This window comes from Phodopus roborovskii, unplaced genomic scaffold (genome assembly GCF_943737965.1).
Source record: "Phodopus roborovskii unplaced genomic scaffold, PHOROB, whole genome shotgun sequence".
NCBI lineage: Eukaryota > Metazoa > Chordata > Mammalia > Rodentia > Cricetidae > Phodopus > Phodopus roborovskii.
The window spans coordinates 38,991,703-39,135,881 of record NW_026126511.1 but is presented as its reverse complement, the minus strand read 5'-3'; the positions used below and the strand labels follow the sequence as shown (position 1 = coordinate 39,135,881).

Below are 144,179 nucleotides of genomic sequence, written 5' to 3'. Positions count from 1 at the left end.
TGTAGTAGGAGCGGAGAAAGCAAAGGAGTAGAGCAGCTGCAATGCTTGCGGGTGCTATACACCAAAACAAATAGATGAAAGGGAGAAAGACCTGGGAGACAGAGGAAGCTACAAAGAGCCAATGCTTGAGAGTTTTCTAGGAAGGAGTAGTAAATAGCTTCAGTTTGAGAATTCACGCTAAATTCCCGCTTAGTAAAGCCAAGTACACACTAGGCATTTCCCATTGTAACATCAAAGATAAAGCGATATGAGATGCAACTGGAAGACAGACTGCCAACAGAGGGACATTTGCTGTACAGAGGGCAGGCAGATGTCATTTAAAACAGTTCTGGGACTTCTGTGTCAACGTGCTAAGATGGAAACGCCACCAGCCTAGAATTCAATTCTCAGCTAAATTTCTATTTTAGAGTGAAGTAGAATAAAGACATTTTGTACGGAAATATCTGTCACACCACAGAACTTTCAACTCTGTTTAAAATATGTCTTCTAAAAATTAGCATTTCCTTACACAAAGCCTTTATAAAGGTCACTGCTGTTGACTTAATCCTCTAAAAGAAAGAAAGAAGGAAGGAAGGTAGGTAAGTGACTTCTACAACATTCTGGCCATGGTGGCTCATATCTGGAATTCTATCACTAGGAAGACTGAAGCAGGAGGATTCCTGCAAGTTAGAGTCCAGACAGAGTTACATCCCGGCTTCTAGATCAGCTTGAGCTACGTGGGAAGAGCTTGTCTTAAACAATAATACAGAAACAACCCATGACACACGTTCCCACTTTTACCAAACAATTTGAGGGGAGAATTAAACCAATTCTGGGCTATTGTAATTCTCAAGATGCCACAAAATCAGGTCTTTTATTTCTTATTTAACCCATTGTTCTTAGCTTTTGGTTTTGCTAGGCTATGGCAGCAGTGGCTGACTCAGGACCTTACAACAAGAAAAGCTTGTTTCTTACCATCCAGGACTTGTATTTTTATAAGAGAAAGAACGCAAAGCATCGTTGAACTATACAACAATTGAGGGCATTTGGTAAGACAGTGGATGCCATCTGCTTATATTCCATTAGTAAAAAAGCAAGTTCTGGGCCAACCCCTGTGTTAATAATGAGAAGAAATAGCTCCTGCCGGAGGACAGGTACATGGCAACAGGTGTGGGTATAATAAAATTTTTACAGGAAGAATATAAGCAATCTGAAAGAACTATTGTAAGCTCCCACATAGCCCAAAAGCTATTATATTCTTGCAAATTGTTGAGTGTAATTTCTTGCATAGATATGTAATATATATATACATATAATTATAGATAAATTATATAAATAAAAATATATAATTATATATACTTTTGCAAATGCTATCATCTAAAATTGTTCTGCCACCTAGGGAGCTCTCTCTCTCTCTTCTTTTTCTTCTGTCACCAGCACTACTCAGAATCTGACACAGGAACTCTTTGTTAAGTTTGCTTTGTGACTGTGTCTGGGAAGAAGTCTGCACACCAGAGTCTTGCTACAATGAACAATGACATCATGCTGGCCAGTGTGCTCACTGGTGGAGTTCGGTGACCATTTGTCTGATCTCCTCCTGCCGGGGCAGGCTTCAAAGTGAGAACTGTTGGTGGCAATCACAGGTGATTTTGAGGGGCATCACTGTACATGGTTTCACTCATGAGCCCATTCAATTCTAAAATCGTGTTGCCTACTGCAGGCTTCATGTGGACCCAACTCTGTCTTTCACAGGCAAAAACCCTAGAGACTTGAAACATTTAGTAAACTGCCCAGAAAGTTATTAAAAATACTTTCCATGGGGGAGAGGGAACAATCCAGTATGAAGACACAGAAGTTTGGAGCACGGATAGCGTCTCATGCTGAAAGAGTCAAAAACAAAACAAAACACAACACACACACACACACAAAACCATTAGTGGTGGTTGTGATGCTTCATGAAGCAGAGGTCAGCTGCCCGCAGCCATCCTCATCACTGTCCCAGAAATGCCCCCAGAGAACATGCATTTCAGCAGAGTGCTCCACTGGGTAGCCAACACTCTCCGTCTGTGCTGAAGATGCAGCCAGAAGAGCCAGGTTGCCTTGGAAGGGAAGCATGGAGCAGGGGAGTGGAGTGGAGAGTGAGGCGTGTGAAGGGCTGTGGCCCGTGAGAGTGGGGTGGGTGGTGACAGAGTGTGGAAGGTGAGGCTAAGGGTGGATTACAGGGGAGTGTGAAGACTGAAGTGTCTAGGATTCCCTCTGTCGCAGGCAGAAAGGGCTCCCACCACAATTCACTCCACACCTGCATCCTAATCCTTGGAGCTGTGCTGAGGTTACATCACCTGCAGTCCGGGAACTGGGGTTCCTGGTTGAATTCACTTTGCCGATCAGCTGACCATGCGAAAGGGAAGTTACTGCCATCAGCTTTAACCCCCATTTCAAGCTGCAGACCCCTAGAACTGTGAGCAGCTGAGGCCATGTGGTTTAAGCCACTGGCAGCAACAGTGGGGAGCAGATACACCTGCCATCTGAATGTGTGACTTCCTCCACAGAGCAGCTGCTTCAACGTTCTTTCAAGACACAGCTCCCAGAGAGCACATCATGTCATGGTATTCATTGGCAGAATGTTCTGGAAATGAACCTAACCCAAGCAGGAAAGTGCCTTTCTTGCCTGCCGTTTCTTCCTTCAAGCTGTTTTGTTGATGGGTGTATCAAAAGAGGATCGTCGCACTTACAATTCAAATGTAGTCTAAGATAGCTGGTAATTTGGTTTTTCTTTCCTTGTCCAGGACACAATCTTTCCAGAAAGCCTTGCTCTTTTTGTGCTGTACAAGATATTAGGTGCCATTCGCCAGGGGAGGGTTGAGGGAAGGAAACAGGAAGGGGCATGGTGGCTGGCAGACTGTGGTCTCTGCTGCTTGTGACACACACCAGTCATCCTGCCTCATGCAACTCTCTGGAATGAAGGGAAAAGGCCATGGGAGCATTTGGCTCTCAAGGGAGCTTCCGGCAGTCAAATGCTCTCCCCTGAGCAACGCGAACCTATTTTTCTGTGGAATAAGCTTGGGCTCTGGATTTTGGTGCCATATTCATGGAAGTGCATGCAGTTCTCATCACAGCAGGGACACAAAACCATGGCTGGCACCAGGACACACCTACAGGCCTGCAGGGCTCAAGCTAATTCTGACATGTAAAGTCACATGTGCCCTGTCACCTGTGTCTTGCTGGTCAGCTTCTTGGTAAGGGTACATCCACTCTTTTGAGGGGAGCCAACTTCTGTCCAGTTTCTCAGAGCCTGGAAACTGTTCCTTTTTCTGCAACAAACCACAGGAGGGGGAAGGGCAGGTACATTTTGGCTTCCTTTCTCTGGCCTCTCTCTCTCTCCCCCTCTCTCCTCTCTCTCTCTCTCCCCCTCTCTCCTCTCTCTCTCTCTCTCTCTCTCTCTCTCTCTCTCTCTCTCTCTCTCTCTCTCTCTCTCTCTCTCTCAAAACAAAATACCTAGGCCAGCACCAAGGAGAGGATTTAATGTATTGGTGTGCTATCTGTAGTTCCCATGAAATTTAAAATGTTTAAAAGGGCAAACTACCAGAAAATGGAATTGAAAATAAGAAAAAATTTAAATGGCCACTGTGAAACACTGTTTCCTATGTAACGAATCAGCCAATGTTTTCAAAGAGAGTTCTCAGTTTGGAGAGTAGGATAGGGTGTGAAGTGGGTGCCATCACCTTCTGGGGCATGGCTTAGAGTGGTAAAAATGCTTGCAAAATGCAAGCTAGCTTCTCTAACAGAGGCTCCAACATGCTCACATCCATTGCTTTGCTATCTGTCCAGGGTCTGTCATGTCTTTACTCGCTTCAGTTAGCTGTAAATCACAGATGTTAACTCTAAGCATTGCATTGAGTGACATGAGAAACAGAGGATGGACAGCTAGCATTCTGCCTATGTCCATCAATTGCTAGGGATAATTTTTAATGCACTCATCAAAGGTATCTCTAGTTGAAATTATTACGGTTCGTTGGCCCAGAAGCCTAAGGCCCTGTCTGGCAGTGAACCTGAAACCCATTATAGCCAGGGAGCTTGGGCTGTGCCTTGAAGCTTTCTGCCCACTCACTTCCTATTCGATTTTTGAATAGATCTCTTGAGATGTCTGAAAATTATTTAAATTAGGGGTCAAGGTTTAATTCAAAGATACTATCATAAAAAGTTAAGAACCCCTTTGAATAAGAGAATGGTATGTGCCATTTTGGGGGGGGGAGTAAATTTGGAGTGTGTTTCAGGACCATTCTAGGGAATGTTCAGTTACCTGGAACTGTGTGTCGTGTGTGCTCATCAACCATCCCCAGTGGTCACTGCGGGGAGCCATGGCCTGGGTCCATTCGGCTTTCAAAGGGCTTTGGAGATGGAGTCTTGCTGATTCTTGATGAAAAGGCATCTGACTGAAGGCTGTGGTTTAGACAGTGTGCCAGCCTGACTTGGTGTTGCTGTGACCTAAATACCTCAGACAACCACCACGAGGGAGGAGTGCTTCCTTTTATTCTCACTTCCTGAAGGTGTGATGGGACAGACCTGTTCAACTCAAGGCAGCCAAGCAAGTAGCACAGAGGAACGGGAAGGTGCCAGGGCAAGCTTATGTCCCCCGAGGCCAGGCTCCGGAGATCCGCCTTCTTCAGCTCTGCCTCACTTCCTACCTCTCACCACCTCTCAAGGACACCATCATATTATGAATCCACAAAGAGTTCGATGCATCCCCTGTCAGGACACTCAGGATCGAACCCCGTCTAGAGCCCCCCTCACCGGCACAGCCACAGGCATGCTTTACCCATCCCCAGGCATTTCTCAATCCAACCTCAACTTGAGAGTCAAGCTCGATCACCACAGATGGACCATCACATCTCGCTATGGGGAAAGAGAGCAGAAGGAAGCCACAACTATTGGGAAGGCTGCAAACACTGCCTGCTGGGAACCCATAGAGAGCAGAGAGGAAGGGGACATGACTGTCGTCTGGGGATGAGATTGGCAGGAATTGAGTCAATGTAGAGACAAGGTGGGGCCTAGCAGGGGTAAATGGAAAGGAGCCTGGTTTAAGCTTCCATACCCAGGAGCCTCTTTGAGTAGTGAGTTCAACTCCAGCCACCAGACTTTCAGAGGATGGAAATCTGAATCCCTCTTCCTGGTGGACTCCACCTGGCCTTATACCTCAACGGCTGAGTGACTAGCATGGGTGTGTCTTAGAAGGGCTATGGTTCTTTCCCCTCTACACCCAGTGATGACAACTTATAAGTGCCCAAAAGGATCCCTTGGGAGCCCTGGTGTTCTCAGAGGATCCCAGGGTCTGGTGTTGGGGCAGGGTCTTGACAGATCAAACAAAATGTAAGTCCTCAAGCCCAGACATGGTTTCATTAGCATCCTTTTGCCTTTGCAAGGCAATATTCTTCCTCCACATTTTTTAAACGTGTTTATCTCAGTCAAAAGATAGACTGTTGGGGCTGGAGATGTGGCTTGGTGGTTAAGAACATCGGCTGCTCTTCCAGAGGACCAGGATGAGATTCCCAGCACCCACGTGGCTGCTTGCAATTGTTTGTGATGCCAATCCCAGAGGATCCAACCATCTCTTCTGGCTCTGAAGGCACCAGGCATGCATGTGATGCACAGATGTATATGTAGGCAAAAAAACTTTATACAAAAAAATGAATACTTAAATTTTGAAAACAAATAAGTTTTAAAGGATATAATGTTGACTTGTATCCAAATACAAATTTCTGTAATTCCATTTTCCCCATTGGAAAGTAGGGAAAAAATAAATAGAACTAATGGTATGATAGCAGGTACCTCTATCATAAGATGAGAATGAATTTGGATGGGATGTCATATAGGGATGTTTAAGGGTTCTCTAGCTCTGACACATAATGACCAGGGTCATATTGGGTCCCTCCCTGGGTGGATTGCTAAACAGAAAGAGAAATTGAAATTGGAAAACCCCAATTTGGCAATTATTTCTATGAAAGAAATACCCTTGTCTGGAGCTCTTTCAGTGGCCATTACCTTGATTGCTGGGATAAGATATGTTCTCTTAAGGTCATTGAGAATCTGGTGCCTTGGCATAGCTTTCCAATTACATAATGACTCTTTCTAAGTGTCTCTGTCTGATGGAAACTATTGATCTGCTTGTGGAGCCAAATTTTGCATTACTATAAATGACTTGGGTAATGCTGCCATTTTCATACCTCACATCTCAAATTAAAAGTGTATGACAAAATCAGGAGGGATCCAGGGTTGGAAAGGTCAGTAGGTTTGCATCCTTCTGTAGTAGAAAGAATGGATGTAATCCGCAAGGTGTATGGAATTGGAACGAGAGAAAAAGAACAGAAAATAGGAGGATTATTTTTATAGTTTCTCACTAAACTTTTAAAAATGTGGTCTACAGTTTCTCCGAGCCAGCTCTAGGGGAGCTAGTTGGCTCCTTAATCTATCACCTCTGCTTTTGGAAGACTATCCTAGCACTGGCTTTCTTTATTGAAACATGGCAAATAGGAGCAGGTTCTCCTTTTCCCAAGGGCAAACATTGCTTCTGAAATGTCCAGGTGGCACACTGAGGGGTGGGCTGATCCTGATTCTCCTCATATTCCAGGCATCACTCCTTCCTTCTTTTTCCCAGCATCCTCTGTGGCTGGAAATCCTGCTTAGCTATTGGCAAGTCAGCTCTTTATTAAATAAACCAATCAGGATGACACATCTTCACAGTATACAAAAAGATACAAAAAGAAAATCCCACAGCATTGGTAGATCCAACTGGGGCTCAGATAACTAAGATCCCCAAATATAGAGTTTTATGGCACACAGAGAGATTTGACATAAGGAGAAAGGCTCTCTTTGACTGCTTAATGGATCAAGAGCAGATAATCTAAGGGAACAACAGCTTTCATCCCCTCAGACCCTCAAGTACTGAGCAATGAAGCTGTCCCTGGACAGATGTCCACCCTGGATAATGCTTGTCTGCTGGGCTCATTCACATCCCAAAGAGACTGTCCCCAGAGCCCTTACCTACCAATGATTCAGGCAGAATCTAAATATAGGCATGTTTAAGGTTTCTCTAAGCCCTGGCAAAAGTTGGTTCAGATCTATAATGAACAAGGGTCATACTGGTTTCTCCCTTGGTATGTTGCCAAACAGAGAAAATGAAATTGGAAAGTCCCAATTCGGCAATTCTTTCTATGATGCTGATGTTGAAAAGAAGTGTATCCAGGCACTCACACACCCACCAACAGATCTGCATTTCCAACTCTCCTGTTCTCTGTAGAGCAAGTGCTTCTTGGCGATGAATAGTCACGCTCTTGTGATTTTCCCCATGCTGTCACTTTTACCCTTTTGCACACTAATGACATTGTTTTCTTTCTTTTCTATTATATCTATCAGATTATTCCAGTAAACCTTGAAAAGTTAGAGTTGATGCTTCCCTTTACCCTACGATAACAACACCCTTTCTGCCTCTTTGTGTCAGAAGAACTGTGTGACTTAGGACTGGAAAGATGCGTAGTAAGCAGTCTCTTTCCTTTTCATCCTTCTGGTGTCTCAAATCAGTGTCCCTTGCCACTGATGCTCCTGGGAACACATCTAAGCACTCCCAAGTGTGCCTAGAAGCTTCTCCACTTGGCATCGAGCAAGGGGGAGCAACCACCATTGCTTCTGAAGCTTTAGCTGTGCACTACTCTCCAAAGGAATTCCTTCACATGATGTTCAATGTAATAATCACCCCACTCCCTCTGTGTGTGGTATGTGTATGTACTTATGTGTATGAATGCAGGTGCAGATGCAATGCATGCTTTCCACAGTGTGCTCATGGAGGTCAGAGGACAATCTTAGGTGACCTTTCACCTTGAGACAGTGTTTGCTATTCACTAACACATACTCCATTTTAACTGGCCTGTGAGCTTCTGAGGATTCTTTTGTCTCCACCTCCCACCCGTCCGTCCGTCCGTCCGTCTGTCCGTGTGTGTGTGTGTGTGTGTGTGTGTGTGTGTGTGTGTGCTGGGATTGTAAAAGTGTGTACCATGTCTGAGTTTATATGGATTCTGGGGAGCTGCACGCATACTTGTGAGGCATCTTGACATCCATGGTTTATCTTTTGATCCACTCTCTCAGCCCCAAACACACATTCCTCTTAGGGATCCTCTAGGCAGATAGAACAGTTAACCTCACTCCAGTTTTGACCACCTTCCTCCCAGGTTCTGCTTAGTACCTCATTTTGGAAGCATCTTATTTTAATCCACAGGGCTAAAATGAAGACAGTGAAAAATCCCATTTTTGGCATTTTATTTGCAGATGCTACCCAGTGCCAATCATAGTTCAGTGAGCAGAAGAGAGGTGATAGCAAAGGGCTGTTGTGTAAACACATGAAAGTTTCAAATAAACTGATTGGCAAGGCTTGGAGGCAGGTCGGGCTTAGAAGATAAGATGTAAGAATGGCTTGCCAGTATCTCTGTAGTGAGCTGCAGCATATAATGTGTGAGCCCAGCAGTTGCAGCAAGTGTTGTTAACCACTGAAGCATCTCATCAGCTTCAAAGTCTTTGTTTGCTTTCATTTACATCTCTTTAAACCATAGGCTTTTCCTCCACAAAAGCCATAAGTGACCATAATTGTAAATGCATTTTACAAGATGAGAATACACAGAGAAAATGTATCTCATTTAAATCAGAGAAGAGATTCAAAATGTTTGAATGTGTGAAGTCCTTCACACAGTATGTTATTGGGGGGCACTATTTTGAGAATCTACTAAGTTGAAGAAATGTATGAGTTATTTGCTATGTGAAAAATGTAGCACTATAGGATACATTAAGAACCAGCAGGGCAAAAAAACCTTATAGCCTCCATTTTAAAAAGCAAAGAAAGAGACAATTCATTAAAATATAAATTCTTCACTATACTCTATGGAAGTTCCCGACCAACCATGTTCTTTCTTTTTAAGTAATCTGATTTATTTATTGTTTTTATTTAATGTGCATGGCATGTTTTGCCTGTGTGTATGTTTGTGTACCACATGTGTACCCGATGTCCACAGAAATTAGAAGCCAGAAGAGGGGACTGGAGTTACAGACACTTGGGACATGCTGTATATGGGTGCTGAGAATTGAAATTGTGTCCTCTGGAAAAGCAGCCAGTGCTCGTAACAGTGCTGACTCATCTCTTCATCCCCTCAACAACCACATGCAGCAGGACTTCCTGTGAGGCACAGAGCCTCCAGGAAAGAGTGAGGTAATCAGAATGAGTGGGCATCTTTCTCTGTGGATGCATGGATTTTTGAGATTAATTGCATCCACAACATTAGCATTTCTCAGTAGTCAAAGGAATTCCATTTAAATATTAGATGTGCTCAACTAAGCACAGCTTGGAGAAAGCAGAAAGAATCAATTTTATGTTATTCTCTGCATCCTTTACCAATCCCCAAGTGCAATGAAAACAAACAAACAAAAAAAAAAAAAAAAAAAAAAAAAAAAAAAAAAAAAAAAAAAAAAAGAAAAACTCAAAAGGAACACCACTGACATTTGATCACTTGGAAGGTCATTGTGTTTTATAAGTAGCAGAAACTGGAGAATAGACTTTAAAAAAAAATCTATTCTAAACAAGCAACCAAGCAACCTGCCAAACAGTAGCTGCATAAAGGCAGTGGTCATAGTGTAAAAGGGTGGTTTGGGCTGGGCTGGAGGAAATACGAGTTCTATTATTAAAATTACCATCTACCCTGGGCTCTGTGCCAAATCCTGCACCAAATCTTTTGCACCAAATCAGTAACAAGTTGGGAGCTTTGGGCAAAATATTCCACTTCAGCTTTTCCATATCTTCAATGAGGACCTGAGTCTGGGCTCTAAAAGGAGACAGAATTAATTCCTGTCCATTTTCCATGCCATACCTTCCAGCTGCCCCTTGATAAAAGGACTCCATCTGAATGACAATTCACACTGTTTAGAAGTGTAAGACAGTTGGGATGAATGGTCATTTGTAGAAGAGGTGGGGACAGTCTGCAGAGGTCATGTTCAACACTGCTCAATGGGCCAGTCCTGCTTCCTAAGCAAGCAAACTCCAGGCCTCTGTACTTTACCCCCTGAACTGGCAGGAAGCAGAAGCCTTAGGCAGTGCCATTTGGAATGCTCATGGCTCTGGGTCTCTTGGTTGGGCACTGGTCTCTCCCCATCTCTACTCCCTACCCTCACTGGTAATATCTTCAAATAGTCACTCACTGCTGTGGTAGAAAAGGAGTCAGACTATAAGCACAAAGGCCAACAATGCGTGAATTTAAACAGATAAAGGTAAAGCCCCATCTCTTCAAGGATTTTGTGTTCAAGCACAGAGATACCCAAGGGCTGCTTGGGAGTACCTGTTTTCCAGAGGATGTTGAATCTGTTCTGATGAGTAGAGGATGCTGCATGGTTCTCTTAGGTGTAATGGTAAAGAAGAGTTAGAAAGCCCCACCCCTTCATCCCACCTGGCTTTTTGCACTAATGGTTGAGGATACTGATTTCCACAAAGACTGTTGGTAGTGAAAGGACAAACAAAGAAACACACCACAGCATACTCCCTAGGAAGGGGAAATAGAAAAGAGAGTTAGGGATGGATGGGGATGGTGGTGGGATGGAGGACCAAATGGGGAGGAGGAGGGAAGAAAAAGGTAAGGAGGGGAATGTGGAGAGGGAAAGCTAAAACTAAGGATCATCTGAGGGGTCATATGGAAACCTACTACAATAGAAGCTTCTTAAAACACATACATAAATGAAAGACATACAAGTGGAATCACCAAATAACAGAGGAGACAAAGCCCCAAATGGACATCTCTCACTCAACACCAAGTGAATCCTCCAGTGCTAGGATGAGTTACATCAAATGGAGTTGTTGGTCAAAGGGGCCCCATAGAAAACCTCCAAATAACTCAAGCTATTGCCAAGGCTATTGGTTGCTCTTCACAAACTGATGGTAAAGTTTGATTGCTAAAAACACTTATATAACTCATTGAAGATGGAAAGGCTGAGCGGGTGCCTACCTAGAACCTTCACCGCTATTGACTAGTGTTCATGACACTGGAAGGTGCTCTGCACACTACCAGAGGAAAAAGGTAAATATCAAGTCATCTGTGAAGCCTTCTATCTACAATAGTGCAATAGTGGCACAAAAGCATGTGAGCAACCAACCACTATCCAATTGGAGTTAAGGCCTGCTCCATGAGGGAGTCCACACCCAACACTGCTCAGGTTGAGACTAGAAAGCCTAGGGGAAAACCAAATACTACTGTTCTCCTAAAAGATTGCAGCAATAAAAGGACTCCTAATAACATTCTCCTATACTCAAAAGCAGTGCCTTGCTAAGTCATCATTAGAGAATGTTCTTCCTCAGCAGATGGGAACAAAAACAAGAAACCCATAACTGGGCAGTGTGCAGAGAGTGAGTGATCTTGGAACACTCAGTCCTGAAAGGCATGTTTCCATCTACTCCCTCCACTCATGGCTCAGAGAACTCTAGAAGAGGAGGCAGAAAGATTGCAGAAGCCAGTGGGGAGAGAGGACACCAAGGAAACAAGGCCTTCCAGACACAAAAGGACTGATGCACATAAGAATTCATGGAGACTGTGGCAGCATGCACAGGGCCTTCACAGGTTCAAGCCAGATGGTGTCCCAGTGCTGAGTGAGGAAGTGGGCACAAGCTCCAATCCCTAACCGGGAAGATGTCTCTAATTGATAACTGCTTGCCAAAAATACTAGATTTTTTCCAATGGAGTCTCACTGGGTATACAAACCACATTTATCAGTAGGCCCTATACCCAGCAGTAGATGGCCAATACAAAATTAACTCAATTGTATTTTTGTTTTTTTTATTTTATTGCCTCACAGATCTTTTGCTTGTATATTATCATTTCTGGTTTTGTGTTTTTGTGGAATTTCTGTGTGTGTGTGAATGTGTATGTGTTTTTCCCCCTTTGTTTATTTTTTCCTATTCAGGTTTGTTTGGTTTTATCTCAGATTATTATTATATGCATGCTTGTTTTCTAATGAGAGGGGGGAGAGAAAGAAATAGATTTGGGTGGGTGGGGAGGTAGGGAGGATCTGAGAGGAGTTGGGGGAGGGGAAACTGTTATCAGAATATGTTGTGTGAAAAAAAGACATCACAAATAGAACTAGTTTCCAGATTTACAGAGCTAGACATTAGAAACATACTACCAAGCTAGACAGAGCAAAACTCTGAGTTTGAAAATTATACTTTTTAGGTTCGTACATATGTAAAGATAACAAGTTACAATGTTCAGAGAAGACTCAGACCTCAAACTATAGACATATTATTTTTACTGTAGCTAAAACAGATCAAACACATGTGAACCCCTAATAACTAAACCAATACCATCATCATCATCACATAAATGAACCAACACAGTGTTCCTGGATGGAGAGATACCACACTGTGTCCAAGTGCTGGTTCTTTTCAAATGAGAGGACTTCAACCCAAAATCTGAAGTGGTGTACTTATGTGGGAAAGCAAGATAAAGCAATTCCAAAGATTACAGTGATCACTGGGGGGGGGGTGTATGTGCAGGGCTGGGTGTAGCTTGGGGGTAAAGCTGTGAACTAGAATGTGCAAGGCTCAGGGTTAGATCTCCAGCAGTGCAGAGGGTAGGGTCTGGAAAGTTCTGTGTAAAAACAGCAACAAAATTAGAGCTTCTAATGTAGGTGTATTGAGATGTTGTCCCTGTTGAGATAACAAAAACTGTAGTACTGACATTAGATGGAAAAATCAGTGATTAGACTAGGAAACGAACCATAAGGCCTGACCATGGAAGACTGCTGAGGCTCCTGGAGGTGGATTTCAACCTGGGTTAAGATCAAGTGGACAACAGCCAGAGGCAGAACTTCTTAGCATTCTAGAAAGATAAAATTCTGAAAGACTCATTGATTCAAGTGGAGAGTGAATAAATGGTAGATCAATAGTTCAAGGGATGAGGAAGGGCATACTGAACTAATCAATGAAAGACAGAAGAGGACAGCTTGGTAGATTCCGAAGCCTACCATTTAAAACCTTTACACTGAATCAAATAAAAAAGTAGGCTGCAAGCTAAGGACAAGTTCCTACTGTGTATGGCAGAAGGTACCCTCTCTTCCACTACACGTGTGTGTGTGTGTGTGTGTGTGTGTGTGTGTGTGTGTGTGTGTGTGTGTGTACAATGTAAGTTGCCAAGGAAGGGAAGCAATTACATTGCCCTGACCAGCTGCAACATCAGCAATGACCAGCAAGGCAAAAGATGCATAAAGGTTCAATAGTGACACTCACATTTTGGTGGCAACCAACAGCTGTCTAGTTGGACTTCACGCCTACTCAACAGGAGGGCAATCATGCCTGGTACTGGAACCCTAGTCATTTCCCCAGGGCTAGTGAGGTCATAGCAAAGAATCTACCATTTATCACTTCATTAATTCCTAACTATATTCTAAATCTCATGTTCATATCCACATATAATTATAGCTACTACTCTTCAAAACAAAACAAACAGAACAAAAACATGTCTTGACAGGAAATGGAGACTAAGCTTCCCAAAAGCTGCCATACCTGGCTAAGTACTTAGCTCAAGAACACCACAGGGTTGGGCCCCGGACAACCATTATAGGTGATTTTTTAGAAGATTTTCTTTTGTTATAAAAAGTGTTTGTTTTATTTATTTTATTTTATGTGTATTTTATGTTTATTTTACTAGCTTATATGTTTGTTCACCACATGAGTGCAGTATTTACTGTGTCCAGAAGAAGGCATCAGATCCTCTGGAACTGGAATTATAGACTGCTCTGGGGCTGCCAAGCTGTTACTGGGAATTGAATCTGGATGTTCTGGAAGAGCAGCCAGTGCTCTTAACCTCGGAACCATTTCTCTAGTTCTGTTACAGATTTTTTAAAAGTGTCTTGACCGTAACATCAACTGGCTGAGCCTAATTAGAAGACAATTAAGTAGCTCGATGGTGGTGGTGCATGCCTTTAATTCCAGCACTGGGGAGGCAGAGGCAGGGGATCTCTGTGAGTTCAAGGCCAGCCTGGTCTACAAAGCTACACAGAGAAACTTTGTCTCGAAAAATCAAAAAGAAGAAGGAGAAGGAGAAGGAGAAGGAGAAGAAGAAGGACAACAAAGTTTGTTACACCAAACCTGCATCTTTTATTTAACCAATATACTGTAACCAGTGATTCTCAACTGTAGACTCTACTGAAAAATTAAGGTGATTCCTGGTGGGGGGGGGTAACCTCCAAGGGTTGTGATTTAGTGTGGGTTTGAAAACTTGCATTTTCATCCAGGTTACAAATGATGCTAATGGAATGCCTAAATAATGTAATATAATAATAATAATAATAGCCCCCAAAACCAAACCCCCTAGTCCCCTAAGACTCCAGGGACTTACTAATATATGGCTTCATGGTTATGTGCACTTGGCATATAGTAAAACAAGTAAAAGATGCTGGTTAACCATGTTCACTACTGACAGTTGAAGGAAAATAATAAAAGGCAAACATTCTTCCCTCTTAAATGTTTTCTGAGCTGGGAATTACATGCTAGCACTACCTATTCAAAATGTGAACAGAACAAATCTGTTTCCCTAGCTCCCAATCAAATATAAGTATGCGTCTATTTTGTTTCAGGTGTTTTCCGTAGTAAGAGTTTACAGAAAGTTAGATGTCTTTTAGTGACTGTCCTTGTTACTTTTCTATTGCTGTGAAGAGACATCATGACCAAAGAGTAGGCTGACTTACCATTTCACGTGACAAGAGTCCATGCCCATGTGACAGTTGTGTTGCTTGGTCTGCTTGTAAGCTCTTAACAGTGGGAACAGGGCCTGTCCCTGGTACTCAAGCTAGCTTTTGGGAACTTTTCCCTATGTGGATTGCCTTGCACAGCCTTGATGCAGGGGAGGAGCTTGGTCCTGCCTCATCTCTGGTGTGCCTTGCTTTGTTGATGCCCCTGGGAGGCCTGCTCCTTTCTAAATGGAGGTAGAGAAGTGGATGGGGCGGGTAGATGGGAGGAGGGGGAGGGGATGGAAGGAGAGGAGACTGTGGTTGTTATGTAAAGTAAATGAAAAAATTTAATTAATAAAAAAAGAGTCCATGACCATTATGGCAGGGCGCATGACAACAGAAGTCAGGTAATCGGCACTGGAGCAGTAGCTTAGGGCTTACATTTGATCCATAAGCAAGAGACAGAGAGAAAGAGAGAGCCAACTAGGATGGCCTGGGCTTTTGAATCCTCAAAGCCAACCCCCCAGTGACATACCTCCTCCAACAAATGCCTCCTTAGCCTTCTCAAAGAATTCCACTAACTGCAGACCAAGTATTCAAATATGTGAGTCTATGGGGTCCATTCTCATTCATACCAACACAATTATGGTCTGGTGAGAAAAAAAAAATATGTATGTTACTCGGCGGATGGAAGTCACTATAAAAGGAATACGAGCTCGTGTACTGATGAGGGGCTGACTCAATAACAGGGCTAAACAGAGAGGTGCAGAAAGGAATATACACCATGCTAATATTATGTAATAAGGAAGAAACATATCTATATGTTAGCTTAATATACATGAACTACCCTGGAAGAGTAACAGTAGCTTGAGATAGCTCTGATTACCACAAGGGAAATGAATGCATTACTTCCAGATTAAACAAATGAATTTTTAGGATATAAATTATATCAGTAGCTTTTCTCATTGCTATAGCAAAATCCCTAAGTAAAGCAGCTGTATTAGTTTGGGTTCCTATTACTATAATGAAACACATGACCAAAAATCAGCTTGTGGCGGAAATGGTTTATTTCACTTCAGTTCCATATAACAACAGGTCATTACCAAAAGCATGAGGGCAGAAACTAACAAAGGGCAGGAACCTGGAGGCATGAGCTGATGCAAAAGCCATGGAGGGTGCTGCTTACTGTCTTACTTCCCATAGCTTGCTCAACCTGCCACCTGCTTTTCTTATAGAACCCAGGACCACCAGCACCATCTACAATGGGCTGCTTGCCACCACATCCATCACTAATTAACAAGATGCCTTACACCTAGATCTTATGGAGGCATTTTTCTTCATTGAGGCTCCCTCCTCTCTAATGACTGACTCTAGCTTTTAAGAAGCTGATGTCAAATTATCCAGGACAGCAATTTAGGGAAGGGAGCTTGGCTCAGAGTTTAAGGATAGAGTCCATGATGGCACGGAGGGCATAGCACCAGGAACTTGAGGCAGATACTATATCTGCAGTCAGCAAGCAGAGGGTGATTGTGCTGGGGTTCAGCTCACTTTTTGTTCAGTGTGTGACCACCATCAGGGTGTTTCTTCCCTCAGTTAACACGATCTAAAAACTCCACAGACATGCCTAGATTTCTCTCCTAGGGTATTACAGATCTGCCAAGATGACCATTCATACTAATTATCACAATCCTTTGGGCTTTCTTTCTTTCTTTCTTTCTTTTTTTGCTTTTGAGTTATGCAATTATATTACCTAATAAAAATTTTTTTTTAAAAAATATACTTGACAGATATCTTTCCCTACCAGGAAAAAGTTCGAGTTTTAGATTGCCAACCAATATTGATTTAACACATTTCACCGACTGCACCATTGATGAAAACTTGACACTGTTTTTGCCTTTTATGCTCATATTCTTGTATATAACTTCAAATATGTGTTTGCACACTTATACAAGGAGAACAGTCTTAGTTGTCATAAAGAATGCTTAGCTATTTATGAATTTAGTTCCTTTTTGTTTTATTGTCATGTGTGACAACATATTGGCTATTAGTACATTAAAATCCCTTCCACAGTTTCAAATTTTAGCTACCCCCCAGATAATTTCCCTCCTCCAGTTTTTAATTCTGGAACAATTCTCTTGTGGAGAATCTAGTTCCTGTGTCTTAGAAGAGGCTTATTCTGCCTTTCTCAGTTCTAGAAATGGGCCTCAGGTGTAGCCAATCATAGCACTCTATCCAGAAAGTGGCAATTATTTGTATTTTGCACTGGATAGTGTTCTGTCAGCTTGACACGAGCTGGAATCAATAGAGAGGAGGGAGCCTCAATGAGATCATCCTCCATAAGATCAGGCAGTAGGGAAGCCTGTGGGTGGGGGTGGGGTTGGGGGTGGGGAGCAGTGCATTGTGGGTGGAGCCATCTCTAGGCTGGTGGTTCTTTAAGAAAGCAGTCTGAGCAAACCATGAGCAACAGTAAGCAGCACTTCTCCATGGCCTCTAAGTCAACTCTTGCCTCCAGGTTCCAGGTTCCAGGTTCCAGTCCTGTGTGAGTTCCTGGCCTCACTGCTTTTGATGAAATGTTATATGGGAATGTGGGTGAACTTTCCCCCCCAGGTTGCTTTTGGTCATGGTGTTGCATCACAGGAATAGTGACACTCACTGGGACATGTGTGGACAGGTGTCTCGAGCTGAATCAATGGAGATCACCCCCAATATGTTTCACAGTATCACAGTTGGCATACATGTTATATGTCTCTCTGAGGTTCCTAAGAATCTAGTATATGAATTAAGAATTATCATTGGCTGTTATTGCTTTCTGAAAGTTCTAGTTAGCTTTTATTGTTACCTTCATATAGGCTACTGTTAGTATTCAGGCATCAGTACTGGCCTGTCCTTGGGGTTCTGACAGGATACACCCTCAGCTGCAGCCACTAAGTGCACATTCACTATGTTCCCTTTTAAAAGGGCCCTTCCCACCTCCCATCCTCTCTTCCTCTCCCTGCCCTCCTCTCTTTCTGCTCCTGTTCCTGGAGGCTGGTCTCTCCCCTCCCCTTTGCTCTTTTTATGATCCCTCCCCCCCCCAAAAAAAACCAAAAACAAAACAAAACAAAAACAAAAAATCCCTCCATTTGAACTCTGTAGCATGACATCTTTCTTGTGCCGCTTTTTAAACAAATTACAATTCCTACAATCATCTGAGAGGAATACCTCAATTGAAGAATTGTTCAGATCAGATTGGCCAGTGGGTATGTATGGGGATTATCTTGTTAACTGATGGGCAATGACCAATTCACTGTGGGTAGCACCACGCCCTGGACAGGAAGTCCTGGGTTGTATCTGAAAGCTAACTAAGCAGGGGCGGAAGTGAGTGAGCCATCAAACAACACTCCTTTCTTGGCTGTAAGTTCCCTAGTTAGAGGTAAAGCTTGTTATCAATAGCAAGGAGGCCTGTCTCCTGCTTCCTACCCAGACTTCCTAGTTTCCCTCAGTGTTGGACTATGACTTGAAAGTGTAAGCCAAACAACCCCCCTTCCTCCCCACATCATTTTAGATCAGTGTTAGGAACATTAATGAGACCATTTTGTGTTACTTGGAAATCATTTTATGTCATTTGGAATAACGCAGTGCCTGTAAGATAAGAGCCCCCTAAAAGGTGGCTCAGATGCAGGAGAGGCCAAGATGACAGGCCTCGATATGCTAATGAACTAACGCAAGGCGGCTTGGATAGGTTAGTGAACCAGCACTATGCTGTAAGCCCTGGCAGCACAATGAAGAGCTAGGTGGCCACTAGGATTGCAGTGCCGTTCTGCTGTCAACTGTACTGATCCCCTTGGCAAGCAGACTTTGAGACTGGCCTCTGTATGTGGCCCTGGCTTTGGAGACCTTCTAATCTTGGACACTGTTACTGAGCTCATAAATGCCCACCTGACAATGACAACCACTGGCTAATGTGTTCAAGAACCCTCTGGACCTCCACCAGTGGCATCCTCCCTGATGTGTGTCCAGCCTGCAAAACTCCTGAAGTGTTCTAACCAGAGAAGGTTTCCCAGTGGAACCCCATCAGCAGATTTCTGTCCAACAAACTGTCCCCTACTTGGTGAGATGCCTGTTTAACCTTGATATTAGCATGATAGAATAAGGTATGTTTGTCTGGATAAACCAAGAATATTTGAAAGACAGATCTCATGTGGACATCCTAATTGCTATGCACCTAACAGCCCACTGCAGTCAGAGCTTTATCACGAAAACAGGAATGGAAGGAGACCATTTGTCAGGGAGGCAAATTTAAAAGTGTTGCTAACAGACAGATGACAGGCAAACAGCAGAAGAGATGACACTTTAAGGACCCCTGAGCTACTGAACCATCTTGTCTGTAGACATTTGCACAAAACAATGTATTTCCTTTTGTTGTTTCAAATGTATTTTTGTCCCTTTCAATCAAGATTCGTTGGTTAGCAGCCTAGAACACTCCTGGTGTATTGCCTGCCCCATAACATAACTTTGCAAAGGATAAGTAGTTTTTACCTGCACAGATTTTTTTCCCCTTGATTGAACACAGTGCCTCGTGTGTGATCAGCCAATACTAGTACTGAACTAAGTTCTTAAAGTCCCTGCATATTTCTTTTATTTCTAAAGTCTTAAAACTTTAGGTCTAAAATTGGAGTGTAATTTTTGGTGTGGTGTGAAGCATCTGAAAATGGAAACAATTCCATTTTCAAGCACAGCAATGATACAAATGGGTATAAGCACGTACACACGTTGATTATCTTTGGCTTTCAGAGGGTGTCGGCACTGCAGGGTAGTTCTTAGGCTTAACTGTATGTTTTAAAATTTGTATAATAAATATGTCTCATACACTATGATTACCTTGTAGATTTATGCAACATCTTTGCAACAAGGTTTGTACTGATCATAATAACAGAACTCCAAGTACATTTCACATTGTTCCTATGTCTAGGTGTATCTGTTTCTATAAAATGTCTCTGTAATACTCAAAACATTATTGTCTAATCTAAGTTTCTACCCAGGTACTCAAGCTAAATCTCAATAATTACCTAGTGGTACAGTAATCCCAGTTACTCCAAAGGTTGGAGCAGGAAGGTAACTGGTTCCGGGCTGCTGGGGCAACAGAGTGAGTTCAAGGCCAGTATGGGCAACTTAGTAAGGCACAGTCTCAAATTCAAAGTAAACAGAGGGCTAGGGACATACCTTAGGGACAGAAGGCTTGCTTAGCATTGGCAAAGCCTTAGGTTAAATTTTTAGTTCTAATGACGAATAATTTATATTTCTTCCCTTAGGACATATTTCAGGGCAACCATGATCATGAATAGATTAAATACCAGTAAGACTTAACCTTATGTTAGTTTTACCTTATTTTATGATTATGGGCATATCATATGCTGACTGAATGAATTTATTATCATGCTGTAAAATCCCTTTCTAGAGTCTATGTGAGATGTGGTAGTTTTTATTATAATTATTATTATTATAAATAGTTTGTTTTCCTAGAGACGACAGTATATACTACTCAGCAAACTCTGACATTTGTGCTTACTGAATTCCATAATCAGAAAAATTACTTGGAAAGACAAGAAAGAAGGCTCAATTGTTCAAAGCATGTAGTACTCTTGCAGATAACCCATGGTGGCCCCCACCCAGCACCCATGCTGGACAGCTCACAACTTCCTGTACCTTCAGCTCCAAGGAGTCTAATCTCCATTGAGCATCTATATCCAAAGCAAAGATCCCCCACAACACATACATATAATGAAAAATAAACCCCTTACAAATGATATTGTTTTGTTATTTCATCTTTAATTTAAATATTCTTAAAGTGATAATACAAATCTGACATAGTTTATGCTTCATGATAATCTCTAATTATGTGATAGCAAAGATTGCAAGCTGAAAAGTAAATCAGTTCATTTCATTATATTTAATTATCCCTATTATAGATTGAATTAACACACACATACACACACACAAACCTATGCCATACATGAAATAGTTATGTGCCACTTGAAATTGTTTTATCAAAAATGTGTGTTCATCTTTTGCTCAGGGAAACCCCTAGATGAAAACCAGCTCTGCTGGGCTATGGAGTAATGAAGGGATAAAGGAATGGTGTGTAGAAGCTGGATGAGGAGAAGGAAGCAGATGGCTGCCTCAGTTACTTTTCTATTGCCACGATAAAACAGCACAGCCAAGACAACTTAGAAAGTGTTTTGGGAGGGAGGGAAGAAGGGAGGGAGGTAGGAAGGGAGGAAGGGAGCGAGAGGGAACTGGGATCGACATGTAAAACAATAAATTAAATAAGAAAATGCTTTGACTCCAAAATTTAAGTTCAAGGACAAGTTATTGGGGAAAAGGATTTCTATTTTTGTTTCCACAGAAAATGAAAAGCTGTGGATTCCTTCCAGACTAATGTGGTTTAATCAAGCCAGACCGCCTGAAATAGAGTACCAGGTGATCCCACATTCAAAACAGCTGGACAAAGCAGCCTTACAGACTACAGCCAGGATTTCTGCATCTTCTTAGAATCCCCCATGACAGGCCCCTTACCAGAGGAAGTAGTTTGGAAAGAATGATGCCCAAATTCCCAAAGATTGTCTATAAATGTTTGTTTTCATTTAAATGGACTTGGTTATATGAAATAAATAAAAAAAAAAGAAAAAAGATATACCAGAATCTGGACCCCTCAAAAAAAAAAAAAAAAAAAAAAAAAAAAAAAAAAAAAAGAAAAAAGAAAAAAGAAAGAAAAGAAAATGACCCCTGGACATGTAAAACAAGCTTGTTTCAAATTTAAATTTATATATATATATATATATATCAATCATAGAAGAAATAAAAAACAGAAAAAAGAAAAAAAAAGAAAGTGTTTTATGGGGCTTATGGTTCCAGTTAGAGTCTGTGATTGGAATGAAGCATGGCTGCAGGACAGCCGAGAGCTCATTATCTCCAACAGAAAACAGGAGGGGGAAAGCTTATTGGGCATGGCACATAGCTTTTGAAAGCTCGAAGCCAGCCCCCAGTGACATACCTCCTCAAACAGGGCCACACCTCCTAATTCTTCCCAAACAGTTCACCAACAGGGGCCCCAGTATCCAAACATGAGTCTATGGGGCCATTCTTAGTCAAACCATGACACCTTCTTTTGAACAAAATAAACTCTTACAGGTTTTTTTGAAAAATTAATTTTATGTGTATGAGTGTTTTGCCAGCATGTGTCTATGTGCACCACATGCATGCCTGGTGCGGTCAGAGGTCAGAAAAAGGCATCAGATCCTCTGGAACTACAATTACGGGTGTTTCTGAGCCACCATGTGGGTGCTGGGAACTGAGTGTGGGTCCTCTGCAAGAGCAACAAGTGCTCTTAACTGCTGAGCCATCTTTCTGGCTTTCAAAACAAACTCGAGTTCCACTTCAGGTGGCACTCATTGTGTCAGCTCTGCTTTCTTGTCTGGCTGTCATCCATGGCTGTGGTAAATTCAGTGATGGCCCATGGCGTTAGTCTCAGCTTTGTGGGCTAAAAGCCAAGGTAACCACTGAAGATGGTACTGGCTTTCTAAGAGGCAGGGAAACCAATGCAAAAAAAAGCCGATTTGGAATTGAATCTTTTATTCTCAGTTGAGATGGTGGGCACTGGATAGGTTTCCACAGAAATGCACTAACACTGGACACATACTTTGCGGCCTCACAACAGAGTTCTCTGTGATGGCTTCCTGCTGCTAGCCTGTCATTAAATATGGGTTCATGGAAAGACAAGACCTAAGATGCAGCCCTTTCTGCAAACGTTTGAACATTAGGTTTTCCTTACTGTAAGCATGTTCTCCAGGAAAGTCTAAAGATCCTCACTGAACTCCAAAGGCCTTTGCTAGTCACACTTCTGCAACAATTCGTAACAACTGACGTTCACAGCGACAGGGACCACAGAGAGAACTCAGGGGTGAAGACCTGTAGGTCTCCACACGGAAGGAACCTGTGCTCCAAGAGACGAGCCACTCCTACGTAAATGTCTGTGGACTTTACAAATAAAAGGATACATCACTCACTCTCCTTTCTTTCACCCAGTCCATATTTAGGGCTATCCTTCTACTAGGAAAACCTTCTAAAACAAAACTGCTTTCCCTGATCTCCAGATAGCATGGAGGGGAGCAGACATGGAACATGATAGGAATCTGTGATGCTCCAAACATATCACAGGATCGGATGATGCGAAAACCTTCACCAAACTTGGGACCATGACACCAGTCACATCGAGATGTGCTGAAAAGAAGAAATGTCAAGTGGGTATTTTGGGTTTCCACTAATGTAAAAATGAATCCGGATGAACTGACATCTGGATAAGGCACCTACTATTAAGTCAAAACTTAAATCCTAATACCATGGCACAACAGGTTAAATATGTGTGCAAAGAGCCTGCTTTCTAATGTAAAAGAATATGTGCACTGTGCATTATAGTTTAAAAGTCAAGCTGGGGATCCTCCTCTTCTTAAACGCAAGCCTTTCTGAACACTATGCAAGCACACTATTACTGAGCCATATTCAGTAGCAGAGCAACCACTCACTTATGGCCAAAAAGCAAAAGGAAGCGGGAGCCCCCAATTCCCTTAAAGGGTATGTCTCCCAGGACCTGTGAATCTTTTACTAGGCCCACTTCTTAAAGGCTGTTAATCTCTCAGTAGCAGCACCTTGGGGATAAGGACTTTGTCATATGGTTCTCTGAGGGACAATCATGATCAAACCTATGCTATGTATCTCTTTACTGAGTCAATATTAGACTTTTATATGCTCCTGGGAAACCATTTTACTTAGACAGACTATAAACATTTGTACAATTCATAGTCCCAGCAATAATGATGATCCCCTTTACTTACATAGTAAAAAAAAAAGAAGAAAAATAAAAGAAAAAAATATGCCTGATCTACTCCTGGTATTTCCCAGGGCGGAATGGAGCAAAGCATATCCCTTGGGACTAAACAATTTTGGAACGGAATCACTTCTTGTGTACTTAGTAATTAATAGAGGAAGTTTAACTAATGGGTGCATAGATACTATCCACTTCAGGAATAACTGAAGAACGTTATAAAATGGGACTGATGTAGAATACATTATATATACCTGCAAAGCAAGAATGGATAAAGGAAGAACTGTGTGTGTGTGTGTGTGTGTGTGTGTGTGTGTGTGTGTATTAGTGAAATACTTAGAAGTGTGCTTTAATAAAAAGTGTGTTTGAAATTACTCACCTTCTTAGAAACCTTTTAACTTTTTTGGGGATGAAATCATAAATTTTATGTAGATTATTTTTGACAATGAACAAAGAACAAATTTGAGTTAGTCGTTGGGGGTTGTTCCAGCAATACTCAATCCAAAAATGAGAATTAGTGAACGTATTTTCAAACTGGAGTTTGGTCATATTAAGCCTTAAAATCCCAGGTGGAAAAGAAGTCATGTAATTCCCGTCCACATTCAGTTTGTCAAGTGACCTGTACAGAAGAGAAGCCACATTTTACAAGCTAATCATGTGATTTGTGGTAGTCATGCACCTTTCTGCACCGGGTGCAGAAACCTGGCACTAAAACTGGTGGCAATAAAATGTCTATTTTAATATTTTCTTAGAATCAAGAGAATTTCCTTATGAAACACCTGAACCAATATATCATCATGCAAAGAAGGGCACTGTGTGAACAGGACAGCTGATGCACACACTTGGGGGTCTTTTCAGATGTCATCTCCGCGGGAAAGGAAATAACCACATATGCAGGAAGACTAAAAGTGTTATACTACAAAAGCACAGTGTGGTGACATACAGAAAAAATTATGTTTAAAGACAAACTAAACACAAATATATGTTTTCCATTCATGCCTAATAAAAACAGTGAAATACGTAACCTCAAAATACACTGTTATGTTATGCTCTGACTCCTCGGTAACTTGGTCCCTTGCTTGGCACTGTATCAATTGTCTCTACCAACCCTTGCCCTTCACTCAAAGGGAATGAACGTTGCCCCAGCGGTGTTCCCTGCAGCCATTTACCTCTTTTCTAATGAGTGCTGGAAGTGGACAGAAAGGTTTCTGTAAACAAAAAGACATACAAACACCAAATCATCGTCAAAATGCTCTACAGGCAAACAAGTTTTAGGTATTTGAGCAGGTGGGAGCTTCTGAACTCTCCCGGACAAACTAGTCTCACATACTCTTTGCTCCAAATTGGGTTATCTGATGGTAACTCTTGCTGACAAAGTAAAATATGATCAGAGTTTCAAACAACTGGGCAACTCTTCAAATTCAGCTTGACTACTGTTCTTCTTGTGACCAACTAAATGTGAGGCAAACCTCAAGCTCTTATTTTGTCCTGAAAGACAGATTTACACACTCCCTCTACCAGCAACTCAGACCTAGGGGCCAGGAGCAGAGAACTGCTATGATCTGAACATTTACATTCCTATACTTTTTGTTTATTAAAAAAATTTTCATACAATATATTTTGATCATATTCTTCCCCTACACCAACTCTTCCAAAATCCTCCCACCTCTCTACTCATCCATCTTTATTTCTCTTTCTCTTACACACACACACACACACACACACACACACACACACACTCACACACACCTGCAAAGACAAAAGTGCCAAAATAAAACAAAAAGCCCTCACCCACACAAACAAAACAGTAAACAAACAACAACAACAACAACAAAACATGGAGTTCATTTGGTGATGGCTAACTAACCGCAGGCATGGAGTCTGCCCTGGGGTGTGCTTACTGTATCCAGTGAGATTCCATTGGTAACAACTTGATTTTCCCTTTGCTAGCATGTATCAGTTGCAAACAGTTATTGTTTAGAAATGAGATCCCACATGCACATCCCCTTCTCTGTGTTGGGACCCTGTCTAGCTTGAACCGCACAGGTCTTATGCATACAGCACATTTCTATGAGTTCGTATGTGCCTCAGTCCTGCTTTGTCTGGAAGATAAAAGGTCCTCGGAGTCATCCAGCATCTCTGGGTCTTACAATCTTTCTACCTCCTCTTCTGCATAGAAGCCTGAGCTTTGAGGGACAGGGTTTCATGAAGACATCCAATTAAGGACTTTGTGCTCAAAGCCTCTCACCCTCTGCACTTTGTATAGTTTTGGATCTCTGTGTTAGATCCAATCTGCTGCAAGAAGTTTCCTATTCTAGAGGCTGCTGCTTTGTCAGAAGGTTGGTGTCCTTTCCCATGCAGAAGTAACTGGATTTCAAAAGGTTCCAATTTATTAACTTTTGGTGTCAGTGCCTGTGCCATCAGTGTGTTGTCCAGAAATCCCTTTCCAGTGCTAATGAGCTCAAGTCTGTTCCCCACTTTCTCCTCTGTCAGGTTCAGATTAGCTCCTAGTTAGAGTTTCTGTTGCTTTGATTCAACACTATGACTAAAAGACATTGTGGGGAAGAAAGAGTTTATTTGGCTTACACTTACACTTCCATTATTCCACTATTTACCATCGAAGAAAGTCAGGGCAAGTCCTGGAGGCAGGGGCTGATGCAGAGGCCAGGGAAGGGTACTGCTTCCTCGCTTGCTCCCCATGGCTTTCTCAACCTGCTTTCTTATAGAACCCAGGGCCACCAACCCAGGGATGACACTGCCCACAAAGGTCTGGGCCCTCCCTCCATCAATCAATAATTGAGAACATGCCTTAGAACTGAATCTTTTGAGGCACATTATCAATTGTGGTTCCTTTCTACCAGGCAATGCTAGCTTATGTCAAGTTGACACAAAACTATCCAATTCAAGTTGTGTGTTCCTATGTTGCGGTCTTTAATCCATTTGGAATTGAGTTTTGTACAAGAAGATAAATATGGATCTATTTTCATTCTCTTATATGCAGCCATCCAGTTTAACAAGCATCAATTGTTGGAGACGCTGTCTTCTCCAGTGTGTACTACAGCTTCTTCGTTCCCTTTGGTGGATTTTCCCTATAATGACTACGTAGTGTCCTTCTCTATGACTTTTGGTTAGTTTGTCAGTTGTCTACTTCGTCAGGTATTAAAACAGCTACACCTGCTTGCTTCTTTGCTCCATTTGCTTGAAAGAGCTGTTTCCATCCTTCTACCCTGATGCGATGTTTTTTCTTCAAGGTGAGGTGTGCTCTTTGGATGCATCAGAAAGACGGATCCTGTCTCCTATCCCAATCTATTAGAATAATGCCTGACTTTTCAGTGGAGACTCCGAAAACCATAAGGGTGTAATTCTAATGGGCCTGCCTTTATATGTGACTTCTTGTTCTGCTTTGTTTTTTTCCTTCCAGCTTATAGTGTCCTTTTTTGAGTTATTGTCCTGTTCTGTACACTTAATGATTTGATTATTATGTGTCATGGGGAATTTGTTTTCTGATCCTATCTATCTGGTGTTGTGTGCTTTTTGTACTTTGGTAGATATTTCTTCTTCCTCCTTTTCCTTCTTCTTTTTAGATTGTGGGAATTTTCTTCTATGATTTGTTTAAAAATATTTTCCATGCCTCTGACCTGGGTTTCTTCTTCCTCTATACCAATTACTCATAGATTTGGTCTTTTCATAGTCTCCAAGATTTCCAGGGTATTTTATGCCTGGATTTTTTTAAACTTTAATTTTTAAACTTTAAATTTTCTTTGACTGAGCTATTCATTTCTTCTACCTCGTCTTCAACATGTGAAAATTGTCTCTTTAACATCTTGTAATCTGTGGATGTTGGTGAAGCTTACCGCTAAGGTTTTTGTTTGACATCTAAGTTTTTCATTTCTAGTTTTATTTCAATTTGGATTTTCTTTAGTGATCCTATTTCTTTGTCAAATTCTACCTTAATGTCTTGAATTGTTTTTATTATTTCATTCAATGTATTCATTCAATGTATTTCATTCGATGTATTTCATACAATGTATTGTATTCAATGTATTTCACAGTCGTTATGAAGGTACTTTCATGTTCTTTAAGGTCCTTGAACATAATCATAATTGCTACTTTATAGGGCTTCATCTAAATTGCTTTTCTTAGGGAATACTGCAATAGGGTTGCTGGCTTTGGAGGAGGCACATTTTCTCTGATGTTCATGCTTGTGTTTTTGCACTGGGAATCTAGGCATCTGGAGTTATATGAGAGTTGAGGTGTTTCTTGATGTGGATATCTGGTCATGTTTTGTTGGGTAGGTATTGTGCTGTTTGGTTCCTGTTGCCCTCTCTGGGTCCTCAGCAAGTGTAGTGGCTGTGGGGTCTTTGGTAGAGCCTGTCTTTGTGGATCAATGCATGGCACAAAGGAATGGAGATGGGCTGGGAGAAAAGGTTCAGAGGGGTAGCAGGACAGAGCTAGAGATACCCCAGCTCTGCACCGAGATATGGAGTCCCCCACGGAATGGGGGTAGTGAAGGAGGGGTTCCTGCATGCAGGCTGAAGCAGGACTAAGAATAAGTCTGAAGAGACCATAATGAAAGAGCCAGTTAGAAGCCTGTGTCTGTGCCAGGAAATGGAGGTGGGCTGGGAGGGCAGCTCCTGGCATCACTAAGAATGCCTCTACAGTCTTATAATGAAAGACTTACTCCCAAGACATCTAGAGGCAGAGCCTTCAGGAAGTGACTAGGTTCTGATGGAGAGCATTCACAAATGGGATAACCACCCTTATAAATAAACAAAGCTGTGGAAAGACCTCTTCTGCCCTTCCAGCCTGTGAGGTGCAAATGAGACAGATGGACGTGTACTCTGCCTGCCCTTAGGGCAATGGGCAAGTGTTAAGCATGGTGAAGACACTTAAAGTCAGTACTGATGTTGATGATGTCATTTTAGGTGTGTACTGTGAGCACTTCTTATCTTTGTGCTCCTTTAAGGAAAGATTTGGAGAACAGGGAAGTTTGACTGCTTAGCAACTGCTGAATTCTCACTGTCCTGGCTGCCTGGATCAAAAAAACCAGAATCAAACAGATAACCCATGGGCTGTGCCCCTGTGCCAGGGCCAGCAGCTGGGCATTCCACACACTCCGAGAAACTACACAGTGATCTCAGGTGATGGCTGTAGTTTAGGTGCAGATTCAGCCAGGACAGGATAATTTGCTCTCTCAAGCCTTGGTGATTTCTATGTCAGACAAGGAGCATTTCCAACAGGGGTGCAGAAAAGCAACTGCTGTTTTTGGTGCTAAGAGGCAAAGGTGTGATTGTCCCAAATGTCCCTTCTTGGGCTGCATAAGCAGGGCGATTGAGCTCGCTCAGTGAGTCTGCTTCAAAGAAACCCTCCTGGGTTTCCTTCCATGAAAGTAATGTGGTTTGAAACAAAATGGCCCCCAAAGGAAATGGCACTGTTAGGAGGTGTGGCCTTGTTGGAGTAGGCGTGGCCTTGATGGAGGAAGTGTGTAACTGTGGAGGTGGGTTTTGTGGTCTCATATATGCCCAAGCCATACCTAGTTAAAAAAAAAAAAAGATCACTTCCTGTTGCCTGTGAGTCAAGATGTAAGAACTCTCAGATCCCTCTCCAGCACCACATCTTCCTGCGTGCTGCCATGCTTCTCACCATGAGGATAATGGTCTAAACCTCTGAAACAGTTAGCAGCACTAATTAAATGTTTTACTTTATAAGAGTTGCTGTTGGGCTGGAGAGATAGCTCAGAGGTTAAGAGCACTGGTTGTTCTTCTAGGGGTCCTGAGTTCAATTCCCAGCAACCACATCACATGGTGGCTCACAACCATCTGTAATGAGATCTGGTGCCCTCTTCTGGCTTGTAAGCATGCATGCAAGCAGAACACTGTATATAGTCGATAAATATCTTAAAAGTAAAAATAAAAAAGAGTTGCTGTTGCTATGGTGTCTCTTCACGCAATAGAGATCATGACTAAGATAATTAAAAAAAATGAACTATATGTATCATAAAATAGAGATCATGACTAAGACAATTAAAAAAAATGAACTATATGTATCATAACAACAATGAACAGGCTGATTTCTCCTAGAAAACTATAAAGGTTACTACACAAGACCTAAAAAATTTGGTAGAAACTTTAGAAAACCCAAGGAAGACATTTTCTTATTTTGCTAAAGATATCATTGTGTTCCAAGGAAACCAACTAGGCAGTGAGAACTAATATGGAATTTGGCTAGGCAGTGAGAACTAATATGGAATTTGGTGATATAGCTTGATTTTTTTTTATTTAGTCTAAAACAGCACATCTTTTTTTATTCTTTATTGACCTTAACCAGCTAATATTGGCAATAAGAGAAATATTATGTGTAAAAACACAATTTGTAATACTTGGAGACAATTATTATGAAAGTTATGAAGTGAGTTACAAATTCTCAGGAAAGACATAAAGTAAGATTCCAGAGGCGGAAGAGGCCACTCAGTGGCTAAGAGCACCAGCTGCTCTGGTTAAGGATCGAGTTCCATTCCCAGCACCTGCTACAGCTGGCTGCTACAGCTCCGGGGAATTCACAGTGTTTGGTGTCCTCAGGCACCTGTCCTCATGTGCACACAATCTCACTCACACAGATAGTATGAGTTTTTTAAAATATTTTAAATATTTGAAAGATTAAGAATACATAATGGTTTAGATTTTAGTTTTATCATTTATATTTGCGTGCGCGCACATGCCGCGCGCGCGTGTGTGTGTGTGTGTGTGTGTGTGTGTGTGTGTGTGTGTGTGATGAGTGTGCAGTGCTCTAGGAGGCTAGAGAGGGCATCCAATTCTGGAGCTGCAGTTTCAGGGGTTACCAGTGTCGGTGTTTGGAACTGAACTTGGGAGGACAGCAAATGCTACTAACTACTGTGCCGTCTCTCTAGCCCCTATAGTGTGTTTTAAAACAGAAAGTAAACACTGTCAACAAAAATTCTGTATAACTCAAGACAACTGCAATGAATGTGTCAAGTTTGTGCTTGTGTGTGCTGAAGGAGAAACAGGCAATTACATAAAATAATCTTAAAGATTATGACAATCCTGGCAAATTAGTCAAGAGATAACTACTAAAACAATCTTCCCTATCAGTCATTATTGTAAATTCATAATAAAAACAAGACACAGAGCCAGGCATGGTGGCACATTGCTTTAGAACCAGGACTTGGGATACAGAGGCAGGCAGATCTTTGTGAGTTGGAGGCTTGCCTGGTCTACAAAGTAAGTTCCAGATCAGGCAGGGCTGCATAGTGAGGCCTTGTCTCAAAAAAAAAAAAAAAAAAAAAAAAAAAAAAAAAAAATAGAACATGAATAAATTCAGGACTTGTATTAATTTATAAAAGAATTTGACTATATATATATGTATATATAACATATGTATGTGTAATTTATACATTATATATATGTATTTAATATATATTCAACATATATATTTAAATGTATAAGAGCTATATATATCTACACCAAAAAGGTGATAAAAATAGCTTGTTATTCTATTAAAAGGTCACCATTTGACTTTAAAAAAAATCATTGGAAATATGTCTTGCAGACACTACACACTAGATATTTCAATGACCTTTAAAAAATAAAGTCCATGATTCATATATCATATTCTGTGAGTGAAACAAAGGAAAAGACTAAGTTCTTCAACACTATCATTACCAAAACATCCTCAGTGGGACAGATCAGTTTCTGGGTATCTACCACTTTGCAAATACCTGAGTTTCTGGATTTCATTTGGAATATTATGAATTTCATTGTAGGAAACATCAAGTTCCTCAAGATAATGCAGGAGAAATAACCTTAAACAGAAAGAATAGTAAGTTATAAACATGGCTACTCCTTGTCACTGGGAATTATAACATCTAGACTTTAAGCTTTTTCCTAAGACACTGAGAGTTGCTTCGACGTCTTTTCATTATGGGTAGTATACATTCCTGGGACCTCTAAAAGTGACTCTTCTGTCCGTGAAGATTGCTTGGAGATAACTGGAGTGGGGAAAAAAACAAAGCCTCACTTAACAAAAGACAGCTAACAACCTTTTATCATCTGAAGGGTTTTCTTGGTTTCTATGTTAGTTTCCTGACCGCATTCTGGGTAGCCGGAAACAGTAGCACCACAGCTCCCATGGTTCAGGAGCTACAACTCCAGTATCCAGCTGTGGGAGGAGCCAGGTCCTTGTGGAGGCTTCACCTCTCCAAGCTCCCAAGGTTGCCTGCAGGCCTTGCTTTCCCTGGCTCGTAGCAGCATTTGCCTCTGACTTCCCAGGTTCTTATTCCAAGGATACCAGTCACCACATCTAGGGTCCACCCTCATTCAGAATGACCCCATTTAATTTGAAAAGCATTCATTTACATATTATAATTACAATCATAAGGTCACATTCTGAGATTGTATGTGGACCTGGACTTCTGAGGGATGTTGTTCAACCCAACTGTATTGAGGCTTTCCTAGTGAAAACCCCTTGATTTTTGTTTTCCCCATCAAGTGCCCACAGTTAGAATTAAGGATATAATGCCTCTATAACACATAACTACAGCACCATGAGTGTGTGTCCTGGGGAACACAAATAGAAATGGCTTCTTGAAGAATGGAATTGAACATCTAAGTATGATACTAATCTCAATCCCTGGTAACCCGTTCTGTGTGTACTGTTCTCAAAAGTCACCTCTTCCTACACAAACGACCTGAAATATTGCTTGCATGGTTTTTAGCTAAGGCATCCTGAGCACAGGATTTTACTAACTTCCCACTGTTTCAGCATGGCAGACGGAGATCTTCATGATCCCACCCTTGATTACTTTTGCTGCTAACCTGCCACTCCCCATCCCACGCTTCCCTGTGACCCACCACTTACTAGTTACAAGTATATGAATGAACAGTTCCTACGTATCTCCAAACACTATGCAGCATCTGCCCAAACTTGACTCTGGTCATTGTCTTCTCGTGTTTGAAATCTTAACCCAGATGTTGCCTCTTGCCCAGTTCTCTCTCCAAATCTTTTCAACGGGAAGAGCCAATACTTGTATGTGTCAGTTACCTCTCTTGGCCCATGTCCCATTGTACAACTATTTCTATCTATCTGACACCTCACCAAATAAATCATAAATGAATGAACACCAGTTAATTTAAACTCCTCTTCTCTGAGAAACTGGCGGTATTGATTAGGGGGGATGTAAGGTAACCCTTTGCAATTCAGGAGTCATCCCCAATTTCTTCTCCATCTCTGTAAAGAAAATGTTGGCACTACCTACTCTTTGTTTTCAACTCAAAATCATAGTTTTGATTTTTTGCCTCAGGGATTTCCTCTCTGCCTCATCACATCACAGAGACCTTCCCCGTCAAACTTCCTTCCCTTCCCTTATCCCATCATCCTAGCCTCCAACTCCAGGAGGCACTTCCTGGGAATCTGTAGGCTAGGCTGGTCAGGAAAGCAGGTAGGCTGACAGCAGACCTTCACTCTCCCTCTACTCCTCCAGTCTCGTTCCCAGCTCTGTAGAAGACCATCCATTGTGGCCTTTCCCCACTCTCTGCCTCCATTACCAGGGAACCAAGCAGATCCTGGAGGATCACCCTGCTTTCCTCCCTCCTGTGACCCTTCCCAGCCCATCCCCATTCCTAAGTGTCTGCTCCCACTGGCTAGAAACAGATTATACCTGGAAACCCCAGTGGCCATATTTATCAGGATTCCAGCAGAATTTACTACCGGGCTGCACACAGCCACCACACTCTCCTAAGAACCAGAGAAGGGCAACAGAAATCAAGGGGGGGAACCCCACAAAACCAGTTATCAGCACCTAGAATTACAATCTTCCCAAACCCAGAAGTCTAGATGCCAGAGTTAAAAACACAATCAGTAACAGCCAGAATAGTCTGTCTCCACCAAGCTCAGCAACCTTCTTCAGCAGGCCCTGTGTATTGCAACATAGCTGAAGCACAAGAAAAAGACCTTAAAACAACCTCTCCGATATGAGAGAGGTCTTTAAAGGATAACAAATAAAATCTCTTAAAGAAATCTATGAAAACACAGTGAAAGGAAATGAGTAAAATAGGTCAAAATCTTAACATGAAAATAGAACCATAAAGAAAACCTAAACAGAGAGAAATGTGGAAATGAAAAACTTAGGAACTCGAACAGGATCCTCAGAGGCAAGCAACACCAACAGAATACAAGAAATGGAAGAGAGATTCTCAGGCATTACAGACACAATAGGAGGAATAAATACACGGGTCAAAAAAATATGTTAAACCTAAAGAAGCTCCTGGCACAAAGCATCCAGGAAATTTGGGACATTATGAGAAGACCAAATCTATGAATAACAGGACTAGAGGAAGGAGAAGAAATCCATGTCAAAGGTCCAGAAAATATTTTCAACAACATCATAGAAGAAAAATGTCCTAACCTAAAGAAGGAGATGCCTATCAAAGTACAAGGAGTATACAGGATATTAAATATACTGGATGAGAAAAAACACATAATAACACATAATAATCAAAACACTTGAATTTATGGAACAAAGAGAGAATATTAAAAGCTGCAAAGTAAAAGGACCAAGTAATATGTAAAGGCAGACCTACTAGAATAACACCTGACTTCTCCATGAAGACTCTAAAAGCCAGAAGGGCCTGGATAGATGTGCTACAGGCTCAAGAGACCACAGACCCCAATCTTGACTATTATACCCAGCAAAACTGTCAATCACAATAGACAGGGAAAATAAGACACTCCATGATAAAACCAAGTTTAAGCAATAGCTGTCTACAAATCCCGTCCTACAGAAGGCTAGAAGAAAAATCCCAACCTAAAGAGTTAACCACACTTGACAATCAATAGTCACTGCTCTCAACATCGGTGGCCTCAATTCCCCAGTGATGTCTGCCTGCAAGATACACTAGTGTAACAGAAGCACCAAGCTCGTAGGGGGAGCCAACCAATACCAGATCTAGCTTAAAGTCCACTCCAGGAAATACTCCAGGAGATGCAACCTACATCCAACACCACTTGGGTAGCCAAGAACCTGAGACTAGATGGCCCAGGGCCCTGGAATGAAGACAAATACTACTGTTCTACTAAAAACAAAGACTGCTAAATGGTATTCTGCTATACTCATACACCAGTTTCTTGTTCGGCCACTGTCAGAGAAGCTTCCTCCAACAGCAGATAGGAATAAATAGAGAGACCCATGGCAAGACTATATGCAGAGAGTGAGAGACCTTGGAACACTCAGCCCTACATAGGATGTTTCTATGACATCACTCCCCCCAGGGCTCAGGGAACCCAGCAGAAAAGGAGGGGAGAATGCAAAAGGCACAAGGAACGGAGGGCATCTGTGAAGCAAGGCTTTCTAAATCAGCAGGAGCCAAACTCACAGAGACGGGAGCAGCATGCACAGATAGGGCCTGCATGGGCCTGTACCGTGTTTTCTGTGTATATTATGGCTTGCAATTTAATGCCTTAATAAAATTCACAAGTGAGTGAGTCTCACAGTTTCTTGTGCCTTCTCTTGGGCTCTTTTCCTTCCCTTTGTTTTGTCCAATACCAATGTGTTCATTTTTGTTTTATTTCATTTTATTATTATCCTTTAGAACCCTGTTTTCTAATGGCAGACAGAAAGGGAGTGGACCCAGATGGAAGGGGAAAGAAGGGGAAGAGGAACTGAGAGGAGTAGAAGGAGGGGAAACCACAATTAGGATATATTACGTGAGAAAAAAAAATCTATTTTCAATAAAATGGGGGGAAACTTCCAATGATCTGGATATTTTATTTCATTGTAGAAATGTAGGTTCAGGAAAAAAGGAAAGACTTTAGAAATAATTGGAAGACTTTACAAAACAATTTACAAGATATTTTCCCTTGATCTTTGTAGTGTTCTTGAAATCAAGTGCACTTTGTCTAGCCTTTCCAACAGAAAATGACGTCAAGGCTGTGAGTGGCTTGCCAAAGCGTTCAGCATCTATGATACTGGCCTTCGGGAGCACTGTGCGTTCTCATCTGTTGCATGGGTCTCATGCAACTAAAAGGATCTAGCTAGGGATGACAAGATACAGTGAAAAAAAAAAAAAACCCATCACACTTTTGGAAAATCTTAGTCACCCACGTAACCCAGCTGCGGAAAAACAGCGTTAGCACACAAAAATCGTAACTAAAAATGTAAGCATATAATAACAGAAAAAGACAATCTCCTTCATTTTTTGAGACAGGGTCTCATGTAGCCCAGGCTGGCCATAATCGTGCTTTGTGGCTTTTGCTCTGGCCATCTGGCTTTCACCTGACTGGACTTCTCTGCCACATTTGGCTCTTGCCATCGCCCTGTGCATCTGGCTGCCTCTGCACAGACCGAGTGTTCCCTTCACCCTGGTCTCCGCCATGCCCTCTCATCTATCAGCCCACGGCATGTTGCTGTTTCTCCCACATTTATCCAAAATATCTAGGGATCTGACATGGTCAACCAAAATTTCCATTATATACTGTGGTTCTTACTTGCTGCAATGCATTTCATTTCAGAGGCACTTTGGGATTCAAAAGTCTCTATGAGCATTTCACATTAATAAGCTGTTCATGGTAAACAAAATATTACACGCTAGTTAGACTTTCCACATCTGTACAGTATATTATATGTATTCTATGATATTGAGATTACACAACGTTTAGCGTGTCAAGCATGTGTTTAATGTGTATTTTTAATTACATTGACGCCAATTAAAATATGTGGAGACAAGAGTGTCACACTTGGATTCGTAAAAGTATTTATAACTGTACTGTGTCCTTAAGGTATTTGTATAACGCCAAACCGGAGCTGGAGAAAATGAGTTTAATAAATATAAGAAAGCTTCCCTGTATAGCATTAAAAAAAAAGAAAAAAGAAAAAAGAGTGCTCAGCCTTCCTTGTTTGTCAGTATATCCTGAAGAGTCAGAATTCTGTCCCCAGAGCAATACTCTCCTGTGAGTGTAGACTGTCTGAGCCCAGCTTGATGGAGGAAAACGCTACCCAAGATGACCTCAGTGCTGCACACTCGGGAGGCTGGGCTGGGAGCATCACCACATCTGGGCTAGCCTGGGTTATTTAACAAGACCACATCTCAGAGAAGAAATCCAAGTCATAATAACAGCCATGACACAAACTCCAACGAACCAACATGTCCACTTGAAGCCGAACTTACTGCTTTCCTTCCTTCAAGTCTCCTCACTTTAATTATGTCACTTCCCTGCTTACAGCCGGGCAAGGCACTTAACGTGTAAAATAAAATAGGAGGTTGTCCAATGACCACCAAAGCGTCGCAGTACATACAGTCTGTGAAACTTGGATCTCAGCTGGAGCTACCCTTGCTTTTTACCTGGAATGCTGGCTCTCCAGCAGCCATTGAAGAGTTCAGGCCCTCACCTGCTTGTAAGTGAAGTGTTTTCCATATCCAAAATCACTGTCAGTGAGTAGGCACCTGAGCCTTTAGGTGTGTATTCGTCAGCGCTATACTAACTGCCCTGTGTAGCCAGGAAGCTTGTTTTAAATACCATATTAAGAAGTGTGTCTGCCAATTGTAACAGCGTAAGGATTTGTAAGTAATCAAAATGCTTCTAGCCACTTTCCAAAGGGAAACTGATGCTTTACTAAGTACTTTAAATGCAATAAAGACAAATCATTCCCTTCTGTGTCCACCTCAGATTCTCAACCTTACCCAGGAGGAAGATCTCTGATGAGATTAAAGGCAATGCAGAAACTCCTGAGATACTTCAATTTTTTAATTTCATTAGGAATTTCTCTGATAGGGTTATTTCTCAGTTTCAGTACTTGTAGATTTTGAAGACAAAGTATCTGAGGAATAGGAAAAACAGAAACAGAAACAAATGTTAACTGAATGAAAAGTATACAAACCCTCATGTGTGTGTCTTATAAACATTTTAAACCAATACGGTAAAATCAGTATAGAAAAACATATTGTGTGTCTCATTAAATACTTTTTAGAGAAAAGAGGAGGGGCTGGGGGACACAGGGTAATGACTAAGGGATGAATCCGGACATCAAAGTCATGAAGGAGGCTGTAAAGCTCTGTTTCCCTAATTTCAACGGGCCCACTTTCCCCATTTAAATAATGCTTTTATTAATTCTTGGAGAATTTCATACAATGAATTTTGATCATGTTCACACCTCCTCTCCAGCTCCTCCAAGATCCACTCCACCCCCCTACCCATGCAATTTCATATTCGTGTGTTGACTCCACCCCAACCAGTGAGCCCAGTTTGTGTGAGACAACTATTCTTGGGTATAAAGACGCCGTGGAGAGCGGTTGACCTACCAGGGGTCACACCATTCGTGAGAATTGCCTTTCCCTCAGCCAGCAATTATCAAATGATGATTGCCTCAGCTCAGGGTGGGACTTGGTGCCCACCACGCTCTCCATACTGTAATTTAGTTTGGCTCGAGTTTGAACAGATCTTATGCATGCTATTGTAACATCTCAGCACCGAGATGGGAAAGTGAACACAGGTCTCCACCCTTAACCAAGAAGCTATCTGCAACTGACACCTGCTGACAAAGGAAAAAGTAGTTTTCTCCCAGGGAATTTCCCTGGGTATATTAACCACACTTAGGCATACCTCATGCCTAGGAGTATTTGATCAACACAAAACAAACTCACATTTTTCTTTGGCCATTTTTTGTCTTATTGGTCCTTTGCCTGTATGTTTGGGTTCCAGTGTGTGTGTGTTGTGTGTGTGTGTGTGTATGTGTGTGTGTACGTGTGTGCTCACACGCACACATTGAGGGGGAAATCATGATCAAAATATGTATTCTGTGAAAAATATTTTTCAATAAGAAAAGTGAGTTGCTTAATTTCTACAAATCAGTGAAATGTCAATTTCAATTCTTTATTTCCAATGTCATTAGGTTATAGCCAAAATAGCCTTTTATGGTTTTTCAACATTTTAGTTTTTTTTTTTCTGAGACTAAATTTCATTATGTATTTCCAGTCTGCTCTCAGAGTAATAATTTTCCTGCCTCAGCCTACCCTGCACTGAAGACTACAGGTACAGGTCACCATGCTTGGCTTCCATCTTTTCAATTTATTATTGAAACTGACTTGTTTAGGGGCCTGGCAGATGGTCTGTTTTGAAAGGTGTCTCTGTTAAAATTGGGAACTCGGGATTCTGCTACCATCAGTTGCCTTGTTTCAGGGGTTTACCTGGTGCTGTCCAGTCTCTGTTCTGCTCTTTATCTTCTGCCTAGTTGTTCTGGGCATTATTGAAAGTGGGCTATGAGACTGTTACATATGTTTATAATGATATATCATCCTACTAGACTTTTCTCCCTCTTTGTCTCTACTAATATCTCGCTTGAAGTCTATTTATCTGTGTTACAGCAGTCACTCTAGTTTTCTCCTGTAAATTTTCCCAGTACTATTTGTGGGCGTATTTTTTCTTGTGCTTTTACTTTCTGTCCATAGCTTTCCATTCATAAGTTTGTTTTTTTTTTTTGTGTTGTTGTTTTGTTTTGTTTTGGAATAGCATGTTTCCTTATGATATTTTAATACATGTACATAATATACTTCAATTATGGTCACACACCCGTGTTGCCATCCTCTCTTCCCTCTCACTGGCCACTTTCTTCTTAAACAGGCCCCTCTCCTGGATTCTTCATGTCTGTTTTAAAGATCCCTATATCTCATCTACAGCTAGACAGCATAGATGTGCACTTTAACATCATGTTCCTACATCACAATCACACTTTTGCATGTTAACATCACATCCTTATGTGACAGTCATATCCTTGCATTTGTGCATTCTCTTTTCCAGTGGATAGACAGGCTTTGTTGTTGTTTTGTTTTGGCAAACACTCCTTACCTGTATCTGCTCAGGAGAAAGATAAATGTAAAGAACCAAGATCCTTGATTTCCTAGAAATCCTTGTTAACACAGCTTTACTGAGTTAATAAACCCAGTGTCATGCATTAGAGGTAAAGTAGGACAAGTTGCAGCACCTTGTCCTGCACACTTGCACACGACTTCATAGCTCTTATCAGCACAGATTATGCCACGCACAGGAGTACACATGTATGTGTGCATGCTCTCACTCCACAAGACAATAAGGGCTATGAAATAGGCATGGTGCTGACTGTGGGAAATCATGGTGGCGCATGCCTTTAATCCAAGCACTCAGGAGGCAGAGGCAGGCAGATCTCTGTGAGTTCGAGACCAGCCTGGTCTACAAAAGCTAGTTCCAGTACAGCCTCCCAAGCCACAGAGAAACCCTGTCTTGAAAAACAAAACAAAACAAAACAAAACAAAAAACAAAAAACAGGGCTGGAGAGATTGCTCAGAGGTTAAGAGCACTGGCTGTTCTTCCAAAGGTCCTGAGTTCAATTTCTAGCAACCACATGGTGGCTCACAACTATCTGTGATGAGAACAGGTGACCTCTTCCGGTCAGAATGCTGCATGCATAATTAGTAAATAAATCTTTTAAAAAAACAATAAAAAGCAAACAAAAAACTATTTGAAACAGAGAAGTCAATTTGCAATTTGCTAAAAATACGTTCGCTAAAAGCAATACATTGAAAGTTGTTTCATAAAACAACCTGTTACCCCGTGATCAGTAAAATGCTGAATAAGACAATATAAACAAAACCTGTCCCAATTATTCATCATGCCTCATTTATATTAAAAAGGATATCAAATTAAGTCACCCAATGCCTGGTTATCCTACTTTAGTTGCTAGCAATTAAAACATGTCACAATGTTATATGGTCACTAACATTTTAAAAATATTGTTATTAATTCTTTGAGAAATGTACTTCAACCACATTCACTCCCACTCCTCCTCCTAACTCCAGATCCACCCCCCAACACTATGTCCTTTTGTTTTAAGCAGCCTATTATTGAGTCTAATTTGCATTGCCCATATGGTCATGGTTGTGAGGCTATCCACTGGAATGGGTTAACCTACCAGGGCCATACACTTAGGAAGACATATTTATCCCTCCCACAGCAGTCATCAACTGTCAGATAGGAGTGGGGACTTATAAGCCCCTCCCCCACCTACACTGGAATGCAGACCATCTTGATCTTGTACATTCTTGGGCAGGCAGCTATACTGCAATAGGTCACGAGTGAGATGATCCTGCCATGTACCGACAAAACTGTTCCACTTTGGTCCACCCAAGCTAGCTTGATTTAATATAGCATTTGGGGCTTAGGTCAATACATTTCCAAAGAAAGCTGTGGGACACTTTCTTCACTTCTAATACGTAAAACCTTTTTAGATGCTATTGAATATGTATTTATTTCATAGCATCTTCAGGATACCATGAGATGTCTACTTTTATTTACAACAATAAATTATAGCAATAATGACAAGAAAAAGTGGACTCACGTCTACAGGAAAGTGGTTGAGGTCATTAAATGATAAATTAAGGTATATCAATTGAAAAGCCACAGGTGTTAAGTCTGGACAATGCAGAAGAAAGAATCCCTAAAGGAGAGTAACAAAAACTAACATATTAATTATTAACAGTAAATTCTATGTTGAGCAGTTTGATTTTCTAATACTAATACTACAGGATGCACTGTCAAAACTTTTCTGATCTATGACGAGGAAAATGACAACTCTATGTAGTCTTAAATCATACTGTTCTTTGCGTGAATGCATGATGGACATGTGTGTATGTGTGTGAGTATAGACACATGGGGCAGTTAAAGGAGAGCCTTGGGTATCAATCTTTGCTTTCCTCCTCAAGACATGGTCTATTTGTCCCACCTTGCACACAGAAGGCTAACTGGCCATGAGCTTCTGAGGATTCCCTCACTTCTTCCCAGAACCACATGGTACATACTCACCCTACCATGCTCAGCATTATGAGGGTGATAGGAATTCAAACTCAGGTCCCTAGGCTTGAATGTGAGTGCTTTATCCACTAAGCTGTCTCCTCAGCCTGCATTATTTTTATTTTATGAGACAACGTGCACGTTTTCATTGTTCTGTGGGCAATCTGTTTCCATGAACTTCTTCCCTAGTCTCCTTTTCTGATGCATAGAAACACAGTCTATGTTTGCATGTTGACCTTATTGACTGTAGTTTTGCTGAACCTATTTGCTAGTTCTATGACCTTTGTAATTCTAAAAACCATAATACCAAATGATGAGATCCTAAAAGACCACATAACAATCTTAAAATGTGTTTAGTGCAAACCAGATTCACACAAGACTTGACACAAGGGCTAAAGCTTCTGGCAATTTAAAGATATGAACAATTTCAACCCTACTTATCAGCCTAAATGATGAAAAAAAATAAAAACAGTATAATTTCTGAGACAAACCTAGACGGGTGTAATTTGCATATGTTCCTGGAGAAATCTCTGTTGTAATTGAGAAGACTCCTTCAATGGAATGGAAACTAAGCTATATTGGGAAACTTAAGATAAAAACAATTGATAACACCAGAGGACATTACCATTAAAGAGATCTAACATACCTTAAGACTAAGTGCGTTCCTTCCATATATTTGGCAGTTTATTATGGCCAGGGTGGTCATTGCCATTATTGTTTCATAGCGTGTTGCTGCAATAGTCTTAAAACCTTCCCCTCGTAAAACATGAGCCTCTGGGTCCACTTTTCTCATAGTTTTAATTAAAACTAAGTAAAACAAATCAAAACATAGAACTTCAGGGTATTATGACTTAGTATGATGATTAAGCAACATGAAAGCTCTCACAAGAATAAGTTTCCAAAAGGATTAGCTATCCAAATCTTCCTAAATCAATTCCTCAGATCCTTCATCAACCCAGTCTGGATTGGTCTGTGTACCACATGGAGGGAGGGGGGGGTCTTGCTTGTTGCAAAACTGTCTTTCCAAAATAAAACTATATGCTTACTGATAGATTCTACCTGGAAATTTAGATTATACCTTTGCCTTTTGGAGCTACATATAAAGATAATTTAAAAAAAAAAATTCTCCACTAAATGCCAGGTGTTGGTGGTGCATGCCTTTAATTCCAGCACTTGGGAGGCAGAGGCAGGCGGATCTCTATTAATTTGAAGCCAATCTGGTCTACAGAGCTAGTTCCAGGACAGGCTCCAAAGCAATACAGAGAACACTGTCTAGAAAAACAAACAAAACAAAACAAAAAATTCTACACTATAAATTAAAATAACAACCCTTTGGTTGACAAAATTAATAATGGGTATCGTAAAAGCATAGCTTAGATGTAACTTCCCTAGAGACATCTTATGTGGATCCAATGCCCTATAGAAGTTAATTATTTCCTCTGTGTATAGACTCCATATGGAGAAGGAAAGGAAATACGAAGTCACCTAGCAGTTAGCCAAGTAGAGACCAACTGCATTTAAATTTAGTTTCATGTTCCTTAGGGGTATTAACTTGCATCAGATAAGGTTTATGCAAGAATAAAGCAAACTGCAGTTAGAAAATATGTTGAAATTCTATGCCATACAGTTTAATCCCACAATCATTTTTGCTATATTACTTGCAGAAGCACTTTTTTTTGGAGGTTCTGTAGACCAGGCTGGCTTTGAACCCAGAGACCTGCTTGTCTCTACCTCCCAAGTACTGGAATTAAAAGTATGTGCCTGATAGGCTCAGCTCTATCAGAAACACATTTCCCAGGATCCACAGTTGCTTTTGTAAGAAAGAAAGCCTCCCAGAAGAATGACAACAAAAATGTTCAGTTTTACATTTCTAAGCCAGGGTACTCACTCTGAATCCATCAAAGTCAAGTCTTTAAAACAAAACAAAAACAAACAAACAAACAAACAAACAAAAACCTTGACAAACATGTACAATGCAATGCAGTGAAATCTGGTCACTGGAGGAGGGACAGAGTCAAGATACAGGACTGCAGCTTGCTCCCTGCTCACCAACCCTACTAACCCATAAGCTTCTCTAGGTTTGGGGAATGGGGCCACCTGAGTCATGCCAGCAAGGGTTACTTTCCAGTGCCTTCCATAGCTCATTTATGCATCTTTTCATAGATTTAACTGTAGAAGTTACTCGATAACAGACAGGACCAGAACTCTTTACTTAAAAACTGCCGGGAAATTCTAATACTGTTTCTGCTACTTTTGTTTTTGCATGCTTGATAATGATAAATTATCTGGCATATACCATGTCTATCACATTGTAGGTAGACATAAATGTGAGGTCCAAAATAGGGTAATATTTTAGACATTATTATAGCCTGGCACAGAACACACTATGTAGCCCACGCTGGCACTGAAATTTCAAACTTCCTGCTTCCACCTATTAAGTGATGAGATGAGGGGTTTCTGCCACCACCTCTGGCAGTAGAATAATGCAATCTTTCCCTAAAATGGGTTTCTTTGTTTTTTTGCTAGATGACTAAAATCCAGGTACTCAGAATGGTGTCTGGTAGGTGGTGAGAATTGATTCTCCTAACTGCACATCTACCAGCCCTACCTTGACTAAGAACGCACTAGGGTCTATATTCCCAACATCAGTACGTCTGGTGCATCGTCCAGATGTAAGAAGTAACTGCCGAATTATTGATCCAGGGAACTGGAAACCAGGTAGGGCAGATGTGTGGGCATTACACACGTACACAAACACTTGTATCCAGAGAAAATAATCTTACAATTTCTAAGAGAATGGTATGAACACAGCATTTACCATCAGATGGTTTGGGCGTTTCCAACTTTCCACTTTCTACAGCATTTTCTAGATTAAAAAGAAAAGCAAAGGACAAGTTTTATATACCTTTGAGGGTGATTTCATAATTATTCACCACTTAATGGACTGGGATGCACCCACCGGCACTTCCTGTAGGAGCTCAGGAATCATCTAGGCTGCCCTCTAAATTGCTGCTTATTTACACTAGATGACTTCAGGCCCCACCTAATGCACTATGGGCACCTTCCCACCAACCTTTCTACATTTTCAGAGTTTCCTGATGAGCTCTCAACAATGTTATACAGTAGCCAGGTTGGCACTGGTAGGTACCTCTATAAGATTAGGTTGTATGTTGCTGCTCCCAAGCTGAGGAATTAATGTCAATTTAAAAGGTGGTTCCTTCTTAATACTCTGGAAACCCAGAGGGGAGGAGCCATCCACCTCCTTGAATTTCTTCCCTTCCCTTTGTTCTGACTGACCCCACTATGACAGACCATGTTTCAATTTTATTTACCGATTGCAATCTGTCTTGGAGGTTTTCTTGGTAAAACAGGCATTGGCAGAGTATGAGTTGCCGGCAGAGTAGCAATGTTCAGTGTCACTTTATTTAGGGGGAGGCTGGGACGTGGTGGTCGTTCAGACCACTGTGGCTCTGGTATTATAGATAAAGTACTGGGTATCGGGCTGAGTGGTGCTTCGCCTACATCTCTCAAAAGAGGAAGTTCCTGAGTATAGTCTGGAGTCTTTGGTACACGGCGAGACTCAGCACTTGGTGTCTTAAATCTAGAAGTTATCAGCCTAGAGTAAGAAGGGGGTAAAGGTTTCACAAACTGGTTGGAGAGAATTAAAATGTTGCAAAATGGCTTATTCATGAAAAATGTATCTCTTTTGTGTTTCTTTTTCTTGAACCTTCTGGCTCTTCTAATTTGGCGTAGTTTTTTCCTAAAAACTCGAGAAGATGCAGACAGACAACTTGGAATAAACATGGAACCAGCAGCACTATGAGGAATCTTCCAGTGGATGATGGGTTGAGATCTGCGCCCGCGTGGTGGTAAAATGTTAACCACTCTTTCACGTGTCTTGTGGGCATGATCCAAAGAGATGCTTTGAATACTGATAGGCCTTTGTGACTGAGCAACATCTTCCTCGTTTTTTACTGATACCCTTTCATCCCCAGATAATCGTATATGGGACTGCTCAAGTTCTTTAGCAGTAGCTAAACAAGAAAAGGGGAGAGGGTAAAATTAGCCTCTATGTATCAGACTGTCCACACAAAGCTGCTAAAACCTGAGAATTTGTTTACCATATTGCACTGGCACTTCACTCACCCTTAGGAAACAGACCTGTTTGGCTATGGAGACTTCCATCAGGCTGACAGGAATACACATTGAGCAAACAAATGTAAAGTAAAACAGCCAAAGGACTTAACAAAGGATGGAGAGCAACTCTGGGAGAAACACAAGACGTGCGGAAAGGTATAAGACATAAAGAGAGATTTGGGGCGGTTGTCACTAAAACTCTGGTAATATAAATGGAGAAAGTGATTTTCAAAGGAATGGCTTTCATCATTAGCTTTCCTTATCTGGAATTTTTCTCTCCCTTCCTTCCATCCTTCCTTCTTTCTTTCCTTCCTTCCTCCCTTCCTTTCCTTCTTCCTTTTTTTTTTTTTTTTTTTTTTTTAAGTAAAGACCACTTTTTTTTTCTTATCGATCCCAATTCCCTCTCCCTCCCATCCTCCTATGCCCCCCATCCCATCCCCCATCCACTCCCCAGGGAGGGTGAGGCCTTCCAGAAGGGATCATCAAAATCTGTCAAGTCATTTGGAGTAGGGACTAGATCCTCCCTCCTGCCTCTAGGCTAAGGAAGTATCCCTCCATGGGGAATGTGCTCCCAAAGTCCTTTTGTGCACCAGGGATACATCCTGGTTCCACTGACAGAGGTCCCATAGACTTCCTAGGCCTCCTAACTGAGACCCACTTTCAGGGGGTCTGGGTAAGTCCCATGGTTTCCCAGCTATCAATCTGGGGTTCATGACCTCCCTCTTGTTCAGGTCAGCCGTCTCTGAACCATTATTTTTAAATGCCAAATGAAAATATAAAAGCAGTCTTCCAGACATAGGGACAAGATATTGACTAGAAGATGTTGAATGCTTATCTCTCCACTATGAGCTCTTCTCTCTTTGGTCCAGAAACCCATGGACCCTGACTTCTTGGGTATCTCACTCTATCAGATACACCTCTGCTTTCCTATGGGACAGAATGTCACATGTCACTTTTCTGTGTCTTAACTGATGTAATGGATGGTGATGAACATTACATTCCATTAAGGAGGGAATAGATTCATTGTGGCAGAACTGTAGGAAACTACAAAAGTTCTCTGTCTGGCATCTCAACTACCTGTTCTCTGCATGTGAACGTGTCTGGGTTCAGAGAGAGGGATTGCCATCTTATTCCCTTAATCTCCCTCTCCTTTTGGTGGCTGGAGAGGGACATGAAATTTCCCTTTTTAGACCACCTGATGTGGGACTTGTAGAGGATTCCTGGAAGTGTCTGCTGCAGGGGACTCTGGTATCTCTCTAACTAACCTCTAAGGACCTCCTGGGCTGATAGAGAACAGCAAAAAAGTACCAACACCTTTAACTGTATCACTTCACTGTGATCTTAGCTTTTCCAGTACTTCCTTCTGCTCTCAAAACCCACATGGTCTCCTCTTTTATCCTACTTCTAGTCAAGGTCTGGTCCAAGTTTTGTTCCTACCCCAACATCTTCTCATCTGCTAATTATGTCGGTTTGCACCCAGACACACAATGCATCCAATGCTACTTGACTTGTTGCTTCACGTTTCCATTTCCTGTGAAGCTCATTGGTGGCTAATTGAAAGGTGATGAAAAGCAGAAACAAGATCAAGAATTCTGTACAATGAACACCATGTTCCAATTCTGTCTATTTAAAGGTTTTTGTTCAGTGTTTTAATGTTTGTTTTATCAATTAGACTCGAGCCACTATATTTGTGTATTCATTGAGCAAATATCTCAAATACCCATTATTAGTTAAGGTCATAGACTCTCCAAGATGCCAAAAGCAAATAACCTTTGTAGTGCCAAGGTTGAGAAATTCTGTGACTAGAATATGGCAATGAACCAAAGGGGAAACAGAAAATCTCCAACACAGAAACTGGTAACGCACTATCAGTCTGTATGACAGTGGGTGCTATTTAAAGAATAGGCTGTAAATGTAGAAACACAAGACAATACAGAAACAGGGAAAGGATGATATGGAAATGAGGCAATGATGGTTGTGTGAGATTTGGATATTTTGCTTTTCACATCTTTAACATGCCTAGATCAAAAATATAACAAATTTAACATTATAAATAAACCTCACAATATAAATGTTGGCATCAAAATAATACAGTCAATAGAGTCAAGTGGTAGAGGAGATTCAGGAGGTGAAAAAATATTATTGCTTCAGAAAATACAATAGTTAGTAGAGAAACATACAGGAATACAGGAGTAATAGTGTTATATAAAGTTACATCATAAAAGTGACTTATCTTTAATCTTTTCAAAAAATATGTGTGAGGGTTTTGCCAACATGATATGCATGCCTATTGCCTGCCAAGACCAGAAGAGAACACAGGAACTGTGTGAGCCACCATGTGGTGGTGGGAACAGAACACAGGAAGAGCAGTGTTCTTAACCACTGAGCCACCTGTCCAGCCCCCATACTGGCTCATCTTTATGGTACATAGCACAGGGTAAGCTTACTCACGATTTTTTCTCTCTCTCCTAGCTGACAGAAAGTAACAGAAGATGAGCAGGGTCTGGCTTTATTAACTGTTTTTATCACCACTTCCTAGCACTGTGCTTAATAAATAAAGCCAATCTTCATTATCTGTGAACTCTTAACAAATGCTCACTCACCCTACATGGATATAGGATAGGTTCCTTTAAGCCTCTGCTCTCGGCATTTTCATCAACCAATAAACACATGACTTTGTGATTATATGTTCTGCTTTTAGGGACATATAATTTATGTCACATTAAATCTTTATTAAAACATAGAACAGCCAAGGACACTCAGACATCAAGGAAATTCATCTGACTTGTGTTCTCTGCTAAGCCCATCACAGCCTTCTTTAGCTTAGACTGCGGTTCAACACTACACTTACAGAAATTATTGGGAGGGGGCACAAAAATTCAAGAGACATGGAATTAAACAGACCAGGAGAGGAGCACTTGTTAATATCATGGGTGGGACTGAAACAGGAAGACAGAAGTAGCCGTGTCCCATCCTGGATGCATGTACGTTGGAACACTTGTAGTTTCATTTACCTAAACACACATTCCCACGAATATCCATAAAAGAGCTATCGATATGAAGATTTCAAATAAATTTTATCCAAAACTAAATTCACACTTGACAAATCCACAAATGAGGATCCATCACTGAGCATACCTATAGAGTTGATCAATTGGTTGCCGTTGCCATACCATAATTACATAGGAATTATATAGAGCAAGGGATTTCTATGAAAAAAGCACATGAAGTTTAATACGCATATCCATACATACCTGTTCGAACTTTCTTCTTAGATAAGGGCAACTTAGGGAGCTTTGGAGGCAAGGGTCTTCGAAGAAGTAGGGGGTGCTGCAGTGTTTTTAATGAATGACAATCGCTCCTCTTCATGACTGCTGGTTAAGCGAGAACTGGCATTTCTGGGAATGAGTTGTTACTGAAAGGCAGTGTTTGTCACTTAGAAAATATCCGGACAGAAACCATCCTGTGCTGGCACTATACTGAGTTCAAGCAAGAAAAAGGGAGGAAGAAGGTAATCACTCAAAACTTGCTTTTTGAAGCACTGTTGGTTTTTAAAAAGTTACATATACTTTAATACAGGCTTAAACATGAGGTATAAGGGGGGGGGGTCAGGACATCCAGTGCTTTCTTTCTGTACTGGATGACTATGGTCTCATGCTAGGCAAGGCCTCTACCACTAAGCCCTGCTCTCAAACTTATTTAAAATCTCAGATTAATGAGCAGGAAGTTGGAGGATACACTTGTAAGCTCAACACTTGAAAGGCTAAGACAGAAGGAAGAGCCTGGGCTACATGGGGAGGCAGATTTCTTTTAAAAGTTTTGATTAATAATGTAGATAAAACATATACCATTATTAGTCAGGACCATGCTAACATTTCCCGTGTGAGTACAACATTCAATCGGTCACCACATTTTTCGGTCAGGAAATGGTGACTCCCTTTCCCAAATGTAGACGTGACATTTCATTCACTACCTCCCAAATATTAGCAGTATAGATTTAGAAGGAGTTTTAGTCAAAAGAATATGTAAAAGATCCTTCTATTGTAAAAAGCCTCCGATGTTCCACAATATCTAACCACTCACAGACTTTTCATGTATGACAATGACTTGTTTTAACTTTTAGCCGACATAATTTGCCCATAATTATACAACCCAAAAGTAAGGCTTTAATACAATGAAATGCTCCTTAAAGGCGTGGGGGGCAGTTTATACTGAAATAACGACACCAGATGCATCCCCCTCTCCCAAATGCGTCTTTGTTTGCAAGGCAACCTCAAAAAGTGCCTGGCACCAGCTGCCCCACAGCCCGCCTGGCAGGGGAACCTTGGAGTTGTGCAGAGGAGCGGTTTACCCGCGAAAAGTAACTGCAGGCCAGAGCTCGCTCCAGGTCTGTGGACTGGCAGCGCGCGCTAGCCGCAAGTTTCCTTAGCTAATTGTGAAGAGACCCCCCCCCCCACTTCCCCACCCGCCGCCTCCCCGAAAAGGCGGGCTCCTAAGCGACCCTGTCTCCAAGCAAACAAACACACCACCGTTCCTACATTCATCTCCTTTGCCCCGAGTTCTGGGTGCCAGTTACCGTCTAGCGAGTCTCCAGTTAGGTCTCCAGGTTTCAGCTGGATGCTGCGCCGTTAGCAGCATCCCAAGCGCTAGCACAGCCTGGTCCAAGGCGCATAGCTCTGCCACCAACCAGGAGCCAGCTCTAGGCGGGTGGGAAGCGCAGGCGCACGAGGCCTAGGCGCGCCAGGGGTGAGGGGCGGGGCCCAGGCGACCCCGCCCACAGACCCCGCCCACGGTGTCCACCCACTGACGCCGCAGGCCCAGGGCCAGTGCCCCCTATTTCTGCAGGATGACTGGAGGCTGAGGTGGTGGAGCTGGACGAGCGGTTCCACGTGCAAGCTGCTGTACGGAAGGCTGTGGTGACAATTGTAATTACTATTCTTACTCTTAAAAACAGTGGCCACTATTATTTACTTACTTTTCTCCATGACATGAAACGGGTGTCTGGAGTCTGGACCGGCATTTTCTAATAAAGCTGCACTTGTGGGCAACTGGCCACTATGGCTCATTTTGCAGTAAAGCCCTTATCTCCAAAGCGCTCATTCTGTTTCCTTCTTGTCTTTTGAGTGCAACCTGTTTCGTCTTTCTGGGTCTTTAAAGTTCCTGGAGGAAGTCTAACACTGTGTGGGAATGTTTTAAAGGATATCCAGGTCTCACTGTTACAGTGGTTGGCTGCGATTGCTGTCTCTGTCGTGATGACAGTGAGTCTGCATGGTCGGTGGTAGATGTAGGGTGTGTGTTTGCCTGTGTGTGCATGCTTCTCTGGAGATCTGAGAACGGAAACTGAGAGAAGAACCTGTTATAGAGATGGGGAAATCCAACTCCCTTATATGTTTCTCTTCTTAAGTAAGGGTGTGGGAATTTTAATAGCACTCTGGGAAATCAGAGACTTCCAGATTAGTTTACTAACCAACTCTTTCCCCTTTTCTCCTTAGGAGTGAGTGTATATTTTGAAACAATGGGAAAAATAATGATATAAAAATAATGATATAAAAAAGAGTCTGGATAATACTGTACACATTGTTGTCCCATGTTAGCATGTGGTTTTGTCATATAGGTTATTTGGTTCCAAATGAGGCACCCTCCCCAAACCATGGGTGTATTCCACTGTGTCGTGTACATTATGCATAGTTTGTAAACTTCAGAAATGTTTCTGTTCATAAGGATAAAGATGCGTGGGCCAATCTCTGAAGCCAGTTCTGTCTTCTTAAAAGCGAAGACCTGCTGGGATTCAGTTTCTATGACTGATGCTTTTAAAATGTATGTTTATTTTTGCATTTATGAAAAACCAAGGTAAGTGCATTTTGTTAATTAAAAAATGCTTTGTCATTCCTTGCAAGTTTCTTCTGGCAACTACCAGGCAGGAACCTAGGGCAGTTAAATATGTAACCTCTGCAATTGTAAATATATTATCTTTGCAACTATTACTATCACTTAGCTCCAACCTCTTAGGGAAATGAGATAGTAATAAAAGTTAAATCCCTGGTTTGATATGTCTTCTATGCTTATGTCAGCTATACTACCACAGCTTACATGTTTTCTGGTGGGAGGGGGGTGATAGATTTTTGAAAGCCCATATTTTATTCAGTTTGGATTACTTTAGCACTTCTTGTGTTTAATTTGTTATGTTTGAAAGTATAGCCACCTCATTCACTCACTTTAAAAAAATAGTACTGTTTTGTCTCTTGGAAATGAGGCTGCTCCCTCCTTGGGTCTAAGGCTCTACTTCACCTGATGTACAGTTCTGTTGGCTGGTTTGCTTGTCCCCTCAGCTTTGCCATTTGTCTGAACCTCTGCTTGTCAGAACAAACTGTAGTGATTTTGCTCTGTCAGTGGGTTGTGTAAAGGTGACTAAGTTCGTGGTGAGCACCAAGGTTATAGGCACTCTACATCATTTTTTTTAACGTTGCTAAAATGAGCTAAAAGTTTTGCACAGTAGGAGAGACTTGAGGACCCCATAAATAATGATATTGATTGTCCTAAGGTTAGAGCATGCTCAGAGAACCTCAGATTGGCCACTAGTGAAAGGATGCGCTGTCGGATAGTGTAATATGTGTTTTAGAGTTCTTCATTATTTTCCTTAGATCTGTCTTGATGGATTGATTGACTGATTGATTTTCCTTTCAAACAGGACAGACATTTGCTAAACAGTTTGGCTGCTATAGATCTCAGCTAACATTTTAGCAATAACTGGAGATACTTGTGTTCCTTTGCTTGGGTTAATTTTAAAGGTCCCTTTAGAGAAGGAATAGTTATTCTCGAGTGCATATTGAGTCTGCATTGAGTCCTAAGGGCACTGAAATGCTTTTTAAAAAAGAGATGTTTTTCTTGACCTGAGTTTACAACTGTTGGTGTTAGACGTTCATACTGAGAATGATTTTCGTTTCTGCCGGTCACCACTGTGTGGCTTTAAAGACATATGTTTATGACAAAGTCTTCATGCTCTACTGGCGAATGGGTTCATGTTTTCTCAGACGCAAATAAAACCTTGCGGGAGAAGCAGTTGTTGCCCTTACCGCTTGCCTCAGTTCAAAGACCAGAGCCTCACCTCTGCTTTGCATTCTGTGGGGCCAGTTGTTTCCTTTTCTGTCTCAAGATGGACGGGACTTCCTTTCCTTTGTTTGAGTTAGAGATCCTGGGATTCAAACCAAAGGAAAACACTGCCAACAAGGAAATGTCATGGGATCGACATTGTATAGTTAAGAAACAGTTCATGTGTATGAAAGAACAGTGCCTATCTGTCCTTGACATTGTGTTTATGAATTCAGCCATTTGTTCTGGAATGATCCACCAGACGCCCACTCTGCACAAGTCACCTTGCTACTCACTAATCCTTAATTAAATATTACTCTGAGACTTTACAATTTGAACGACATAAGTGAAATTTTAGATTATTCCCAAAGCTCTACTTATCTGTAACTACTTGAACTTTTCTTTCTTTCTCTCTCTCTTCTCCAGATTGGTGCCATGTTGCTTGCATAGAGTAGTGTTACTTGTTCAGACTTTCCCAAATCCCAGGAAGAATTTGTGTTTCCTGGCTGCTGGTCATTTTTTGTTGTAGACTAACAAATAGTCTGCAACTACGTAATACCTGCAACTGTTTTTGCACCAGACAAAGTTCTTTCCTTTCTTTATGCTGACTGTGCTCACTGTCTGTCCTGCACGCTCTGGGCTATGGCTTGTCTTGGCCTTAAGTGTGAACCAGACTCGTTATTATTACATGGAAGGCCCTGCTCCACTGGTTTGCTGTTTTATCTTTCTCTGCATTACCTCCTGGTTGGAATTCTAGTGTGTATATCACAGCCAGTCAAAGGCAGTATAGCATAGGTCTGCTTGGTTGGGTTTGAATCCTCCTGTTGCCATTTGTTAGCTTGTTTTTCAGGCCCATTGTCCAGAGCCTGTCCTGCAGTTTCTTCATCTGCAAAACTGGGAGACGTTTGAGAAACATCTGTAATGTGCACGGGCTTCATTGCTTCCGCCCAGAAAGCACCTGTGTGTGGCATTGGGAAATGCTCTGTAATGACTCCATTATAGTGTCAATGGTAGCTCGCCCTCTTTGCTTCTCAACTCTATCATTCCATGTCATTTTCGCTGTCTGGACTGGGCATATGTTTTATTTGTAAGTGAATGAAGACTGCAGGCAGTACAAAGAGTGTGATAATGATGGAGGTGGGCAGAGGTCATGCGGACATCCAGGGCCATGTGGTATTTTGTGCTGAGGACCTTCGGGTCTTTTGCCTCAGCTGGACAACTGCAGCTGTAGCCTCTTTCTCATTACCATGAAGTTGACAGTGACATCACAGTTCTGCTGGATTACGACTACTCTAATGTACTCAGGTCAGAACATTTTTTCTATCACATTTGACAGTAATGAGTGTTCTAGACACTGCTTCTCCGCCTACCTCATGTGACAACCTTCCTTGCTGATACAAGAAGGCTCTTTCTTTTCCCTTGCCAAACATCTCAGGTGAGGTAATTCCTAGCAAAGGAAGAGACATGGTATCCAGGAGCCTGGAGAAAAGAGATGGGGTTTTTTTTTCTTCCCTCCCCTGCATGTCCAAGCAAAGCAGCTTCACCCCTCTGTGTTTAACACCCAGAGTAGACTCTACGGCTATAGAGGGTTGCTTACAACCCATCAAACTATGTTATCTGTGCCTTGAGACTTAGTCTGTGCCCCTAGTTTATACTGGAGTCATGGAAAACTTGCCTGGCCATTGCTGCAGGGCTACCTCCCTCTGGTACATTCCAGAACTCTACCCACACCATTGCTTTTCAGCTCATCCAGAATCAGATCCTAATAGAATAGCTGTGATACACTACTACTCTCCACAGGGGCAGAAACACAGATGGAATGTTCTTGTACTCAGCTCCAACTCCATACCTGGACTCGACACATCACAGAGATTAATTACATCCAGGGCATTTGTCTGGGGGGGGGGGTGAGTGGGAGCGTATCACTTTGCCCAGTTCTTACTGGAAAGAAGAAAGGCCTCTCCTCCACACTTGTTCCGTATGGGTGTTTCCAGTGCATGCTAATGAGGCATGTGATGTGTTCAGTGAAGACTAAAATTGTATAAAGAAGAAAAGTAGCAGTAGAAGGGGCATCGACGACCCTGGTGTTTGGGAAGGATCAAGTGCTGTCCTGGAGCCATGTAAAGGAGAACCAGGGGGTTAATATCCAGCTTAGCTCCGTAAGTACAAATTATTTAGTTAGGGACAGGAAGGACCGGTTTTGGTAGTCTTGTACCATGAGCTGTTGTGATCTTAAAGCCATTCCTAAGGACGGGGTTTGACCCAGGGTGCTTCTCAGAAAGGGTGTTTCCCTTATTTATATCTATTTCCACAGGGAAAGAGTTGTCCAGGAGAGGCGTCTTGGGTAATGCATAGAGACATTAGCCTGATGGGGCTTTGAAAGCCTCAAGAGCTTTCTGTGGCGGAGGCTGGGATTTGTAAAGGAGCTGTTGATAGGCTGTGGCTAAAGGAATAAGGAAACTTGAAAGGAAAGGGCTCCAGAGGAAATGGACTGGAGGCCCTGTCTCCTGTGTGAACGCCAGACTTCTCTTTCACCGTGGGAAGCAAATGCCCAGACATCGACAGACACTTTGATCCCAGGTATCTTGTTTATGTCTCTAACGTAGGAGGGACAGGATTTTGTAGAATTCAGGATGAAGCAAGGGAAATTGGTTCTCTCTGGGGAGGCCACATTGACCTGCCAGGTACAGGCTCAAGATCTTGCCCCGGGAATGGATTTGTGGTTTATTCCAAACAGAGCATGTGTTTCCCACATGTACACTCCTGAAATTTACATGAGAAATACTGGGGAGTCAGTGACAGCATAGTGTTCCCTTCTGCCTCTGTAGAAGGGTGTGGGGAGTAAGTGGAAACTGTTTGTTACCTGCATTGTCTAGAAAGCTCCAAGCAGCTGCTGTTGCTTAACCTCTGTGACCCTGTTTCCTTGCTTCTAAGAGATTTTCCCTGTTCGTGTTCCATGATTCGATCAGTGGTTTCTACCCAAATAATCCTCAACCAATTACTCACAGTGTAAATGAATAATGGTTGAATTTGTTGGAATTTTTCACATCTTCTGATGATGGAGTACAAATGTCTTTATTTCTACTTAAATTTCAAGGAATATACTGGGTGATTTTATGTATTGAATAGTATCTATTGAATTTTGGTGGATGATTGACATGATTTAGTGGCAAAGCCAGGTTTTTATTTTGTAGATGTTGATCACCTCTCCAACTTTCTTGATTTGTAATGGCTAATTGAATTTCCTTGTTGGGAAAAAAAAATATAATCTGAACACGAAGCCACAATGTTTGGCACAAAACACTCCAGGAGATACATAGGTATATGTAGGTATACATACATATATATATATATATATGTGTGTGTGTGTGTGTGTGTGTGTGTGTGTGTGTGTGTATACGTATCAAGTAAATGATGTGCTAAGATCATTGTCTTGTCAGTTCACAGTTTCCTCTTGACATTTTCTTGGGCATCATAAAGTACAAATCATCTTATGTTTTCAATACTGTGCTGATATATTGTTTATGATCTAATAAAGCTGGCTTGGAGCTCAGAATACAAAGCTAGTCATAGCCACAGAGGCTAGACAGTGGTGGCCATACCTTTAATCCCAGGACTCAGGAGACAAAGGCAGATGGATCTCTGTGAGTTCAAGGCCACCCTGGGCTACATGAGAGTGAATTAGTCAAAAACAGAAACAGAGCTCTCACCTTTAATCCCAGCACTAGGGAGGAGGAGACGGGAGTGATGTGGCTGGGCAGAGAGAGATGTTAGGCAGAAGGAGACAGGAACTCAGAGGGTTACAGCCTGAGGACCCATGGATCTCTTCTTTCAGCCTGAAGATTTTGTAGAAGTAAGGTCTCTCTAGTGGCTGGCTGCTTTGCTTCTCTGACCTTCAGGCAAGCTTTATTACATTGTAAACAATATATCACCACACAATTCCAGCTTTGATTTTATAGGCTTAGTGCCTTGATTAGTGGGTCTCAACCCATCAACAGGGGGTCTCATGTCAGGCATCCTACCTATCAATATTAACATTACAATCCATACTCGTAGAAAAATTCAGTTATTAAGTAGCCACGAAAATAATTTTAAGGTTGGGGGTTCCCCACAACATGAGAAACTATATTACAGGCCACAGTGTTAGGAAGGTTGAGAACTGTTGGTCTTGATCCTTATTCTGGCCAGGTATTATTAATGAAACACTGAACTAAGGATTATGAGATTTACACATGTTTATTGTGGAAAAAAAATATACTATGCAGACTCAAGCAAAATTTCATATAATCCTTTCATATGAAACAGCTGTTGATATTTTCAAGTAATATATATATATATATATACATGCACACAAACATATTTATAATAAAAGGCATTTACAAAAATCAAATGTAAAAAGGCACTTCATATTCAAGCATGTGCACATATCTACTTTCATTTTTAATGTAGTCATAATCCTATAACCTGTGATTCCTCTGAAAATATAGGATTTTTCCCAAGTGGCATAAATGTTTTAAAGCTTTTTAAATAAAATATTCCACATTTGTGGTTCCCTCCCCCTCAAATCTCAATTTAAGCTCCTATTAGCTGTGAGTAGGAGTGAGTGCTCATTTTCCTTTACTCCAACTGATGCTGGGAATTAACCAAAATTTTAATTCTCATTACTCTGATATGAGTAATAAAGAATATCAGGGGCTGGAGGGATAGTTCATCTGTTAGAGGCTAGGCTCACAGCCAAAAATAGAGAACGTCAGAGGCCCAAAAATGAACCTCCATCGTCACTCCAAGGGAGGACTTAGTGGGAAGCATCTCCACCCAACAACAATACATTCTGCTTTATGAGCACACGCCTCTAGTTGTTTTTGTTTTGCTTTTACTCTTTTGGGGGCCACCACCAGCTCTGAAATAAGTACAGAGAGGTTTATTCTTTCTTATGAATGCCCGGCCTTCACTTGGTTTATTTCTAGCCAGCTTTTCTTAAATTATCCCATCTACCTTTGCCCCTGGGCTTTCACCTTTCTCCATTCTATATATTTTCTTTCCTTCTCCTCCACTGCTGGTTGTGTGGCTGGGTGGTTGGCCCTGGCGTCGTCTTCTCCTCCTTCTCTCACTCCTCCCTTCTCTCTTCTTCTTCTATTCATCTGCCTGTCAGCCCTGCCAATCCCTCCCCTGCCTAGCTATTGGCTGTTTAGCTCTTTGTTAGACCAATCAGGTGTTTCAGACAGTCAAAATAACACCGTTTCACCGAGTTAAACACATGCAACATAAGAGAATGCAACACATCTTTGCATCATTAAACAAATATCCCACAGCATAAATGAACGTTAACACGTCTTAAAATAATATTTCACAGCATGCATCTGTTAGTGCTTCTCAGGGCTGACTTCACTTGTGACGGCATTTGAGAAACTAGGGTGTAATGGGACCAGAGGATGCGTTTTCTCCTTACACGTCATGAGAAAACTGGTGTGTGCTACACATCCACCCAGCACCGACACACTCTGCTTTGCAAGCACACATTCCTGAGAGCATAGGAACAGTATTCACTATTGATAGGAAGCTTAATGAAGCCTTGAATGGGGAGAATATGAGAAGTCTGAGGATGTGCTTTGTTCTTCAGCTCCAAGAGCCATCTTGGTGAGATACCCATCTTACACTCAGCATCAACACAATGTGTTTCATAAGCTCGTTTTCTTGGCGCCTATTAACACTGTGTTAACTGTGTGACAACATGCTTGTATGAGCCTTGGCTTGGGACAGACTGTCAGCATGTTAGTTAACATGGTACTTGATGGATAACTAGATAACGAACTTAAGCATCCTCTACTGTGCTCATTACTGAATGTTTTGTTGCAAATGGCTTATCTTGGTGCCTTGCCCATTGTTGTATGTATTATATTCCCTAGAGATTGTCAGAGATATTACACATTGTGGGTACCTAAAATGCTTAGTTTTGCTATGTAGCAAAATTCATGTGTGATTTAAGATGAACTTTGTGGGTGCTGTAGTTTGAATAGCTGACACCACTGTTTACTAATAGTATGACTTGAGTAGTTGACACCACTGTTTGCTAATCGTATGACTTGGTTTAACTTATTCAGCACGAAAAGCCTTGTCTTTCACATCTATAAAACTGTGACACCATGGAATTACTCTATATGAAGCTGGGAAAAGTAAATAGGATTTTATTAGAATGAATTGTTACAGTGCCTGGAGCATTGAAAATGCTCATTAGGGGCTGAAGAGATCGCTCAGGGCATAAAGTGCTAGCTGTGCCAGAAGGGAGGTGCACCCAGCTTGTGCAGGAGTTGGAGTGTGCATCTACTACTTCAGTGCTCAGAAGGTAGAGACAAACAGATCCTAAGGGCTTGCTGGCCCACTAACCTAGCTAAACCAGTAAGCTCCCAGTTCAATGAAACAGCCTGTCTCAAAAAACTAAGACCAAGATTGATAGGGGAAGACAGCAGAAGTCAACTCTGTATACTCATGTACGGGCAGCAGCATGTGCAACTGATCATGTATGCATAGCATACACACACACACACACACATACATACACACACACCACATGCAGGTGTGCATGCACACCAAAAAATTTTTAAAATTTTTTAAATTTTTTAAAATTCTAAAAAGAGAAAAAAGTGAAAATACCCAGTAAACTTCAGTTCTTTTTTTCTCAACAAGTCAAGAGGAAGGGCCACGCCCATCGTGGTTATTATTACATAGGGATGAACAGATGACCTTGTTGCTAAGTCACGTGAAAATGGCACACTAACTGGAGGGGAAGTCACATCAGTCCACAGGGTTGTCTAACTTGGATGTGGACTTCCAGGAGGTGGCACTAGAATTGTCCAACTTCCGTAGAAAGGAGAGGTGCGCTCCATGGTTGGCCACAGTCAAAGAATTGAAAAAGAAACACCTGCAGAATGCGTAGGGTCTCCAAACTGAAGCCCTTATTCCAAAACAGGGACAAGACAATGCTCAGCATTGATAAGACAGCGGCGAGGGAAGTTGCCCTCAAAGCTGACAAACAGCATAACACTAGACAAAGTAGACTCCCATGGGTGAGATGCCCATATGAGAACATCAGCAGTTAATGGCATGACTTCCAGATACAGGAAATATTGCTAAGTCCACCTCTAAAAGAGGACTTTTGTTATTGCTGCTGCTGCTGCTAAACATGTCTCAGAAAATAAAATATCAAAGGAACAGGGAATTAGTGGGCAACAGAATTTTTAATAACTCAGCTAATGGGATTTATTTAAGAGGCTTATGTTTATACTCATGTCCACTAAATAGGGATCACACATCTCTTCAATATGCATGAAATATTTACCAAGCTGGATAAGTCCTTGGCCATGGAGTTAATCTCTATGAATCCCAAAGAATACTCACCAAGTACCCAGATTTCCTGGGGAAGAAGCAGGGTGGAGGGAGCTGGAAGTGAAAATGTGGAAGGAACTTCAACATCCATGTACTGGCAAACAGGGGGGCTCTGTGATGTGTGTCGATGCAAAAAACACAGCTCTCACTTAAGAGGTATAAGAGAGCGTTGACTCTACAGCCAAAATGAGTGATCACAGCCCACCAGGAGCACGGATTTCAGTTTCCCCAAATTACATGTTCCAATGTGAAAACAATGTCGTGAAGTTTTATAGCAACAGAACAAAGAAAGCTACAAATCAAGAGACTTTTCATATACATTGGTGGAAGCATCAGAGGTTGGTTACAGCCAAGCAGAGAAATCTCAGCTCTGGGCCCCAGATGTTATCTGACAGTATTCTTTGCCCTTTGATGTTGGGAATCTACAGTTCAGTGAGTTAATTCATTCCAAATGGGTTTTTATCTGCTACCCACAGGATGTTAGGTACGATTTTATCTGTCAGTCTCAGGATGTTAGGTCCACCACAGAAGTGGGCAAGGAATGGCTACTTAGGGGGTCTGAAGACAGATAACCTGCGGTTAAGCTCTGGACCTATGACATGCCAACCTCTCCATGTCACCCAAGTCCTAATCATAGCCTTTGCAGCCACAGCAGCTTTCTTCCAGAATTTGCATTCATAGTTCCCCCTGTTAGACAAGTATCACATTTTGTGCATGGGGGCACAGGCACATGTATTTCCTGTTAAATATTGTAGTGTGTCTGACATAACTAGGAAGGCTCATCCCTAGGATCTGATGTAGATGAAGCTGAGTAGTAGGCAAGGCAGAAATCTTCAGGAGAGAGGAACAGCTGGTATGGCCATTAAGAAAGAAACTTCTAGATTGTATCAAAACTCTAAGCCACCATGATCCAGATCTGAGTTTTTTCTTTTCTTTTGTCATTCCATATCTGGCATAACTTTTACATGTGGCATATAGTGTGCTGGATAGTTTTATGTCAACTTGACATAAGCTAGAGTTATTTTGGAAGAAGGAACCTCATTTGAGAAAATGCTCCACCAGCATTGGCCTGTGGGCAAGTCTGTAGGACATTTTCCCCTCTTATTAAAAATAGACTCTTTTCTTATACAATGTGTCCCGATTACAGTTTCCCTTCCCTCTGCTCCTTCCATTTCCTCCCCACCTCCCTTCCCATCTGGATTCACTCCCTTTTTGTCTCTCATGAAAAAGAACAGGCTTCGAAGAGGAAAAAAATAACAAAGTCAACAAAAGAAAAAGAGGTCAAAAGAAGGCACTAGAATCAGAGACCAACTTGCTCACCCATTCAGGAGTCCCACAAAACACTAAACTGAAAGCTATGATATATACACAGAGGACCTGGTACAGGCACCCATGCTGGCCTTTGCTGCGTCAGTCTCTGTGAGTTCCTGATTTACAGGAACTTGTTCTCCTGGTGTCTTCCACTCCTACACTCTTTGCCTCCTCTTCCTTTGGTTTCCCAGAGATCTGGGAGGTGGGACTTGATGAAGACATTCCATTTAGAGCTATGTATTCCAAGATCTCTCTGCATAATGTCTGGCTGTGGATCTCTGTATTTGTTCCTATCTGCTGCACAGGAAGCTTCTCTAATGATGGCTGGACAAGGTGCTGGTCTGTCGGTACAGCAGAGTGTCATTAAGGGTCATTTTATTGTTTCTTCTGTTTTTAGACTAGTAGTATTTGTTTTACCCTAGGTCTCCGGGCTATCTAGTCTCTGGTTCTCGATCACCCAAGCAGGGTAGGGTATGGGTCCCATCTTGTGGAGTGGGCCTTATGTCAAATCAGACATTGATTCGTTACGCCCACAACATTGATGCCACCATTGCCCTAGCATACTTTTCAGGCAGCACAGATTGTAGATCTAAAGTTTTGTGGCTGAGTTAGTGTTTATGTTTCCTTTCTGGTAATCTGTAAAGTATCTTCCTGTATTGAAGACCCTAGAACTTAGGGTGAAGGTGGTATGTAGGCACACGCTCGACCTCTGTACATCCAATGACTTGTGTGGGTGCTGTCTCCAGCAATGGGGCCATGCTGTCAGTTTGTGGAGAGCAACCTGTTCTCTGGCAGCAGCCTGGATTGTTTGAGAATTTCCATGAGATTCCTTTGACCAACAACTCAATTGAATACAACCCAGCCCTGGTACTTAAAACTTTGTTTGGTGACAAGAGATGGCCAATTGGGGCTGCATCTCCTCCATTTCTTGGGGACCTCATTAAGATCGCCTTCATAGTTTAGGAAGTTTCCACGGCACCAGCTTTCCCTACCACCTCTCAAATGTCCCTCAGTTCTAGCTGTTTCTCCTTGTGTTCCCTCCTTCAACCCTCTCTCCCACCCTCTTCCCCGCCTGACCCTCCCATTTACTCACATCCTTCCACCCCCAGTCCACCAGCAAAATCTTGACTGACGATTGGTTGATGTGGGAGGGCCCAGATCACTGTGGGCAGTGCCACCCTGGACTAGTGGTCCTGGATGCCATAAGAAATCTGGTTGAGGAAGTCATGGGGAACAAGCCTCTGCATTAGTTCCTGCCTCCAAGTTACTGGCCTGAATGAGTTTCTGCCTTGACTTCTCTCAGTAATGGCATGTTATCTGAAAGCTGGGATAAACAAAACTCCTTCCTCCCCAAATTGATTTTGGGATTTGTGTTTTATCACAGCAATACAAATTCTAAGACACATACTATTAGCACTTCCTTTTTGTTTGCAAAATACAGCTATTATTTAATTAATTTTAAAGTCCTGCCTAACTGAACTGTATGACACCTTAAATATTAATCAAGAAAAATTAGCACTTAGGGTATAAACACCATGAATGTCACTTTATTGGAGACTGATGGCTTCGGTATAATTTAGGTAAGAAGATTTAACTTAAATTTTCTATTATGTCTAGCTAAAGCAAACAGAGTTAGAGATACTTTGTTAAGGATGGCCATGTTATAGAATGCTTGAAAGGGCTGAAGTTGCCAGGTAGTGGTACACCTTTAATCTCAGCATTTGGGAAGCAAAGGCAGGCAGATCTCTGTGAGTGCTAGGCCACCCTGGTCTACAAAGTGAGTCCCAGGACAGTCAGGGCTAAATAGAGAGACCTTGTCTCCAAAAACCAAACACACACACATACACACCCACACACAAAGCAAGAAAGGAGAAAGTACTGAAAGAACTGAAGTTGTTTTGTCTTAACATTTTTAACACTAATAAAAATATGTTTCCATACATATGTATATTTAGAAAAATTTATTCATTTCAGCTGTAAGAATTTGGATTTTAAAATGCAAATAACCCATAATAGAATTTCATTTGGAAGACTTAAAATGTAAATTTTATCAATTTAAAAGCTGGGTTTATTAATCAAAATTAAATAATAAGAAAAAAATATTTTTACTAAGACAGTGAAAATACTGGAATCTTTCAAACATGAAAACGAGTTTTGAGTAAATTGAGGGTTCTGGGCAGTAAACAATCATAATAACAAACATAATTAATGAGAGAAAAATAATATTCTTATTTATAACTTCACCAAAACCAAGATCATCATTATTTTATCATCTAGGGATGTACCAAGTAAAATATTAAATACAAGTGAATTTTAAGGTATCAAATTATAAAAGGATTTAAGAAACACAGAAAAAATGAGGAAAAGGCTTGGTTACTTGTGGCGCTCGCTTATCAGTGGAGTCACAGGTGAGTATCATCTGGCATTTCTGAAAACTCACCCGAGTATGCTCCAGATGAAGTGGATGTGTTTGATGTGAGGCTCATTGTCTGCGGCCGGGAGTGGGTTAGAAGGACCTAGATACATCTTTTTCCTCCAGTCAGCATGGAACCTTTGAAGTAACACGGTTTTTTTCTTCTACTTACATTTATATCCATGCACACGTACATTCAAAGCAATCTAAAAGCAGTGAATGTGTCATCGTTTTAATCCTTGAACTATAGAGTTTGGTGCTTCGGCAGTTATCCGATGGGGATAACTGCACCTGGCACTGGAGTAATTGTCTCTTAAAATTGATATATATCCTCCAGCAGTAGGGGATATGTTGTAGATCCAGAACTAAGATAAAGATCAAGGAGATAGCGTCTTGCCCAAAACTGAGTAATTATGCATAGCTTGATGTTTAAATGCAAGACTTAAAAAGATTAAATTCATGTAAACTGTTTTAAAGAAAGAAAAGATCTAAGACCATTACTCATCTCTCTTTGTTTCATTTAAGTGGTTGTGTTGATTGAATATACTCTCTTTGACTTTTGCTAATATTGTCCCTTTAATTTGTAAATTGGAAATATGGTCAATGCTAGCTTGTTGGGATGGTTTCCTTTAAAATCTTAGTTTTACTGTGAGCCAAAAGGAAACTGAGCTAGGTTAACAATTTTAGTTTACATGAACACTAATGAACCAATTTGGTAAGGAGTGAATGATTAAAAAAAAAAAAAAACTAAGCACATGTAGAACATGCATATATATATATATATACACACACACACACACACACACACACACACACACACAGAAGGAAGATTTTTTAAAAACCAAGATTTTTGGCTATTATTGTTTATTTGTATTATATCTCCTGTGATCCTTACTGTAAAAAGAAAACTTGACACAAAGATCTTTAGTAAACATATGTATCCATTATTTCACATGTAATCCAGCTTTAAATAAAAACATTTACCAGTTTTTTTTTTATATTGAAGTTTTGAAAAAGTAGTTACTGAATGTTTGTTCCTCATGACCTTTATATAAATGAAATAAATTTGTAATTAATTTATGTTTATTAGGAACATTTTCGGAAGGAAATTCTTATCAAAATCTATTATATAACATTAAATTTTATAGCTTAATGAAGTCTTTCTGATCTTATGAATGTTTTAATATAAATGAAGTGTTTTAAGATTTTATGAAATAGACCCAAAGATATCATTTTAATCAGATGTTCAGAGTACCCAGGTTTGTGACACAGTCTGTATTTATCAGGTCTTTGTGGGGTTTTTGTTTTTTGTTTTTTCATTTTTTTCAAGACACCATTTCTCTGTGTAGCCCTGGCTGTCATGGAAATCACTCTGTAGACCAGGCTGACCTCGAGCTCACAGAGATCCACCTACCTCTGCCTCCCAAGTGCGGGAATTAAAGGCGAGTACACCATTACCACCTGGCTTCATCAGGCCTTTTAGTAAATCATCAAAATATTCACATTTGTAAATCTGAATGTGTATATTATAATGGGGCATTTCAAAAAATTTTAAATAACTCTAGCACACAGTAAAAAAATGAATAAAAATAACTGACATGGTTACAAGTTGTTAGCTTTTTGACACAAACAACATATGAAAACATTGTGGTTTTTGTTTGTTTTGTTTTTGTTTGTTTGTTTTAAGTAGTAAGTTTGTATCCCTGTCTCTTTAAGATGTGAGAAAGCCTTAGTAGCACAAAAGATAAAAAGGTTAAGTTTGTCATGTGGGCTTAAGGTAATGTTTTCCCCTCTTTATAAGAGCTAAATACCTAAAGGGGAGATGCTGTTACTGACGAAAATGCTTTTCTCAACATTGTTTTAGGCCAAAGGTTTTCTTTCTTTTTTTCTTCACTCTTTTGAATTATAGTGAAGCTACATCATATTTTCCATGCTTATGCTTGTATGCATAAAGAGATAAAAGAAGTGTACTTTGCTTTGTTTTGTTATTGCTTTTGTTGTTGTGTTGTGTTTTGGCCAGGCATTACCTTCTATCCCACTATAGGTCGGAGTATAGTTCCCTTCCTAGACCTCTTGGATTGGGCAGCCCAGGCCTGCTCCATACAGCCATTCCTCCAACATTTGGTCATGACAGATGCTTAGGTGGCCACCTTTTGTAACCCTCTCATCAAATGAGAACATATAGAGCTAAACTGATTTATTTTAGTCTTAAAAGTGTTAGCAGTCAGCCCAATCTCCAGCATATCATAGGGAAAAGAAGTAAGGAAAATGATTTTGTGGTTGGGGTCACCACAACATGAGGGACTGTATTAAAGGGTCACAGCACTGAGTTGGTTGAGAACCATTGGCTTATGGGAAGGAGAAATAGCTCCCCACAATCCTTAGCAGCCTGAGGAATTCTTTAAAGCTTCAAGGACCTCAAGTCAGGTCAAACTGATTTGGGGTTTCAATGTCGAAAGGAATTTTAGAACAATATAATAAAGATAACGTAATGTAAAAGAATAGAGGCACTTTAGGGAAAAATACGACAGCTCCAAGTATGAGTGCAGCTCCTCAAGGGAATTTTCAAGGGGGGCCTTTTTTAATGTATCATGGAATTTCTCTCTCTCTCTTTCTCTCTCCTTCTCTCCCTCCCTCCCTCCCCCAACCCCATTTTTATCTTAAAACAGGCCATAATCTTCCTTTGACATAGAGTTTTGTCCTGCTAGGAGATAGAGAATTAAGAGTCAAGGTCAGAGAGTTTCTCCATTAGGGGTTTATTCTCAGAATTTATCTCTAGTTCTGATACAATCTCTAAATTTTTTAAAACTGTATTCATTTTCAGTATTTCATTTTAACTCACACACAGTTTGTAGAGCTCTTATTAACTTTTATAAATTATCAACTTTATAATCTACCCCACCTTTAATATCCTTTCCTTGTCTATTGTTTTATTGCCTAAGACTTTTTTTTTTTTTTTAAAGCACAAAATACCAGTCTTGGAAGATCAGATGTTCCCCGTTGAGGGAAAGATAAAGCAATGATAGGCTTTGGTTTGATTTCCCCATTTTTCCAATACTTGCAAGTTGGAAATCTATAATTATCACAAAGCCATCTGGAGCCCTGGATGAGGGTTTATCTCCAAAAGCTTCCTACTTTTTTTTTTTTTTTCCTGAAAGATTCTAAGCCTCTATATGGCTGCTGGGTATGTAGGTTTGGATCAGGTTTTTGTGCTGCTCTGACATGGGTTTTCTCAGCAGTCACTCAGATCCTGGCTTCTCCCAGAGTCCCCCGTGTGAGCCTCCATGTTTACAGAAGTTCCAGGATGCTCAAGACACTGGGGGAATCACACCCCTGTCTTCCCAGATGACCAAACCAAGTCATTCCTGGCTCAGGAATGGAGTATGTCTGTTGGGTGGCTGCAAACTATGGGGAGTTTCTCCTGGCAACTCCACAGTGTTGGGGTGTAGGGAACAAGTGCCACTTAGCAAAATGTTTCGAGCAAGAGCAGCCATAGAAAAATGGAGAATTTGACATCTGAAGAGTGTCAGGAGACAGCCAAATGATAGTATGTCAAAATGTTGCAAAAGCAGAGAAAACGAAGACAAGGGAAAGCATTGACCAGAATGCCTTCAAAGGTAAGCAGCAGCTGAAAACAAGCTCAGCAGTCAGAATCCGGAATGCCTCTGGAGATCTGAAAGCAAACAGACAAAAAGCCAGAACAAATTTCTAGGCCAAAATGCTTCCGAAGCAAACAAACCAAGTAGATACCTTAAACCAAATATTGGGGGTGGGGGGAAGCAAAAACAAAAACAAAGCAAAACAGAGAAGTGTCAACCAAACAGAACCCTTAAATAATTAGCTCAGAAGAAACAAAGGTCCATTGACCAAAGCAAAGGTGAGCTGATAGAGCCCTGAAAGAAGTCATCACAGTATACCTGTGGACATAACGCTGGACAGCTTGGGCTCAGTGGGCCTATCACATTACCTCGCTCCCATCCAGGTTTCCCCTCCTGTGGAAAATGGATTATTCTTGGAGCCCCACATTGGATGCTATAACTGTTGATGAGAAAACACAACTCACTTCAAATGGCATAGGGATAAATTTATACTGGAGCCAAATATGAAAAAGCCTGACCCAGGAACACAGTTCTTCCAGTGTAGAAGTCGGTTCGTGAAGTTTTTATAGTAACAGAACAAAGTTATAAATCAAGACGATTTGCAAATACAGCGGTGAAAACATCAGATGTGTGTTCTAGCCAACTAGAGAAACTGCATCTATCCATCTCAGAGGCTATCTTAAACCATTCTTAGCCCTTTGGCAAAATAATAATGATAAAGATAATGATAATGATAATAATAGGGCTTTGTTAATGCATCACAAAGGTTTTTATCTGTTAGTCATAGGAGAGAAAGTCTGGTTTATAGATGAACAGGAAATGGCTATTTAAGTGGCTAAAGCTAGCCTGAGATGACGTCTAAGTAGGTTCTGGACCTGTGACATTCCAACCCCTCCACATCACTGAAGTTATAATCAGTCAGGCAGGCAAAGTCTTTTCAGGGTTCCTGCCCACACAGATACTCCAGCCTTCCTGGAGAGTGGACCTGAGATGTAAGTGCAGAAGGAGAGCCAGGGCACGAGCAGTCAGGGTGTGGCCCTGGGGAGTATTCAGAACCGAGGCAGCCATCTGGTTGTCATACTTTTTAAGGGCTAATGAGAAAAGCGCAGGCTCTAAGGAAATGACGACTTAATGCCAAGTGAAGGCACAGTGACATCACTGAAATTCTCAGTTCAGAGACAGCAGGGGAAGGGCTGGCCTGGCACAGAGGAACAGATAGCTTAGGCGACTGTTCAGACCCCTGGGCCTCAGACCGGCATCAGGGCATGTCAGCGTTTATGTCTGCTTCTGCAGCAGAAATTGGTGATGGCTCCAGATATCTGAGACGCCCCCATGTGTTTACTCATTGGAGAAACTCGAGTGTAGTTGATTCTCCCAGCCTGAGGCTTGCGGAGGATAAAACACAGAACTGTAAGAACACCGTGTGAGAATCCAGCTGTTCAGGCCACAGTACCTGCTGTAACACTGTGACTCTCTGGCTAAGGGACTTCCAGGTGTCAAGGGTTTTCACCCAAGGAAGTGAGCTTATATCCTGCTCCCTACTTCCTGCCTCTTGACCAGGAATCAGAGTCAGGACGCAGACTCTGCTGTGAAACCACACCGTGCTCAGAAAGGTATGAGGGGAGACCCTCTTCTGTCACATGGGTCCTGCCCTCCTCCCTTCAGAGCCCCCACCAGGCTGTCTATGATGTTAGTAACTCTTCTATTAAACTCTTGAACCTTATGGTCCATCTCAGTGTCCAAGATCTTTCGAGAACAACACTGGATAAGCTGTTATAATAAAAGTAGTGCTGTAGCTAAGTCACCGCATTGAGGACTCTCCTCCAGTTCCGCCTTTACCTCTTGCAGCTGCGCTATGACGTAAGCACTGCTCGTATTTCCTCTTTTGCTGATAAGGAAGCTGGACGTAAGAAGCCTCAAGAAGCCCATCCAGCTGCATGGTGGATGATGCCTAGAATCCCAGCACTCTGGAAACCCAAGCAGTAGGGTTACCAAATTGAGAGCAGCCTCAAAAAAGCACGGAAAACAAAGGGAGTTGGGGAGAGCTTTCCCTAAGTCACTAGAACCATAAATAAACTCAGGGATGGGGTTGGGCCACAAGTCATTGTCACTCCAGAGCATCAGTTTCCTAGACCAGCCTGCCTTGGCTGAACGGATCGTAATTTACCAATTTAGTTTGAGGCTGTCTTGATTTGTCACGCCCACGCCTTCCTTCTCCTTCATTTCCTTGGAAGTACGTGACTGAAGGACCTGTTAAAATCCAGTTGGAAAAAGTTAATTAGGCACATCTTACACAAGAAAGCTCGTCTCTACTTTCACGTGTGAAGCCTGAACTTTTCGTAGGCTCCCTGGGATGTCTTCATTAGATATTTGGTGCCCTTCTGTGCTCTGTGTCACTTGTCCCACATCAGGTACTCGGGTTTGGGACCAGAGAGTGGTCCAATAAGTACTTGTTGGGTGAATGCAAGTCTGTTTCGCTTATGAGTAGGTCTGACTCGGGAAGTCTGTTTTCTAGGCCGTCTGTCCACTGAGCTTCAGTGACTAAAGTGGGCTCTCAGAAGTATGTCCATTAGAGAGAGGTATGAGTCAGTCCTGTGAAACTTCAAAATGTCTGCTTTTCCCCTTTGAAGTCTGTCTAAGAGATTAATGTTTGGTGAAGCCAAGTGAATAGCAATTCTTTTTTTTTTTTTTTTTTTGGTTTTTGAGAAAGGGTTTCTCTGTGGCTTTGGAGGCTGTCCTGGAACTAGTCCTGTAGACCTGGTGGACTCTAATTCAAAGAGATCAGCCTGCCTCTGCCTCCCAAGTGCTGAGATTAAAAGGCATGTACCACCATTGTCCAGATATTCTTTTAAGTACCTTTACACCCTTTTGAAATGATTTCAAAATTAAAATTTAAAGAGGAGAACATGGACCTGTAATAGCTAGCCTCAGATACTCTACAGCCAGTGGCTAGTCAGGTCTGTGCTTTCTTTGCTTCACCAGTCAGCAGCTCGGTGGAGGCTGATTCCTTCTCCTCTGTGAGATCTGTGTGGAGTAGACCAACCAGCACCAGTGACTGGCTTTTCCTGACCCCATTCTCTTCAACTCCATCCTTCACTGCCACCATCATCAGCCTTGACAGTGAACAGCACACTCCCTTTGGGGGCCATTTTACACACACACACACACACACACACACAGAGAGAGAGAGAGAGAGAGAGAGAGAGAGAGAGAGAGAGAGGCAGAGTAGATCTGTTTGGTCCATAAGGCTGGATGTCTCAGCTGATCTGCAAGATACATTAGAATTCCGAAGAAGTAGGTTCCAATGCCAGTGAAGAGATGGACTTGCTAGGGAGGAGAGAACAAACAGACAAAGGGCAAAAGCTTCCCTCTTCTATATTCTTGTATATATAGGCTTCCAGTAGAAGGTGCAGCCCAGAATATATCTGGATTAAAGATCTGAATTAAATAAAGGCATGTTTTCCTACCTCAAAGAAACATGTTTGTTTGAATGTGTGTTATATATATGTGTGTGTGTCATATATAATATTTATTTATATATGCATATATGTATATATGTGTGTGTTTATTCCACATAGAGAAAGCATGTGTTATTTGTCTTTTTAATATAGCTTATTTTATACTGAATACGCAATTATCCATTTCCGAAAATGGTGCCATTTACAGTTAAATCAATTCTATTACATACGTATTTCTTTACCTGGTCATCTATTGATGGACCTCTAAGCTGGTTTATATGTTGGCCACTGTGAATAATGCTGTACTTAGCACGGGTAATGTGCATTCCTCAGAGTGTATACACAGGAATGCTTAGCTCAGTCATGCTTTAGGGCTATGATTGGTTGTTTTTGAGTATCTTCCATGCTTATTCCTATATCGGTAGCATTGTTCACATTTGTAGCAATAGTGAATATGAACTTCTGTTTTCTTATATCTTATATATTGTGGCAATCTGTTTTCTTGATGGTAGCCATTCTACCTGTTTTTTGGGGGAGGAGATGAAAACTCAATGTAGCTTTCATTTGCATTCCTGTCATGGCTGAGGAAGCTGAAGCTGTTTTCATTTCTTTATTGCCCATTTGTTTGTTTGTTTGGTTGGTTGGGTTTTTCAAGACAGGATTTCTCTGTGTAGTCATGGCTATTCTAGAACTAGCTCTGTAGATCTGTAGACCAGGCTGGTCTTGAACTCACGGAATTCTGCCTGCCTCTGTTTCCAGAGTGCTGGGATTAAAGGTGTGCGCCACCACTGCCCAGCCTCCGTTCGTGCTTCTTTTTGAGAATCATCTATTCGGTTCATTTGCCCATTTATTGGCTGGATGCTTTTTGGGGATTTGTTTCTCTGGGTTTTAGTTCTTTGAGTTCTTTATGGCTGTTAATCCCCTGTCAAATGTACAATTGGCTGAAGTTTTCCTTCTGTTCTGTATGCTGTCTGTTCACTTTGCTGGCATTGTCTTTGCTCTGAAGAAAGTTATTTATTTTTCACATGCAATCTCATTTGCCAGCTGTCTCGATCTGTCTCAATTACCTATGCTCATATCTTAAAATGCTTTCCTTTAGATGTTTGGAGTTTCAGTCTTCCACTACAGTCTCCGGTCCTTTCAAACTGACTTTTTTCCCCCCAATGTTTCATTCTTTTAAATATGGATACCCAGTTTTCCCAGTGCCATTTATTAAAGAGACTGCCTGCTCTCCAGTGTGCGTTTGTGACAGCTTTGTCGACAATTAGATGGCTGTAGCTGTGTGCGTTTATTTCTGGCTCCTCTTCTATTCTATGTGTGGGTTTCTGCCATTACCTTGTTGTTTTTGTTACTATGCCCTATGGTATGATTTGAAATCAAGTATTGTGACAGCTCCCATATTGTTCTTCTTGATTAGAGTTGATTTGGCTATTGGGGTCTTTTGTGCTTCTGTGTGAGTTTTGGTACTATTCTTCTGGCTCTGTAAAGAGTACCTTTGGGGGTTTGATGGGATTGCATTCAGTCTGTAGATTGCCTTTAATAACTGTATTAGTTACTCTCTAGAGTAACAGAACTGATATATGTATATGGAGTCTCTCTCTTTCTCTCCGTGTGTGTGTGTGTGTGTGTGTGTGTGATTTATTAGAATGGTTTATAGCTAAATCTTTTTCTGAGGATCTCACGAATGGACTTTTTCTTGATTTCTTTTTGGGAAGGCTTATTAATGGTATATAGAAAAGCTAGTTATATTTGGTAGGAGTGGTTTTATTCAACCCTGTTACTCTTCTGAAAGTGTTCATCAGATTTAACAGTTTCCTGGTGACATTAATGGGATCTTTTAAACATGGAATCACATCGTTTCAAACACAGATATTTTGACTTCTTTCCTATTTCTCTTATTTGAGAGGTATGAGAACGTGGGGGTTGGGTTTACACATGCACATTGGGCACATTCGAAGGCAGAAGACAACCTCGGGTGTTGGTCCTAACTTTCCACCTTGCTTAAGACAGGACCTCGGTTGTTTGCCTCTGCACATGCCAGGCTAGCTGGCCCCAGGCTTCCAGCAGTTTCCTGTGTCACCTTAAGTCCTCCCAGCAGAGCTCAGTGTAGACGCAGACAATGGTGTTGCTACATCAGCGTCACATGGGTTCTGAAGATCCAAACTCAGGCCACCAGGCTTGCACAGCAAATGATTTACCATGGGATCTTCTCCCTAATGCCTTCCTTTCCCATTTGTATCATTTCATTTCTTTCTCTTGTCTCATTGATCTAGCTGGGACTTCAAGTGCTATGTTTAATGAGGTCTAGAGGGTAGATGGTCTCATATTTTTCTTGATTTTAAGAGAAATTCTTTTGCCTTTTCCCCACTTAGTAAAATGTTAGCTATAGATTTGTTTTATATATATAGTCTTTATTATGCTGACATATGTTTTATTCCTAGTTTCTTCAGGATTTTTATTATGAAAGAACATTTAATTAGTAAAATGCCTTTTCTGGGTCTAATGAGGTTAATAGTGTGGTTTCTGTCCTACCTTCCTTGAATATCTGAAATGAAACAAATTTGGTCATGGTGAATGAATGCCCTTTGTAACATATTGTTGGAATATATATATATGAATTCTTGTGTCCAAATTCCCCAGCAAAATTAGGCTATGGTATTCTTTTTGTTGTTGTGCTTGGATCTGGCTTTTGTTTCACAGACTTACATTTGGTAATCTCCCTCCCCTTTCTGTTTTATAAGACAGTTTAAGGCACACTGGTGAAAGCTCTTCTTTGAGTGTCTGGAAGAGTTTGACAGTGAGTCTGCATGACGTTCCTGGCCTTTTCTTGGACTCCTTACTACTCTTTCAACCTTAGTGTTCATTATAGACCTGTATAAGTTATTCCCATTCTCTGGGCTTAATTTTTGTAGGACATACACATGTATGTAGGAATTCAACCATTTTGTTTAGGTCTTCCAGCATTTAAAGAATATGTTTTCAGTCTTCCATAACGATCTTTGGAAACCTGTTGGTATCTATGAGATGCCCTTTGTTCATCTTTTAATTTCGAAACTTCTCTCTGCTTCTTTTCGTTGGTTTGCCTAAGAATTTGTAGAGTCTGCTTATTCTCATCAAAAGCAAGCTCATTGTTTTATTGACCCCTTTCAGTCTCCATTTAATTAACTTCTGCCCAAATCTTTATTGTCTCTTTCTGGCTTTGCATTTGTCTGTTCTTGTTTTTCTAAGGCCTTGAGGTACATCACTGAGTTACTTATCTGAGAGCACTGACTTTTAAGGTAAGTGCTCATGGCTATAAACCCCTTTTAGAACTGCCTTTGCTTGAAACAATTGTAATTCCCTTCAGAGCCGAAGAGATTGCTCCGTGGTTAGGGACAGGTACTGCTCTTTCAGAGGAGCTGAGTTCAATTCCCAACACTTATGTTGAGCAACTCACCACCACCTTTAATTTGAGCTCCAGGGAGACCCTGTGTCTTTGGCCTCTCTAGGTGCTGCACCCATGTACACAGATGTGCATGGGTGTGTATAATTAAAAATAAAATAAGTCTGTTTATTAAAGTGTGTTGTTCAGTCTCTAGGTATTTGAATACCTTATTTGGTTTTTCTTTCTCTTGCCTTCTAGTTTCATTTCTGTCTGATATGGTAAGATACGGTAAAATATTTTGATTTTTCTGTATTTGTTAAAGTTTGCTTTCTGGCCTAAAATATGATTCATCACAAAGAAAAGTTTCTTCAACTTCTGAGAAGCGTGTGGTTTTTTGCATCTTTTTGTTAGAATGTTCTGCAGATGCCCATTAAGACCATTTAGTCTGTTGTAGTTGAACTCTGAAGCAGCTTTGTTGGCTTTTAGTCTGGAAGTTCTATATGCTGATGGGGACTGAGGTCATCCATCTTTCATTAGGAGCTATCTATCCTCTAATTGATAATTGGTATTTGTTTTGTGACATTGGAAGACCCAGAGACAGATATTGGAATTCCAGCTGAAGATCGTATGAGCAAAGCAGCCAGCCACTAGCTCTTACTGCTACCCCAGACTGAAAACTACTTGCTTACTGAATATGCAGGAGACTGACAGAAATAAGGAAACCATGTCATATGAACCAGCTTGAAGCTGCACTGATATCTTTGACCTAATACGTGGAGGGATCGCTGATTCATATCTCTATTTAAAGAATGGAGAACATGACCAGAGATGTCCCTAAAGTCCAGCTGCAGGGAACCAGAGAAGACAAAGATTTAATACAATGGTATCTGTTAAGACATCTGTTGTGGGGATCTAATAGACGTAAAGTAAATCCTACTTGAGATTCAAGAGTGTGATGCATATATGCCTGTGGAGGCCGGAGGACAACCTCAGATGTCTTTCTCAGGTTACCATCTGCAGCTTTGTTGTTTTGTTTTGTTTTGAGATATGTTCTCTTACCTGCAGGAAGCTCTCTAAGTAGTCTGGCTGGCCGGCCAGCAAGCTCATCCACCTGCCTCCCTGCCCCAGTGCTTGGATTGCAAGCACATACCACTGGGCCTTTTATCTTTATGGGGTCCTGGGGATTGAACTCAGGTCGATCCTTGTGTTTGCAAGGGGAGAGCGCTTGACCGACTCAGCTACCTCCCAGCTCCCTCCTATGTCATAAGAAGAAGAGACTGCATGAACTTAATGACAGCGTGAAACCCTGAAGGTTTAATGTAAATCATTCTACAAAATCCACATGTAGCTAAAACTGAGCAGAAAGAAGGACTGCGTGTAAAACATGTTACTGGTTTTTATTTTAACAGGGGTAGCCCTGTAACAGAGGTGGGGTTTTATTTTCCTCTTCCAAATACATGCAAATTTAATTACAGAAGGGCACTGCCTTGCCCAGATCTAGTGCCCTCTAGAGTCAGTGTTGGTGCCCAAAAAAAAAAAAAAAAAAAAAAAAAAAAATCTTCTAATTCCAGATCTTTGCCTATGTTTCCAAATATTTTCATCAGTTTATTTAATTTCTTACTTTTTAAGTTTGCTAAAAGGAGTACGACTTTACGTGTTTACTCTTCCACTAAAATATCTGAGTCACACTTTGATTTTCAGTCGGTTTATCTTCAAACCTTTAAATGCTTGGTTGGTGACTGGGAGAGTCACAAATACCCCAGCAGTATCAGATCTGCTTACAAAGGAGGAGGAGGTCTAGCATTCCCAGGGTGGGACCTGCAGGAGGGTAGAGGTCTAGCATTCCCAGGGTGGGACCTGCAGGAGGGTAGCATGCATTCCTTCCAGCTGCATCTGTTCCCATGCCTGTCAGGGACAATGGGTCCGAAAATGTCAGTGAGTGTCTCGGGACTTGTCATAAGTCACAGGTATGTGCACTACTGGCTTTTGAAATAGTGGCAACCTGCATCATATGCTGGGTTTCACTTCTGAATACTTAGGAATACTGTTGCAATAACACTTTTATGGGCTTGACATTTTATAGAAAAATCCAATCCACAGCTGCGAATAGCCCTTTTCCTTCCATGATCTACTTGACAATAACAACTATAATTAGCTATTATTGCCATCCCTTATCAGTTAAAGATGGTAAAATTAGCATTTCAGGGATGTAAAGTTAACCTTTATGTGGTAACTGCCTATATAAATTCTGTGAAAGGCCTATCACACTCCAAGAAGGAAGTTTAGCTTGATATTTAAAACATCTAATTACATTAGCTCTTTGGTTTAGCTTGTGAATGTCATGTTGTATAGAGAACTAATTTACCTTCTCATCTAATCAAAATAGGGATTGAATTTGTCTGTATGAAAAGCACATTAGGTGCTGTGTGAGGATGCAGTTCCTGGGCTGCAGAATCCAAGTTTCCGCTGGGAGATGATGGCAGTAGTGTTTGTATCTGCTGGCCTTCTTCTGAAATGTCCACTCCGTCCTCTCGTTTTCTGGTCAGTATCTAAACACGCCTCAAGCACAGCCACACACCATCCTACTCACCTGTTCTCTATTTATTTATTTAGACAGAGTCTCTCAATATGTACCTCTGGCTGTCCTGGAACCTGATTCCATAGACCAAGCTGCCCTTGAACTCACAGAGGTCCACCTGCCTCTGCCTCCCAAATGCTGGGATTAAAGGTGTGAGGTTCTAGGCAGTCTGCAGCGTTCACCTGGCATGCGTGTGAATGCTAGGGGATTTGAACTCCTGCTCTTGCGTGTTCACAAGTGCTTTACCCACTGAGTCGGTCCTCTTTTGTTCCTTACCTGACAAAATGTTGGTCTGGGGAGGTGGCTTAGTGGGTAAAGTACTTACTGTACAGTCATGAAGACCCAAGTTCACCCTCCTCCCAGTACTCATGAAAAAGCCAGGTGTGATGGTATGTATGCACCTGTAATCCCAAAGCTGGGTAGATGGAGGTAGGATTCTACAGGTTTGACCACTCTGGCCTACTGGACAAGGACAAGTTCTATGCTCAGTGACCTGCCTTGTTCCCCACAAATACGTTGCAAACTAAAGGAAGACACTAAATTTAACCTCTAATCTCTAAACACTCACTCACTCACACACTCACACACACACACACACACACACACACACACACACACACACACACACAAACCCATGACATATGGTGTATATATCTCATCTCACAGACTTACTGTTTTTTATAATGCAATATTGAAATGCAGTTTTCAAGTATATGAAACATTAAGTATAGTCACCATGATGTACAACAGACCTCTAGAATTTATTCCTCCATCTAAATTTTATATCATTTGACTAGCATCTCCCCTATTGTTCTTAATGGCTCTTTGCTTCTGTAAGTTCAACTTTTTAAGATTCTATATATGAATGACAGGCACCGTGAAGTATGTGCCTTTCCATGCATGTCTGGCTTATTTCATTTAACTTAATATCGCCCATATCGATCCAAGTTGTTTCAAGTGACAAATTTCCATTCTTTTGAAGGATGTGTAGCATTCTGCTGTATGTATATGCCCACAACTTCTTAATTTGTCACTAAGGTTGAGAACACAACCTGGTTCCTGTCAGTAGCGTTTCAATGTGCATGGATGTGTAGATCTCACTCCCAAACTCTGGTTTTCATTCCTTTGGCCATCTACCCAGAACAATGATTGTGGGTCATATGGTAGATCTGTTTTTAACTTTTTAAAGGAACTTCCATACAGTTTCCCATAATTGCCCAACTAATTTACATTCCTACCAAGAGTATGCAAGTGTTCCCCTTTCTCCACATCCTCCCCAGCCCTCACCCTCTTCTGATACTTTTACAGTAGTCATGGTAACAGACATGTGATGACCTATTAGTGTGGCTTCAGTTGCATGTCTTCTACTATGCAATACTGCTTGGCCCCCTGCCACTCACGTCTTTTTAGTGCTCTGCATATATCTCTACCATAGTGTTTAACATGAGGTATTAGAACTTTAGTTAGTGTGTGTGGTAACCTTCAATTTACCTTTGAATTCATGAATCAGTCTTTTAGTCCTGTTTTTGGAGTCCCTGGAACACAGTATGTTTGAAGTAAAAGCTCAATTACTACATAAATGCCACAACCTTAATAGTTTTAGATTTGACCTGAGTGGGGTAAAGGGGAAAAAGAACATGACAGATACCAGTTTAAAAAAAAAAAAAGCTTTGCATGAAGCTGCAGGCACACCAGTAGCAGCCCAGAAACACAGTACAAAAGAGGAGGCAGGTTATGGAGTCTTGGCAGGAGGTCTTCCTAGGGAATAGTCTCAGGCTGCAATCATTAGAAGAAATAAATTCTGGTATTTTTAGGAAAATAGATGAAAATGGGTATTATCATACTAAGCCAAATTTTAAAAGACAAATAGCACATTCTTTCTTTCCTATATATAAAATAACATATATTTACACATAATAATGCATAAATATATATTTTTGTTGTGAGCCTAGCTTTTAACAGCTGAGCTCTCTCTCTAGCCTGTGTGTGTGATATATATATATATACATATATATATATACATTTACTTATATATATATATATATATGATAATATATAGGAGGAAAACACAGCTGCTATTTCTATACATACTGACTTTAGGTAAAATCATTAATCAACATCCATGCTTGAACCAGGGAACGGCCTTGTCATTCCCATAGCCTGACCTGGGATAGCTCTTGCCACTCCCATGAGTCTGGAGCACTGGCATCCTTGACATGACCACAGTCATGTCAACAATGTGTATTCACTCAGAGCTTCATCTTCTCCCCACAGATAAAGGTGTTTAAACACACATAGGCACACAATCATAAAGATTAGTTGACAAAGAAAGGTAGAGCGCTGGAAACATCAACAATGGCTCGTGGGCAAGTGCTTTAGACCTAGGAGGAAAAGAAAAACAAGTTGGTGATGCATGCAGGCTTGAAGGCGTCTAAGAACTTGATGTTCTAGGACACAATGGAAGCGAGGTTGTGAGGGTATTGGGGAGTAGTCTCACCAGCAAACAGGAGATACATTAGGTATGTCAGAAGATGAATGACAGAGCAGAGGGATGGTGCTGTTTGTGTGAGACTAGGAAAATGATCAGCGGCAGAATTCAAAAATTACCCTGATGAGCAATTTCAGGAACAGTGAGCACAGAGTGATGGGAGGAGAGTATAGCTTTACAGTCGCCATATGTGAGTGGGACTGAGCATGGAAGACGCAGGGGCTAGAAAACCAAGAAGCTGCTCCTGGTGTGGTAGTGAGCTGGGAAAGACTGTCGGGGAAACGTAAAGCCACGCTGCCCACAAGTGGGCAATGATGGCAAAGGGAGGGCTTGCCGAGTACCTCGGGCCACCCAGAGGAGGGCAGAGTTCACTGTTAGATACGCGGGGTGTTTGGAGGCTTGGATAAATGCAATCACACATTTTAAATGGAAACATCAGTAACTGTTCGTAGAGGAGAGCACGTGAAAAGGGTCGGCATAGTTAGGAGCATCGGAAGTTGTAGAACAGCAAGGATACCAAGCACACTGAGGCAGGTCTAGTTTCAGATGCAGGATCAGAATGGTCCAGTGAGGACTGTGGAAACTGGTGAATCAGGCAGGCTTTGACCACACTTACAGACCTCCTCATGCTGCCGGCCCTGCGCTCCCGGCCTCTTGGAATGGTGCAGCCGTCCACCGCCCAGCTCCCCACCCAGGAAGGGGACACTGTTGACGCCCTCTTTTATTTCATCCGTTCTACTCCTTCCATTATAGGTGTTCAGCCGTTTTCCCCTCCCTAAGGCCTCTGCACCGCTCTGTTACCTGGCTGCTGTCATCACCTTGTGTCCTGCTAAGGGCCACCCCCCCCCACTTCTCGGTGGTTTCATCTTTATATTCCCCTGCCCCTGCTCCAGCCCTTGTGGTTTTTCTAAAACACAGACATGACTTTGACACTTCCCATTTATGCCTCTTTATCAAATTATATCCCAGTGAAGATGCTGAAATCCTGTACTTAAGTGCCTGCAAGTGTGACCTTATTTGGAGATGGGGTGTGTGGGGGTGATCAAGATGAGATCATTAGGATGGAACATAACCCAATATTACTGTCTTCGTATGAAAAGAGGAAATGTGGGCACAGAAATGTAGGTTCAGGCAGAAATCAGAGTGATGTCAAAGCAGGGTTGACAAAGGACGTGGAAGCCATCAGGAACTAGGACAGACGTGGAGTAAGATGACACACAGCTTTCATAAGGAGTTTAGACTTCTAGCTTTTAGAACTTAGAGACAATATGTTTCTATTACTTTAGATTATTTAGTTTGTGGTCATTGTTACCACAGCCCAGGGAAACTAATGCAAATCCTAAAATAGCTCTCCATTGCTTGGAGAGGGTGATAAGTAATATTATGGTTGACTTGGCCAGGCTGTAGCATGCTCAGGTACTCAGTCAAACACTTTTCTAGGGTTTGGTGACAATGCCTTCGGGTGAGTTTTGATCATAAAGCAAGTGGCCCTTCCTAATATTGGTGGCCTTCATCTAAGCCACCAAAGGTCTGGATGCAGGAAAAGGCAGGTTCTAGCTCTCTGCCAAGATGATGTGAATTGCTCACATGAGATGCTGTCTGTGAAAGAAACACTTCCAGGCTGGTTGCCTTGAACTGGGACACTGACTTCTTCCCTTTCCACCTAAATTGAAACCCTGGTTTGTCCTGGATCTCAAGACCACTGGAATTCACACTAGGGACCTTTCTGAAGGTCTTGAAATTTGTCAGTATCTCTAATCACACAAGCCATGTCTTATAAATCTCTTTGGATGTGTATATATTCATACACACTATATACATATCTAATATATATATATACGAACAGACATAGACACACACAGACATATATATATATATATATATATCTATACCTTTCTCTATACACACACACACACACACACACACATCCTAGTCTGCCTCTATACACACACACACATCCTAGTCTGTCTCTCTGGAAAACCCTAAGACTCAGGGTAAATTTGAGATCTGTAACCCATTTTGAAGATGAGCTGAGCTCCATTGAGCACCCCACCTGTTTTCTTCACACACACACACATACACACACACACACACTCACACACTCACCGCTCCCCCCAACCCTGCTCTGCTTGCTGGATGGTCACAGAACTCTGCTTTGATCAGATTTGCCACGCACCTTGCTTCCTCTCAGCAGTTGTTCATATGTGTCCCCTGTGCTTTCAATCCCATCCTTTAAGTCCAGCGTAGTCTTCTTTATTAATTTTCAATAGATGTCTATGAAATGCCTGGCGCCATGTTTAGAAGCTAACGAAGTCAACTTGACCGTCAGCCTCCTAGAACTCCGTATCTTGTTGAAGAGCAGTTAGCAAAGGAGACAAGGAAACACTAGAGTCCAGCAGAGAGTTAGAAGTCATGAGGTATGCAGACGGTGGGAAGTGCTGTAGCTGAACTCCAAGTCTGTGGTGTGAGAAAGCACACATCACACCATCACACCGTGGACACTCAGCAGAACTCAGGACGCTGGGCTACAGCATCCTTCTGAAGGCAGGGAGGCAAGATGGGACCTAAACGCAGGAAGCTTCAGAGTGTACACCTTCCCCACCCATCCTGCGCCCCACTTTGCTGTAACAAAAGAACCCAAGGGAAAAGAAAAGGCTCTAAGCTGTTGCTGTGGGCTGAGTGTCCCTTTATAGGTTCCCATCACAGTTTGCCTGCCACTGAGACCGTGTCAGGAGTAAGACTTTAAAGAACTTATTAGTCTGGAGGGCTTTGCCCCTGTGGGTGGTGGTGTTGAAGAATATTATTTTAACTAGGCAAAGATGTGTTACATTTGTTTATGCTGCATTTGTTTAATTATGAAATGATGTGTTGTATTTGTTTCACCTTGTCTGCCTAAGGCACATGATTGGTCTAATAAAGATTTGAACAGCCAATAGCTAGGCAGGAGAAAGGATAGGCCAGGCTTGCAAGCAGAGAGAATAAATAGGAGACCGCTGGGCTCAGAGAAAAGGGGAGATTGAGAGAAGAAGGAGAGAGCTAGAGATGCCTGGGACAAGGAGCAGGGCAGACGCCAGGCAGCCAGACATAGAGAAGCAGAGAAATAAGACATACAGAAGGGAGACAGGTAACAAGCCCTGAGGCAAAGGTAGATGAAGAGAAACAGCTTAATTTAAGTTAAAAGAACTAGCCAGAAACATGCTGGCTAGGCTGAGCATTCAAAACTAACAATGAGTCTCTGTGCCGGGCTTTGGGAGCTGGTTGGTGGCCCACAGAAAAAAGCCTGGTAGAGAGGGGACTGGTGTCACCTTAAAAGGGGAGTTCAGCTCCCATTTGTTTCCACCCTTCACCTTCCACCATGTGACGAGTGGTAGGAAGACCCTGCCAAGCCACAGCTCTCCAAACTTGGAGCACACGTGTTTCTGTTCTTTTCAATTATACAGACCGTGTAACTGTAGGACAACCTCACAAAATGGACCAGGACGTAACAGAAAGAGCATGTTAAGTAGGAACTGGGGTGCGGGCAGATTCCGATGGGAGGACTTGAGGACCAAGAGGCAGAGACTGGGGGTGGGGTGGGATGTTAGCAAACCAACCGAGATGCACAACATTCAGTAAATGCAATGCCTCAGGGAGGGAACCTGGGAAATTGGCAGGGAAGGGAGGAGAGAAGAGCGGACAAGAGTAGTGAAGGAAAGAGAGTTGCAGAATGGAAAGACTTGGGTTTCTAGACTGAAGGGGATTGAGATAAGCTCACACAGTAGGTGCACACACACACACACACACACACACACACTGAGAACTATCATGAGATCTTCACACACTAAGCATACACACAAACACACTGAGCACTAACATGAGAAACTCACACAATAGGTGCACACACACACACACACACACACACACACACACACACTTAGAAATCATGAGAACCTCACACAGTGAGTGTACACACATAGAGAGAACAATCAAACAGTGGTTGTATACACACACACACACACACACACACACACACACACATACACACACAGAGAGGGGGGGTGGAGGGAGGGAGAAAGAGAAAACTATCACGAGAACCTCACCCAGTGGGTTTGCGCGCGTGTGCGCGCACACACACACACACACACACACACACGCATGCACGCACTCACGCACGCACGCACACACGCACGCACGCAGACACACACTGAGAACTATCATACAAACACTTCAGGACTCTGGGCCTGAAGGAGAAATCTGAAATTTCAGGAAAGAAAATTGGAAATGACATAGGAGGGACCATTAAATCAGAAAGATATCAGCTTTCTCAACAGCAATGCTGTAATCTGGAACACAGTGAAGGGCCCTTCGCAATTTGGGGGGAAAATGTTTCCCGGGGTGAATTTCCAAGACTGCTAATAGCCTATATATGTTTTCAGCTGTTGAATGTCTCAAGAAAATGTTGTCCCGTGTATTCTTAGGAATCTGGTAGAGGATGTGCCCCTTTTTAAATGAGGAAGTGAACTGAGAAACTAGAAAGCATGTGGCCTCCGGCCCAGAGCAGAAGAAAGAGCTTCCGGGATGAGGCTAAGACAGATGACCTTCTCATGCAGTGGGGCACAGACCAGACGGAGGATGAGGACTTCAGAGGGTCCTTTCCCAGAGTGCAGGAGTGGGATGGATGCATGCTTTGTTTTGTTGTTTTGTCTACTTTTAGCTCTGTTAGAGAGTTCAATGTGGTATTCGTAAGTATGTAGGAACCTAGCAAATTGAAAAAATACAAAGCATGGCACATGCCATTGCTTGGGAATGTTTTTTGTGTTATGTTTTGTTTGTCTGTTGTTTGTTTTGTGTGTGTGTGTGTGTGTGTGTGTCCCTATGTGTAAAATTACATGTGCATTTATGTATGTGTGGGGGGGAGCATGTATGTGCTTCTGGGTGCATGTAGGATTTCAGAAGATAACTTCAGATGTCACTTCTGGCTTTCCACCTTATTTGAGACAAGCTCTTTTTGTTATTCCTCATTTCATAAGCCAGGCCTTCAAGATTCCTGGAATTTTCCTTTTGATACCTTTGGCCCACCTGTAGGAGTGCTGGGATTAGAGACATATATGACCCTGCCTGGCTTTTCATGGGGGTGAGGGTTCGAAGTCAAGTGATCATACTGTGTGTCAAGCACCTTACACACAGGACCATCTCCCCAGTACAGCTATGATTATTTCGATAGTCATTATGAAAACAGACTATTGATTTAATGACACTGTTATAACTTGTTTTAGATAATGGCAGGTGACAAACAAATTCACTTCCAATTAGGAAGTAGAGATAAGTGTATAATATCCATGTCTATGTACATGAATCTAAGCAATCAAGCCATAGTCTCAGTGCAGAACCCGAAAGTTTGAAGCTAACAGTGGATGTGTCTGTTGGAATGGTTGTCTCTAGGGAGGAGAGAATAGGAGAGTTGTCAAAAGTCGTGCTTTATAATCAGCCTTGGGGTAACACAAAACTTCTAAAATGATGTGCACACGTTCATTCGGTTAAAAAGCGTAGCCACACAAAACATGTGTCATTCATAGTATCAACACAGAACCATCCAACTGGTCACCAACTGACTATGGGTTATATGACATGTGGTGTGGTCTCAAACATGGGACATCGTTCTTTTATGAAGAGGAAGGAAGGACTAGTGAGACGGCTCAGCAGATACAGGTGTTTGGTGTCAATCTTGAGTTCGGCTCCTGGTACCCAGATGGGGAAGGAGGAGAACTGGCTCCCGAAAGTTGCCATCTGACCCCCCCACTTATGTGTCATGGTATGGGCAACCCCCAAAATAAATAAAGCCGAATGTCATTTAAAATGAAAAGGAATGAAGTAGTGACACATGGTATAACATGGATGGACCCTGAAAACATGCTAAGTGAGAAAACCAACCAAATACACACAAAAAGACAGGAGATTGTTGGGTCGTCAAGGAGCACACATGTGATCTCGGCTGCACTCAGTAGACTGAGACAAGGGGGTTGAGAGTTCAAGGCCCACCTAGCAAAACACTGTCTTAACCAAATCAAAAGGTTGCAAGAAGCCATGGTTCCATTTGTGTGATATGTTGAGAGCAGGACCATCCATAGAGAGGGGAACAGTCATTGTGGATGGGTGAGGGTGTGGGAGACGGGTATAAGCATGGAGTAACTGCTAAGTGGTACCGGGTTTCTCTCTGGGGTGATAAAACTATTCTTGAGTTGTATAGCATAATGTGTATACAGATCTGGTCCTCTGATAAAACTACTTTGAAAGAGTGAATGTTATGCCAAGTGACTCCTATGCCAATAAAGATACTATTGAGCTAAAGAAAAAACTCCCAATTTATGTGCTATGGGTGACAAATAAATGAAACAATATATGTGAAGGGTCTAGTCTACAGCCTGGTATAAATATTAAAGAAGCAATTAGCACTCACACAACACTTACTGTGTGACAGGCAGTTTTCCCACACTACACCCGGTGCATTTAACCCCCTTAACAAATGCACAAAACAGACACTGCTGTTATCCCATCTTCTAGATGAAGATCCAGAGGCCAATGGAATTAAATCACCTGTCTGAAGTCATACAACCAGTTAGTCAGTAAAAGTGACCTTTGACCCCAGTTACCTGATCCAGAACTTTTACTCGGCCACTCCCCTATGCAGGTGATCTGGCCTTCCAGATTGAGGTCATGGGTGTAGAGCAGGCTTGGGTGTCAGATGGATTCAGGAAGGGCAGGAGGCAGAGAGGCAAGGCCAAGCAGAGGCTGGGCTGGGTGGAGAAGGGAGCAGAAGGGACACAGAGCAGATGGAGCGAGATGGGAGATCTATCGGGCAGAGAACAAAAGGGAATTCTGTCTGCGGAAAAACTAAAAACAACATAAGTATCCTGTGTGACCATCACAAGCAATTTCAAACACTGACAGAGAAAAAAAAAAAAAAAAAAAAAGGCTTGCCTGAGAAAGTCTGATCTAAGACCTTACCAGCCCCTGCGTCTCCCGAGAAGATTTTGATCAGGAGAGAGGCAGGTGGAGAGATTGCATGGGAGGGACTTGAATGGTAAAATGCAGAATGTGGCTGGGGGCAGTGACAGGTGGCTGATGCTCAGGAGAAGGGGGCGATAAGCAATGTCCTGCTCAGTGGCTTTCATCTTGCTCAGTGTGGGCACGGTCAGGCCCCCAGCCCTTGTGACGGGAACCGGGGTCTAGCTGAAACTGCTATTTCACTTCAGCCCTCCTGGAATCAGCGCCCACTCTCCATCATGCTGCTTTCCTCCTCCACCCTCACCTGAGCATTTATTACAGATTTCTCTGCACCAGCCTTCACCCTTCCTCCGAGAGAGCAGTGGTCGAGTTTTATTTCTGACTCTATCACTGGTTCTGGCAGACACTCATACACTAGAGGAACTGAGGCATGCCTATGTTTTTCCTCTTTTTCTTTTACAGATTCCCCCCAATCTCCTGTGATCAGGCAAAGGCACATACAGAATGTTCCTGCTTTCTGTCCCCCAGGTAAACAAAATGTGGGTTGGTTCCTTTTCACAAGGTGTGGCTGTTGGCCTTTGCGCCATTCTGAAACCACAAGTATGTAGATGCAGACGGGAAGATGCGCTGTTAGTACACACTCCCCTTACTAAGACAATCCATGGAGCCTTCTGCAGGACTCTGGGTGAGGGCTGCTCCCAGCAGTGGAATCCATCAGCATTCTGCTGCTGTGCCGTGTGGTCAGTCCTATACGGGCAATGTCTGGCTGTTTCTTTGAAGAAAGTGAAGTACCCTTGAACACTCTCTCTACCATTTATTAATTGGGGTCCTACTCACTCTTGCCTGAGACATCAAAAGAGAGTTGTCTATTCTTACTAGAACCATTTCCAGAATGTTCTTTAGGACCACATCTAGAGAAAATCGAACCTTCTTCGTGTCCTCCCATTCTTTAGCAGACCCTCTTGCCCAATAGGAGCTCTGTGGGTTTCTGAGTACAAGGTTGCTTCACTAGGCTGATGACTGAGATAAACTGAGAGCCTTTATCTCAACATTGGAAGTTAAAAGCAGGAACTTTTTAACTGAAAAGCCAGGGAAATCTAAGGAGCAGCTCAGTCAGTGGAATAATGCTCTGACTTGATAGCCAGCATGGCTCCTAGAAAACGCAGACACTTGTGGAATGAGCAGGCATCTTCACCATCTGACCCTGGAGCCTAGCCGCAGCAGATATCCCCAAGGCTAAGTGGCAACAGCTCTGTTACGGTTGGAAAGATACTGACTCCAGGAAATGTATAGATGATTACATTCAATATTCAGTCAGCACAACTCAGGTCTGGTCCTATGATGGGATCCAGTCTGTAGGAGGGAATGAAGCTAGGCTTCCAGCAGTAGCTGCCTGTATGACCCACCACTGTTCTTTACAAGAAACTTCTAAATAATTGAACTCTCTAATTGGGTTAAAGAGATCCTTAGCACATGGGTGTTCTATAAATAAAAGAATGAGTAAAGTAATATAGTAAGCAACCTTCCTATATGGGCCTTGTGTTTAAAGGGATCATTGTGTTTCATTTGTACCAATAAGATCATCATTAACAAAGTGGGAAGGACTGGTTTTAAATGAGGTGGGGTGGTTGGTTTTTGGATGGGCAGGCTCTCCCATGGGGATCCCTTTGTCTCAGGCACATACCATCTTTTCCCTCAGATCTTTCAACAGAAATGATTAATTTGTTTATCCCTGCTGAAAGTAGGTAAGCTCCTGGGTTTTGCTTTTAGCAATTAGAGTCAGACAAAAGAGTTCAGCCAGCAAGCTGACCTTCGCTCCCTATCTGTGATCAGAAGGGTTTAAGTAGCCCAGGGCCTGCTGAGAGAGACCCACTGAAAGAGCAAAGCGCTCAGAGAGAAGAGGAAGTGGAAGGTGGCTCCTGGGTTTCACTATGACCTGTTGTCAGGTGATTTGGGGGGAGGAGACACAGGGGAAAAAAATGTTGAGTAAAATGTCCTTATAAAGACAAAATCTATTTCTTTCCTGGCTGGTGATTTGTCACTGCAGTTACTTCCTGCCTTGTGACCACACACCCCGGCTTAACAGGGCTGCTCTGCAGATCTGAAGGACTAGTGTTTCTGATCACACAGCAGTGCCACCAAGGACAGTGTCTCTACAAGGTAAAGTTGCTTCTTGTCCCTGTACTCCTTGCCAGTGTTTGGGACACAGCTGGGGTTCTGCTGCTGGGAACTGTGGGTTTTGCCTTGAAGGAGCTGAGCACCTGTTTCCTGAGCCCTATGTGTCCTGCCTTATTCTAAGGACTGCAGGACCTGTGGCCACCTGGGGTGGCCGGGGGATGGGGACCGTGTTCTCTGGCTTGGCTCTTGCCAAGTTCACTGCAGTTATCAGCAGCCCCTGTCCACTGCCTGCCCCAAGAAACTAATTTTTCCCCATCTTTAAAGCCAAACCATATTTTTTGATACCTGCTGATGGCTCTATTTCAGGAAGGCTATTACTCTGATTTGGTCAACTTTAAAATGTTTTCGGGAAAATGCATATTGATCATCTAGACTTTGCTTCTCGTTATATTAATGGGGGGTGGTTTAAATTTAGCTTCTGTGGTTGTTTTTCTTTAAAAAAAAAAAAAAAGGGCTTCCTTCAGTGGCTATGCTATGTTAACATCTTAGGTCATGTTACCAAATGTGGGGCTGCTGCTTCTGTGAGTGAACTTGGCTTTTAATGCCTTTGTTTTCTAACTACATAGAACTAGAGGTTTCCTCTCTTCCACCTAGTCTCAGAAAACAAAAGCAATTTGTGTGGGTGGCTTGTGCTACTTTTGTAGAGCTGTCTGGATTATTTGCTAAGGCTGAAGGCCATGCATGTGAATGCTCCATTAAGTTCTGGAGGAAGGTTCCCTGTCTGCAAAGGCGACTCTTTCAAACTGCTGACGCATAGAGCCTTGAAGTATGGAGGCATCTATCAGCTTTTATTTGATTATCACAGGCGGTCAAACCCAGGACAGATAGATGATGTACACAAACTGTTCAGCGCACATGCTGAAGCCCAGTGCCTCCTACTGTTGAAGACTACTTGAGCAGGGCGACTTAAAAGCAAGAGCAGCAACACAATTCTTCATAAGCAAAGTGTGGGATGGCTTGTTATCACACACCTTGTTGTCAAATGCATGCAGAATTTATTGGTTTCCATTAGAATGTCTGTGTAGGTAAATTTAAATGGAATTCACCATTTTTTCTATAAATATGAACTTCTGGAAGTTGCATTGAGCATTAATCTTCACTTATAGTGCTTACCTGGCTAGTTTTAAAGTAGAAAAATGAAATGAAACAGTAAACTCTCTGGAGGAAAGGCTTAAGGCCCAGAAAACACTGAAATAATATAGTAATGGGAATGAAATGAATGAAGATGAGAAGGAATGTCCATATTTTTCCCTTATGTTTGGGAAGGAATAAGGATGAATACGGCAAAGCTAATACCTACCACGTTGGGATTGCTGAAGCATCCACTTGGCAGGCCACCAAAAGCATGAGGGAGGGCTCTTCCGGGCCTCAGCCCTGACCAAGATAGCATTGAAGCAGTTTGCAGAGGCTGCTTATGGAGCCATTTCAGTAGCAATCTCTGTCTGGTAGGACCATTTTAAATTTTTTATCCTTTGCATGTTATACCTTGCAACAGTCAGTAGCGTGGGGAAAAACTCCAGTGCTTTAACTTGATTGATGCTTCTAGCTTGGAATCTTTTGGAGAAGGTTGGCCAGGGAGTACTATTTCATTCCAACACACATGTGCATTTAAACTAGACCAGAAGAAGACCTTTGCAGTCTCAATGCTGCAGATGCTCAGTCCAGCATACTTTAGAGCTGCCTAAGGCGTAGTATTGTACGGACTAGGGGATGTTAACAAGGAGGAAGTCAGCATGTATGCTGAGCAAAGCGCAAAGTGTTTAGAAGACATTTCATCTGAACTTGGTTGAGTCTGTGGATAATGGGTCGTGTAGATCTGGATGGAGAGCTGAGTGCAACAAACCTGGTTACTTTTAAGTGCGCGGGTTCTGTAGTCACGTGGTCTCTAGGAATCCTCTTAAGTGCCTTGAGCTATTAGGAGTGGGTTTAGGTGTTGAAGTTTCTGGCCCTAGGTCTTAAGAGTTAGGGTGGGGCAGGAGGTAGCCTGGGTTTCAGGAGCTAGGCTGGCTTAGGAGGTGGTGGGGCCTGCTCACCTTCCAGGAAGCATGTAGGTCTGTAGGGGCAGCTTCCATCATTGAAGGAGATCAGGGAGCCTAACACAGGTGTGTGTGTGTGTGTGTGTGTGTGTGTGTGTGTGTGTGTGTGTGTAAGAGAGAGAGAGGGAGAGAATTCTCAAGACACCCCTTGACAGACTTTGTGTAACAGTCGGATGATTCGTTAACAGTTTTACTAAGAATTTTTGTACCTTCACAAATTTGCCTCAGCCCACTTCCTCAGCCTTATTTCATGCCACTTCCTCCAACTTGAACCCTCCCCCTCCCCGTCTTGCCTACCCACATTCTGCACTAGACCGCAAGCCACCAGGAAGTTTCATGCTGGTTCACTCCTTTTCACTCTGTCTTCTCTGTACTTCTAACTTTTTTCGAGGTCCACTTGAAAGACCAGGTCCTCTGCATGTTTCCCTGTCTGCCTCTTCCTCCACTGTCCAGCCTGACGTTTGCCTAATGCTTCGCCTTAGGGTCTGTATAACATTGATTGTATCTTGGGTTTTTTTTTTCCTGTCCTACCACACTCACAGACTCCCAGTTCCTTCTCCACGCCTCCTGGTACACTTAGCTGCTGATGATACTGATTGAAATGAACATTTGTCACACACATTTGGTTTTGGTGTATGTGTGTTTATAAATTTGTTACATAACGTGAAAATCTCTAATTTCACTTCCTAGTTTAGGACTTGTTGAGTTCTTGTGGTACCTGCTATGCAGGAAGATGCAGCAGTAATTGCTGCTCAGCAGCTGCCATTCTGAATCTTTCCCAAAGCCCGATTCTTCATTTTAGCCTCACAATACTTAAATGGACATTGACTTCAAGAGACACAAGGAATTATACAATGGCCTTAGCCTTCAGAAATACCTTGTTATATTTTAAATACAGCCATAGAAGTATTGCAAGCTATCCTTACACAAACTATATTCCCAAGATAGGGTCTTGTTTATGACAGTGAACACAAAGACACATCCCAGGAACTTTATTCAATCAGTCTGTATTGCTCTTAGGAAATTCTCAACTCACCTTTTCTTTTTTTTTTTACCTAAAGAACACAAGCCCCTCTGCAAATACAGAGGAGATAGTGATCAAATCTCAATAAGGCCATGTGAGATAATTAAGAAATTTCCTGGTTTTGCTCATGTTTTGGAAGAGCTAAAAGTTTTAAGGTCAGATTACAAAGTCGTTGAACTTTATGACTAGACTAATGACAGATGATATAGCAGAATGACATTGTTTAGATTACTAAATTTCTCCCTAGGATTTTTACTTGGGGGCAGCTGGATGGTTCCCAGTTCACAGACACCCAGTGAAATGACATTATTCGGTTTGTGTACTGACCAATGCGAAAATAAAAATTGAAGTTAGAGCCCATCAGGGTACATATCTGTCAGCTGACTTGGTGAGTTCCAAGAGTCCCTGTTTTACTAGATGACAATGAACTTCTGACATCAAAACCAATGGCTCTCTGAAGTGGTAAGAAGTTGCCTCCTGACTAGATAGATATCCGTCTCCTAGGGGAATCTTGCTCCAGCTCAGCTGCTGAAGCCGGTGTTCCCAGATGGCTTCCCCGTTGTTTTCCTCAGATTCCTTCTGACTCAACTTCCTGTCTTCATCACTAACTCTTCCTGTTGTTTTGGTTTGTCAGTTTCCATCATTGCATCCGTCTTACCATCAGTTGCATAATATCTCCATCTTGTAAGACATTGCAAGCTCCAGAGGGAGGGGCAGAGAGGAGAAACCTCAATTACCACCCTAATAACACAGCTACCACACCCTACTCACTTAGAACTAGGCATTTCTCCCAGGACTTGGACCATAAGAAAGCATTGGTCAGCACTGCAATCCCACGGAATGAGTGCTGGCATCATCTTCATGTTTGGCAACAGGTTTATTCGTTCATGTAGTTTGTTTAATTTTCTATGATCGGATGAGTGCTGGATCAACTGTTGGGTTCCAGAGACAGTCACAGAACAAACTATAGTGCGTCCGTGTGCCGAAGCCCTAAAGTCGAGCTAGATGGCTGTTACTTCCCCCAAAGGAGTACAGCTGTAGTGTGGTTGCTTTTATTAGAGATTGTTCTGTTGCCATCATCATCACATGCTTAGTCCTGTGTATGTGACTGTAATTGGTGTTTGCCATGTACAGGCCGTACAACCCAATCTCTTCCTTTAAAATCCTGGGAAAGTTCTCATCCCATTAGAAGTTAAGAATGACTTCAGTCAAGTAGCATTCGCATTTTTTAATGTGTCGTGACTGATAGTCCAGAATAAATTAATTTGTATCCCCTAGTGCATATACTAGAATTACTCAGTCATTGCCAAACATAGGTGTTCTAAAGACTGTTTACAAAGGAGAGATCATCTAACTGAGTGGCAGGAGGGAAGGTGAAAGCGACCCACTCATTGAGTTAAAATACATTTTCCTCGGCCCCAGAGCCAAGTCTATGTTGGTCCCACTGTACAAAGGCGGTTTCTCAAATAGGGTCAGGGCCCCAACCCCCTGGAAGGGAAAGCTAAGATGTGAAACCGAGGGACCAGCCAAGCCAGCTCTGTGGCTGCAGCATTGATTCTTACTGTAGTTTAGCACTAGTGACGGGAAACCTCCCCCCACCCCTTGTCTTCCTCACACTCATGCACATTAGTAGCTGAACTAGTATGGGAATCAGAGGCTGGGTCCTGCACAATGAGACAGCCGAGACACCAGTTTGGCCACCAGGTCAGCTACACACAAGAATTGCAGTCAGGCAGAGGATTTGTTTTCAGTTTTCCTCTGCTTACCCTTTTCAGAGGGAAGCAGCCTGGTGAAATGCCTCCCTGGTAGTCAATAAGCTGCATTCTGGTTCTTCATTCCAGCAGTCAGCATCAAAGTCTATCCAAGGCGTGTCTCTTTGTGTGATAGCTGTGTACCGTTGCTCAGACAGAATTTCGATTAGCGTGAGTCACTGTCCTGTTAACTGCAAGTGAAGTCTCTATTTAGCTCCTTGACAGCTTTTCCTAGCAGCTGAGCTGCCTGAGCGAGACACCTGAAACCCAAATGTTCTGAAAGTCGAGGCTTTTTGACTGTTGACAGAATTCTCAGGAAGTTTCAGATTCTGGAATGTTTTAGATTTCAGGGTTTTGGATGGGTGCCTCGACAAACTCTGGTCCCTGAGACACTCCTGGTCCCAGGTGTTTTGGATAAGGATGTGCAATCTGTCCTTCCATCACAGTTGTGATTAAATGACTGACAAGGGCAACAAGAGGTCTATTTTGACTCATCCTTCAGGCTTACCATCTGTCTGGGCTGGGAAGGCTTGGCGATGGGAACCACTGTGTCCATGGAGCTGGGAACGTCCAGGTTGATTTGTTTACATCTACCAGATTGGTTTATATTACGTTCAGATCTAAGCTGGGCCAGAGCCAAAGGCAAATACCACCTTCAAGGCCTACCCCAGGAGCCTCACTTCATCTAGCTAGACCAGAGACCCAAAGTTTGTACAAGCTCCCAAAACAGCATCATTGTCTGGAGACCAATTGCTCAAACACACAGAACCTGTGGGAAACATTTCAGACTCAAATCCTAGCAACTGCTTTTACCCAAGGGAGGACAAGGGTGATTTAATTTCCTTATGGAGAAATCAAGGTAATAGGTACCAAGAGAAAATAAGAGGTGGGGGAAATGTATATAGTTTTCCATTGATGAGAAAGAGGGGGGGATGTGTAGAATTTTCCATTGAGCACCACTCTTCATCTTCAGACTGTGAATTGAGCTGTCTGTGCCATTCCAATGGCTTGTAAAATTTTTGATTTTAATTTCTTCTCTGGATTGATAGAGGGTAGTAAGCACCATGGAAACTTCTCAGATTTTCCCCTGCCTTGATATCTTTCATGTGGAGACTTTTCATCAGGGTATTAGCAATTCTGTTTCCCCCGACCACTGAGAATGACAGTTGAGACATTGCAGTTCTCTGATGATGACCAAGTGGTTGTGGCGGTGCTTTCGGGGCGGTGATCTTCCCTCCAATTTAGTGTAGATGTCTGCTTTTAGAAACTTGTATTTTATAGGGTTTCAAACAGAGTTTGTACTCCCTGTTCATGGAAGAGGCAGGTACAGTGTATACAGTAGGTAGAAAGGGTGGACACAGATTTGGATTCATTTTCTGGCTTTGACCACATCAGACACTGAGCAGATTCTTGACTCTCTGAGGCCAGTTTCTTATCTGCAGTTGAAGCAACTACTGTCTGTTTTCTGAGATGCCCTTGGGTCCATTGTGCTCTACCATTGTTCTCTATTGCATTCATGGGCATACCTAATTTGACCACCACTTCATTTGATAGGCATTTCAAAATTTCCAAGCATTTGAAACATACTTGCTATTTTATTTCCCCAAACAGCTATGTATAGTTGGTATTTCTGTCTCCTTATTTGATAAGGCTTAGGGGGTTTCATAGGTGATTTATCCACAGGTCATGGCAGTAGCTGATAGAATCAAAATTCACAGTTGCCTCTTCCATTTAAAGTACATAATTTCTTAAAAATGTAAACTGTGTCTGTTTAAACTACATTGCTGAGGACTGGAGAGATGGATCAGGGGTTGTTAAGAGTAACTGCTGCTTTTGAAAAGGACCTGAATTCAGTTCCTAGCACCCACAAGACAGCTCAAAACCTTTTGTAACTCCAGTTCCAGAAAACCTGATGACCTCCTTTGGCTTCCTTGGGTACCAACTATCAGATGGTATATACACATACATGCTTACGTAAATACTCATACACATTAAATAAAAATAAGTGAATCTTCAATAAACTACATTGCAGTCAGGCATAGGGGTGCATGCCCGTCATCCCAAAACTCAGAGCCTCAGGTGGAGAATCAAGGTCCACCCTAGTCTCCACATTGAAACCCTAGATTTCTACCATGACCAGCATGCCACTAATAATAAGTCTTAAGCATTACTGTCTGGGATTGAGTATTGAATGATTGTTCCTTGTGCCACATTTTCTATCAGTAAGAGATCCCAGCTCTGTGTTGGGTCTGATAGTTTTACAAACACATTTGAGAAGCAAGTCAATAAGTGCCTGAGGATTTATGATATAAAGTCTAACAGTTTTGAAACTATTAGTCTGCATTGGGTAGCCACTGAAATTACCTCTTGTGGCACTTAAAATTTTGGTGAAAGTAATATCCTGTCATAAATTGGTATTAGTAAATATTTGCCAACAGTCTGCGTGCACGTGTGTGTGTGTGTGTGTGTGTGTGTGTGTGTGTGTGTGTGTGTGTAATTGACCTTGTCATCAGAGATTCTAAAGGAACAGCTCCGTTGAGCCCATTGAGAATCAGGTCACATTATTAAGAATATATAAAAGTTTGTGTTGTCATTGCTAATCTAGAAATGTGGTCACTGGTTTTCAGCTCCAACTGGAATACAGAAAGTGCCTGGATAATTAGGGGGTGACCAAGCAGGGGGAACTATAATGCAGGCCAACAGAACGTGTCCTAATACTTGGTGAGCCCCAGAGGAGGAACACCAGGAGTCTCTATCTCATAACCCAAAGTGTTCTCACTTCTCATGGGTCATGGTGGATGTGGTTGGGCTTTTCTTAACATCACTGTGTATTTTCCAAGTCTGGCCACACTTCCTCAACTGTTAGAAGGTACTTTCCACTGTTAGTATGTCTGGCAAGTCAGAGCCGAGACCCTTAAAATAAGGCTAGTTAATGTCAATGCGGATGGCTTCTGGTACCACCTGCCAGGGCTGCACCATCCATGGGATTCCTAAGATCGTGAGCAGGAAACTCGTCGGAGCTATCTCAGAGAAAGACCATGGTGTAAAACCTAGATTTACCCTCACACAGCACACACAGTTCATACACAATCAAGTGTGACTTCCGGGCGTTGACTATAAATCATCTTACATGAAGACTAGAAATTAAGTCCGCTCCCTAAGATAAGTTTGTAAAAGTTCTGATCTTTGCATTTTCTTTTAACGGCTACCCTTTCCTCCCTCCTCCTCCTCCCCCCCCTTGTTTCATTTACTGTGAATATCAAGATTTGAGGGTTTTTTTTCCCTCCAAATCTAAATTTGGGACATTCTACTTCTCTCTTTCAGACTAGTTACTGACTCACTTCTCCACTCTTGAGGGCCTCGGTTTTCCCAATTCTGGCGTCTCTGGTTCCTTCTTCTCACTGCAGTATTTTCTCAGACACCATGCTCTGAGGAGGAAGCAAACACATATAAACCGAGGAAACAGTTCTAGGTGCAAGCATTTGTTTCCATTTTATTACCTGCCCCAAGTGGGTATAACATTGCAGTGTGGCCTGGGTCACTGACATTTCCCTTCTAGAAAGAAGAGTATCACACTTTCCATGCGGGGTTTAGCATCCAACATCCCTGACCAGCCATCATGCCCCAGCAACAGTCTGTAAGCTTCTGCTCGCCTGTCATTTTACAGAACCGTCTCCATGGAAAACTCCATAGTGAGTCCCTGGGACTTAGTTCAGTGTTGCCTTTCTAGAAAGCTTCCCTCTCTTTCCTACCCCATCTCTCTTTCTCACCCCTGCCCCTCCTGTCTCCTCCCTCTCATTTTCGTCTCACCACCCATCCTTCCCGCTCTTTCCCCATTCCCAGGCAGAATCTGGGGCTTCCTTCTCCATGTTCTCCAAACCCTTGACGACGTCATGTCTAAACTACTCAAGATAGTGTAGCCTTTCACGTACATGGTGACTTTCCTTCACTTGACTGTGTGTCTCTGAAGGCAGCTTTTTTTTTTTTTTTAGTATTATGAAGACATCTGCTTCATAATACAATAGTGACACAATAGACCAAAGTATACAAGTCTCCCAAATGCAGGACCCTTTTTCTACAGTAGCCATGGGGACACAGGCAAGAAAGACTGACCCTAGTGGTGGCCTTGCTCACTCGTCTTAACACTTCCTCTAAGATGTTGAACCTGAGAGAGGAAACATCTAGAATTTCCTCCAGAGAGTTCTAGCCCTGTGTTTGTATGAGTATAATCAACATGACAAGAGGGATCTGACCTTTTAGAGTTTCCTTTTGGTCACCCTGAGGAAGGGCAGAGAACAGATATAGGAATCCAGTAGCCTGGGCACTTGGAAAGTGAGGAGCCTTCCCCAGTTCACAGCAGCATGACCCTAAAAGCTGGTCGTTTAAGCTCACCACCCTCTGTAATGCTCAGTGCTAAACCCGAGCATCGTGGTGCAGATAAGGCATCTCGTAAACATGAGCTGCTATGTGATGTCCAAATCTTTCCACTATCATTTAGCTACTGTTGGCTAGGCCACTCTAGGCCACTCTAGAGGCTCGGGGTCAAAGAGCACACATAATGGAGGAAAAAGGCTGACCAGTCCTCAAGACCCCTCCCACTCATCTATTGAGTCTACAGGGCTTAGTTCACTTTGTGCCACTATGACGGAATGCCTGGGGCTGAGCAATGTATAAATGCAGAGAGATTAGTTTCTTTCCGTTTTAAAGGCTGGGAAGTCCAAGGTTGAAGGGCTACGTTTAATTCCTCTACGTCATCCCATGGTAGCAGGCAGAAGGCAAGAAAGCAGAACGACACTCCTGCCATATTGACATTAAGTGACCAATGAGGACTCTGTGCTAAACACTGCCATTGGCCTTCCCTTTAACAGTGCTACATTCCAGCTCGGTTTCTAACACATGACACTGAAGTAGACATTTGAACTGTACACTAGGTGTCTTCCTCTAGAGCTATCTTTATTTCTCTCTGGGGAAACACTCTCTCTCTCTCTCTCTCTCTCTCTCTCTCTCTCTCTCTCTCTCTCTCTCTTCCTGTGAATCGAAGGCACCCTGCTGGATTCTATATTGAGTGGCATCTGTCTTCCTTACTAAACAAGCTACATCCTACCTAGTATTCTCAGAGCCTAACCCAGTTGCTGGGTATAGCATATATTTGGCATATTTCAGTTGAAAGGATAACTGATTTATGAGTTTGCTTAGTGGGACACATTTAGAATTGCCAGAGGATGGGTTTCATAGCCCAGGTGATGGTATGCAAATTACATTCAAGTAAACACTCTACTGCATTCTATGATTCTATGATTTTTCTTTACATAAACTGTCTTGGCTACTTTTAGAGTTAAAGAAACATTGCTGAGATAGCACGAGGACTCCCCTCATGCCCATCACTTAGTTCCCATGACTTTAAATAGATGGGCTTTCCATCACATTTTGTTTGTATGTAATATATATGTAGATCTATAGTTGTTGTTTTCTAAATGCTTTTTTGCTTCCTAAACACTTTTCTCCAAACTGATTTTTAGTTGACATTTGAAACAGTATTATTTCTCATGTGCAACACTGATGGTTTTGAAATATATATACTATATAGAAATTGTTACATGAGTGTGTTATCTCACAGTTACTTTTTACTGTAGTCAACCCTTTCTGTCCACTTCCTTAGCATTTTTCAAGAACATGTCATACTGTCACCAACTATGTCCCCATGCTACACAGGGCTCTTCCGAACTTACTTGGCCATGCAAGTGTAACAGTATACTTGTTGACCTCCCACCAACCAACCACTCCAGCCTCTGGTAGCCACCATTTTACTCACAACTTCCATGAGATCAACATTTTTAAAATGTTCTGCATATTAGTGAGGTGGTATTTGCTTTTCTCTGGCTGCATTCAGGTATGTCTTTAGTCTTGCACTGGTGGAATTTCTTCTTCCTATCTCTTTAAGTAGTATTATTTCCACTGTGTTTATACTACTTACCACATGGATACAACATTGTCGTTAGTTATCCAGTCATCAGTTAATGAACATTTAGATTGTTGTTTCTATTTCTTGGCATTGTTTTTCCCTTTGAGGCAACACGTCACTATGTAGCCCAGACTGGCCTTCAATTTACCATCCTCCCACCTCAGCCTCCAAGGTCCTGGCATTACAGTGTGCACACCATGCCTGGCATTTCTTGGCCATCAGGAACAGTGTTGGGGGTGCATATCTCTTAACCTAATGGCTTCTTGTCCTTTGGTAAATACCCAATAGTGGGGTAGCTGAACCAGAAGATAGTTCTGTTTTTAACCCCTTCAGGAACCCCCCTGCTCTTTGAAATGGCTATTCTACAACTTTGGTATTCTCCAGTTCACTGGTTAAGGAAGTTGTTACAAACTCAGAAGATCGTAAAGCCAATTACTTTAAAGGTTGGAAAAAAAACTCCTAAACCAACGTCCCCCCCCAAAAAAATAACATGAATTCAACAGTGCCTGTCTTTCCCTCTGATATCTGCCTAAGAGAGGAACAGCTGTAATGGAATCAGAGAAGATTTAGGTTACAAGGTAGGGAAATGAGACACCAGCAAGGTTATAGAGTTTCCTTATTTGGGTCTTTTTAAAGAAAATACTAGATGGCTCTCTTTCTGGGACAGTCTGTGCACTGTCTTGCCTAGAAGCTAGGAATGAACTGGAGCAGCTTGTCTTTAACAGTGTGAGATGCCACCCCAGAAACAGGTCCCACAGGCCCTGAACTACTCCACTGGGCAGCTGAGCAGGGACATCTGCCCGGGGTCCATGAGGAGATGCATCTGGAAGGGCTCTGTGTGCTGATGAGGTAAGAGCAGGGACAGTGACCGGCATGTGGGAGCCAGGCCCCCTCCCTCCCTCCCTCACCCACTCAAGTCTTAAGGGACACCTTTGGGGCAGAGCGTGCTCAGAAGGGCACCATACCAACTGCGTTATTCTCTGCAAGCTTGCCTCTACTCTACATAGTCACCGGTCAGCAGCTGAGTGGGATTTTGAAGCTTTTTAACATGGACAGGACTTCCCTTCTCAATTCATGGATGAAGAAACAGAGGCCTGGAGAACAAGCTGGAGGTTGATGCTACACAGCCAGGAGGAAGGAAGGATCTTCTCATGAGAGCCTACACAGAACTTTCCCTCAATCACTGGCCTTACTTTGGTTGAGTTTCCTTTAGTGAAATTACTCATTTAGTGACTTGTATGGGCTGATTTGGGGTATTTAATATTTTTATTTATTTATATCTATTTCTGTATATGAGAAAGGGTGGTCCTGGCTACCTGGAACTCACCACATAACAAAGGCTGGCCTCAAACTCATGGAGATCTTCTTGCCTCAGTAGCCTAAGTGCTAGGCTTATAGGTCTGTGTCACAATACCTGGCATGCTATTTTAATTTTAGATAGGCCTCTATGCCTATTGCTCCGACCTAGTCTTTTTTTTTTTTTCCTTCATTCACGGCAGTGTATGTTTAACCTTTTCACTCATTTGTTCATGAACACAAAAGTCTCATTGTTGTTAACCATATTGCATTACATCTACCATCATCTGTGTGTTACATTCAAAACTTGATAGTTAACCGTGGGCTCCATGAAACCCTAGTCTTTGGGTCCCCCGTTCTGTACTTCTTCCTGCATCTCCAAGTAACCAGAGCAGAACTTTGTATAGAAGCATCTAGATGGAGTGAATGTTGTTTGATACTCAGGCAATAGCAGTGTGTTGATGTATATCAATTCTTTGAATAGATGTATTTGGCATGCGCTGAGCTTTCAGTGGGGTAAATCTTGGTCCTTAAAAGTCCCTGTGTTAGAATGTTGGATGAAAAACAGCAGGGATTTCCAATGCCCAGGGAAGGAGAGGGCTGCAGAGACACTAAGGTATCATCAAACTCCAGCCTGCTGTCTCACCCTTGCTTCCATAGCTTGGTGTGGGTACCTTGGTAGGGAGCAGAGGCATTGGGATATGCTGGGAAGGATGGGTGAGGCAATGTGGTCTCTTGAGTTGGAGGTAGGGCTGGGATCTGTGTGCCTGATTCTGTCTGTAGGGCTTCAGAAGCCCCCTCAATTGAATGACTGGCCTATGGAGGTTGTCAGAGTGCCACCATGGGGTGCAGGTTAGAGTGTGGTGATCTGCTGCTTCTCAATAGTGTTTACACAGCCCAGACTTACTGTAACAGGCCTCCTTGGTCTTCTTCCCTGAGGCATTTAATTCACAGGCTGCAGAGAAAGGATTCTGTGCCCTGGAGCAGCCTGGGGGGGGGGAAACTGGTACATTTGCAGAGAGAGAGAGAGAGAGAGAGAGAGAGAGAGAGAGAGAGAGTCAAATTCGAAGTTTGCCTTGATAGAAGGTTTTGTGAGAGTCCCTCTAAGTGCCCAATTGTAATTGGATTCATTGTTTAAAGGATGTTTGGCTGTTTTGCTTGCATGTATGTCTGTGCACACATTGTATACATGGTGCCAGTGGATGTCAGAGAAGGGAGCTACAGCCCCTGGAACTGGGATCAGTTGTGGGTGCTGGAAGTCAAATCCAGGTTCTCTGCACGAACTGCCGGTGCTCTTTAACCACTGAGGCTTTTCTCCAGCCCCTGTAATTGAGTTGTAAAAAAAAAAAAAAAAAAAAACAACAGTCTTTTCAAACTGTATTTTCAGAGCCATTCTTTACATGAAAGACAGGATTACAGAATTAGCATCCATGGACGTAGAGTTGCTGTAAATTCATTATCTCTCCTAAAAGTGTCTCTGTGAAACAGAAAGGGCAGCACCAAGCAAAAACAAACATTTTCTTTTCTGTTTTAAACTGTAGAGTGTTTTCTTTGGCTAAAGAATCTTGTGACATTATTCTTCATTTCCTAGTCATCTTAAGCTGACACTGAATACGGTACTGTTGGTCACACAGCGTGTTTCTGGTTATCCACGGTTCCCGGGGGCGTCTGGATGTTTTGTAGTTTCCCCTGGGGATGTCCTGAGGTTTCTGAGGTGCGCCTGGGACTAAGTGTCAGAACTCTTCCAGTTTTCCTGTAACTACAGAGTCAAGTTGCAGAAAAAGTGGGGCACAGTCGGAAGAATGCCTTGGTCATGTGATACTGGGCCACAGATGCCCTTGGACTCTAGCGGGTTGATAGCTGGCCACCACTGTCCCTAACCTCGATTCTGATGCACCCAGAGCAACCGGTGAGTATCACATCAGGACAGGCCCTTGCCCCTCTTCCTGCTGTTTTCATGATCAGTTCTGAAACTGAGAAGTTCCTGCCCCCAAGTGTACACTCACTTAGAGGACCCGTTTTCTTCCGTAAGACCCTCAGCACTCTGCTCTGTGGTAAATTCCACAAACAGCCTCCACGTTCAGGCTTCAGGAAACTTGAGTCAAGTCCTTTGGTAATAACTCATTCTCAGAATCACTGGCCATGGCCCATCTGGGGAACACCAGCTATCTGTAAGCAGAGACACAATCCGTGCCGTCTTTAAAGAAAGAACAGGCTCTGGCTTTTGCAGCTTGGGAGTTAACTTAAACATTTAAAGAACTAAAGAAAAGCTAGTGGTCCCTTTAGCCAAATGTCTTGGGATTCTGTGTCGATTGATCTGAAGAGCAGAAGCGCTCACAGGAAACCGGGCAGCCAGATGGGACCCAGGTAAATGGCTTGAGGCTTGTCCTTTTAGATCTGATTTGGGTAGTGATTCATAAATGAAGTTCCTGAGCTGATTGCTGATTAAGATGGTTCCTGGTAGGGCGGGCACTGTTAGATAATGCAGTCCTGAGAAAGGGGTGTGTGGGCTGCTGAGATGCCTCGGTGGGTAAACGTGCTTTAGGCTCAGCCTCACTACCTGAGTTTCATCCCTGGGTCCCACGAGGCAAAAGGAGAGGAATGGGTCTGCAAGTTGTGTTCTGACTCCTACATGTTTGCTATGGCATCCCTACACCCACACACAAACACCTCTGCATACTAAATAAAATGCAATGAAATGTTTCACCTAAAGGGAGGGAATGGGTGGAGGCTGGGGATGCAGCTCAGTGGTAGAGTGCATGACTGACATATATAGGCCCTAGCACCAAAAAGAAATTAAAAATTTGGACCATACTCTGCAGGGTCTGTAAAGCTGAGTTGAAAGTACTGGTGCATGGCCTGGAAGACGCACGCATTATTTCTTCAGTCACCCTTTTGGGCTCCAGATGCTGTAGCATGACCCATTCCTGCTACCTATGTGGTGCTGGTATTGCAAAGCGACAACTTCCCCCTCGGAACCTGCCTAACAGATGATAAGACAGCATGAATAAACATGAGTGAACAAAATAGGGCACAGTCCCCTCAGGCAAACACACGTCTAAAATTAGATGCTACTGCAGTGATGGTCTTCTTAGATGTGGCTGATCTGCAGCGTCTGACGTCGATCACGTCCTGCCCCACGGTGCAGAAGTGCTCATCTGCACACTCCACTCAGTTCAATTAGCTAAAGGGTCTCCTCTCAGTCAGGGACTTCATTGACCCTTCTAGTGGTACTTCACCTTCTCTCGTCTTCTCTGCATTAGGCACAGCAGCCAGGCATGTCATGGCCTCGGAGTATGTGCACGGACAAAGCGTTTCACGCGGTTATATGTCAGTTTCCTCCTGTATGCGTCAGAAAACTGTAATCAACTCCTGGTTTTCCCCTGTCTCTAAAAGTGGGGTTGTGTTTCTAGGTCCTACTGCTCAGTGTGAAGGTAAAAGAGACAAGACAATCTGTTCATGGCTGGGCCCTGCAACAGCCCACAGTGTCACAGCAGCTTCAGGTGCCAACATTAACCTCCCCTCTCGATCCACTTTCTACACCGCAGAAACTCACTTTTCTTTTTTCTTTTCTTTTCTTTCTTTCTTTCTTTCTTTCTTTTTTTTTTCCTGGAAGCCCTTGAACCACTGAAGACTTGAAGATTTTTAAACATGAAGTTGTTCTCACTATTTGTACTTTCAAGTTTATCCTCCCGCTTACAAGCCTTGCAAGAGAACATTATTAGATGTTATAGTAGGTGTTTGTTCCTGACCAACATACTGTGTTTTAACGTAACCAATATGTCCTTTTAAGGTCCTAATTTGGATGAGCCATGCAATCTGGGGAGACATTCGGTATTTATGCTAAAATATTTTTACTCTGCTATACCATGATCTTTGGAGGCTTTTTAGATTTTCTTTTTTAAGACAGTGGTCTGATTCTTCTGGTTGCTTCTATGGCCCTGTTCTTTAAATTTTACCTATATTGCTGGGTGGTACTAGCACAAGCCTTTAATTCAGCCCTTGGGAGGCAAAGGAAGGTGGATCTCTTGTGAGTTTGAGGCCAGCCGGCTCTACAGAGCTAGTTCCAGGACGGCTAGGGCTGTTACACAGAGAAATCCTGTCTTGAAACAAACAAACAAACAAAAAAATTACTTATGTTTCTATGTATGCATATTTATGTTCCTACATGAGTTGGTGTGCACTATATTTGTGCAGGTGAGGCCAGAGGGAGTCTTGGAGTTGGAGTCACAGGTATTAGTGAACTACCCAATGTGGGTTCTAGGAATGGAACCCACCCAGGTCCTCTGTAAGAGTAGCAATGCTTTTAACTGCTTGGTTCTGTTTTTACACAATGCAATCTCATTCCGATTTTTACTTAAACTTCTCACCGACTCTTATTTTGTTCTATAAACTGGCACTCTTCTGTGCAAACACGGGGCCAGGTTTGGATTCCACTCCCTGCTTACTTGCCACATACTTGGTATTTGTGCCATGCTTCTAGGTAACTAACTGGGTCGTGATTTGTTTGAAATAAAGAGCAGGCTCTGGCTCATAGTAGGCGTTTGTAAAATATGTGTTGAATGTAAGGACCTCTGTCATCTCAAACAAGTGTGGCCTGATAGCGGTAGAACCAGACCAGCTGTGACATCCAGGAATTGCAACAGTGTGATGGAGAGTCCCTGCCATGAACATGGGTGTACAGTGTTGGAATAGAGGAGAGTGGAGTCCACCTAGCCATATAAAGTTACAACAACTTTCCTATAACAGAATCCTTGATTGCATAATACAAAGAAATGTGAGCTTCCTCTTCTGCAATTCCCAGGCAGGCCCACAATGTTGAAGTTCAAATCTCCCTCCAGCTAGGTAGTTGAGATACTTTATGAGTGATTTCTGAGCAGTGAGCAAGTAGAGGGGAGTGTCTACTGGGAGTGTGAAGGTGTGGAGCCCAGGTAGACAGCTGGATGAGGGGAGTGAACCCAGAGTTGGAATGTTGCTGAGATTCCCTGTGCCCTCTATAAAATGGAAATCCTTATGCTAATGTAGCCATCAGCCTACACTGAGAGCCATCAAGGGACTATAAAATGTGGTATTTACTGCATGCCACAAATACCCTCTTCTTAACGTAAGGATTTTGCCACAAGCCCACAGTTCTTTTAGTGTTAGCTTTTAGAGAACTAGAGTTTGTTTTTCAGCCACTTCTAGCAGAATGAGACAGGTTTTAGGCATCCATCAGCTGCCAAAGTTCCTCCCTGTGTCCTCTTGCTGAATCTGTTTACTCTCGCTTAACTTGGAGATTCCTTTGTAATTTGGTTCAAATGAGTCTTGGAAAAAGTGATTGTAAGAGGAGGGGTGGAGATAGAGGGAAGGTGGTGGTCAGATCACTAGTATGGCTCCATAGATGTGTGTGGTGACAAGAAGATAAAAACGCTTGAGGTAGGTCAACTAATCTCAGACGGCACTCTTAGGGCTGTTATTTTAAATTGTTTACTTTTGTGGTATTGGATATTTGTTTATTTTGTTTTACATGTAAGAATTTTGTTAACAAAAGATTACCTAGGGCAACAAAAGTTCGAAGCCTCTGTTGTTTCATGGGGCAGGAAAGTTCCACTCATTGGTAGATAATGGGCAGAGATTTTCCAAAGCTGAGTGTGATGTAGGTTGACCTGGAGGTTTTAGTATTAAAATGTTGCCTTTTTGTGTGTGTGGATGTCAGTCATCATTGAGAACAAATACAGCACCACATAATGATGTGAATATATATATATATATATATATATATATATATATATATATATATTAAAGTCAGTTTAAAGCATCCTTCCCACAAGTTTAAGACATTTTAAAATATGTAATTTTTTTACAAGGTCAAAATGAAATTATAGTTAGAAACATCCCATGTGCTGTCTTCTCACAACATTTATAGTGTCCCCAACAGGAAATCCAGCTGGCTTCAGTGGTCTCCCATTGATGGATGTTGACCTGTGTGAATTAGCAGGGGGCCCAGGAAAGATATCATTTTCTATTTCATTCTCTTTCTGTCCACTAGAGGGCAGAAGTAATGCACAGGGTTAACATGCTTCAGAATTTAATATATGAATTTTTAGAAGGTCACTTCCTTCCTTTGTCCTTGGCTATGTATGGTCAGACATGTGCATAAAACCCTTTGAATTTATGAAGCGTATCTATTGGCTTGGCCAAGCTTTAAGATCACAATGATGTTTGCAAAGATAGTTAGGTAAAAGTTAAATGTTCTAATTGTATATCTCTATGTGGCAAATTACTCCAAAATATATTAACATTGTCACCTCTTTCTCTGTCCCATGTAATATTGGCTCAGCGTTCAAAGGGGGCAAAAGGTCCGCAATGACCTCCTCAGGCAGCTGCCGGTGAACCCCACAGCTGGGGGTTCGTGGTGGTGGGGGGCTGCTGTGTAGCTCTCCTTCACTGACTTCATTATGAGAAAAGGGGGTTCGAAGGAGGATGAGTAGCCAAGAACGAACATTTCAAAGTAGAAGGAGGTAGGAGTCCCAGTCTTTGGCATCATGTCTACTCCAGGGCTACTCCTCATGTGAGAAGCTATGTCTCCATGCAGGGAGGGGAGGCATTGTAGACAGCTGTCTTTGACGACCACACATGGGAGGCTGGGACATTTTGAATGGTGTCTACAAGTCACGGAGGAGGAGGAAGAACTGTCTTCCTCTACTAAACAGATTTGTCATGAAGATGTGAGAGTTGAGATGGACAGCGTTCACTCCTATGTCCTCTTTCTCCTAGGTCTGTCACCTAAGCAGTGAAAATGGCCAGAGGATCGGTGTCTGACGAGGAAATGATGGAGCTCAGGGAGGCTTTTGCCAAAGTTGGTGAGTGGACCTGGAGCCCCCTGTTGCTCATGGTCTGGTTAAAGCAGAGGTTCTCAATTTGTGGGTCTTGGCCCTTTGAGCATCAAATGACCCTTTCACAGGGGTTGCCTAAGACCATCGGAAAACACAGATATTTATATTATGATTCATACCATAATAATAGCAAAATTACAGTTATGAAAATAGTTTTATGGTTGGGGGTCACCACAGCACGAGGAACTGTATGACATGGCCCCAGCATTAGGAAGACTGATGGCTCAGGAGAGTTGATTTCTGAAAGATGTGCTTGAGAAGAAAAACACTTCCTTCCTAGGTAAAGCAGGGACCCAGACACTGGCTTTACCTGCAGATGTCCCCTTTGCCTCTCTGTGTTTGTGTCTGCGTCTGCCTGCTTTCATCTGGGTTCCTTTATTTTAATATTGTTTTACTCTTTATCGTAAGTCAGTGCTTTGCTTTTCAGTTTCTATCAGAATCCCTAAGGGTTGCAGAAGGGGCTAGAGAGATGGCTCAATTGGTACAGTGTTGCCACTCAAGTGTGAGGATCTGAGTTCAAGCCCCAGCTCCCACATAAAATGCTGGGTAGGTGACAGGTCTTGTAATCCTAGCCTCTGGGAAGGAAGAGACAGGTGAGCCTTTGAGGCTCACTGGCCATCTCCTCTAGCCCATCAGTGAATTCCAGCTCCAGTGTGAGAATCCTGTTGTGGAAAACAAGATGGCTCCTGAGGAACAAGACCCAAGGTTTTCCTCTGACCTCCACATGTATGTGTGTGCGCTCTCATATACATAAGCTTGCATACAAGCCCTTGTGTGTGTGTGTGTGTGTGTGTGTGTGTGTGCGCGCGCGCGCGTGTGTGCGCGTGTGTGCATGCTTGCACGAGTTCCTACTGAAACCTCTGCTTTGAACTCATGAGTCTTTTACTGTAGCTGTTGGAAGCAATGCAATTGTCTAAATCCAATAGCAATGGGCCACCTGGCAGATGTTTGCCTCTATCTGGGTCAGTGTGAAATCCAGGACTGGTCATCTCCCTCCAGCCACACCTGCCATTTAGTATTTTCTCACCTTTGTAAAGACTGCCTGAGCTACCCCAAAGCTTCACTGCGTCCTTTGTGTTACAGACACTGATGGCAACGGATACATCAGCTGCAATGAGCTGAATGACTTGTTCAAGGCTGCCTGCCTGCCTCTGCCTGGATACAGAGTGAGAGAAATCACAGAAAACCTGATGGCCACAGGTGATCTGGACCAAGATGGAAAGATCAGCTTTGATGAGTTTATCAAGGTGAGCATGATCCTGAATTCAAGGTGATGCATTTGAAACTTGAACTCAGAGTCAACAAATATCCAGAGGGAAAATCCTTTCCTTCCTGGTTCATCGCTATAGCTTTACCTTTGTGGTTTTCTTGACTATAGCTTGGGTTTCTAAAATGCCTTAATCTATCTGGGTGTGGTAGCCCACTTCTGTAATCCCTGAATTTGCTTTGAGTTCAAGACTAGCCTGGGCTACATAGTACCAGCCAGTTTAAACTGCATACAAGACCCTGTAAACAATTTTTTTTAAAAAAAAAAAAACTACATGAACCAAAAATATTACATTTTTCACAGGTCTTCCATGGCCTGAAAAGCACTGAGGTTGCCAAAACCTTCCGGAAAGCTATCAACAAAAAGGAAGGGATCTGTGCCATTGGTGGCACCTCCGAGCAGTCCAGTGTTGGCACCCAGCATTCCTACTCAGGTAAGCTGTGCTGCTGGGTGAGGGGCAGAGGCAGAGTGGGTGAGACTTGCAAGGAGTGAGGATTGGAGAGAGAGGACTCAGGTTTTCTAGGGCTACTGAGTCAAAATTTGGTATGCAAAGCAGAGAAGTAAAAGTAGAGAAGCAAGCGTGTCTGTGTGAATGGAAACCAATCGTCTCATGTGGGAGTGGGCCTGTGCCAGGCACAGGATGCAGGAGCCCCAAGCGAGCCTCACCGAACTTCATGTACGAGGTGAGTTCATTTAAACATCTCATGGATAAAATGAGCCCTTTGAGTCACTCACTGTCTTCAGTTATAATGATTATTCGTAACACCCGCTGACTGGTCAAAAAGTATTGATTGGGAAGAGAAATTGTATATTTATTCCAAAGGCTGACACGAAGCAGCATTAATGAAAGCATCTAAGATGCCAAAGGCTGCAGTTACTCAACATTTCCCAGACTTTAGTTTTCTAAAAGATGATTCAGTGTTAAAAATACGCTGGTAGATAAGCATTGTTTGTGGTTGGTGAGACCAAGTTTAGCTTTTTATTAAAAATATACTTTTCATCTTTGGGAATTTTATATGATGTATTTTGAACATACACACACCTTCCCTCAACTCCTCCCATAGCCATCCTCTACTCTCTGTAATCCTTTCCCATTCTACTTTGAGATTTATTCCTTTTTTTTTTTTTTTCCCTTCTCCATTGAGTTCAATTTGTGTTGCCCAGTTAGTTTTGGGAGTGGGTTCTGCCTTGGTGTGTGGTTGTCACCTCATTATAGAAAATGGACTCTCCATTTCCTCAGACAGTGTTAGGATTTCATGCCCCCCTCCCCCTCCCCTATGGTGTGGTTTTGTCTGGCTGAATCTTGCTCAGGTTTTATGCATGCTATCATAATCACTGTGAGTTCATATATGCAACTGCCCAGTTGTGTCTGTTTCCTTGATATTAACAACCACCTCTGGCTCTTACAGATTTCCCAACCCCTCTTCTGAGAATGTCTGGAGCCTTGAGGGTAGGGGTATGAAATGTATGTCCCATTAAGGGTTGTGTACTCTACAGTCTCAGGTTCTCTGCAAGTTAACTGGTTAGATGTCTCTATATTAATTGTTATCTACTGGAAGCTGCTCTTATGAGGTTTGAGAGATGCTCCAATCCATGGGTGTAGCAATATGTCCTAAGAATCACTTTCATACTATGTCCATTCAGCAGAATAATAATGTGTGGTTAACCAGCCACAGGCTCTTGGCTCCTTGAACAGTGACAGGTATGGGTTCCATCTTATGAAGTGTGTCTTTGATCCGATTCTTAAAAAGTGCTTGGTTACTGCCATGATATCTGCGCCACTATTGCGCCAGTGTGCCTCTCTCACCAGGCCAGTTGTTGCTGAAGTTTGCAGGGTTCTGAATGTACTCAATCTTACCTAGCCTTGTACTTTTAAATCTAGGACTTTCTCAAGTCTTTACTGTGTCAATGTGCATCACAAATTTGCAGGACAGCAATTTGCTATGCAGTCTTTACCAAGTTTCAACCTTTCAGAATTCCTTTGAGAGACATTTGTTTTCGGTGACATAGAATTTGTAAAAACATGAAATTAGGGGAGAAGGCAGAGCCTCAGGTTTTACTAAGAATTTTAAAATCAGCTCATTGTAGCTTTGCTTGAAGGAAGGAAGAATTCTATCACAGGTTCTTCCATTTCCTAGCTGTTTTATTATAACTGTAAAAAAAAAAAAAAAAAAAAAAAAAAAAAGCCCAATGATACCTCAATGGTCATCCATGACATACAACATTTTAAATCAGTGGGCTACACAGGCAAAACCTTGAGTTTTATCCTGTAAATCAAACCACATTTATATTTAGATTACACTGATGCAAAATATTTTATTATGTATAATCATCCAAATATGACGTGCATTTTTTGTTTTGCTGAAAATCTTTAATTGTAACTTTATTACTAGATTTAGTGCCTTCATCTTAAGGGACCTCTGATTTTTATACTAATAAATCCAAGGTGATGAGGTGATGGCCTGGGCAGCTTTACAGTTTTACTCTTGGATGTGAGGATGTGAAGTCTTTGTCTGGGTTTCATATCGCATATAAGTCACTTCAATTCTCTATCTATAGAGGAAGAGAAGTATGCCTTCGTCAACTGGATAAACAAAGCCCTGGAGAATGACCCTGACTGCCGGCATGTCATCCCCATGAATCCAAATACAGATGACCTCTTCAATGCTGTGGGGGATGGCATAGTTCTTTGGTAAAGGAATGTTCCTTCTTGATTTCCAAGGAATCCCTCCCCCCCCCCCTTTTTTTTTATTTTGAAGTATCAGCAGCTGAGTGTGTTCACTGTAGGCTATTTCTTTTGATGCTTGCATGTATGGGGTACTTTAATGGAGTACAGGGGAACTCATTAACTTCAGAAGCTAATTGTAGTACAATCCATAAAACTGCAGTTGTTTCCATGGAGAGTGATACCAGGCCAGAACGGCTACTTTGGGGGGGGGGGCAGGGGATGTGCCACTCTGCCTCATCTAAGCATGGACTTGGAAAGGAAGCAAAGTAGTGGGAGTTGGTTTTAAATATGCCTGTCTGTGTACATAGAGACACATAAGCATGTGTACACACAACAAAGTTATGAAAACATATGCTTAAAAGTAGCTATAAAAGATAGCTGAATAAAAATCACCAGGCAGTGGTAGTAATATAAGCCTTTAATCCCAGCACTTGGGAGGGAGAGGCAGGCGGATTCCTGTGAATTCAAGGCCAGCCTGGTCTACAGAGCAAGTTCTAGGACAGGCTCCAAAGCTACACAAAGAATCCCTGTCTCGAAAAACCAAACTCCTCCCCCCACTAAAAATTTTTTTTGATTTCTCACTAAGAGAAAATAGTCACATTTTCCAGTTTTTGTTTTTGCTTTTTGGGGAACTGTGAGGTCAAGGCACCTTCCACTAACCCTGATCACCTGAGTTCAACCCCCAGGACGAGAGAACTGATTCCTGAAAGTTGTCTTCCAGTTTCCACACATGCACAGTGACACACACATGCTCACACACATGCTTATACATTGATAAGTGAAAGTGTTTACATTTGTCTGGTTTTGTTCTTCCTGGATGTATTTCTCTAGGGGTTCAAACTCAGGGCTTCCCACATGCTGAGCAAGGACCCACCAAGCCATGTTTCCAACCTTCCTTTTGTTCTTTTCTGTCTACTTCAAGACAGGGTCTCAGTAAAGTGGCTAGGCTGGCCTTGACCCCATTCCCTAGCCCAGACAAGCTTTGAACTTGTGATCCTCCTGCCTCAGCCTGCTAAGTAGCTAAGATTACCAGCCAGCACCATCAAATCTAGCTTCCTTCTGGGGACTGGATTTTCATATCCTTTCTTTAAATAAAACAGAGGTCACTAAGATCATTGATTTGTTTTTATGCCCTGCTGAAGAGTAAACAAATAATAACTTGGAAAAAATCAGGTTTTCAAGGACAACAATCACTTGCTTAGATATCTGATCAATATATTGGATACTTAAGTGAGGAAAATTTATCACACATTGATCAAATAACTACAGAAAGATAGGACAAACCATTATATGTTTAGTTCAATGTATTGATCAGACATCAAATGGAAATATAGGCATATTATAAACCCAGAAATAGACCAACAGTCTCTTGCATAGTGGGGACAATTTACAAGGCTAAGAAGGTAATGGTGGATTTGCTTTTACTGCCTACCTAGAATTAACGATGGTCTAAGGCAGCATTTCTCAACTTGTGGGTCATGACCCCTTTGGGAGTTGCATATCAGATCGTTACATTATGATTCATAGCAGTAGCAAAATTACAATTAAGAAGAAGCAATGAAAATAATTTTATGGTTGGGGTCAATACAACAGGAGGAACTGTATTAAAGGGTCACAGCGTTAGGAAGGTTGAAAACCTCTGGTCTAACTCTAACAGCTTAGGTGAGTGAATAGCTTCATGAACATTGCCGGTTCCCACCGAGTCCAGATCCAACCGCAGGGGCACAAGTCATTCACGCTGTGGATAATAATGTGTTGCCCACATGTCCAGTTTAGATCCCGCTAGAGTTTAAACCCAATCCCAGCAGGCTCCGTCACTCAGGTCTGCATTCTTTAATTTTACTGTTTCTCTTTCAGTAAAATGATCAACCTGTCAGTGCCAGACACGATTGATGAGAGAACAATCAACAAAAAGAAGCTCACACCCTTCACCATTCAGGTTTGTCTCTCCTTTGCTGCTAGCAGGTGCTGGCTTGGTGTGAACACGCCATCACTGCTGAGTCAGCTTCCTGCAAGCGCTCAGCTCAGACTTCCTTCCCCTACCACAGGCCTTGGCTGACTGTTCTTATGATCCTTACAATCCGGTGGGTACAAGGACACCTTTCTGGCTCATGTTTATTGGTGGAGCAGTCAAGAAAGGAGGCTGGATGTGTTAGTAGCTGGATTTGTTTAGGCCATTAAAGAAAAAAACTTCATAGTGGCTGTAGCTGTAACTCAAGCTCTCCTTACCAAGCCATTTTAAAACTGATGCTGAATATACAGCATTAGCTGAAAAGACGAGCCTTTCTAAGCAGGGAAGGGAAGAAAAACCGGAAATGCTCTGGAGGCCTTCACAGAGCTGCTGACACTGAATGGAATAAATACAACTTTGCTTCTATCCCTCAGCTTGTTGATTAGCCGAAATAGTCACTAGCAGGAAATAAGCTGTGTTTCTATCTTATGTCCCAATATTTTCACATTATTGTGATCCCCTAGCTCAGGAACCATGTCTAATACCCTAAATCATGAAAAATGGGTTATCACCTATTTGGACTTAAGCAACCCTGTGTACCTTTAAAATGGAAATCCAACTAAGATAAGAACAAGAATTGAACATATAAGAATGCACTTAATGTTAGATTTATTCATAATCTTGTCTATAGTAGAGACAGTAGTTTCTATTCACTATTTGGAATGGTTGGGAAGAACTTTCTGGTAGAGCTTATTCTTAATTTGTCATACATATCAAAAAGCTGTTCTACTCTGACACTGACCTCTTTCTTCATGGGACCAAAAATAGGACATAAGAGATGGAACACTCCAACTGTCCCAGCTGTGTATTAGTTACAGTAGATGCATGCATGGTTAATATAGCAACCTGGAACTTACATACATGTATGCATATGCAAGTTTTCTAGTTGTCATGGATACTCAGTAACTTGTTCTATTAAAAGCCCATTGGTCTTTTCCAGGAATTTGATTTATATCACTTTCTTTCCATGACAATAAATTTGCAAATCAAAAGGCTAGTCTGTTCTTTTTTATGACCCTAATTTACATCAACAATTATCTTCTTAGCCACAGGCAGTGATAGAACAATGATTTCCTCCAGTTAATGGAGGCTCTGGCTGTATAAGCTTCATCAGAGTGTGGAACAGACAAACACAGGGCTCATTAGTCATGCCAGCATGGGTCTTCTGTGCTGACTGGGTACTGGTTTGATTGAGTAGGCCACTGCATAAGTTCATTGGGCCTTTCTTCATTATTATTTTACTGCTTTTTCTCAGTGTTAAACTAGTGAAGACCTTGTCTCTGGGTCTGTGAACATTCCAGAAGAACAGCACTACTGCTGTTGCTAATCAGTAATCATTTGGCATTGGCAAAATGGAGGGACCAAGCTTGCCTACTTTTTCTCCTTCAGGAAAACTTGAACTTGGCTCTGAACTCCGCCTCAGCCATTGGGTGCCATGTGGTTAATATAGGGGCCGAGGACTTGAAGGAGGGGAAGCCTTATTTGGTCCTGGGACTTTTGTGGCAAGTCATCAAGATTGGGTTGTTTGCTGACATTGAACTCAGCAGAAATGAAGGTAGGATAAAGTCTTGAGTGCTGTAAATACATGGCTTCCTAACATTGCCTGTGTTGGTGACTGGGGGGAAGACATCAGGCTTTCTCCACCTGAGAAAACCACTCAGTTATATTGAGTCTGTGGAATTAACATAACAGACTCTAGTCATGCAAGCCAGGATTTTAAAAAATGTCAGTGCAAAGGCTCTTAGAGACCAGGGCCTGGCAATAATGCTTTGGTTAGAATATATTGCTCAGCCTGACTGGAACCCCAACCCCAGCAACTGCTTCACCGCTCCAGTGGTCCACAGGGCTTCACAGTAAACAGGATGAGTTTTAATGCATATTTTGTAAGATGAATCACATTCAAACAGTTTAGCAAAGGCACCAGATTGGGAGAGATTGGTGTATTTCATATTGACTGTCAAGGAAGCTCTAGGTTGCATTGATACAGGGAGGTTGAGTCTAGAGACCTAAAGTAAACAGAGGGCTAAGTCAGTCACACTTAGCACACCCTGGTAATTTGTCTAAAGTAGATTTTAGATACTCTTACCTTCCAAAGAAAAAGAGAACAAATTAACTATGCAAATTGATGGAGCATTAATTTGCTTGACTAGAGTAATTACATCACTGTGTCTAGGGTGATCAGTATATGACAATGCCATGTTATATACCTTAAATATATACAGTGGAGTTAGAAAATGCTACAAACCCATATTAGAACTTTGAACGTCTGAACTCAAGCCAGGTCTAATGGAACTGGCCTATAGTCTCAGCTACATGGGAGGCTGAGGCAGGAAGATTACAAGCTCAATTCCTGCCTAGATTTTAGAGTGAATTCAAGGCAAACATGGGCAACTAAATGAGACCCTGATTATTTGCACAAGGCCAGAGGTTCAACCACCCAGCGCTGGGGAAAAAGAAAGAGAAATTTTGAGCAATTTGTATAAGCAGTGAGAGTCCACTTGAGTTGACAGACATGTATCTTGACAAGTGTCATACAAATCACATGTTACCTTTCAAAAATTTCTGGTACTGTTCCCACTACTCTGAGATCTGTAGCTAAGTTGTAATCTTCAGTTATAGATATTTAATTTTTAAAATTAATTGATGTATTTATTTTATGCTTGTCAGTATTTTGTATGTATACATACTACAAGCATGCCTGTTGCCTCTGGAGATCAGAGTCCCCTGGGTCCCCTGGGTCCCCTGGGACTGAAGTTATACTATAGATGGTTGTGAGTCATTATGTGGGTGCTGGGAATTGAACCTGGATTCTGTAGAAGAACAGCCAGGTTCTTAATGGCTGAGCCATCTTTTCTGCCCCAACTATGCAAATGTTTTAAATCTATGTGTTCAAATTATAACAGTGAAAATGCTGAGATATCACTTTGAAACCCAAATACTAAGCATTATTTAAAAAGCATAAACAAAAGAAATAGCAAATAGGAATCTTAAAACCCAAGAGTAAGAATATTGATTTGCAAAATTGAATCAACTCAATTTAAACCCAACCAAGCAAAAACTGCTTATTCTTCTGGGGAAACACAGAGGCAAGTTGGTTACATTGTTGAGTTGCTATAATTATACAGAGAAGCATTTGGACTATAAAACACCAATGGGAATAGAAAAGAGAACGTTGTCATGATTGCAGAATCGATCTCTTAAAAGCAGAAATGTCATTGTGATATGAAGGGTGGTCCAATAGACCCAACAGAGTACTTCCAGCAAGTCTCCTAGGTTACCTTTATGCTGTTACTAGTGTTCATAAGCAAAGCTTGAGAGTCCTTGGACCTTGTTTTCTTTTTTTCTAACTGAAAAATGGGGAAAATAAGTTAACTCACAATAATGCACCCCTTTTAGGAAGTATAAGTGAGCTGTTTATTTCATAGTAAAGGCTGTAAGATGTTACATCTAAGGGACAGTGCTGTTCTTTGCTCTTCCAACGGGGCTCCATGTCAGGCACAACAAATGCCCCCAAACCTCTTAGTATTTATTTGGGGTCATTTCATTCATTCATTCATTCATTGTTTGTTTGTTCATTTGTTCTGCAGCTCTGGTTGCTCTTTTGAGAGAAGGGGAGAGCCTAGAGGACTTGATGAAGTTGTCTCCTGAAGAACTGCTGCTTCGGTGGGCTAACTACCACCTGGAAAACGCAGGCTGCACCAAAATCACCAACTTCAGCTCTGACATCAAGGTAGGGGAACGACACTGAGCAAGCCCGCGGCAATGGAGGGGATGTGTAGAGTTAGTGGAGAAAGGTCAGATGCCGGGCCTTGTGTCTTGGCACCTAAGCTGTGGTTCTGTTTGGAGCCACTCCTCACCTCCCTTGGGCCAATCGGCAGCTCTAGTTCTGGGCCACACACACATCTTCCCGGAGTCCTCATGCAGCTTCAAAGGGAGATGTGTCTCCCTTTGAGTTTCGGTAGCAGCGAGGAGATTATCAAGAGCATGTGGTGGTTCAAGGGCAATGCTACTTTTAAAATGAAGAGAGTATGTGTAGGGGCTGGAAAGATTGCTCTCATCACAAGGGACCAGAGTTTTGATCCCAGAACTCCATGACAAGCCTGACATCCCATACACTCCAGCTAGCTACAAGAGAGCCAATGTCCTCTTTTGACCTCTGTGTATGAACAGGCACCTGCACACACACAGACACATGGACTTTCACTCATGTAGATGCAAACGCATGCACATACCTGCACACATGTAAATAAATAACTCTTAAGAAAAGAAAATGTATGTAAGACTTTGATGTCTCTCGCTTTATAAATGGTGCCATTTTAAAGGGTTCCCTTTTACAATGTTCAGTGAAGATGTCTTTCCGATGATTAATAATAGTAAGTTAGCAGTGTTTGCTACATGCTAGACACTGCTAGGTACTTTTATGGTCCACTCACTGAATCTTTACCACAAACCCTAAGGTAAGGATTTCACAAATAAGGGAAAAAATAAGAGATGCATAAAAGAATCGCCAGGAAGGCAGACATGTGGTCTCTATGTTATGAAAACTTCTATATTGAAGTGAGAGGAGACAGCGAGAGGAACTGGTGACAGGCAGACCAGGGTGAAAAGCTCTTAAGGAGCTGCTAAGGAGCATTAGAGAACAGGGTGACATACAGGGATGCCAACGTCAGGAGAGATTTCAGAGTACACTCTCCTACACTAGAAAGAAATGTCCTCCAAAGAGGATGAGGATGAGGAATCACATGACCTGCTAAGAGTCCACCAGGCTTATAATTCAGTAACAGCTTCTGGCTGCTGCCTCACGTGGACTGACCTGGTGTGTTCAGAGCTTGGCATTGGTCAGACACAGGGCCAATCAGAGTAAAGCATGTAGCCGGGCAGACCCTCCCCCATTCCCAAGGAGCTCCTCTAGGCACACTTTGACTGGTGATCAACATTCTTAGAGCATCGCCCCCCAAAGTGGGGCTTACAGGAGCCAGACCACGCTTCCCATTTGTGTTCAGTAGTTCTGTCCTGCCATTGTTGGAAAATTATGTGCCCAAAATTATGATCTCAGTCATAAATGGGCATGATTTACTCTCACTGAAAGGCTGTGTGTGCTTTTAACTATTTTGGACTTTGGGAAGGTCAATGGGGCATATACACAGTGCTTATATCTGTGTGTATGTAGGAGAAGCTGCTATAACACGTGTGTCTGAGGTGTGTACCCAAGTTAAAAACATTGCAACTCCTGAGTTTTCAGTATTTAAACTAAATTAAAAGGCTTTTAAACTATCTTAACAAATAAAGTGAAATCCTGAATGCTTCCATTAACTGAGCATAAATTTGTATTTTTAAGATCATGACTGTGAAAATTCTATTTGTCAATAAGCATATGAAAGAATTCAAGGAAATTTAAGAGTTCAAGCTCAGTCCAATTCATTATAATCCAGGTTAGCTGTATTTTCTAGTTCCTAGAGAAATAGGAAATGCATTTATCCTGGTGGTATTTCTCCTTTTATGGGAAGACATTGCCTGTAATCCCAACACTTTGGAGGCTGTAGGAGGAGAACCATAAGTTCAAGGCCAGCCCAGGATGTATGATGAAACCCTGTCTCAAAAGTAAATAAAATAAAGAAGCCATCAAGATGGCTCAACAGATAAACATTTTCTGTTAAGCCCGAGGACCTGAATACAATGCCCGGGACCCACATGGTAGAAGGAGAAAACACACTGAAAGTTGTCCTCTGACCCCTGTGTGCATGGGCTACACACACACACAAATTGTAATTTGAAAAACAACAACACAAGACTACTCGTCTGTCTTTGAAATTGTTTTGTTTGCAGATTGTCCGTTTGAATGTATTTTAAAACTCTGCTTTAAACTTCTGCTTCCTTTTTCTCTGTCACTTTTTTTTTTAATTAAACCTTAGCTGACTGACTTCTACAGCAGTATAAAGGTATACACATATTTTCATGTATTCACTTTAATTCGTGTAAGTAAGATATTTCTCTCCTGCTGAGGACAACAAAACTTTTGTGTTGCCTTTTGTATTAGTCCTGTGATTTTGTTGTTGTTTTTTTTTTTTAAGTTGTTAAACTCCTTTAAAGACAAAACAAATATAATATGCAACTGGACAGTGTGGACAGTCTAGTGAGTGAATGTTTCTAGCTCAGTTAATTGCTATATTTCTGAATGGTAGGTTTAAGAAATATGTTGCTTGTTTTTAGTAGATGATTGTCATGTTAAGTGTGCAATTCGCTTCACTGTTTGGAAATTATAATTTCTTAATTTTTTCTCAGGACTCGAAAGCGTATTACCACCTGCTTCAACAAGTGGCTCCAAAAGGAGATGAAGAAGGGGTCCCAGCTGTGGTGATTGACATGTCAGGACTGAGGGTAAGGCTGTGCCCACTATCTTCAAATAATTGACATGTCAGGACTGAGGGTAAGGCTGTGCCCACTGTTTTCAAATGATTGACATGTCAGGGCTTAGGGTAAGGCTGTACCCACTGTCTTCAAATGATTGACATGTCAGGACTGAGGGTAAGGCTGTGCCCACTGTTTTCAAAGAACACCGTGTTCTTGGTATTAACTGTTCTTTTGTGCCACCTTGTCCCCTGCTCTGCTTAAGCTCTTGTTAACTATTGAACACTGTCAGGAATTTTTGAGAATAATTGTGGAAAACTGAATCTGGATATAAAACCCAAGGATAAGAAATGGATATTAATGAAGTGCCATGCACCACACAGAGTACTTCTTTACATGGCCACCATTTCAAAGGCACAACACCAACCTAGGTCTAAATATTAAAATATTCTTTTTATTTTGCATTGTTTTATTTTCAGTTCATAGGTAATAGCCACTGATTTATGGGCTATGACAATATATACTGTCTTAGTTAAGTTTCTATTGTGATAAAACACTGACAAAAAGCAACTTAGGGAGGAAAGAGTTTATTTTATTTGGCTTACAGTTTCCAATCACAGTCATAGAGGAAAGTCAGGGCAGGAACTGAAGCAAATGGCATACACAAATGCTGCTTACTGGCTTGCTCAGCCTGCTTTCTTATACAAGCTGTCGGAACCACCCGCCAGGGGTGACACTTTCTCTAGTGACTGTGCTACACTAAGGAAGTGCCTCACCAATCAAATCTAGAAAATGCTACAGGCTAATCTGATGGAGGCATTTTTCTCAGTTGAGATTTCTCTTCTCGGGTGACATTAGCTTATATTAAGCTAACAGAAAGCTGACCTGGACATGCATCTTGGGTGATGATCCAATCAAAAGAAAGTTCTTCAGGGGATTTTGATGTTGTTGTTAGTGCTTTTGTTGTTTTGTCTTCACTCACGGTGCTTGGGAGAGAACCCAGGCTTCACACATGTAGGCAAGCTCTACCACACTGACTTGGAGCTCATGCCCTTCGGTTTTACCACCACTTATAACGCTGATCCTTGCTGTTACCATGACTCATCTAATGTCATTGGGATTAAAGCCAATGAGTTAATCTTGGCGTGAACTCATCTCTGAAGGAGACTTGAAGTGAGAGCCAACAAGAAGGCATGGTCATGAAATGAGCATGTTGCCTACTGAAACGGCAGCCTAAGGGATCATTCTAACCTGAGGCTTTGATCTGTGGAACTAGGCGATGCCATAAACTTTACAAAGAATGGATCATCATCTAAGACAGCTTAGTCTTGTTCTAAGAGAAAGTAGGTGATGTCATGGACTTAACAAAGAGTGGCTTGCCATCTAAGACAGCTTAGTCTTGTTTTAAGAGTCTGATTACAGATGACTGGGGATTATCCTCACTCACCTGAGTGTTGCTGCAGTCCTCAACTGGAAACTTGCCAAAGCCAAGTTATTATGGTATATTTACCAACGAAGGTATGGAAGGTTTTAGCCAACCCAGTGTGGGAAAGTAATTGTATGAATCAGATGGTCTTATGACTGTAAATGTCGTGTATGAATTAGAATAAATTATTACTTAATGAACTTTTATTAGAGCAGATTCTTGTAAAGTCTGTGCAAAAAAAAAAAAAACTATAACAAAAGGAAGCTTAATGACTGAAAATAATTTAGATCAATGTAAAAGATGTCAGATTTTCTGAAGTTCCTTTTAAAGTGCAACCAGCTGTTCAACTGAACTTGTTAAACCATGGGGGATGTTGGTCTCCTGTGGAACCCCTTGACTTTGAAATTTGCGTACATGTGTTACGCACAATGGGCAGCTGTAGTTAGATATCTGCCTGTGTTAGGCGCATTAATGAGACCCTACTTCTCCTTCATGTTATGCATGCCCAAATCTGTATGGATCCATGACCCAGCCTCTTGACATCCTTTTCATTGCAGGAGAAGGATGACATCCAGAGGGCAGAATGCATGCTGCTGCAGGCCGAGAGGCTGGGCTGCCGGCAGTTTGTCACAGCCACCGATGTTGTCCGAGGGAACCCCAAGTTGAACCTGGCTTTCATTGCCAACCTCTTTAACAAATACCCTGCCCTGCACAAGCCAGAGAACCAGGACATCGACTGGGGGGCTCTGGAAGGTAACTATAATGTTAGCTTAAGGTGTTCAAGAAAACAATACTCTGGTCCAATGGCAATTCAAAATCAGCCCCAAATCAAATGCAAACATACACAAGCAGGCCATAAGTTCTCCAAAATATAACAAATAGAATGAACTACCAATTATAACCAAGCAGCAATCATCAAATACAATTATATCATATCCATTATACAGAATTAACTGTTTTAGGGAAGACAATGTATTTAGTTATTGGATGAGATGAATTAATTGTAAGCTCCAAAATTTAATGTATAGACTTTAATGAACTGTGTTAATTACTAGAGGCAAGAAATGGCCACTACTCGCCATCTGATGTGATATGTAGATTATGCTAGGACACATTGCTCAAGTTTTCACTTCTATTTTGTTCTTTGGGAGGTCATTAGGACATGAGAAAGTATTTTGAGGCAGAATCCTGACAGTTGTGTTTTACAGATTAAAGCTCTTATATAAAATGGCATGTAACTTCAGTTAGCCCAGTTTCTACCAGCTAATGATTCCAGAGATATTTACTGATCCTTAAAAAAAAAAAAAAAAAGAAGCTAATTTCTACCATGATAAAAAAAAATAAAGTAAAAATTAGTATGGAATGGATGTTATTAACTCAAGGAAGCCCAGGTTATTTTTGACCAAGTCCTTTTCAATGGTGCTTTTCTCTAGTAAAGCATCTCCCATATCCAGCCCTGCCTCTTTGGATGGTGTTTTTGTCTGGTTGGCCATGCATTCCGAGCTGCTGCTTTGGCGTCAGGATTTGTGCCTTTCCTGCTTCCTGTCTCAGTTGCTCCCCTTCAGTGATTCCCATTTCAATTCAGCATCCTATTTGTTTTGTTCTTATTTTGGTCACCAAAACTAATGGTCCTGGGTCTTACTGAGATATCTTTCTGCCTTTCCCTCTTAATCTATTATGTGAGTAACTACCAATAATTCTTCATTTGGAATGCCTCCTAGATGGTTTATTCTCCCTCCCTGCTCTTCTAGACTCATATTGTATCGTACACCAATTATCTTAGTAGATCTTAGGGGCCGGTTCCTCCATTCATCAAACAGTTAAATGTGCCCCCAACACCAATACCAAATGTGATCCCTTCTGCATGTTTAATCTAAATGCATATCACCCTTCAGAAATTCTACACACTGCTGCCAGGCACATCTGGCATAGCTTTCATTATATCTCTGCCTTGCTCAAGAATTTATTGCAGCAATCAAACAGAAGGACCCACGATGACTGGCACGGTATCATATATCGGCATAAATCTGTTACTTGGCCTGCGGAGATTCCCAGTCCTGGCTGCAGCCTCTACACAGACTTAGCTCTGTGGCTACACTGCATAGATCCCTGACACATCACTTTCCCGTGTTCTGAATGCAGAACTTGCCTATCGCTGCCTCTGTGCTCATGTTTAGACTCTTACTACTCTCGTCTACTTTTCAAAATGCTCCCTCTCTCCTCATTCCTAGTCAGCTTTTACGGAGCCCAGAAAGTGAAGCTTCAATTCTGTGCCTCCAAGTTTGGGCTATGGTTCTTTCCTTTGTCTCACTTGAATGGCAAATGTATCCTCCCCCTCCCTCTGTTTGTCCAGCTGGTTCTATGAACTCTGCTTGATGACACCAAATCTTGTTGGATGCTACAGAAATGCCTGTAGAAATTAAATGGAAAGAAGTAGAATATCAGTCCCCCTTTAGTAGTGTCTGATTTCTTCTGTATCTTTCATCTATATTTCATCCACGGTAGATGAACTTAGATCATAAACAAGGCCTGTTCTAGGGCACATATTAATCAATCTTCACTCACCTAGGTGAGACGAGAGAAGAGCGGACGTTCAGGAACTGGATGAACTCCTTGGGAGTTAACCCTCGAGTCAATCATTTGTACAGGTAGGAAGAGTTGGGGACTCATCCTTTGTATGTGACAGACAAACTCTGAAAGAGCACAGGGTTCACACACTGTACCACTATGCTGTGCGTGTTTTTTCCCCAAGTGTGTACATTGATGGGGTACAGGAGTGCCACAGTGACCTGCTCAGGAGCAGGCAAAACAGTGTTAAGTTTGCAGTTAAGTGTCCCCTGTGCTATTGCTAAAGTTTCTTTTCCTGCCTAAAGGCAGTTTATGTCCATGGAAGGGACATAGTCAGTCACTGGGAGAGTAAACCTGTTTCTCTAAATCACAATTCCTACATCTGTAAAGACAGAGCAACTCCTACCAAGCTTCCAGGGGTTCTGGGGATGTTGTAGGAACTAGGGGCATCATGTATTGTAGTTGCTGAGTAAAATGTTGGATCTCTGAGAATTCTTTGTTTGTTTTGTTCAGTGACTTATCGGATGCCCTGATCATCTTCCAGCTCTATGAAAAGATCAAAGTCCCTGTTGACTGGAACAAAGTAAACAAACCTCCATACCCCAAGCTGGGGGGCAATATGAAAAAGGTAAACAATGATTCTTCTGATGGGTCATGAGACAGTCATGGCATTAGCCTGCAACAGCTCTTCGTGAACACTACCAGGTGGCCAAACTTCATTGAGTCTTTAGCAGGGATTAAATACTAGTGCAGCAACCAAAGACCCCATTAATGCTTCCATTACTCTGAACCTGTCACTGCAATTGATTATTTATTTATAATTCATGTTGGATGTCTCTACACATTACTATGAAAATTCTCCAGTTAAGGTAATCAGAGGAAGCAAAGTGTCAGGACTCACCCCCAACAAGATCATCATTCTAATTCTGTAAAGAATTGGAGCTTTGTACTCACAACTTGGCTGGTCCAGTTTGTCTACTGTCAACATGGTGGCAACACTGTTTTGTAATGATAGGGTTGGAACAGCCACTACTCACCACTTGTTATCTCTGTGATTCTTTTTATGTTTATTTACTTACTTATTTAGTGTGTGTGTGTGTGCTCACGAGTGCATGTGCATGCAGGCAGGCATGTGCCCGTGTGTGGGGAGCAACACACATGCTTGTATCCTACAGCACACATGTGGGAATGAGGGGACAACTTTCAGGAATCAGTTCTCTCCTTCTACCGTGATGGCTCTGAGCATGGAACTCAGGTTGTCAGACTTAGCGGCAAGTTCATTTACCCACTAAGCCATCTCACTTGCCTTCTGTGATCCTTAGTGATCTACGAGTAGCCACTGGAACATCTGTCCTCCATGTCCATCCACTATGTGTACGTAAGATGGACAATATAGATTTTTTTTCCTGTCCATCTATCTCCAAAAATCCAACTTTTAGAAATATCACAGACAGATAACTGAGGAAGGCTCTCTCCGGAGTGTGAATACTCATGAGAATTATCATGAGAATGCTCATGATAATAAATCTCTCCTAGCTTCACACTAGCACAGTGAATATTTTTGGTGGAGCTGAAGAGTTATGCTTATGGATGGAAACCTTTTTAATTGATGTAGACCATAGTAGTGCAAAACCCAGGAGCGGTTGGAGATTACTCAGGTCTGATGTCATTTGTTCCATGTCTTTATTTTTTATTGCTTTCCTGATATTTATCATAACCAAGATGATGCCATAAGCCGTTGTCTTTCTGCCTCACTAACAGCTCGAGAACTGTAACTATGCAGTGGATCTGGGGAAGAATCAAGCTAAATTTTCCCTGGTTGGCATCGCTGGACAAGACCTCAATGAGGGAAACCACACTCTTACCCTGGCATTAATTTGGCAGCTCATGAGAAGGTAATGTGAGCCACAGATCAGGGTGAGATTTTAATGAGTGGGTATTTAATCTAGAAACATTGTAGAAAATTGATTTAATTTCAGTAAAGCTACAAGTAACTTTTGTTTTTCTGCTTTTTTTTCTTTCATGGTTTTTGTTTGAGTTCTCATGAAAACCTATTGTTATACCCATGAGTATTTTAGATCTTTGTTTCATCTGAATGAATCATAGTTCTTTTATCTCCTGTATGCCCTGGTCATGTTCTTTGTTCTGAACATTCTCTTCCTGACAGTAATATAGTCACTACTACTTCCTGTTGGCTGGCGTATCTTTTCCCATCCTTTTACCTCCAATTAACTTGTGTCAGTAACGGTGAATTACTTTCCTATAGGTTTAGGTCTCTACCTTATATCTTTTTCTTACATCCAGAATCTTCCTAGTTCATTATCTGTTGATAATGAATTGTTTCAGTTTCTGTGTGCCAGAAACAGCATTGGTTTCTTTTTTATTCTTGAAGTATATTTTCTCTGAATGTAGAATTCTGTTAGTGTATTTTTCTTCTACTGCTTTGAAAATAATGTCCACTGTCTTCTTGCTTGTGTTATTAATAGCAGAAAACCTGTGTGAGCCTCATCCTTGCTCTTCTGTATGTAAAATGCTAGCTTTTTCTCTTTACACCAGTTTGAAATAATTTGATTATGTATGTTCTGAAAAGTTGTTTCTTATATTTGAGGATCCTTGAATTCTTGGATAGCACTGGTTTAAACTTCGCATCAAACTTTTAGTTTTTAATTTCCTAAATTATTTGTTCTGAATTCACTCCCAACCTTTCGGGAAACCCTGAGTGTATGTGTAATCATTTGAAGATTCTCTGTCTACCTACTTCCTTTATTTTTTGTTTCATTTTGGAAGAGATAGGCCAACATATCTTTAAGTTAATCTGTCTTTTTTTCTCTCTCTCTCTTGTGTACTGTCATGTTTTAATAACTCCATTTAATATATATATATATATTTGTGTTATATTGTCTTTATATTATATTGTCTACATCCAAAAGTGTTGAATCCTGTTTTCTATTTCCAACCTCTCATCTTCTGCTTTCCTTCTTGAGCATAGGGATATAGTTATGATGGTTTCTGGTCTGTTTCTACTAATTCACTTTTATCTTCCATACAGGCCATATTTTCTTTTTTGCATGTCGCTTATTTTTCTGATCACATGCCAACATCGTAAGGTTTACCTTGCTCGATACTGGATATTTCTCCATTCCTTTAACAATGTGTCCCTTTGTTCTGGGTGCAGTTAGGCTGAACCCTGTTTCAGTCTTTTGAGGCTTGCTGTAAGTTGCCTCCAGAGCCCACTTGCTGCTTAGTAATGATGCTAAATGAGCATGATAGCTGATGACCCATATATTATGGTTTCTTTCCTCTTCAGCTCGTGGGAACCAAATTATTTCATGCCAGGTGAACCTGGAGGGCTCTTCAGGCTGGTCTTTCCCCATATGCATGCCCTGGGCAAAATTCAGCTAACATTTGAAGAGCCTCCTTGAGGACCGCTAGGGCTTTCTTTACACACTTCCCCCTCCATGCAAATACTGGTGGCCCTAAAACTCTGCACTACAAATTTTTGGCTCCTTAGTTTCCCTGAGTTCTAGCCCCATCACCTCGGTTTGTGCGCATGTTCTGTTTGGATTGGATTTTCTCTTGTCTTTAGATTGGAGGCCTCTCTGCAAAGGCATCTTAGGGCCTCTTCATCTCCCTTGTTTCCCCTTCAGAGGCCACTATCCTGTCCTTTAGGTTGTCCAGGTCTGAGTAGCATTGTGTGCTGGGTGCTTATGGCTGGTCCCTTGAACCTCATCATGTCCCATTAACAAAGAGCTTTAAAGTTTATTTCTATGAAAGTTCTTTAGTGGAGAACGTTAGATACGTTTGAGAGCCAGATGTAAACTTGATTAATGAATTGCTACCTAGTAATATTAGTTAGGTAAAACATAATGCAAAGAGGAAATTGATCAAATAAAAATAAGCTTGGTTCTCTTAAAATGTTGCATTCTTCCCCGTCTCTCCTAATAGCTCTAACCAGGCTGGATCTTATATCCTTCCACTAGAGATCCTGTATCCATGCGACATAATTTATTCTGTATCTTCGGGGAAGCTCTATAAATCCCATGTCAGATTATATTCGATCTAACAGGGTCATGACAAAAACAGGGTGACTGTGTCCCTCAGCCCCCTAGCTTTAGTCTCACATCTGCAGATCCGTTTACATGATTGGTTCTTGGAGTCGTTGGGCCAATGTTCCCACTTGCTGGAGAATAATCGGCAGTGATTGTGGTGTATTTTAGTCTCTGATGCTCACTGCCTTTACCCATTCCATAAAGCGGGGTCCTGTAACTGATGGAAGGCAGATGTTGAAATGTATGATGTCATACTGTATGGAAAACTCCAGAGCTAAAGAAATTTGAGCTCTGCTTTACTGCATGTCACACGCAGTCATCCTTTTTCATTGCTGTGATAAAAATAGCCTGACAAAAGCAACTCAAGGGGAATGGAGTTTATTTTGGCTCACAGTTCCATGGGGACAGGTAGGGAAGACAATGATGCTGGTGCCAGCAAGCTGGTCATTGGTGTTTAAATTCAGAACTGAATGGGAACCATACTGGAATATAAAGCCTCAAGGCCCATCCCCACTCACTTCCTCCACCTCCCAGAAGTCCTGGGACCTTCCCAAACAGCTCTGCCAGCACCGCCAGCTGAGAGCAAGTGTGTAAACACATGAGCCCATGGGGAACATTCAACATTCAAATCATGGTAGGCGTACCTAACCTTTGACATTGTGACATCACACTGTCAACCTCAAAGAACCGACGTGCTCAAGAACCAACATGCAGTTGTGCCACCCACAAAATTTCCAAAACTCCTTTAATGTTTTAAGTGGGTTTATGGCTTTTGTGTTGGGCCAGTTCATGGCTGTCCTCAGTCACATGGGTCCCACAGGCCAGGGGTTAGACACATTTGACTGATAGTTCGTAAGTGCTAGTCCATGAACTGTTTCTAGATGAGCTTCATTGTCTTTCATATATTTTTGGGGGATGGGGCACTGATGGTTTTAAAGCAAAAGTCCTTTTTTTGTTGTTATAACTACATTTTCTCATGGGTTACAATATAGGATAAGGATTATATGTTCTAACTTAATGATAACAGAACTTAAGCAAGCCCTACTCTGTTGTATATGTGATACTATCTAAAAACACCCTGTACTGGGATGTTTGTTCTGTCAGTGCCTCATGGAATTGATAGACAGGCTCACACAGATTGCCAAAACAGCAAGGGAACTTCCTAAAAGGCGGATGCTAGTGCAGATCAGAAAGAACTATGTGTCTGAGAGGGCCACATGAGTGAGTGCACTCCCAGGGGCTTCCTTTGGGGGCACAGGAGGCAGAGTTTGGTTACTAGGGACATTGTTTGAGTAGTTCTCTATTTTAATTGACAGATTTGTCTTATATAAGGTGTATATAAGGGGCCTTATATAAGGCCCCTTCCCATACACACCTTATGTTAATCATTTGCCTACCCAGTTATGCATAGGCATAAGAAGGCAAAGAGGAGAAGCCTCCCAAAAGTTCACTTGAGGACAGTTCATCTTATCGCAGGTATACCCAGATCCAATCTAGGCACATTGTCTTACCCAGACATAATGGAACATGAGTGAAAGGGTTTATCTGTTTACAACCATCAAAAGAGAAAACGAATCCATTGTTCAGAGATGTATACTCAGCTCAGTACAGCTAGCCACATGTTTGGGGAGGTGTGTGTGTGTGTGTGTGTGTGTGTGTGTGTGTGTGTGTGTGTTAGGAACAGGTAACGGTCTCAGACTGCCAAGTGCATTATTAGGAGAGGGCTGTGTTCATGGCCCAGACCAAGCAGTGCTCTAGGTTGCTAAGTCATTCTCTATGCTCACCTGCTCCAGAAGTATCGGTCACATGTGGCCTTTCTTCAAGGCTGGTGTATGGAGGTGGAAAGGCCTTTTCTGCTGCTGCAGCTGACCTCATCCAGACGATCAGTGACAGTCCTCACAGATGTTTATTACACAAGAGTTCCGCATACAAGGAAGTGGACAGAGAGATACATTACTGCTGCTGAAGGAAGAGAAATGGCTGGTGATTATGTAAACAGTACCAGAAGGAATTTGCTTTTGTTTTGTTTTCCTTCCTTTTATTTATTTATTTTTTTCTCAGCCTGCCTCGTAGTAACAGATCTATTCAATTTGCATCCAGTTCGAGGTAGAATTTATTTCACTTGGATTGCAGAGATATGCTAATTTGGCAATTTATCAGGACAATAAATGGCATGTCATTTTCCCTGCAAGAACAAATGAGGGTTGTGTGCTTAAGCCTTCCGTTCCCCCTTCAGAGCGTGGAAATCATTCTAAGATCGGTCAGCTGGCAAATAAGGTATAAATTCAGGGGACAAAAGCTGAAAACAAGCAAACTGCCAGCAGATGGCAATGATAGAGGGCGGCAAGAGAGGACATTCTCTACAGCCACACAGGCTGTGCGCGGTGACTTTGGACTAGGTCCTCAACAAACAAAACACCACGCTTTGTCCCCCTTATCAAATGTTAAACAAATGGCTGTTGAGCATGGAAAGGCAAGAGAGTAAGCATGGGACATCACGTCTTCCCTGGCCTCTTGTATCCACACCACGTCTATCCTCTTTTGTTGAGTGAGGAACTGGTTGGACCTGGAGCTCACATTGCTATTTCATTTGGACAAAAGGCTTCTCAGCCCAGTGTGTTTTGCAAGCACCAGCCATATTAAGATCTTGTTAGCAACGTTCTAGCTAAAAGCACAGTCACCCCAGACTTGGGTGATATTAAGGGGTAATGACCTCTAAAGGGAAAAGTCTAGGTATGCATGGACCACTACTTGGTTTTATTTTTTTAAAAAACTGTGTGTGTGTGTGTGTGTGTGTGTGTGTGTGTATCTGTGTGTTGGTGTTGAGTATGTAGACCTGCTGCTGATAGCCTGTGGAGGCCAAAAGAGGGCATTGCATCCCTTGTACCTGAAAGTACACTGGTTGTAAGCCTCCTCATGTGGGTGCTAAGAACCAAACCCAGATCCTCTGCAGAAGCCGTGTGTGCTCTAATCCACAGGGCTGTCTCTCTGGCTCCTTGCTTCACATTTTGAGTCTGTCTCTGGATGAGCAACTGCTGATTGCACTGCCTGCTTGAGATTTCGGCCCAAGTCAAGCCTTTCTTCCCATTGCTCTTCTCACTATACAACTCTGATTCTCTTCGGCTTCCGTAGCCCACTAGCGGGGCATGAGACTGCTTTGTACTCATCAGAACTCTATGCTACATGTAGTGTTGTTCTTAAAACCATAATGCCAGAAGCATCTCAGAAATGTCCCGTGGCCCTGTGAGGAACATCTCTGTTCGTTGGTGGGTTTGTTTTAACAGACAGAACTTTGTGTAGAGGTTGGCTTCTCCTCTGTAGCTCCCAAGGTCAAGGGGATGGAGGCACACTTGGCTTCTGCAGAGCTGGACTTCTGACAAGGGAAACACACACCTGGAGTGAAGGAGCCTCTTGAAATCTTGTGTTTAGCTTTCTCCATCAGCTTATATGTAGGAAAGACTTGATGAGGTAATTACTAATCCACCATTCCTTACTGAAATGGTCACTGGGAAGAAATTCTTAAAAATTGTCTTAATGCAAATAATATGTAGACTAGCTGACAGAAAAAAAAGAGGCTCATTTCGCTGTAACATAAAATCTTTATGAACCTACAAAAGGCAGGATCTTTTTCAAATTATGAGTATTTTTTTTAAAACCCACTGCATACTTAAATCCTGGATGCTCATTATTTTCTAGCAGTGTGGCCCCATTTTTCTAGATCAAACTAAATATCTCATTCATCTCCTTGTTTCATTGCACATAGTTTACCCACAAATCTATATTTTTATTTACTGGATGCCCTGTGTGTACTAGGGACCCTGATTATTTCTTAAAAACACTATTAGGATTTCTATTGCTGTAAAGAGACACGATGGCCAGGGCAACTCTCTCTCTCTCACTCTCTCTCTCTCTCGACATGGTTTCTCTGTGTAGCCCTGGCTGTCCTGGAACTAGCTCTGTACACCAGGCTAGCCTTGAACTCACAGAGATCCACCTGCCTCTGCTTCTGCCTCCCATGTTCTGGGATTAAAGGTGTGCACCACCACCATCCAGCTCCATGGCAACTCTTATAAGGAAACTTTTAGTTGGGGCTGGCTTACAGTTCAGAGCTTTAGTCCATTATCATCATAGTGGGAAGCATGGTGGTGTCTAGGTCCACATGGTGTTTGAGAGTAGCAAGAATTCTACACCTGGATCAGCAGGCAACAGGAGGATTGTGATATTGGGCCTGGCTTGGGCTTCTGAAAACACAAAGCACACTCCCAATGACACACTTCCTTCGACAAGGCCACACCTTCCAGTGTAGACCTCCCGGTGAGCCTATGAGGACAATTTTCATTCAAACCACCAAAATTATGATGAACAGACATGGACCTGTCTCTACAGTGACATGGTGGATGTTTTCTCCTTCAAAGATTCAAAGAAAAGGGCTTAAATTGGGTGTAATAATTAATGTACAGCATGGCTTGGAAGGGATGCTTGAGGTGAGAGGGGTTCAAAGGATCAGAAATACATGGAAAGCAAAGGACATCTAGGCCAGCAAGCATAGATGACTCCCTAAAGCAAGAGAATACAAGGTGTGGGTCGGAGCAGTATCAATGAGATGATTCTGTTTAGTTGAAGTGTGTGTGTGTGTGTGTGTGTGTGTGTGTGTGTGTGTGTGTGTGCATGGGGGGATGGAGAGCTGATCTGGGAGAGGGCATCCAATTGCCAGTTCAGTGAACCTGATTTCTTTCTAAACCAAGAAAAGCTTCAGATGGGTCTGGGGCATGTTGGCTCACTGGGTGAAGTACTCCCCATGCAGTCATGGGGACCTAGTTTGGATCCTCATTACCTGTATAAAAGCTGGGCACTGGTGGCACTGAGACAGGAGGACCCTTGGAGCTCGAAGGCTAGGCAGTCCAGCTAGATTGGTAAACTCCCAGTTCTGAACATGACTGAGGCAGACACTGCTTGTCTACCTTTGGTCTCCATGTGCATGTAACTGAACACACACACACACACACACACACACACACACACACACACACACACACCTGGAATCCTATTAAAAATAAAATAGAAGCTGGAGAGATGTCTCAGCACTTAAATGGTACTTCTTGCAGAGGACCCAGATTCGGTTCTCTGAACCTACAAGGTGGCTCATAACCATCTGTAACTCCAATTCCAGAGTCCTTCTTTTGGCCTCCACAGGTACATGTGGTGCACATTCATACATACATACAATCAAACATTCATATACATAAAATAAATAAATCTGAATTTGTTTTAATTCAGAAATATTTTAAATGATAAAGGCTTCGCAGTCTAGTCCTCCCTTTTCAGTGACAGAAGCTGTTTAGCCCAGAGCAATACAGGCATCTCTCTAATCCCAGGGCTTAAACTTGAAGTCCCTGGGGACATTTGTGTGTGTCGTGCTTTATGTAGACTAGGTAACCAGAGTAAGAGTCAAGGACAGATTACATAAGCCATGTCCAAGGCAACTGAGTAGATAGTGCCCTCACTTAGGCAGGGCCCCCTGAGGTGAGAGTCAGTCACCAGCATCCTCCGTTTCAGTTTGAGAAGAGGGGTAATATGACCCACTCTGGTTCACTTGATCCGTGATGTCAGCAAGACAGCTTGTGGCTCACCTGCTCGGCTCTCCTCCAGTCCAGGAGGAAGAAGGTTGTCTATTCCTTGCCAGAGGATTTTAAGGGCTGGGTGGATCTTATAACAAATGTTCTCCCTGTAAAAACACCAATGCTAAAACCACCATATATTGGGGGATTCTGACGCTCGGGCTGAGGTCATCTGTCTTACTCTATCCCCAATAGCTTACCAATATTTTCCCTTTATTCTGTACACTGCTGGAACTTCCCCAACATTTTAGAATGTAAACATGTTATTTGTTACATTTGGGGAGGTAGTGTGGGTGTGGGTGGTTGTGGTGTGTTTGTGGGTGTTGCTGTATGTGTGCATGCCACCGCTCCAGTATGGAGCACAGAGGACAACTCTGTGGGGTTGGTTCTCTCCTTTCTGGGGAATCTGACTCTTATTCTCTGGCCTGTGTGGCAATCATTTTTACTTGCTGAGCAATCTTGGCCCTCGCTCCTTAATTTGTGCGGTCCCTTTAGGAACAACATTACAGGTTACTGGAGCCCTTTGCTCTGTTCTCCTTCTCACACATCTCTGTTCCCCTGCTTGCTCTTCTTTCCTAGAGCAATGGCAGCCGGTACAAGAAAGCATGTGCTTTGTGGTTTAATATAAAAACCGTATGCTTACGTGTTTAGTCTAAGGTATGCATACCTCTCTCTCTCTGTGTGTGTGTGTGTGTGTTATTAAGCTTCTGCTGTCATAGGTTTCCATAGGATTTTTCTCAAAGGGTCTTCATCTTTAATTATCCTTCCCCATATCCCCTCATCTATTCTGACCTCCCGGTCATCCTTCCCATTAACCCCTTCCTGTACCATCATTCCCTCTTTAACCCTTCATAGCACTGCATTCTCTCTCTCTCCACCTAAAGTCATCCCCAACAGCCCATTACTAATTCCCCGACCTCTGTGGGCGTTCCAAATAGAACACACATTATCTGAAGAGTCAAGGCTAGTATCCACAAATGATAGAAAAATATGTTTTTCTTAGCCTGGGTTAGTGCACTCAGAACGATTGCTTTAATTTACCCTGGAATTTCATAATTCATTTTTCTTAACAGCCAAATAACATTCCATTGTATAAATGCATCACATTTTCATTACTCATTCATCAGCTGATAGACTTGTAGGATGTTTGTATGTCCTAGCTGTTGTGAATAGAGCGGCAATAAACATAGAATGAGTGGAAGGGACCAGTGTTGCTAAATACTCTTTTGCCTCTCCAATGTTCAGACCATCTTCCATGATGTGCCTAGAAAGAAAAGAACATCTTAGCTACTTTTCTGCAAAACTCATTCTTGATTTCATTCAGGTACACACTGAATATGCTGGAAGAAATTGGTGATGGACAGAAGGTCAATGATGACATTATTGTCAACTGGGTGAATGAAACATTGAAGGATGCTCAGAAAAGTTCGTCCATCTCTAGCTTCAAGGTAACATTGTCATCTTCTGTTCTCCCCTTCGTGTCCATGACATATTGAGTGACCTTCAGTGCTAGAGAGCTGGCAATCCCTTTGCATTTTCTTAAATGATCCCTTTTGTTTTCGTGTTCATGGCCATTTCACTGACAAATTTCTCACCACTTTCCCTTTAATGGTTAGTTTTTAAAAACCTATTTTTAAGCACCTCATTGTAGGCTCTGTTCTTCTGAAGTGGTATAAATCACAGTAATACATTTCTTAAAATGTACACACCCAGTTCAGAGTTTTTGACATTATAATGGTGTTCTATGTTTTTAGGGGGTGTACTTCATCCCAATCCTATTTGTATTAATAATACCACTATATATTATGAGGTTTATTAACTTAGCTGTCTGTTGGCAAGTCTTCCTCAAGGACCGGGACACTTGATCCATATTGCAGTAATGTCCTGGCATCGTAATTTCAGTGTTCTGACTTAAAGGTCAGGATTTGTCGGGAGGGACCCCTCACACCCTGCAGGAAGGAGAAGAGAAAACAAAGTCTCTTCTGACCAGGAAAGAGCCCGGTAGGGTGGTGGCAAGAGCTCTATCTGCTGTGAGCTCATCCTGGAGGAGCTCCAGCCCACTTCAAGCCTTCTCTTCTACCTGGGTTGCTGAACACAGGTAAGCTTGCAGGCTGGAGACTGAAGGGAGCAGATCCTTCCCAAAAGAGATTTGGAAAAGCAGTGGGAATCATCAAAGGCATCACAGCTACTGCTACATTCTGAGTCCCAGGGGCTCTTGTGTTTGCCTTTGTGCTCACTGCTTTCCTTATTTTGTAGGTAAGGAAACTAGAGCTCAGGAAACGTTTGGCGCTGTTCTCTAAGTGAAGGAAGGCACCTTTCCTGGGGCAGCATGCCCATGGCTCTCTTAACCATAGCGATGGCCTGGCCAGTCACAGGCACTTCTCCTTGGGAAGCAGCTGCTGCCCCAGGCATGATTCCATGGTGGTGTCCTGTGTGATCTTGTGGGGACAAGGTTTGATAAGCCATGCTGACCCTCACCCTTAGGAGTGCTTAATGATTCTTTTTTATTTTTTTAAGAGCTTAAGTGAGGAGTTTATTTAGAAAGGGAAGTGAGGGAGAAGGGAAGAGACATAGAGGCCCTGGGAGCAGAAGAAGAAAGAGGGGGAGGGGGGGGAGGGAAAAAGAGGGGGTAGCTCGTGGCCAACCAAAAGCAGGAAAGAGAGAGCATGATTTTTTTTAAAATAATAAATACAATTTTATGAAAATAAAATAAGAGCATCTAAAAACCAGGTACATATGAACAATGAATGATCAAAAGAATTCTAAATGCTTAATCCCTGGAAAAGAAGATCAAAAAGAGTGTGTGAGAACAACTTGGAGGTGTGAACGTCTATGTTGAGGAGGGATTGCATTGGTATACAGATTGCTACCACTTTTCTTCTCCAGCCCCCACAACAGACACCAGAGGATTTTTCCCATTGTGACTGAGACAATAAATTTCAATTGATTTTTAGTAGTAAATGGACTGAAACTGTCAAGATATTATTTAGATTAAAAAAATTTCCAGGCTGTACATAAAATTTAGGGAAACCATTGTATTTCTAAGATAAAACCTCATTTAACTCCTTTATTATCAAGATAAACCGGCTTTATTTTTATATATATAGGTTTCACTATGTAGCCCAGGCTGACCTCAACCTTAAAGAGATGCTCTTGCATTTGCCTCCTGAGGGCTGGGATTAAATGCATGCACCTCTATCCCCAGAAAGATAAACTGAAATTTTATAGGGTTTGAGTATAACACCTTAAGAAAAGTCAAGCAATATTTTACATTAATTAACACAAATTTAGAAACATCAATTTTCATGCAAAATATCATATAACCTACACAAGGAGTACTTAATGATTCTTAATCCACGAGTCACTGTGGTCTGATTTTCTCTGCCTTCTTGCTAAGTCACTAAAACACTGATTTAAAAGGGCCACACGGTGATGTGAAAGGAATGGTCAGATCAGCCAAGTCCCTTCTCAGTGAGACTCTAAAACAATGCCTGAGGCTCACTCATGATTAACTGTTTTGGAAAGAAGCCTAAACCCTTGTCATCTACTAGATGCCCGCCGTCCTTCACCTGTTTTCAGCTCTACACCCAGGGCAGAATGCAGAGAGGGAGGTGGGTTTCCCTTGAGGGGTGCCTATGGAGGTGGCAATGGGTGCTAAAGGAAGAAATCCCAGTGTGAATCCATCTTTGTTCTTTAGCTGTGCCAGTTGTTTCGTCAACCAAGAGGAAATATTGAAATAGACTCATTCTGTTATTACGAGTGACTGCTTCACCTGTAGAGGAAAATTGGCCAAGAGAACTGGTATCTCTTCGGAGCCTTAGAATTTGACCTGACCCACACCATCCAGGCATGTTCTGCTTGGACTTAGCATGTTTAGATGGCGACACAGACACACTCCCCTTGCCCACTGCCCAGACTCTGCGTGCTTAGACAGTGACACGGGCCCACTCCCTTTGCCCAGGACATAACTAAAGAAAACACACACACAGAGCTCTGTGCATTGACATCTGAGGGGCATTCTCAACACTAGATGTGACCATCCAAGCGTTTACAAAGGTCCAGGCTGCTAAGTCAGAATTGTAGATTCAGACCCTAGCGTTACCAATCCCTAGCAACTCACTTAACCCCAGAAATTCCCTCTTCTCTGTCAATGAAGATTAACTGCAGAATCTGGAGGCCTAGGTCAGTAGTACAGCCTGTACTGATGATTGTGAGGCCTTGAGTTCAGACACCAGTGCTGAACAAACTAACAAATCATGAATATTGAACACCCCCACACAAAAATGACCACTCTGTAAGGTTATACATTTGTTAGAAGGATGTGGCCATTTCATAATGTCTATTTGCTTCAAATTATAATGAATGCATTCAATGCTATATGTCAATTATAACAAACTTCAGAAGTTTAAGCTTTTAAAAAAAGGAAAGCAAAAGAATAGATGCTGATTCCTGGGGCTTGTGGTGACAAGACAGGGCCAGGGAAAGTGTGTAGGTTACTGTTTAATCACACTGTTGTTGGTGCTGTCTCCATGGAAACCATGAGCCTGCCATGGTCCTCAAAGAAGGAATGTCAGTCTACTTGTGCCCTCACCTGCCTCCCGCCGCTTACTCTAGGATGCTCCTCTTACACAAGCAGAGTTTTTCTGATGTTTTAGTCCCTTCTTTCTATGTCTATTCTCTATTTAAGAAAAAAAGACCTATCCCCTTCCTTTGAGGCAGACAGAAGTAACTCTAGGATGTGTTGATAAACCCTCCCTTTCTCTCTACTTAGGACCCGAAGATCAGTACCAGCCTCCCGGTTCTGGATCTCATTGATGCCATTCAACCAGGCTCCATAAACTATGACCTTCTAAAGACAGAAAACCTGGATGATGAAGAGAAACTCAACAATGCAAAGTATGTAAATCAATTTGGGGATGGGAGAGAGGAATACAGCTGCCAACTGGGTGGTTGTGGAATCTGTTGTTGGTGCTCTCTGTAAATACTTTATATCGCCACTATTACTCATCCCCTCCCTCTCATGATTTATGGAGGTCTCATCAATTTTGGTGTGGTACGATAGCAATTTAAGATTGCTTTTGTTAGAATGGAGCATAACAAAGCCTAGAATATTCTCATAAGTAATAAGCAAGGCTACAGTTTGATCAAACTGGTTTCTTACTCCTAATCTATAGATTTCAAAGCAAAAGTTTGGTGTGGAAAGTCCAAATATGAGCACTTCACGCATGAATATCCACAGATGTGAGTAGGCAGGGTAGAGTTCAGGGTCAGGAATGTCACCAGCAGAGTCACTGTGCCTTACCTGTCCTGCCAAATGAACCCTCTATGATGGCAGCTAGAGGACTATAGTCTCCAAATCTGGCCCATTGTATGCATCTTTAAATAAAGATTTATTGAATCACAAATCCATTCATTTACACAGGAGCTTCTCTGCTCCAACAGCAGAGGTTAGAAATTATAGCAGAGCTTGCAAAACCTAAGGTAGTTACTGTCTGGCTTCATTTGATCTTAGCTAAAAGGCCAAGTCATGGCATTGTCTGGCCTCTTAGAAAAAGTGTACCAATTGTTGTTCTACAGAGGTACCTTTCTTAGATGAATTCAAGTTAACTTTCCTGGGATGCCATGATAAAGTACCATACTAGCTGGGTGGTTTAAGGCAATAGAAATGTAATCTTTCAGAATCATGGAAACTAAAAATCAAAATGGTATCAGAGCTGGCTCATCCCAAGAGCTCTGAGGCAGACTCTCCATGCTGTCTCCTGGCTTCCTCAATAGCCAGCAAACCTTTGAATTCATTGGCTCATAAAGCATAATCCTAATTTCTGTGTCCACTCATTGTATGTGCGACTTCACGTGGCCGCCTTCCCCCGTGTCTTCTCCCTTAAGAGGACACGGGCCATGTTAGACTCGTCGCAGCATGATCTTGTCCTGTAGTATCTATAGCAACTGTATTTCCAAATAAGGTTACAGCCAGAGATTATGGGATTCGGGAATTCCCCATTTCTTTCTGGGAGAAGGGACACCACAGAGTCCCTTGCAAATCTAGAATTCACAATACCAGATCCCAGCAGTGCCCTCTTCTCTGTGGTCAGCTTTGGAAATGGGGACCTGAACTTCCCCCTGTGATGGAGAGAGAGTTAACTGCAGTTATATGGAGTATGGTAGGGTGCACAAACTGAAGTACAAGGCCAGGGCGTGGGCAAGAAGGGGCTGTAGCTCTTTAAAGGGAATGACTTCTCAGCTGAGCCCATCAGCAAGGACAGGTAAGCTGGCAGGAAATGGAGTAGGAGGAAATTCTTGATAGAAGAACACGGTGAAAACAGAAAGAAAACAAAACAAGAAAAACAAAAGCAAAAACCCCACAAAGGCTTGAAGCCAACCAGTCCTGGGCACTGTGGTTCAGTTTAAGGGAGTTGCCAAGGTCACATAATTTTTCAGCTGCACAGGTGAGAGACAGACTCTGACTTCAGAGACCAGGTGACTTCAGAGGCCAAGATCCTGTGCATGGCCCTCAAACACAAGACACTAATTCTCCAAAAAATCACTCAGGGCTGGGGACAGAGTCAGCAGCAGAACATCCCGAATATGCAAGAAGCCCAGGGTTGATCGCTAGCATTGAGAAACAAAACAAACTAGCCTCTTCTTATAGAAAAGAGTTTACAGAGTTGGGGAGTAGAGTGTCTGCCTTACAGGCAGATCTGGGCATGGTGGTCTGGACTGTAATCCCCCAGCCAGGGAGACAAAGACAGCTTTGTCTTTGACACTCTCTAGTCAACATGTTGAGTTCCAGGGCAGAGAGAGACACTACCCAAAAAACTAACTAAATTGAATAATAAAATAATGTGTACAGAGCCTGAGAAACATCAGCTAAAGCTGTCCTCTGGTTTCCATACACACACTCACACACACGTGCAACCATACACACATACAACACACACACACATACATACAACACATAGACATACACACAGGCGCACACACTGTGAAATGAAAGAAAAAAAAGTTCACAAATGGCTAAGAATGGTCGTATTTTTGAGACAAGATTGTGTCAGTAGTTTGGGTTTGGGTTGGGATATTTTGTTTGTTGTTGTTGGTTTACACTCACAGATTGTCTTGTAGCTTTCCCCATGTGTTCTCTGATGGAAACGTTCACTTTGCTTCTTCAATAATTCCCATGGAGGAGGGTCCTGAGAAGGGATCAAGGGGGAGGAGTGGGCAGTGGTCTTAAATCAATTTGCTCACTAAAGGAAGGCGCTCCTTTGGAGAGCAGGCGGGGTCCGGGTGGGTGGGGGAGGATCTGAGGAGCAGCTACAGTAAGAGGATACAACAAATGAAGGGACCAAAGATCTGCCAGCCGACAGTGCAGGCTCATTGGAAAATAGGCCACAACTAGCAGAGGTTACATAATCTATCAGAGCACTGAAGCTCTTGAGTGGCTGGGATGATTCCATGTGAGAAAATAGCACAAAGCTCTGGCTATTCCAATAGCAGCACCCTGTAAATAAAGACATCAGCATACGGAACACGGAATGAGACACTCGGGTATTAAGTGTGACAGTTTCTGTAGTTAAAATACAGTCCGTGGAGTGTTTGTTCCTAGACGTTCTTGCTTCATTCTGGGACTTTTTCTGCCACACTCTGTACACCACGCAGATAGTCTTCATGTGGGTCTTAAAAGTGGCAGGAGGGAGCCTAGAGAGACGGCTCAGGTGGAAAATTGCCTGCCACCCAAACACAGGCTCTTCGTGGGCATGCCCAGGATCCACGCTAAAAATCCACATGCGGCCCTACCCATTATAGTGCCAGTGCTGGGGTGGAGGCAGGTGACTCCCTGGGCCTTGCTAACCAGCCAGCCCATCCAAATCAGTGAGCCAGCTCACCGAGGTTCAGTGGAAGATCCTGTCTTATAAAATAAGGTCAGCGTGATGGAGAAAAACACTCACTGTCGACCTGTGACCTTTACACACACGAACACATATACAGATGCGTATATACATTTAAAAGGGAAAAGCTGAGAAGGCCTCCAAGGGCAAACAAAACATGTTCCACAGTCATCTCTGTGCCTGGAGAGCAGGACTGAGGCTTTTGTGGGAGCCTGTTGAGCCAAGCTTTGTCTGCACATGTGGGCAGGAGAGGCAACTGGAGATGCTGAGCCCTTGCTCCTAAAGGGTCCTCCTCCCCCACAGCTGCTCAGGATTCGCATTTGCTCTCCCTTTCAGGTATGCCATCTCCATGGCCAGAAAAATTGGCGCAAGAGTGTATGCCCTCCCCGAAGACCTGGTTGAAGTGAACCCCAAAATGGTCATGACCGTGTTTGCCTGCCTCATGGGGAGAGGAATGAAGAGGGTGTAAGGCCCAGGGGAGCAAGCCAAAGGTGACACAGTCAGCCCTGAGAATCAGCACAGGGTGCTGCCATGATACAAAGGACATTCAAGCCGTTCCAAAGTCCCTGGACCTTGGAGACATTATATGCGATTCCAGAAAGAGTATATTTGTTCGGCCAAGTACCTTCTACTATCCTTAGCGATATGTACGTCTCTCTTTTATTTTTTATTTTTTTCCTTCAGAAGATCCATTCTTCTACAGATGTTTTTATTCTTTGAAATTCTGCCAGAAAAAAAAAAGTTAAAAAGAAGTTCTTTCCAGATGCCCTCCCTGCTTTTACTGGTAGTCAAAGATAAACAACAGTGTTCCTGTCATTCGATCTTTCAAGCCAGTTTTGTCTAGCTGCCTTTTTCCTGATTCAGAATGAGAACCTGGATGGGAACATCAAACTGCCTTAAATAAAGTCTGCCCCTAGAGGTCAGCACTGGGTGGTCACAGCCTCTCCTTGCATCCCCTTCTCTCAGCCTGTGAGTTTGCTCCAGTCCCCTCAGAACCATGCCTGCTCCGTGGTCCCTTTCTTGCCATCTTTGTCTCTAAGCCACTGGGGCCATCTGACCAACCACTCAAGCTCTAGGCATCCCAAGAGTCTCTGGGAGCCTGCAAAACTGGGGAGTCAAGGAGAGTGTGATAAAGAGTAAAACCACTAAGGGCAGGTATGGAGGGATCATGAAGCATCCACCCTTCTGGGTTCTGCATCTCCACATGTCTATCTCTCCTTGTTGGATATCTGCTTGTTGTGGTCTTGGCAAAATGTCTGGTGACATCTGGAAGCAATCCTTCTCTGCTTTGTTTGCCTTTAGACATCAGCATATTTGATTGCTGCCAGGTCTTATCACCAATTCTGACTTTGTTGATACCACAAAAGTTTTTTTTTGCCACTCTCAGGCTCCTAAGGGGTCAGTATGTGCCAATAATATATGTTCCTGCCTCACCCAAATGCTTGCACAGGTGCACACATATTTGTAGCTGGATGTTAGGAATAGAATGCTTATTAGAAACTGCCTGGGTTTCAAAACAAGAAGGACACTATGAATTTGAATAGATCCACTAGATAAGCAATTTCCACAAAAAAACTTACCAAAAGCTAAAAAGCCCTGAAGCATTGTGAACCAATGCTAACCCTCTGCATTAGTGAAGGACTTTTTTCCTAGGTATCTATCTTCCTTGAGGATAGCAGGGTGTAATGGAACTCCATCATCTTCCAAAGTAGTGAAGATGCAGTCTCTTGATTTCAATCCTTGGCAGTGGGCTCAGGAAGCCAATAAATGACTCTTTCCAGCTCCCAACCAGTATCCCTGCTGCATCTGAATGCAAAGTGTTTGGCTGTGACCTTAGTCTGAATTTCATGTCTCCTCCATCTGCCTCCATAAAGGAAGGATGTTATTGCCTTAATGGAAAATAAAGACAAATCATGTTAACAATCTTTCCAAATAAAATGTTCTTAATTCTGGCTGTTTCTGGATATGTTAAAGGTTGCTTGTCCCTCACAAGCCCAGAGTGCTTTAAATGTCTATGAGAAATGTTTAAGGGCTGGAGAAGGTATCCATACAAGAGGTAGTCACTGTACTCAAGTGACTGGCAAAAACAGACACCACACAAAACTCTGGGTGTGTCTGAGTGGTGTAATGAGGAGAAATGTTTTGGCGGAAACCAGGGGATACATTGCCGTTAGTTACAGGAAAAAAGTTGAAACAAGAATCATTCAAAACTCTTGGAACCCAATCATGAAAATCGGGCTTGGAGATTGGGGAAGTGACTTCTAGGGGGAATTGAGAAACATGTGCTTTGATTCAAAAACATCTGGGGCCTCCTCTCCCTCTGGACTGGATCTCACTTTGGCAGGGAGTGTGGGCTTATGGGGGAATGTGAAGAGAGTCTGCAGTAGCCAGCTCCTTCTAGGCTCGACTGCTGAGGCCACAGAAACTTGCCATGCAAGGTGGCATGGCGCTACCTTGACCCACAAAAAAAAAAAAAAAAAAAAAAAAAAAAGCCACACTGCTATACAGTGGCTAGGGAACTGATCTTTTGCATGTAAAATTGTGCCCAGCCCTTCCAGTGGCTTGCATAAAAGTGGCTCTTTCCTAGACTGGATATATTTTCAGCTCCTGTATGAGCATAGTATCTGTGTTCCATACACACCAAGAAGCTACTGATACTATTGCTTGGGACCAGACTGCAGCCTTGTACGTAAGCACCGAACAAGGACAGGATAGCACGCACAAGCTGTACCAAGAAAGGAGAACCATCCCAAATGTGAGACAAGGTACTCAGCAGCCTAAGGGATCGAGATTTTCTAAATTTAGCTTTTTATGGTTGGATTTCTCTTGGGCAAACTAGAGTGAGGCATGAGGAATTAAAGCATACCCAAGAATGTGCAGTAGACAATAGCCACTGCTCCCTATCTAAACTACACTGAAAATCTGTAGTAGACAGCAGCCACACC

The 144,179-nt window shown here is 42.2% G+C and overlaps 2 protein-coding genes across 4 annotated transcripts; one reads left to right on the top strand and one right to left on the bottom strand.

Annotated features, from left to right (window-relative positions):
• Positions 1-22,701: 22,701 nt before the first annotated feature.
• Positions 22,702-49,439, bottom strand: Lrrc63 (leucine rich repeat containing 63). Its single transcript, XM_051195775.1, has 10 exons — positions 49,396-49,439; positions 48,802-49,026; positions 44,743-45,444; positions 44,229-44,276; positions 42,057-42,217; positions 40,959-41,057; positions 37,273-37,409; positions 31,317-31,400; positions 23,961-24,200; positions 22,702-22,980 (listed from the first exon to the last, which is right to left on the bottom strand). Exons 2-10 carry the CDS (start codon positions 48,914-48,916, stop codon positions 22,740-22,742), a joined length of 1,827 nt encoding a protein of 608 aa, XP_051051732.1. The 5' UTR covers positions 48,917-49,026; positions 49,396-49,439; the 3' UTR covers positions 22,702-22,739.
• Positions 49,440-50,369: 930 nt separating this feature from the next.
• Lcp1 (lymphocyte cytosolic protein 1) lies at positions 50,370-143,186 on the top strand. Of its 3 annotated transcripts, none has more exons than XM_051195377.1 (16): positions 50,370-50,472; positions 107,218-107,303; positions 108,420-108,583; positions 108,907-109,036; positions 111,163-111,295; positions 113,189-113,270; positions 114,732-114,897; positions 116,930-117,072; positions 119,625-119,720; positions 121,674-121,869; positions 123,686-123,764; positions 124,198-124,312; positions 125,446-125,579; positions 134,676-134,799; positions 138,123-138,247; positions 141,571-143,186. In XM_051195377.1, the coding sequence occupies exons 2-16, from the start codon at positions 107,240-107,242 to the stop codon at positions 141,701-141,703; spliced, it is 1,884 nt and encodes a 627-aa protein (XP_051051334.1). In that variant the 5' UTR covers positions 50,370-50,472; positions 107,218-107,239; the 3' UTR covers positions 141,704-143,186. The 3 variants fall into 3 exon arrangements, with proteins under 3 accessions (XP_051051334.1, XP_051051332.1, XP_051051333.1); XM_051195375.1 differs by lacking the exon at positions 50,370-50,472 and adding an exon at positions 88,262-88,374; XM_051195376.1 differs by lacking the exon at positions 50,370-50,472 and adding an exon at positions 89,815-89,837.
• The last annotated feature ends 993 nt before the right edge of the window (positions 143,187-144,179 follow it).

What these genes read in the sequence shown, in the direction of transcription:
- Lrrc63 (XM_051195775.1), bottom strand. Translation starts at nt 48,916, where the DNA reads ATGAAGAGGAGCGATTGTCATTCATTAAAAACACTGCAGCACCCCCTA. An exon ending in TAAGAAGAAAGTTCGAACAG is followed by an intron (nt 45,445 to 48,801) that starts GTATGTATGGAT and finishes TTTCTTGTTTAG; the next exon opens with CTACTGCTAAAGAACTTGAG. An exon ending in AATGAAATCCAGAAACTCAG is followed by an intron (nt 24,201 to 31,316) that starts GTATTTGCAAAG and finishes TCTTCTGTACAG; the next exon opens with GTCACTTGACAAACTGAATG.
- Lcp1 (XM_051195377.1), top strand. Translation starts at nt 107,240, where the DNA reads ATGGCCAGAGGATCGGTGTCTGACGAGGAAATGATGGAGCTCAGGGAG. An exon ending in CACCCAGCATTCCTACTCAG is followed by an intron (nt 109,037 to 111,162) that starts GTAAGCTGTGCT and finishes CTCTATCTATAG; the next exon opens with AGGAAGAGAAGTATGCCTTC. An exon ending in CGTCCATCTCTAGCTTCAAG is followed by an intron (nt 134,800 to 138,122) that starts GTAACATTGTCA and finishes CTCTCTACTTAG; the next exon opens with GACCCGAAGATCAGTACCAG.